The sequence below is a fragment of the Oncorhynchus nerka genome, linkage group LG27 (assembly GCF_034236695.1).
Source record: "Oncorhynchus nerka isolate Pitt River linkage group LG27, Oner_Uvic_2.0, whole genome shotgun sequence".
Taxonomy (NCBI): domain Eukaryota; kingdom Metazoa; phylum Chordata; class Actinopteri; order Salmoniformes; family Salmonidae; genus Oncorhynchus; species Oncorhynchus nerka.
Window position 1 is genome coordinate 66593036 of NC_088422.1, and position 144179 is coordinate 66737214.

The 144179-nt window shown below is 45.1% G+C and overlaps 3 protein-coding genes across 4 annotated transcripts in view; 1 reads left to right on the plus strand and 2 right to left on the minus strand.

The window, feature by feature from the left end:
- Positions 1-11680: 11680 nt before the first annotated feature.
- On the minus strand, positions 11681-77967 carry LOC115112528 (immunoglobulin superfamily DCC subclass member 4-like). Its single transcript, XM_065011905.1, has 20 exons — positions 77644-77967; positions 53228-53548; positions 45061-45202; positions 41265-41398; positions 37285-37422; positions 36555-36707; positions 35967-36377; positions 35615-35779; positions 33763-33900; positions 31267-31440; positions 27027-27263; positions 26724-26825; positions 26405-26588; positions 18580-18707; positions 17253-17423; positions 16981-17115; positions 15753-15855; positions 14345-14582; positions 14109-14237; positions 11681-13377 (listed from the first exon to the last, which is right to left on the minus strand). The coding sequence occupies exons 1-20, from the start codon at positions 77786-77788 to the stop codon at positions 12541-12543; spliced, it is 4185 nt and encodes a 1394-aa protein (XP_064867977.1). The 5' UTR covers positions 77789-77967; the 3' UTR covers positions 11681-12540.
- Positions 77968-93586: 15619 nt separating this feature from the next.
- Positions 93587-98976, plus strand: LOC115112182 (secretory carrier-associated membrane protein 5-like). Of its 2 annotated transcripts, none has more exons than XM_029639042.2 (7): positions 93587-93806; positions 94389-94444; positions 94647-94772; positions 96307-96463; positions 96668-96769; positions 97775-97892; positions 98088-98976. In XM_029639042.2, the coding sequence occupies exons 2-7, from the start codon at positions 94438-94440 to the stop codon at positions 98277-98279; spliced, it is 702 nt and encodes a 233-aa protein (XP_029494902.1). In that variant the 5' UTR covers positions 93587-93806; positions 94389-94437; the 3' UTR covers positions 98280-98976. The 2 variants fall into 2 exon arrangements, with proteins under 2 accessions (XP_029494902.1, XP_029494903.1); XM_029639043.2 differs by having other exon boundaries at positions 94650-94772.
- A 13709-nt stretch (positions 98977-112685) lies between these two features.
- The window catches only part of LOC115112183 (lysyl oxidase homolog 1-like), a 39366-nt gene continuing 7872 nt past the window's right edge, over positions 112686-144179 (minus strand). Inside the window, exons 2-7 of the mRNA XM_029639045.2 lie at positions 138447-138555; positions 137172-137309; positions 120747-120903; positions 120355-120450; positions 115897-116012; positions 112686-114461 (exon numbers count right to left, since the gene is read on the minus strand). Coding sequence (XP_029494905.2) covers positions 114455-114461; positions 115897-116012; positions 120355-120450; positions 120747-120903; positions 137172-137309; positions 138447-138555 — 623 coding nt within the window. The 3' untranslated portion in view covers positions 112686-114454. The remainder of the gene's footprint in view (positions 114462-115896; positions 116013-120354; positions 120451-120746; positions 120904-137171; positions 137310-138446; positions 138556-144179) is intronic.

The window sequence follows — 144179 nt, forward strand, 5'->3', positions numbered from 1 at the left end:
CTCAGTGGTTCCTCATATTGACTGAAACTTTAAACGGCACAAAAAGTGATTCAATTATTGCAGGATTAGTGAAACAAATCAATTGAAACGATTTCATTTCTCTTAGATGTGGCGGCTAGAATACATCACAACAACTCCCTTATAAGTCACTCACGAGCCACACACAAAGAACAAAGGCCTCAAATACAAAATGTATGCATCATGTTTACTCCTTCACTCTTCCTTCCTTACTCCTTCACTCCTCCTTCCTTACTCCTTCACTCTTCCTTCCTTACTCCTTCACTCCTCCTTCATTCTTCCTTCCTTACTCCTTCACTCCTCCTTCCTTACTCCTTCACTCCTCCTTCCTTACTCCTTCACTCTTCCTTCCTTACTCCTTCACTCTTCCTTCCTCTTTCACTCCTACTTCCTTATTCCTTCACTCCTCCTTCCTTACTCCTTCACTCTTCCTTCCTCTTTCACTCCTACTTCCTTACTCCTTCACTCCTCCTTCCTTACTCCTTCACTCTTCCTTCCTCTTTCACTCCTACTTCCTTACTCATTCACTCCTCCTTCCTTAATGCTTCACTCTTCCTTCCTCTTTCACTCCTCCTTCACCCTCGTTCACTCCTCCTTCCTTACTCTTTCACTCCTCCTTCCTTACTCCTTCACTCCTCCTTCCTTACTCCTTCACTCCTCCTTCCTTACTCCTTCACTCCTCCTTCCTTACTCCTTCACTCTTCCTTCCTTCCTCTTTCACTCCTCCTTCCTTACTCCTTCACTCCTACTTCCTTACTCATTCACTCCTCCTTCCTTACTCCTTCACTCCTCCTTCCTTACTCCATCACTCCTCTTTCCTTACTCCTTCTCTCCTCCTTCCTTACTCCTTCACTCCTCTTTTCTTACTCCTTCACTCCTCCTTCCTTACTCGTTCATTCCTCTTTTCTCACCCTCCATAGTACTGCTCCAGCCTTTACTGGAAATGTGATTACATGGGTGGTGTGCTCCTGTGGGTCTCTATGGCATGATGCTCATCATAAAAGCATCCCTCTATCCGGGTTACATGCTGGGAAATGGGGCCTCACATTGAGGGACTAAAAACTGTCAATCATACTGAACAAAGGAGCCAAGAACATTTTAAAAAGAAGTTCATCTGTACAAATATTCTCCTCAGCGGGCAATAACTGCTGCCTTTTTATTCATCCTCACAGCAATAAATTGACTACACAAAGACTCAGTCAATTAAAGCTATCTCCCCCTATGACAGATGATAAGTGCATCAGTGCTCAGTGCTCTGATTGAAAAAAAAGGCTAATATGCTCTATGCAGACAAGTGGCAGAACTTTTTAAAGCAATAACATTCCATAAATGCATAAAAGGCTGGTTTGTGTGCATCAATGGTAATGATTCATAGTGACCACAGCCAAGAAAGAAAGGAAAGAGATACTAGTCTTTCAGGCACTCTTTGGCACAAATCAACACACACACACACACACACACACACACACACACACACACACACACACCTAAGAACCACATGGACCATAATGGGTATAAACAATTATACATCTTAATTAATGCATTCAGTTAATAGGACAGCCTACTTGAACATCATAAAATCAAAATCATCTCATAACCTATTGCTGTTATTATTATTGTTAGGCCTATTATTAGGCTATTATTATTATTATCAATATCATCATAATTATGATCATTATTAGCCTACCACTTTGTCTTAGTTCAAGTCGTAGGCTACAATGGTAGGAGCCTATCATCATCATCATCATCATCACCATCATCATCTGCCTATATCATTTTCCGGGTGTGAGGTTATTATACAATTATGCAACAGACCCTATGTGGGTTAACCTATGTGGTTTCTAGGACGAAGTATGCTGCACGTGGCTACATACAATATAACCAAAGGGCGCATGGATTCAAGATGATTTTTTTAAGCAACATCCATGCTGTTATATAGGCTAATATGATAATATTTTCAGAGTGTCAAACAAGTTCGTGCCAGCTATACATCACCACCTACTCAAGTGTGAGATCATTGATGAACAAATATCGGTTTCTAAATTCCATTGGCACACACTCACAAACACACCAATATAATACACATGGAACTGAATTCCCCAAAAGAAGATGAACGTTCAAGGAATAAACGCAAGAGAATAATATGTTCAAGTTCACGGCCAGTCGAGATGGTCAGTGCTTCTATAGTTTCGTTCAACCATGTCTGCAGCGGAGACGGTATAGAAATATATAGGGCTAGATATGATGCACTATCTTTGGTCTGCAGCACCAGCTTCTGATAGGGGGAAAAGGCGGTTCCGTTCCAAAAAGGTGTTATCCTGCAGAGGTAGTAGTAGCCTAGAAAGGATAGCAATAAACACTTACCGACTAAAGCGTTGAGGAGTAATCCAAAAATGCAGGGAACAAGGCAGAGCCTTCTGGTAGCCATTTAATCACTTTGAAATATATTACGATACTTGAAAAAACAACGTGAGGCGATCAGAAGAAAAGAGACATACAGCTAGCTCTTCATGTTCCGAGCTACAACAATTGGTGGCTCGCAGGGGTAGAACTTGCTTGCGCCATTTTGCACATCTATCAGGAATCTGTCAGCATCTCGTGCTCTCTCCTCTATTCCTCTGTATCCCAGAGCCGCTGCCTCACACACATATATGCACGTTGTAGCTTTTCCCACGTACTACACTTCTCTTCCATCTGTCTCCCCTCCTCCCTCTACTGCATTCGCAATTTTTTTTTTAGGAGTCTCTACTCTGGGAACAAAAGCGACCAGACCGCTGCACTCACAAGGCATATATTAAAGCCACTATTAAGCTATGCTTAGTTTGCAAGTGGATCTATATTTAAAACAAATATTATACCATCATTTGTACCATTAGAGTACTGTGTCCAAATAATGTATTCCCATCGTTATAGGCTAAGCCAAATGTATAAACGTTTGCTAGTTGTAGCCTAACATTAATTTCATGTTTTCTAATGTGTAGTTTAGGCCTATAATAATACAATAATTAAAATAATAATACCTAATGTTGTGAATAATATTCGAACAATACTGTTATCTTTTGAGTTGTATTACTAGTATTATGAAATATAATGATACATGTTAGTCAAAGGACAAATAACTGAAATATAATTTTTGGTGAAGGTGTCAAAATGTGAAATGAAAACAACATGATTTTTGTTGAAGGTGTTAAAATCTGAAATGAAAACAACAATGGCAAAGTGCGCTCACAAATCACCCCTTATGCTGCTCGACATTTCAGTGATTTATTGTCCATCAATTATTCTGGACCACTTTCGGATCACATCGTTGAAAAAAAAGATGTTACATGGTCGACCAAGAGAAGAGGAGTGACATCTAACGGTGATGAACATTATTACAACTTATCAGCAGAGCATCACTAGGTGGAAATCCACAATTGAAGCGCCGTTATAGCGTAGTTGCCGCCTATGTTCAGCTATTATATTCCAATCCTTGCTTTTCCTGTCATTTGGCTAATTCCCTCTATGTCCATTCAGAAAGTTTCATTAAAGAGAGGTACAAATAATACGTAACTGAAAAGAGCATAACAAAATTTAAAAAATGTAAGCAAGTCATGAAGATCTGCATGTGCGAGGAATGAAGTCAGGTGAGTTTTGTGTTTCTTTCCTCTCATTAATGGGATGCTACTGAAGCAAACGTAGCTCGATTAAATCTTGAAAATCTTGTATTTTTCCATATATCATTATTTCTTTCTCATTACGGAGTCCTCTCTCGCCATTTTAAACACCATGATATTTCATTGATCCTACCTCCTCACAGTGTTTCTTGTTGTTCTTAAAATTCAAATGACAACGTTATGGAAGATTGCGCCAAGTTTGCGCGCACCCCATCTTCCATAACGTTGTCATGGAATATATCAATGTTGTTTCCAACCATATAATTAAGAATGACAAGAATTGAATAGGATCTCTATGTTTCCAACTACCAATCAGCAACTGCACCGTAAATCCGGATGCATATTGAACGTTGAGATTGCTGAAAGGCCAGTCTCTTTGGCAAATGACAGGAGTGGAATGTTAGCTAAAAATACTGTTATCCAGACTACAGTTACTGTAACTGTAAATTTAGAAGGTGATATTTCAGAATATGTTGCGAGTAGGCCTAGATTATATGCCTATAATCTAGGCCTATAGGTAAAGTAGCCTGTAAATGAACTGTGGTGTACTGCTATATTGCATGAACACCTTTATAGCATACGGTAAGCCTAGCCTATGGTCCAGGAAGGCTCAATCACATTTTGGCATTAAAAATATAAATATACCTATTCATGGACTCTGTCCACTTTAATTCATTTCATGATAATATTATATCTTTAATCTCCATATACGCTCTGTCCATTTTCATTCATTTCATGATAATATTGTATCTTTAATCTCCATATACCCAAAACACAACAAAATAATTTTATATAGGCCTACTAAAGTTGTTATTGTACTCCATTATGTTACTATGCGTAAGGCAATCCTACTATGCAAACGGCATTTTCATGAGTTATCCTTAGTAATGGACAGGTTTGATTTCCTTAATAGGCCCACCTCTTATGGTGTGATTGCAATCTTGGAGGTTGTAATTTACATCTTATTAACCCCTCTCTCTTGTTCTAAGCGCCTGGTGCCTCAGTTTGAGGTAGCCTAATGGAACCAAGTAATAGACCTACTGCAAGTCTGCAACATTAACCGACTGTCATGTAGGAGAGGATATGTGTGAGAAATGTTAAAAGATAAAGCCTCTGTTTTTCTCTAAAGTCTCTAAACTATTGTAATCACAAAACTACACATACCTCCTACTAAGTTCTTCAAAGATGACAAGTTGGGCTATTTTGTATTCTTGTATCGATATATAATTACAGTGTGTCCATAATGTTTCTCCTGTTTTAGTGTATGGCATGTGTTCCACCTAGGTGTAACGAATTGAGAGTTGTGGGAATGTAAGTGTTTGGTTTCCCATTGGTTCCGTGAACAAAGCCATGCGTTTCCTGACCACTAAAACCACATGTTTTGTTAATGTTCTGAGAACGGAAATGAAAGGTTATTTGAAGGTAATTAAATAATGTTCTGAGAACGTTCTCCAAATGTTCATATTTTGAAGGGCATTATAAGGTTATGGAGGCCACTTAATGTTTCAGTAAGACTTGAATTATCACTACTAGTTTAGGTGAACTGTTTTCAACTCCAAGCAACGATAGGACACATGGAAATGAATTTGTTTGGTATTAAACATGCAAACACATTTCTTCTTTATTGTGGCAAAGCATCAGTAAGATTCTAACCTATGATCTTCTGTTTTCTATCCATGGAATGAATCCACTGCACCACCAGGATGGAGTTAACATGTTTTATAACTCATGCAAAGCTGTTCAATTTAGTCGATTCAAACAGACCCCATTTCAAAGGAAACAAGCACTCAATAACGTTTTGAGAACCATATGTTTCTTAGAGCTTGGTGAGAGCGTGGTTGTCCTATGGTTATTTTGCATACAACCTTCCCACAAAATTTTGTGAATGGTGCAGGATATTTGCTTGGTTTTGGAACATTCTCTGCACATTTGAGGAACTTTACAAAATATTGTTATTTTCTTGGTATTTCATTATTTTAACAGAACATTTCCCTAAAAGTTCAAACGTGGTTACTTTTACTGTTTGGTGATGTCCTAGAAACGTTCTCCAACTGGTTTGGCATTGTGAATGTTCTCAAATAGTTATGAAACAAGGTTCTGTGGGAATTTCAGTACATCAGCATAACATTTCCCACAGGTTTCCTATGGTATTATTTAAAGTAATGTTCACGTAATGTTCAGCGAACCTTAAGAAACAACGTTCTTCTGTGGGAATTTCAGTACTTCAGTATAACGTTTTCTGCAGGTTTCCTCATGGCTCTATTTAAAACCATGTTCTCAGAACATTAAGAAAACTTTCCGTAAAAACCACAAGAAACAGTGAAGTTCAAATAACTTTCTAAGAATGTTATTTAAAAACATATACATTCCTTTCTCACGTCAGCAAAACTCTCTCTATCCTCTATCTTTGTTAAGTGTGTTCAGGTGTGTTGGCCGCGCCCACTAATGCCACACCTGATCTTATGTGCTCGCTGGGCACTGACACCGGTTACACAGGGAACAGAGGACCAAGAGCAGTCAAGGCAGAACTCTCCGTAGCCATACGTATCCATGCATGGTTGTTCATGGGTGACTGTAATATTAGTGAAACATCAAGACCAAAGATGATCAGAAGGAGGTCAAAGAAGGGTAACAAACAGTCAGACAAATCTTTGCTCAGTTATCCTCATCTCTTTATTAAGATGTTTTATTTACACAACAGTAGTTTGCTCAGACATCTTGAGTTGCTGTGAGTTTGACAAGTTCACTGATGGTAACACAGTGTGGATAAACTTCTAAAAAAAACAAGATTACTTCTCATCCATGTCCACAACTTTGACCAGCCATATATACACTGAGTATACAAAACATTAGGAACACCTGCTCTTTCCTTGAGTTAGACTGACCAGGTGAAAGTTATGGTCCCCTATTGATGTCACTTGTTTAATCCACTTCAATCAGTGTAGATGAAGGGGAGGACACATGTTAAGCATTGAGACAATTGAGACATGGATTATATATGTATGTGTCATTCAGAGGGTGAATGGCCATTACAAAATATTTAAGTGACTTTGAACGGGCTATGGTAGTAGGTGTGAGGCGCACCGGTGTGAGTGTGTCAAAAAACTGCAATGCTGCTGGGTTTTTCAGGCTCAACAGTTTCCTGTGTGTCTCAAGAATGGTCCACCACCCAAAGGACATCCAGCCAAAAGGGGTGGAACTCAATATTAGGAAGGTGATCGTAATGTTTAGTACACTCAGAGTACATGTTACAGCCACCTCCAAAACCAAAGGTTTCATCAGGAATTTATCGCTAACACAAACATCCTCTCATTTTTTAAAGACCAAGTTAAATTGCACTTCTTGACATTTTTGAGACTGACAGTCTGAAGTTGCCATGGCCCCAACTTCCATAACAATGTAATAAACCAATGGTGGAATGCATAAAAAGGGGAAGACATATTACTGTGCAAAGCTGATGCCAACATGGAAGGGGCCATGTGTAGTGATGGACAGGTGTGTTAATCAGTGAGGATGGCTGTGACGACACACTGTGCAAGAGGGAGAGAAGAGCATCAGAGCGCTGCCCGGACGTACGTAATGTAGCACCGACTCACTCATAGACACCCTCTACTGCCTCTGTCACGCAGCGATACCGCCGCCAACATGTTATTCCTACTTTCACAATGCAAGCGCTTTTTCAAGACACTGCACACATACACATATGAAGATAATAGAAGTGCTCATTCACAAGAAGTGCTCCAACAGCAAGAGTTGACGATGATAGCGCGAGTGAGTATGACGTGAAAGAGGTTGTATACATACGACACATTGAAAATAATGTACTGTAAAAAAAAAGAAGATGAGTTCTGCTGGTGGCACAAGACCAGGGTCTCTATGATTGGACATTCAGGATAAAGCACAGATCAGCTGATTAAGAAGTAGAAGAAGAATGGACAAATGTGACATCACTGGACAAGGTAGCTCACCACAAAGCACCAGAGAGGACACAGAGCCAGAATACATTGATCTTTTCTTTTTTAACAAAACTAAAAACAAAATAATATATGCCATTTATCAGAATCTGTGTATCAGTGTTTGTGGTGAGGTTTTGTTTGACAACTAATGACATGCTTCCGAGTCGGGTACACTGTACATGCTGACATGTTCCTCTACAGTTTTATGCAAAGACAGGCCACCTGAGTAGGGAACAGTAAAGACCAGTATTCTACAGAAATGTCTGCACTGAGAGGTAAGACCTGCAGGTAGACGTTCCTCTTCAACAATCAATCACCGCTCCTCAAATCCACTCTTCTTGGCACTGATATCACAAGGGTTTCCCTGCACTACTTTCCCTAACCTCACCCCTACTTGCCTTCACCCTCCGCCCCTTACCTCCCTGCCCTCATCCCTCTCTTCACATCATCCCCTCCCACCTCCCTGCCCTGCACCTGCATCCACTCACCACTCAAGTGTTTATTCTTAGAGTCGAAAATAAATCCACTGCAACAAGTGATATTTCCAGCCGAGATAAGACAAGACAAGCAGTATTACGTCTTCTGCCAGCTTGGCTCCCACAAAAGGATTCTTATAAACATAATCTCCTTATTCATAATCCTAATTCATAATCTTCATTACATTAACAAGCAACCAACAAAATGAGGTATTCTATTGATAAAAGTTATAAAAAAGAGAGGATCCCGTTATTGATCTAACGTGCATATTTGATCAGATTAGAGGAAGATTTTACTACATTGAGCATCACATCTGCTTACTCTGGGCAAATGACGCTTACAGTAAGGAACACGATGTACTGCAAGATATGTGGTTAGAAGGAAACAGTAAAAAGAACCAACTGGACCTCTTTAGTGAGACATTCTTCATGCTGGAGGCGGTTTTATGTCTTCAACGTTGGCTCTGTTTTCAACAGACCACACAAAGCCGTTGCAAAAAAACAGACGCTTCAGTAGAAATGTGAGTAAAGAACATTTAACACCTTCTGTAATGTTGCATATATACAATGCATACTGTACGCCGGTGAGATTCAAATGAACTGTGAACAGTCACCTTCCCACAGCTTCACTCAGTCTCAAAAAAGATATTGGTAGTTACACTGTACACACAGTCCTATTAAATATTGTATTGGGTGGACACCTTTCATTCAAATGTAACTGACTAAATAAACCTGAATGAGTTCATCAGAGCACAATGATTCATTTCTAAAAGGATGTTTTTGAGTCCATAATGACTGGACTAATTGTATGGATCATAGATGGACTGAGAACGTTTTCCTGAAGATCGTGCTGTTCCCAATAGACCAGAAGGATACATCTTGAGAAAGAAAAAAACCTAAAACAGGAGCATGTAGTGTACGAGCCTGAGAATGTATGGGGTTTTCAATGCATTTAAGGGTTGTAAGATGAGAACACAACATTGACATTGATCAACATTGATTTCGCTTAGATAAAGTTTGAGCATGCCTGATCCTGAGTGAGGTCTGTTCAAAGTATACAACTGGAATGCTTTAGTTATGAGACTCTGAGTTCTAGCAACAGGCCCATTATACCTGTATAGTCTTTGATATGGGCATACTCTAATTTAGACAAAAAGCCTCACACAATGTATGACAAGATATTCTTGTCCTTGTGTGGAGACTATTTTGAAGAAAACATTTTGTTAGGGTACACAAAAGGTAACTATAAGAAATGTAAGCATGCATTGTGTTCAATAAAATAATAAAGATGCTTGTTTAAAAATGCTATAATGGAAGAAATGAAAACATGAGGGTAATACATAATAGGGGATCTGTGTTTGTCAGAAGGATTATTTACAGTCCCAAGTCTACACCACTTTGAACTTTTTTTCCCACATTCTGTTGCGTTACAAAGTGGGATTGAAGTAAACAAAATACTCCATAATGTGAAAGTGAAAAGAAAATTCTACACATGTTTACAAATTAAACAACTAAAATATAGTTGTTGCATAAGTATTCACCCATTTGTTTAGGCAAGCCTAAAGTAGTTCAGACGTAACATTTGGCTTAACAAATCACATAAGTTACATGGACTCACTGTGTGAAATAATAGGAGTTGAACTGATTTTTGAATGACCATCCCTTCCTCTGTCTGCCATACACACACCATCTGTAAGGTCCATCTGTAAAGTCAAGTATTGAATTTACCCTCAGATTCAACTACAAGACCAGGTATGCTTTTGGAAAGCCTCATAAAGAAGGGCAGTGATTGGTAGATGGGTAACCACAACACATCAGACATTGAATATATCTTTAAGCATGGTCAATCATTTTGCTGTGAATGATGTATTAAATCACCCAGAGACATCAAAGATGCAGTCGTCCTTCTGAACTGAGCTGCAGGACAGGAAGGAAACTGCTTAGGGGTGTCACCATGAGGCCATAAGGGGATTTTAAAACGGTTAAGAGTTCAATGGCTGTGATGGGAGAAAACAGAGGCTGGATCAACAAGATTGCAGTGACTCCACAATAATGACCTAACTGACAGAGTGAAAAGAAGAATAAACATTTTCCAAAACATGCATATGTATACAACAAGGCACTAAAGTAATATTGCAAAAAAACATGGCAAATTAATACACTTTTTGGCCTAAAAGCAAAGCCTTATGTTTGGTGCAATTCCAACACAACACATCACTGAGTAACTACCTTCTTATTTTCAAGCATGGGGTGGCTGCATCATGGTATAGGTATGCTTGACATTGGCAAAGACTGGGGAGTTTTTCAGGATGAAAAGGATGGAGCTAAGCACACAGAATCCCAGGGAAAAACCTGCCTCCCTCTGCTTTACACCAGACACCTGAGGAGGAATTCACCTTTCAGCAGGACAATAACCTATAACACAAAGCCAAATCTAAACTGGAGTTGCTTACCAAGAAGACAGTGAATGTTCCTGAGTGGGCAAGTTACAGCTTTGACTTAAATCTGCACAATTGTTTTTGGCAAGACTTGAAAATTGCTGTCTAGACATTATCCCCAACACTTTGACAGAGCTTGAAGATTTTGCAAAGCTTGAAGATGTGCAAAGCTCTTATGAGACTTACCCAGGAAGACAGCGGTAATCGCTGCCAAAGGTGTTTCTAACATGTATTACCTCAGGAGGGTGAAAACTTACCTAATCAAGGTATATTAGTGTTTATTTTTCATTAATCTTTAAAAAAAAAATGTAATTTTTCTTCCACTTTGAAATGACAGAGTATATAAAAATGACAATTAAATCCAATTTAATTCCACAATGTAACGCAACAATATGTGACAAAAAGTTCAAAGGGGTGTAGACTTTACATATGATATTGTGAACGACCTCAGGCTGGTGAGAGTCGAAAGTACAAAGAAATAATGTAAATATGGCTGAAAACAGAAGTGGTTTCTAGGTCTATTTCTCTATATTTCCATCCCACTCTCACCTGCAGAGGGAGGAGCTTAGACACAGCTGAGAAAGGATGAGTGAGATGGCATCACAAAGGGTGAGGCTTGTTCATCTGTAGTAGGTCTAGTAACAGGCTACCATATAGCAGGCCTGGTAACTAAACTGCTGCATGATTTACCTAAGGTGAAAAGTGATTTGAGGTAACTGGTCAATTAAAAATGTTTTTCTTCTCCCGTCCAAAGTAGATGTAACATTGAGGGGGGTGACGACAGCTGGAAACCCAGATCTAATGGGGCAACCGATAATGAGGAAAAGGGCAATAAACAGAGATCTGAGACAGTCCGTTATGTACCATACGTGTCATTTCCTGTAGGCAATACACATTGATGTATATAGAAAGAAGAGGACAAGAAGTTATTCCTGAAAGTATTGAAGGCTATGAATTCAAACAGTTAAAAAACAGATTCCAAAAGTTGCACCTATCTGCATGACACAATTCAAATCACCAACAAACCATCCTGTAAAGAAATGAGGTAGTGCTGTTGACTGGGAGCAAAACCAGGAGACTGCTGCTATAAGTTGTGTTATTTTGTCATACACCTACACATCTCATCTAGTCCCCCAAAAAAATAATGCAACCTATATCAACTACATGTACTGTATCCGGTTCCTTCAAATTTTCTTCAATTGCCTCGTTTATTTTCCTTTTTCTTCATTTTCAACATATTTGACCTATTTTTATTGAATATAATCATCTATATAAATATACAGAGGTTAAAAATGCACCTAAAATATTAGGCACCTGAGACCCCCAAGTCAGGGAGACCCCCAGTCAGGGAATGTGTGTGGATCCTGAGACAGCAGGAGGTTGGAGAGAGAGAGACAAGAGGTCTGCACTCTCAGTGTCTAAATATAAGGCTTCTTTCCTGGTGCTGGGGCAGGAGCATCCATACAGTGGAACAGCCAATAGGAACAGCTCAGTCATTGGAAAGGAGCCAGAGTGAGAGTGAAAGGGCCACAAGGTCACGGTTCTGCTCTATCTTCATCCATGGTGCTGAATCAAGAGCCTCTCCTCCATCATCAGTTGACCAAAGGTAGGTCTTGAAGTACCACACGGCCCACGCTCAATCTCAAGAGTCCAACAGGTCAAGGCTTATGAAAAAAGGAATATCCTCCTTTCTACATTATGCTTCCGTCATCGTACGTCTGTAACAGGAGCCTGTAGCAAAGTACAGAGTAAGGCCAGACTAACATACTGCTGCTATGCAACAAAATGAATACCCATACATACTAGCACTAAAAAATATATACTGTATATATACACATATAAAACAATGGATTCAAAGTACCTATAAAACTGAGCCAAGAAGAAGAAAATCAGATACTGAGGTGCTTTAAAAAACAAAAAGAAAATGGATTCATCATGGATGAGAAAAATAAAAAAGTCCAACTGGTCTTGGTGTGGGGGTTTGTTTCTCCTCTTGCTAAGGGCAAAGGTAGCTGTGCGCTGCAGAGTTAGAGTGGACAAGGCCGGTGCTGACGAAAGGAGAGGGGGACGGGAGAGTGGGGCAGTGTCTGGAGTCCCCGTTCCCCAGGGTCTCCTGCCCTGTCCGCAGGGGCTTGGTGGAGTGGAAGCCGTTGGTGAGCCCCATTCCCATATGCCGCCCCACATCAACAGTCAGCTGGGCTGCCACACCCACCATGCCCCCAACCATGCCCTCTGGCTGCCCATTGTGATTGAACACTGGCTCCAGGACAGGGCCGGGTGGGACCTTGGGCAGGGATTGTGTCTCTAGGGACTCCTCCCCTGGTGATGGACGTTGTGGTGCCTGGGCAGGCTGTCTGACTGGCTCCCCTGGATGCTGTGGTGCCTGGGAAGGCTGTCTGACTGGCTCCTCTGGATGCTGTGGTGCCTGGGAAGGCTGTCTGACTGGCTCCCCTGGATGCTGTGGTGCCTGGGAAGGCTGTCTGACTGGCTCCCCTGGATGCTGTGGTGCCTGGGAAGGCTGTCTGACTGGCTCCCCTGGATGCTGTGGTGCCTGAACAGGCTGTCTGACTGGCTCCCCTGGATGTTGTGGTGCCTGGGCAGGCTGTCTGACTGGCTCCTTTGGGTGTAAAGGGGCCTGGGCAGGCTGTCTGACTGGGGAGTAAGCTGCCTCGGACAATGAGGGCCCCCTGGTGGTCTGAGAGTCCTCATCCTTGTCACTCCGCGCCTCCTGCTGCTCTTTCTCCAGGTCGTTCAGCTCAGAGTGAACTATGACCTCTGCCTCCACCTGGTTACCGCTGCACAGGGAGGAGCCCAGTCGGTCCTCAGGGTTGCCCTGAAAAACACACACACAGCCCATGTAACAGTGGAGTCCTACAAGGCAGTGTGTTTGTACTCCTGTTGTTCTGTATTAACATACAACTGTAAATGACCTTACACCAGTGGTATCAATCATGACTGAAAGGCAGCCATAATACAATTATAACAGTCATTATTTCTTGCTATGCCATCCAGCTTTCTGAACTGCATACCATTCTCTAAACGAAATCACTGAGAATACGACTGAACTGTCATCAGTAAAATAGAGCAGCGGTGGTATGTGGTGTGACTGCAAAATAAATGAGGGATTCATTATAGATTAATTATAGCTCTCCCCTCCTACACTTTTGAAGGGTATGAGAGTGCCTTAACAGTGGTAGAGTAATTAATTTATCAGACGCATGATCAAGCGGCTCATTCAGCTTTCAGCCAGAGTGTCACGTTCTAATTAGCTATACGTCATCCGGACACCTCGTTCATTGTTTCATTACTTCCTGTTCAGCTCTCACACAAACCACTCTACCTCTACACCATCTCTCTCTTACTGCTCTTCTACACGCACGCACGCACACACCACGCTCACACACAAATTACGCTCGCACACACACACACACACACCACGCTCACATACAAACTACGTTCGCACGCACACAGACACACACCATGCTCACACACAAACCACTTTCTACCCCACACAAACACACACGCGCGCGCATGCACTGACGCATACACACTCTTCTCACATACCTTGCCATTCTCTGTGGTGGCCATGTCCAAACTTCCATTGTTGAGCGTTGGAGAGTCCTCTGTGATGGTATCCCTGTATTTGGTGATCCGGTTGGCCCAGTTACGACTAACTGACCCATTCCAAGCAGCCTGGAGAATGACAAGGTCAGAAGAAAAACACGACTCAACAAGTAACCTTGAAAGGTACTATATTTGAAGTTGTGTCTAGTGTGGTATCTAGTGTCCTGACTACTCACCTTGAGCTCAGCTCCTAGGGAATCGTCCCCTACTCCTACATTACCCATGAGGCTGTGCTCCTCAGTGGGCTCCGTGAGGGGTTGGGCGCGGCCATGGTCATGGTCCAGGCTGCCCAGGGGCATCAGGGTCTCTAGCTCATGGCAATCACTGCATTCTGGCACCATGGTGGGCACAGACCTACCCCCACGGCGGTACTGCGGAGGTAGAGCTGTGGAGTCCAGCCCTCCAGACACCTCTCTGGTTACACAGCACAGAGGAGGGGCACGGGTTATGGATCATGGTTATGTCACTGCACATGGTTTAAACTCGGAGCACAGTATAAAAACAAGGATTATCATTAGCAATTGTGTTTTTTATAGGAATACTTCGGGATTTTGACATTGAGGCCCTTTATCTACTCCCCCAGAGTCAGATGAACACTTGCATACCATTTAAATGTCTGTGTCCAGTAAGAAGGAAGTTGGAGGTAGTTTCGCGAGCCATTGCTAACTAGCGTTAGCGCAATGCCTGGAAGTCTATGGGTATATACTAGCAGACACCCATAGACTTTCAGTCATGGCACTAACACGGAACTACCTCTTAACTTCCTTCATACTGGACAAAGAGACATGGAAATGGTATCCATGAGTTTATCTGCCTCTGGGGAAGTAGACAAAGGAAGGCCTCATTGCCAACATCCCAAAGTATCCCTTGAAAAACAAATATGAGGAATGCATTGTCATTGATAGTCATGACAACTACAACAGTAGGATGAACAGCATATTGTCACTCCATCTCAAATTGTGATGGCTAGCTGGATTCCCTATAGTACAGACTGGAATTCAAACAGTTGAGCTAAATACCAAAACAGACAGTAATAATAGTTGTTCCGTATTAATGCAAAATTATTCAAAATTATTCAAATCTGAAATGTCAAATGTGCAGCATTAAGACATGGACTCCCTCCCCCCTGGGTCTCACACAAAAGTCATCCTAATACTGTAACTACACAAAACATCTCCAAATCCTCCACTTCTATTTAAATCAGTTTTACTGCTCTCCCTGCCAAACCCAATGCAGGGAAACATGACTTTTGTTTCATATTTTGTCCTGCTCATTAAGCTTCATAATAGACCAAGAGCAGCCATCCGTGGTTTTCTGTCTTTCAGGACACACTCAACAACATCTGGTTGTCTGTCTCTCTGCTGCTGCAGCTTCACACTCGCACGCACACACACACACACACACACACACACACACACACACACACACACACACACACACACACACACACACACACACACACACCTTCCCTTAAATCTTACAATGCCAGTGAAAGCTTAATGATCCTCAAATCCTAGACGTACATACTAAAGTAGACATACTAAAACAGACAGAGTCATTTGCTTTCAGGTGGCCTCTTCTTACCTGGCCTTGCCATTGCGGAAGCTGACACACATACAAAGGAGAATGCTGAGCAGCCCCAGACACACACCAACTATGATGCCTGTCACTGCATGGATGTCCAGCTCTATAGAGAACAGGGAACAGCCCAGGAAGGCATGCAGGAAATGGGGAGAGAAAACAGACGAGATACTGGATGAGTGTCTGAACCTGTCAGCACAGGACGCAGTTAGAGAACAGAAGTTAGGTGGGAGGATGAATGATAATATACTTTATATGCAGTATGATGACAGCCGGATTCCAAAAATTCTGCAGAACCTATTCTGTCACCCCTCAATCAATTTCAGCGGGCCATGAAGGAACCAATTCACACTTCCAGGGAGGGAGATATTAATTCAGCTTGGGCAATGGCTGGCTGTCTGGCAGCAGAGGGGAGAGGGGACAGATGGTGCTCGCTCCGCTCTCGCCCGCCCACCATCCACCTCGCCCTCAATCACATTGCATTTACTACTGGCAAGATTGTCTGATGGAGCCGAATATGGGGCAACTCCGCAGGACCAGAATAAAACTGCCACTCATCTTACTCTGTCTTTCTACGTCTCAGTGGTTTCAGCTAATGCCCTGATCCAACCGGAGGAGGATGGACTCCCCTAGCTCCAGTGTTGTGACCTTTTGCTTCTGAATGGAGCTCTCTCCTGGCTTGCTTCTAGATGCTCGAGTTTAGCTGTTGTGTTCATTATTCTCTGACGGACAAAGTGTAATTGGGATACAAATAGATGAGGATTGATGGAGGTCTCCTTGAGAAGCCAGACAAAACTGCAGTAACATTCAACAATGTGCACATATCTATCTTTCCTGCCAAGCCCCCATAGAATGAGCCACTCTCTCAGAGCCCCCTTCACCGTGGTTATAGGCAAGGTGTCATCCACAGCTCTTCTGCTTCTCAAAGTCAGATATGAAGTTGATTCATAGAGCTCTCTGGGTGCAGCGGGTGCTGAGGCCACCCCTTTAATATTCACCTCAGAAGGCCAGAGAGTGAGGAGAGATATGACACAGGCTCCCCAAAGTGACAGCCTCCTGCAGGCTTCTCTCTCCCGCTGGCAGGGATGGATTGACCACTTTAAAGGACTCTCTGTGTGTGTGTGTGTGTGTGTGTGTGTGTGTGTGTGATTGAGAGTGTTGGGAGATACTTATGTAAGTGATGACGCACACGCACACCATCACAGTATGTGTAGACAGTAGACTCACTCACCATATTTCCTGGGAGGAGTGCGCACATCCTTCACTGGGGAATAAGGCCCCACCCCCACCTCAGTGGACGCCCTCATCTTAAAGAAGTATTGTGTACCACTAGACAGCCCTGTTACCTCAGCACTCATGATGGTCCCTGAGAGGGGGGATAGAGAGAGAGAGAGAGAGTGAGAGAGGGGTAAGTGTGTGTGAGTCATTAACAGTCACATTTGTATCCACTTATAGAACCCACACAGCTCCCCGCAACAGCCACACCTTCAGCCACCCACCCACCATCTTGGGAGAGGTTGTTCCACAGATGCTCAGGTTGGCTGAGGTTGATGGTGTATAGGATCCTGTAGCTGATGACGATGCCATTGGGCTCCACAGGCGGACACCAGTTCACCAACACAGAGGAGGAGTCCAAGGCACTGAGCTGCAGCTCTGCTGGGGGGGTGGAGGGTACTGGGGACACAGGGGGTGAAGTCAGTAATCACACCCCAGAAATAAAGCACCACAGCGGGCTGGCCACACAGGCTTTGTGTGGCTGGCTGGGACAGGTGTGACACCCCTCTGGGACAAGATACCCTTGCCACCTGGTCATAGAGGGAGGGCTGAGGGCAGGGACTGGGTCTCAGGTGACAGAGGGTGGTAGTATGGGGTCCGGCAGGCAGCTACCCCTGCTGTGTCAAACCAAAGACCCCTACTTCGCTGCTCTGGTAATGCATCTTCTCCTGGCCAGTTTTCACAAAGCGTCTCGATGCTGATCTAGGATCAGTTTGACCTTTCAGATCGTAATGAATAAGATTATATGGACAGAGAGGACTTGATCCTAGATCAGCCCTCGTTCCTGGCCACTCCCTGACACCACTTGGCTGAACTGATTGACGGGCCCTGTCCCAGACAGCTCTTGGCCAACACAAGGGCCACTTCCATCTGGACATTTAATTACAGCCAATTATCTCCCTACGCTGCTAAAGATTAATCCCTTCTCTGTTAACCTGCCTCAATCACACTTGCTCAGTCCCTCTCTCTCTCTCTCTCTCCCTCTCTCCCTCTCTCTCTCTCTCTCTCTCTCTCTTCCTCCCTCCCTCTCACACACACAGTGTTGTATTGCTATACTTGTGGGGACCAAATGATTGATTCCCATCCAAAATCCTATTTTCCCATACCCTAAATCTAACCCTAACCTTAACCCTAACCTAACCTTAACCCTTTACCTAACCATAACCCTAATCATAAACCCAAACCCCTAACCCAAAAACTAACCTAACCTTACCTCCTAACCCTAACCTTAATTCTAACCCTAATTGTAACCTTAACCCAACCTCTAAGCCTAAAATAGCATTTTTCCTTGTGGGGACCGTCAAAAATCTCCCCACTGGTCCGAATCTTCCTTGTTTTACTATACATGTGAGGACTTCTGGTGCCCACAAGGATAGTAAAACAAAAACACACAAACACATACACAAACAAACTACATACCTCTGTCAGAAACAAAAATTCCCTCACAGAGAAAGAGAAAGTGAGCGACAGAGAATATTGAACACAAGCATCCACCTATATGTTACACTGATGCACAGATTTGTCCACTACACTGATGAGAACAGTAGAGACTTACTGTCAGTGAGAGTGGACTCCTCCACGGTGCCGCTGAAGGGACCAACCACGTCTTCTCCAATGGACTGCACAGCCAGCTCATAGCGGGTGTAGGGTTTTAACGCCCCCAAGAGGATCTCCTGAGCAGAGCTGCAAAACACAGTTTGGAAGATAAAAAAATGAATGAATGAATGAATGAAGAGTCACAAATGGGAAAACCTGCACATCCTTCCTTCCATTCATAACCTGAATATAGATTTAGTCATTGTGGAATAAATATTACATTTCAATGAAAAGCGCTTCTTTAATCTGATTCTTTAAATGGAATTTCCATTTTCCTCCAAGAGAGGCTGGATATCTCTTCTACTGTCCTGTGTTTGACCCAGGACCAGGAGATGTGTTGTGTTTGGGGTGGTGGTGGTCCCTGACTGACCTGGTGTAGTAGGAGACCAGGAGATGTGTTGTGTTTAGGGTGGTGGTGGTCCCTGACTGACCTGGTGTAGTAGGAGACCAGGAGATGTGTTGTGTTTGGGGTGGTGGTGGTCCCTGACTGACCTGGTGTAGTAGGAGACCAGGAGATGTGTTGTGTTTAGGGTGGTGGTGTTCCCTGACTGACCTGGTGTAGTAGGAGACCAGGAGATGTGTTGTGTTTGGGGTGGTGGTGGTGGTCCCTGACTGACCTGGTGTAGTAGGAGACCAGGAGATGTGTTGTGTTTAGGGTGGTGGTGGTCCCTGACTGACCTGGTGTAGTAGGAGATGTGTTGTGTTTGGGGTGGTGGTGTTCCCTGACTGACCTGGTGTAGTAGGAGACCAGGAGATGTGTTGTGTTTAGGGTGGTGGTGGTCCCTGACTGACCTGGTGTAGTAGGAGACCAGGAGATGTGTTGTGTTTGGGGTGGTGGTGGTCCCTGACTGACCTGGTGTAGTAGGAGACCAGGAGATGTGTTGTGTTGTGTTTGGGGTGGTGGTGCTCCCTGACTGACCTGGTGTAGTAGGAGACCAGGAGATGTGTTGTGTTAAGGGTGGTAGTGGTCCCTGACTGACCTGGTGTAGTAGGAGACCAGCGATGTGTTGTGTTTGGGGTGGTGGTGGTGGTCCCTGACTGACCTGGTGTAGTAGGAGACCAGGATATGTGTTGTGTTTGGGGTGGTAGTGGTCCCTGACTGACCTGGTGTAGTAGGAGACCAGGAGATGTGTTGTGTTTGGGGTGGTAGTGGTCCCTGACTGACCTGGTGTAGTAGGAGACCAGGAGATGTGTTGTGTTTGGGGTGGTGGTGGTCCCTGACTGACCTGGTGTAGTAGGAGACCAGGAGATGTGTTGTGTTGTGTTTGGGGTGGTGGTGCTCCCTGACTGACCTGGTGTAGTAGGAGACCAGGAGATGTGTTGTGTTAAGGGTGGTAGTGGTCCCTGACTGACCTGGTGTAGTAGGAGACCAGCGATGTGTTGTGTTTGGGGTGGTGGTGGTGGTCCCTGACTGACCTGGTGTAGTAGGAGACCAGGATATGTGTTGTGTTTGGGGTGGTAGTGGTCCCTGACTGACCTGGTGTAGTAGGAGACCAGGAGATGTGTTGTGTTTGGGGTGGTAGTGGTCCCTGACTGACCTGGTGTAGTAGGAGACCAGGAGATGTGTTGTGTTTGGGGTGGTGGTGGTCCCTGACTGACCTGGTGTAGTAGGAGACCAGGAGATGTGTTGTGTTTAGGGTGGTGGTGGTCCCTGACTGACCTGGTGTAGTAGGAGACCAGGATATGTGTTGTGTTTGGGGTGGTAGTGGTCCCTGACTGACCTGGTGTAGTAGGAGACCAGGAGATGTGTTGTGTTTGGGGTGGTAGTGATCCCTGACTGACCTGGTGTAGTAGGAGACCAGGAGATGTGTTGTGTTTAGGGTGGTGGTGGTCCCTGACTGACCTGGTGTAGTAGGAGACCAGGAGATGTGTTGTGTTTGGGGTGGTGGTGGTGTTCCCTGACTGACCTGGTGTAGTAGGAGACGAGGAGATGTGTTGTGTTTAGGGTGGTGGTGGTCCCTGACTGACCTGGTGTAGTAGGAGACCAGGAGATGTGTTGTGTTTAGGGTAGTGATGGTCCCTGACTGACCTGGTGTAGTAGGAGACCAGGAGATGTGTTGTGTTTAGGGTGGTGGTGGTCCCTGACTGACCTGGTGTAGTAGGAGACCAGGAGATGTGTTGTGTTTAGGGTAGTGATGGTCCCTGACTGACCTGGTGTAGTAGGAGACCAGGAGATGTGTTGTGTTAAGGGTGGTAGTGGTCCCTGACTGACCTGGTGTAGTAGGAGACCAGGAGATGTGTTGTGTTAAGGGTGGTAGTGGTCCCTGACTGACCTGGTGTAGTAGGAGACCAGGAGATGTGTTGTGTTGGGGGTGGTGGTGGTCCCTGACTGACCTGGTGTAGTAGGAGACCAGGAGATGTGTTGTGTTAAGGGTGGTAGTGGTCCCTGACTGACCTGGTGTAGTAGGAGACCAGGAGATGTGTTGTGCTAAAACTGGCGAGTGTAGAGAGTATAGAGATATTGTTATCCACGTCGGCACCAACGATGTTAGGATGAAACAGTCAGAGATCACCAAGCGCAACATAGCTTCTGCGTGCATATCAGCTAGAAAGATGTGTCGGCATCGAGTAATTGTCTCTGGCCCCCTCCCAGTTAGGGGGAGTGATGAGCTCTACAGCAGAGTCTCACAACTCAATCGCTGGTTGAAAACTGTTTTCTGCCCCTCCCAAAAGATAGAATTTGTAGATAATTGGCCCTCTTTCTGGGACTCACCCACAAACAGGACCAAGCCTGACCTGCTGAGGAGTGACGGACTCCATCCTAGCTGGAGGGGTGCTCTCATCTTATCTACCAACATAGACAGGGCTCTAACTCCTCTAGCTCCACAATGAAATAGGGTGCAGGCCAGGCAGCAGGCTGTTAGCCAGCCTGCCAGCATAGTGGAGTCTGCCACTAGCACAGTCAGTGTAGTCAGCTCAGCTATCACCATTGAAACCGTGTCTGTGCCTCGACCTAGGTTGGGCAAAACTAAACATGGCGGTGTTCGCCTTAGCAATCTCACTAGGATAAAGACCACCTCCATTCCTGTCATTACTGAAAGAGATCATGATACCTCACATCTCAAAATAGGGCTACTTAATGTTAGATCCCTTACTTCAAAGGCAATTATAGTCAATGAACTAATCACTGATCATAATCTTGATGTGATTGGCCTGACTGAAATAATGGCTTAAGCCTGATGAATTTACTGTGTTAAATGAGGCCTTATACCTCCTCCTCACTAGTGACCATATCCCCTGTGCATCCCGCAAAGGCGGAGGTGTTGCTAACATTTACGATAGCAAATGTCAATTTACACAAAAAAAATGACGTTTTCGTCTTTTGAGCTTCTAGTCATGAAATCTATGCAGCCTACTCAATCACTTTTTATAGCTACTGTTTACAGGCCTCCTGGGCCATATACAGCGTTTCTCACTGAGTTCCCTGAATTCCTATCGGACCTTGTAGTCATAGCAGATAATATTCTAATCTTTGGTGACTTTAATATTCACATGGAAAAGTCCACAGACCCACTCCAAAAGGCTTTCGGAGCCATCATCGACTCAGTGGGTTTTGTCCAACATGTCTCTGGACCCACTCACTGTCACAGTCATACGCTGGACCTAGTTTTGTCCCATGGAATAAATGTTGTGGATCTTAATGTTTTTCCTCATAATCCTGGACTATCGGACCACCATTTTATTACGTTTGCAATTGCAACAAATAATCTGCTCAGACCCCAACCAAGGAACATCAAAAGTCGTGCTATAAATTCACAGACAACACAAAGATTCCTTGATGTCCTTCCAGATTCCCTCTGTCTACCCAAGGACGCCAGAGGACAAAAATCAGTTAACCACCTAACTGAGGATCTCAATTTAACCTTGCGCAATACCCTAGATGCAGTTGCACCCCTAAAAACTAAAAACATTTCTCATAAGAAACTAGCTCCCTGGTACACAGAAAATACCCGAGCTCTGAAGCAAGCTTCCAGAAAATTTGAACTTTTTTGAGGAAAATAAGAACAATCCGAAATTCCTTTTTGATACTGTCGCAAAGCTAACTAAAAAGCAGCATTCCCCAAGAGAGGATGACTTTCACTTTTGCAGTGATAAATTCATGAACTTCTTTGAGGAAAAGATTATGATTATTAGAAAGCAAATTATGGACTCCTCTTTAAATCTGCGTTTTCCTCCAAACCTCAGTTGTCCTGAGTCTGCACAACTCTGCCAGGACTTAGGATCAAGAGAGACGCTCAAGTGTTTTAGTACTATATCTCTTGACACAATGATGAAAATAATCATGGCCTCTAAACCTTCAAGCTGCATACTGGACCCTATTCCAACTAAACTACTGAAAGAGCTGCTTCCTGTGCTTGGCCCTCCTATGTTGAACATAATAAACGGCTCTCTATCCACCGGATGTGTACCAAACTCACTAAAAGTGGCAGTAATAAAGCCTCTCTTGAAAAAGCCAAACCTTGACCCAGAAAATATAAAAAACTATCGGCCTATATCGAATCTTCCATTCCTCTCAAAACTTTTAGAGAAGGCTGTTGCGCAGCAACTCACTGCCTTCCTGAAGACAAACAATGTATACGAAATGCTTCAGTCTGGTTTTAGACCCCATCATAGCACTGAGACGGCACTTGTGAAGGTGGTAAATTACATTTTAATGGCATCGGACCGAGGCTCTGCATCTGTCCTCGTGCTCCTAGACCTTAGTGCTGCTTTTGATACCATCGATCACCACATTCTTTTGGAGAGATTGGAAACCCAAATTGGTCTACACGGACATGTTCTGGCCTGGTTTAGATCTTATCTGTCGGAAAGATATCAGTTTGTCTCTGTGAATGGTTTGTCCTCTGACAAATCAACTGTAAATTTCGGTGTTCCTCAAGGTTCCGTTTTAGGACCACTATTGTTTTCACTATATATTTTACCTCTTGGGGATGTTATTCGAAAACATAATGTTAACCTTCACTGCTATGCGGATGACACACAGCTGTACATTTCAATGAAACATGGTGAAGCCCCAAAATGTCCCTCGCTAGAAGCATGTGTTTGTGACATAAGGAAGTGGATGGCTGCAAACTTTCTACTATTAAACTCGGACAAAACAGAGATGCTTGTTCTAGGTCCCAAGAAACAAAGAGATCTTCTGTTGAATCTGACAATTAATCTTAATGGTTGTACAGTCGTCTCAAATAAAACTGTGAAGGACCTCGGCGTTACTCTGGACCCTGATCTCTCTTTTGAAGAACATATCAAGACCATTTCGAGGACAGCTTTTTTCCATCTACGTAACATTGCAAAAATCAGAAACTTTCTGTCCAAAAATGATGCAGAAAAATTCATCCATGCTTTTGTCACTTCTAGGTTAGACTACTGCAATGCTCTACTTTCCGGCTACCCGGATAAAGCACTAAATAAACTTCAGTTAGTGCTAAATACGGCTGTTAGAATCCTGATTAGAACCAAAACATTTTATCATATTACTCCAGTGCTAGCCTCTCTACACTGGCTTCCTGTCAAAGCAAGGGCTGATTTCAAGGTTTTACTGCTAACCTACAAAGCATTACATGGGCTTGCTCCTACCTATCTCTCTGATTTGGTCCTGCCGTACATACCTACACGTACGCTACGGTCACAAGACGCAGGCCTCCTAATTGTCCCTAGAATTTCTAAGCAAACAGCTGGAGGCAGGGCTTTCTCCTATAGAGCTCCATTTTTATGGAACGGTCTGCCTACCCATGTCAGAGACGCAAACTCGGTCTCAACCTTTAAGTCTTTACTGAAGACTCATCTCTTCAGTGGGTCATATGATTGAGTGTAGTCTGGCCCAGGAGTGGGAAGGTGAACGGAAAGGCTCTGGAGCAACGAACCGCCCTTGCTGTCTCTGCCTGGCCGGTTCCCCTCTTTCCACTGGGATTCTCTGCCTCTAACCCTATTACAGGGGCTGAGTCACTGGCTTACTGGGGCTCTCTCATGCCGTCCCTGGAGGGGTGCGTCACCTGAGTGGGTTGATTCACTGTTGTGGTCATCCTGTCTGGGTTGGCGCCCCCCTTGGGTTGTGCCGTGGCGGAGATCTTTGTGGGCTATACTCAGCCTTGTCTCAGGATGGTAAGTTGGTGGTTGAATATATTCCTCTAGTGGTGTGGGGGCTGTGCTTTGGCAAAGTGGGTGGGGTTATATCCTTCCTGTTTGGCCCTGTCCGGGGGTGTCCTTGGATGGGGCCACAGTGTCTCCTGACCCCTCCTGTCTCAGCCTCCAGTATTTATGCTGCAGTAGTTTATGTGTCGGGGGGCTAGGGTCAGTTTGTTATATGTGGAGTACTTCTCCTGTCCTATTCGGTGTCCTGTGTGAATCTAAGTGTGCGTTCTCTAATTCTCTCCTTCTCTCTTTCTTTCTCTCTCTCGGAGGACCTGAGCCCTAGGACCATGCCCCAGGACTACCTGACATGATGACTCCTTGCTGTCCCCAGTCCACCTGGCCATGCTGCTGCTCCAGTTTCAACTGACCTGAGCCCTAGGACCATGCCCCAGGACTACCTGACATGATGACTCCTTGCTGTCCCCAGTCCACCTGGCCATGCTGCTGCTCCAGTTTCAACTGTTCTGCCTTACTATTATTCGACCATGCTGGTCATTTATGAACATTTGAACATCTTGGCCATGTTCTGTTATAATCTCCACCCGGCACAGCCAGAAGAGGACTGGCCACCCCACATATGCTCTCTCTAATTCTCTCTTTCTTTCTCTCTCTCGGAGGACCTGAGCCCTAGGACCATGCCCCAGGACTACCTGACATGATGACTCCTTGCTGTCCCCAGTCCACCTGACTGTGCTGCTGCTCCAGTTTCAACTGTTCTGCCTTCTTATTATTCGAACATGCTGATCATTTATGAACATTTGAACATCTTGGCCATGTTCTGTTATAATCTCCACCAGGCACAGCCAGAAGAGGACTGGCCACCCCACATGGTGGAACCGCCTGGTTCCTCTCTAGGTTTCTTCCTAGGTTTTGGCCTTTCTAGGGAGTTTTTCCACCGTGCTTCTACACCTGCATTGCTTGTTGTTTGGGGTTTTAGGCTGGGTTTCTGTACAGCACTTTGAGATATCAGCTGACGTACGAAGGGTTATATAAATACATTTGATTTGATTTGATTTGTGTTTGGGGTGGTGGTGGTCCCTGACTGACCTGGTGTAGTAGGAGACCAGGAGATGTGTTGTGTTTGGGGTGGTGGTGGTGGTCCCTGACTGACCTGGTGTAGTAGGATATGTGTTGTGTTGGGGGTAGTGATGGTCCCTGCCTGACCTGGTGTAGTAGGAGACCAGGAGATGTGTTGTGTTTGGGATGGTCCCTGACTGACCTGGTGTAGTAGGAGACCAGGAGATGTGTTGTGTTTGGGGTGGTGGTGTTCCCTGACTGACCTGGTGTAGTAGGAGACCAGGAGATGTGTTGTGTTAAGGGTGGTAGTGGTCCCTGACTGACCTGGTGTAGTAGGAGACCAGGAGATGTGTTGTGTTGGGGGTGGTGGTGTTCCCTGACTGACCTGGTGTAGTAGGAGACCAGGAGATGTGTTGTGTTTAGGGTGGTGGTGTTCCCTGACTGATCTGGTGTAGTAGGAGACCAGGAGATGTGTTGTGTTTAGGGTGGTAGTGGTCCCTGACTGACCTGGTGTAGTAGGAGACCAGGAGATGTCTTGTGTTTGGGGTGGTGGTGGTGGTGGTCCCTGACTGACCTGGTGTAGTAGGAGACCAGGAGATGTGTTGTGTTTGGGGTGGTGGTGTTCCCTGACTGACCTGGTGTAGTAGGAGACCAGCGATGCGTTTCTGATGCCGGCCGGGCTGCAGCGTACGGTGTAGTTGATGATGCGGACGTTGCTGAAGCGAGGTTTCTCCCAGCGCAGCCAGATGGATGTGGAGCTGTTGGCTGTAGCCTTGATGCTGCTTGGGGGCAGGGGAGGGGGGTTCCCCTTAGGGGGCGCTGCAAAAACACACACAGACAGTTTATACACAAATATTGGTATTGTACAGACTTTCTTTAAATCTAACAGACAGAATAGAATGACACAAGCTCGCACGCACACACACTGACACACACACCGATGAATAGACACACCTTTGCCATGTGCCTTCTCCGTCCTGCCCTTCCATCCTGCAGCATAGCCATCCGTCTGCTTATTGAAGGCCCACACCTTCACTTCATATAGTCTATCAGGAACTGACACACACACATAAATATATAGAAATGTATCTCAAGACAGAAACACACCACATTATACATAACCACAAGAAAGCTTGGCATAATGACCACGAGTTCCAAACATATTATAAATAGTCACATTTTACCATACACATAATATCGCCTGGATCAGTAGGAAGTGATTTAAACAACACTGGCATGTGAACATCCCAGACTCACCCAGACTAGAGACCTCATGATGTTTGACCCTCTTGCGGAGCTTGATGGTGTGGGCCTCCATCCTCCTCACCCGCTCCCTCTCAGGATGAGCCTCCCCATTGGTCAGGTCGTCACCAACCACCTCCCTGCAAAAGAGCTTGTAGCCAGAGATCTGCGTGTGATTGGGCGGGGGCTGCCATGTGACATGGAGGGAGTTCATTTTGGCCCTAACCTTCAGCTCTGTGGGAGCAAAGATCACTGGGGAAAGACAAAAAGCAAACAAGGTGAAACAACATTACTAGAGCGCAATGACATGATTCAAGAAAACAAGATCTAGACACTGATTCATTGTACCAACTCAATTTGACAATCTCCTAATGGCTTTAACATTAAATAATGTAATTCTATAGACCTGTATCTAGAACAGGTGCCACCTTAATTGAGGATGATGGGCTTATGGTAATTAATGGAATGGTATCAAACATAAAACACATTGTTACTATGTGTTTTAATACCATTCCAATCTATTCCAGCCATTGTTATAAGCCGTTATCCCCTCAGCAGCTTCCTGTAATTCACATGAACTGACAATGAGGTCCTACTCAGTGAAATGTTCTTCTTCTGTGCATTAAGAGCTTTTCTTCTTCTGTGCATTAAGAGCTTTTCTTCGTCTGTGCATTAACAGGTTTTCTTCGTCTGTGCATTAACAGGTTTTCTTCGTCTGTGCATTAACAGGTTTTCTTCGTCTGTGCATTAACAGGTTTTCTTCGTCTGTGCATTAACAGGTTTTCTTCGTCTGTGCATTAACAGGTTTTCTTCGTCTGTGCATTAACAGGTTTTCTTCGTCTGTGCATTAACAGGTTTTCTTCTTCTGTGCATTAACAGGTTTTCTTCTTCTGTGCATTAACATATTTTCTTCTTCTGTGCATTAACAGGTTTTCTTCTGTGCATTAACATATTTTCTTATTCTGTGCATTAACAGGTTTTCTTCTGTGCATTAACATATTTTCTTATTCTGTGCATTAACAGGTTTTCTTCTGTGCATTAACATATTTTCTTATTCTGTGCATTAACAGGTTTTCTTCTGTGCATTAAGAGCTTTTCTTCTTCTGTGCATTAACAGGTTTTCTTCTTCTGTGCATTAACATATTTTCTTCTGTGCAATAAGAGATTTTCTTCTTCTGTGCATTAACAGATTTTCTTCTTCTGTGCATTAACAGGTTTTCTTCTTCTGTGCATTAACAGGTTTTCTTCTTCTGTGCATTAACAGGTTTTCTTCTTCTGTGCATTAACAGGTTTTCTTCTGTGCATTAACAGGTTTTCTTCTGTGCATTAACAGGTTTTCTTCTTCTGTGCATTAACAGGTTTTCTTCTTCTGTGCATTAACAGGTTTTCTTCTTCTGTGCATTAACAGGTTTTCTTCTTCTGTGCATTAACAGGTTTTCTTCTTCTGTGCATTAACAGGTTTTCTTCTTCTGTGCATTAACAGGTTTTCTTCTTCTGTGCATTAACAGGTTTTCTTCTGTGCATTAACAGGTTTTCTTCTGTGCATTAACAGGTTTTCTTCTGTGCATTAACAGGTTTTCTTCTGTGCATTAACAGGTTTTCTTCTGTGCATTAACAGGTTTTCTTCTGTGCATTAACAGGTTTTCTTCTTCTGTGCATTAACAGATTTTCTTCTTCTGTGCATTAACAGATTTTCTTCTTCTGTGCATTAACAGGTTTTCTTCTGTGCATTAACATATTTTCTTCTTCTGTGCATTAACAGGTTTTCTTCTGTGCATTAACATATTTTCTTATTCTGTGCATTAACAGGTTTTCTTCTGTGCATTAAGAGCTTTTCTTCTTCTGTGCATTAACAGGTTTTCTTCTTCTGTGCATTAACATATTTTCTTCTGTGCAATAAGAGATTTTCTTATTCTGTGCATTAACAGATTTTCTTCTTCTGTGCATTAACAGGTTTTCTTCTTCTGTGCATTAACAGATTTTCTTCTTCTGTGCATTAACAAGTTTTATTCCCCTGTGCATTAACGGCATTTGTGAGAGCTCAGTCATTGTATAGAAAAGGATAGAATGGACTTATGTCAATTTCTTAGAAATGAATCTTCTGCCTTTACCAAGAACCTCAGACACACACACACACAAGCACATTGTAAGAGGCACAGAGTCAGCCTTTCCTCCTGAATGGAGAGCAATTGTATGGCTGATGCAAATGTGAAGGAGAAGGTGTATTCAGCCATGAACAGTCAGCATGAATGGAAGGTTGCAGTGTTCTTTTCAGTGCTAGTATACTTAGTTACAGGTTAAGACATGAAGGTGAGTCAATCCGGAAAATGTAAAGAAATGTTAAAGTTTCTTCAAGTGCAGTCGCAAAAACCCTCAAGCGCTATGATTAAACTGGCTGTCATGAGGACTGCCACAGGAAAGGAAGACCCAGAGTTACCTCTGTTCTTTAGAGTTACCAGCCTCAGAAATTGCAGCCCAAATAAATACTTCAGAGTTCATGTAACAGAGGAGACTGCATGAATCAGGCCTTCATGGTCGAATTGATGCCAAGAAACCACTACTAAAGGACACCAATAAGAAGAAGAGACTTGCTTAGACCAAGAAACACGAGCAATGGACATTAGTCCAGAGAAATCGGTCCTTTGGTCTGAGTCCAAATTTGAGATTTTTGGTGCTAACCGCCGTGTCTTTGTGAGACGCAGAGTACGTGAACGGATGATCTTAGCATGTGTATTTCCCACCGTGAAGCATGGAGGAGGTGTAATGGTGTATGGGTGCTTTGCTGGTGACACTGTCTGTGATTTATTTAGAATTCAAGGCACACTTCACCAGCATGGCTACCACAGCATTCTGCAGCGATATGCCATCCCATCTAGTTTGCGCTTAGTGGGACTATAATTTGTTTTTCAACAGGACAACGACCCAACACACCTTTAACCCAATTGAGATGATTTTAGATGAGTTGGACCGCAGAGTGAAGGAAAAGCAGCCAACAACTGCTCAGCATATGTGGGAACTCTGTTGGAAAAGAGGACTGTTGGAAAAGCTGGTTGATAGAAAGCCAAGAGTGTGCAAAGCTTCATCAAGGCAAAGGGTGGATACTTTGAAGAATCTAAAATATATTTTGATTTGTTTAAACCTCTTTGGGCTAGGGGGCAGTATTTTGACATCCAGATGAAAAGCTTGCCCAAAGTAAACTGCCTGCTACTCAGGCCCAAAAGCTAGGATATGAATATAATTGGTAGATTTAGATAGAAAACTGTTTGAATAATGTATGTGAGTATAACATAACTGATATGGCAGGCGAAAACCTGAGAAAATTTTTTTGAGGTCACTCTCTTTTCAATGGGATTTCTATGGGGATCTAGATTTCTAAGGCACTTCCTTGCAGTTCCCATCACTTCCACTAGATGTCAACAGTCTTTAGAAATTGGTTGATGTTTTTCCTTTGAGAAATTAAGAAATAGGTCTGTTCAGAACGAGGGTCGAGTCTAGTGTACTGTTTGTTAGGGGCGCGCGACCTGAAAGCTCGCTCCACTTTGTTTTCATCCGGTATTGAACACAGTTTATCCCGTCTTAAGTTTTATTGATTATTTACGTTAAAAAAACCTAAAGGTGTATTAGGAAAGTTGTTTGAAATGTTTGGAACAAGTTTACAGGTAACTTATTAGATATTTTGTAGTCATGTTGCGCGAGTTGGAACCATTTTTCTGGATCAAACGCGCCAAATAAATGGTCATTTTGGAGATATAACGATGGAATTTATCGAACAAAAGGACCGTTTGTGATGTTTATGGGACATATTGAAGTGCCAACAAAAGAAGGTCTTCAAAGGTAAGGCATGAATTATATCGTTATTTCTGCGTTTTGTGTTGCGCCTGGCTGGTTGAAATATGAATGTCATGTGTTTGTTTGGTGGGGATATAATCACATGGTTTGATTTCGCCGTAAAGCCTTTTTGAAATCTGACACGTTGGCTGGATTAACAACAAGTGCAGCTTTAATTTGGTGTTTTGCATGTGTGATTTCATGAAAGTTGAATATTTATAGTAATGTAATTTGAATTTGGCGCTATGCCATTTCACCGGATGTTGCCGTGACAGGTTCACTTTCTTGGTTACTACTTGATTCCATAAGTGTTATTTCATCATTTTGATGTCTTCACTATTATTCTACAATGTACAACCCTTGAAAGAGTAGGTGTGTCATATATAAATATATATAGAAAGAGAGAGGGCAGGGCGCGAGGTCTCACCCATGCTGTGGTTAAAGTGGGCTGGGGTGTGATGCTGAGCCCACTCAGATGGCACACCAAAGCCTGCTCCTGTTCCTGCCGCCATCCGCAGCCGATAGGCCTGGTTAGGCTGCAGCTCCCGCAAGGTAAGCTGAGTCTCATTCCCCCCCACCTCCACAGAAACCCCGTTGTCCACTGCAGTAAACACACACACATACATAAGATGCAGCCCATCTTCATAATTATCCATGACCTTATTATGCAAGACCTGGTGACTCATTGTATACCATGGATAGAACATAGAACACTTTATGCTTTGGGCATGTACCCCAAGTCACTCTTCAATACTTAATGCTTAGAATCCACAATTGTTCTTGGAGCCAAAATGAGTGTGACTGAGTTTAAGAGTCTTTTGTAGTCATTCAGGACACACTCCCCAACAACAACTGCCTGGCTGTCTCTCTGCTGTTGCATACTGATACACATGCCAACAGGGCATACACAAACACGCGCACATAGGCACACAAACACGCACACATAGACACACAAACACGCACACATAAATACACAAACAGGCACACATAGACACACAAACACGCACACATAGACACACAAACACGCACACATAAATACACAAACACGCACACATAGGCACACAAACATGCACACATAGACACACAAACACGCACACATAAATACACAAACAGGCACACATAGACACACAAACAGGCACACATAGACACACAAACACGCGCACGTAGACACAAACACGCACACATAGACACACAAAGACGCACACATAGACACACAAACACGCACACATAGACACACAAACACGCGCACATAGACACAAACACGCACACATAGACACACAAAGACGTACACATAGACACACAAACACGCACACATGGACACACAAACACGCGCACATAGACACACAAACACGCGCACATAGACACACAAACAGGCACACATAGACACACACACAGGCACACATAGACACACACACAGGCACACAGACACACAAACACAGGCACACAAACACGCACACATAGACACACAAACAGGCACACATAGACACACAAACAGGCACACATAGACACACAAACAGGCACACATAGACACACAAACACGCACACATAGGCACACAAACAGGCACACATAGACACACAAACAGGCACACATAGATACACAAACAGGCACACATAAACACACAAACAGGCACACATAGACATACAAACAGGCACACATAGACACACAAACAGGCACACATAGACACACAAACAGGCACACATAGACACACAAACAGGCACACATAGACACACAAACAGGCACACATAGACACACAAACACGCACACATAGGCACACAAACAGGCACACATAGACACACAAACACAGGCACACATAGACACACAAACACAGGCACACATAGACACACAAACAGGCACACATAGACACACAAACAGGCACACATAGACACACAAACAAGCACACATAGACACACAAACAGGCACACATACACAAACAGGCACACATAGACACACAAACAAGCACACATAGACACACAAACAGGCACACATAGACACACAAACAGGCACACATAGACACACAAACACAGGCACACATAGACACACAAACAGGCACACATAGACACACAAACAGGCACACATAGACACACAAACAGGCACACATAGACACACAAACAGGCACACAGACACACAAACAGGCACACATAGACACACAAACAGGCACACATAGACACACAAACAAGCACACACAGACACACAAACAGGCACACATAGACACACAAACAGGCACACATAGACACACAAACAAGCACACATAGACACACAAACACAGGCACACATAGACACACAAACAGGCACACATAGACACACAAACAGGCACACATAGACACACAAACACAGGCACACAAACAGGCACACATAGACACACAAACAGGCACACATAGACACACAAACAGGCACACATAGACACACAAACAGGCACACATAGACACACAAACAGGCACACATAGACACACAAACAGGCACACATAGACACACAAACAGGCACACATAGACACACAACAGGCACACATAGACACACAAACAGGCACACATAGACACACAAGCAGGCACACATAGACACACAAACAGGCACACATAGACACACAAACAGGCACACATAGACACACAAGCAGGCACACATAGACACACAAGCAGGCACACATAGACACACAAACAGGCACACATAGACACACAAACAGGCACACATAGACACACAAACACAGGCACACATTCAGCCATAATTAACATCATTCTCTACTACAGGAATCCTAACTTTAGATGCGCACGCTTTATGGTTGCATAAATCATGCATTGATTTGAGGCTTTGTGCCTTCCTGAAACATGAACACATGTACCACCACGTTCTAATACCGGACAGCGTTATAATAACACAGGACAGCAGTGTAGTACTGTGGCCTCCGTGCTAGTGCATGGTGATGTGCTCGCCTTGTTCCAGTGTGGAGTAGTCGATGCGGTAGCGGGTGACAGCTCCTCTGCTGTGCTGGGAGGACAGGGGCAGCCACATCACTCTGATGTCTGTAGGAGAGGTGCTGAGCAGGGACAGCTGTGGAGGGGCACTGGGTACTGTGGGGTAGAGCATGGCAGGACATTCTTAGTATTAATGTGTCATATAGTTTGCAGTACAGATTAGAGGTCGACCGATTAATCGGAATGGCCGATTAATTAGGGCTGATTTCAAGTTTTCATAACAATCGGAAATCGGTGTTTTTGGGCGCCGATTTGCCGATTTTTTTATATATATTTTTTTACACCTTTATTTAATCTTTATTTAACTAGGCATGTCAGTTAAGAACACATTCTTATTTTCAATGATGGCCTAGGAACAGTGGGTTAACTGCCTTGTTCAGGGGCAGAATGACAGATTTTCACCTTGTCAGCTCGGGGGATCCAATCTTGCAACCTTAACTAGTCCAACTTAATAACGACCTGCCTCTCTCTCGTTACACTCCACAAGGAGACTGCCTGTTACGCGAATCCCGTAAGCCAAGGTAAGTTGCTAGCTAGCATTAAACTTATCTTATAAAAAACAATCAATCATAATCACTAGTTAACTACATATGGTTGATGATATTACTAGATATTATCTAGCGTGTCCTGTGTTGCATATAATCTGACTGAGCATACAAGTATCTGACTGAGTGGTGGTAGGCAGAAGCAGGCACGTAAACATTCATTAAAACAGCACTTTCGTGCGTTTTGCCAGCAGCTCTTCATTGTGCGTCAAGCATTGCGCTGTTTATGACTTCAAGCCTATCAACTCCCGAGATGAGGCTTGTGTAACCGAAGTGAAATGGCTAGCTATTTAGCGCACGCTAATTGTCGTTGTGTTGCTGGTTCGAGCCCAGGGAGGAGCGAGGAGAGGGACGGAAGCTATACTGTTACACTGGAAATACTAAAGTGCCTATAAGAACATCCAATAGTCAAAGGTTAATTAAATCCAAATGGTATAGAGGGAAATAGTCATATAATTCCTATAATAACTACAACCTAAAACTTCTTACCTGGGAATATTGAAGACTCATGTTAAAAGGAACCACCAGCTTTCATATGTTCTCATGTTCTGAGCAAGGAACTGAAACGTTAGCTTTCTTACATGGCACATATTTTACATGGAACATATTGCACATTTACTTTCTTCTCCAACACTTTGTTTTTGCATTATTTAAACCAAATTGAACATGTTTCATTATTTATTTGAGGCTAAATTGATTTTATTAATGTATTATATTAAGTTAAAATAAGTGTTCATTCAGTATTGTTGTAATTGTCATTAATACAAATAAATAAATAAAAAATTGTCCGATTAATCGGTATCGGCTTGTATGGTCCTCCAATAATCTGTATCGGCGTTGAAAAATCATAATCGGTCGACCTCTAATGTATATACACTACCTCTAGTACAGATAACCCTGGATCTAGTGTCTGGTGACTTAAGTAGCCGATCATATTCTCTGGAGGGTCACAGCATGTCAGATCAGGTACAGGACACTCTTAGTATCCATACATCAACCCTACTATTCTGCAGGCTACTATACTAATTTATTCATTACATTATCTCCTAGCAACAAAGTAGAATCACATAGCTAGTTGACGGGCAACAATATCTACTTAGGTGTGTTACTCACGTATAATAAAGGTTGTATTACAATTGACCGTGTCATACGTTCTTTTTACTCTCAAGTGTATGATGACTCATGCAGGCTGTCATGTGGATGCATTAGATCTAACTGTGTCTCTGTTGTTTTCCTTTGAGAAGTGAGGTCTTTGGTCTACTCACCGTCCTCCAGCATCTCCACGGTGACGGGCCGTGACGGGCGACTAGCTCCCATGGGGGAGTAGGCCACCACGTAGAAGGTATAGGCTGTGTGTGGCAATAGCTCCTTCACATGGTACTCTGTGGTATCGTTGTTCACGGCAAACTGGTATTCCATGTGATCAGAGCCTGTGGACCACACAAGCCCAGTGTTTTACCTGGAGCACAGGACACACTCAGCCTGACCTGACAGTGTCCTTCTCTACTATGCTATCAAGGAACCAGCATCCTTGTGCAGATGTCGTACGTACAGGCCACACACACACACACACACACACACACACACACACACACACACACACACACACACACACACCTGAAGTGGGCTGGTAGTGCACAGAGAAGCCTATAATCTGGTCACTGTTGTGTTCGGGCCGTTCCCAGGTGAGGAGGGCGGTGGTGCTTGATTGGGGCGTGGCAGAGAGCTGGTGTGGCGGGCTGGGTAGACCCTCTCGCACAATGACAGACAGCTTGGCTGTGGCACAGGCCGTCCCCAGAGCGTTGTCAGCGATGCATTGGTAGTACCCTGCGTCATCCAGGCCCAGCTGGTTGATGAGCAGCACCCCAGGGCTCTGGGTCTTCACCCGCCCGTTAGACTTGACCGGCTTGCCATTCTTCAGCCAGTGCAGCGCCGGGGGAGGCTCCCCAGAGCTGTTACACACAAACCTGGCTGTGTTTCCCCGAGAGAGAGACACCGTCTCTGGGGGCTGGAGGATCACTGGTGGGGCTGGGAGAATGCGAATAGAGAAACATCCTTCTAAGGAAAAAATCCTTCACAGCAGCATATATATTACAATTTACTAGAGGACCAGAGAACTAAGATAAAAGCCAAGAATACAAATCAGAGATCTAAGATCGAAGCAATCTATACCACATTCTCACACACACATATTCTTCCTCTTACCTGGCACATGCAGTTTAGCCGCAGCGATGACAAACTCGCGGGTCTTGGGTTTGTTGGCACGGCAGACGTAGACGCCTGCATGGTAACGCCGTGTGTTGGGGATCACCAGGTTGGTTTCCAGGACAACCACGTCGGTGGCGATGGGCTTCCCGTCTGTGTCCAGGAGAAAGAGCAGAAAGGAACAGAGAAGAGACAAGCGATTTCAAAGAAAAAAATATCAGAAAAGACCAAACTAAAGCAATTAAAAACAGTAGTTTCATGCACACAACACTAGGCACTGCCACTTCAAGGTAGCTCAGTTCAGCAGTTGAACGTCAATCACAGAAAAGTATAGTGAGCATATCCAGCCACTAGGTGGCACTGTAAGACCTCTGTGATGACGGGAGTTTTGTCAGCAAAGGTAGAAATATGAAACACAATGAAGATGATATTACAGGAATAACACAGGAGCTTAGTACCAAAGTATTGGCCAGGCTCTCGTTGTGACATTGGTATTGAGTCTATTCTTTCATTTAACTAGGCAAGTTAGTTAAGAACAAATTCTTATTTACAACTACGGCCTACCCCGGCCAAACCTGGGCCAATTCTGCACCACCCTAAGGGACTCCCAATCAGGGCCGTATCTGATACAGCCTGGATTTGAACCAGGGACTGTAGTGATGCCTCTTGCACTGAGATGCAATGCCTTTGACCGCTGCACCACTCGGGAGGGATTGAGAGAGAGTCTTACCCTGTCTGCTCCAGGACACCAGGGGTTTGGGCTGCCCCCCCTGGGCCATGCACTCCATCACTGCTGGACGCCCTTGCACCACTGTGGCATTTTGAGGAGGTGCCACAATCACTACCTCACTTTGGGCAGGGCCAGGACCTGGGCACACAGACACAACACAAACACAACACAGACACAGGAATCAACAGCTGCCTTTACAACCAACTCCAACCCTCAATGTCTTATATCAGACACCGTCATTCTAACGCGGCATGTCACAAATGACCTACCAATGAACTCAGTTTAGGCAGGGTCGTGGTGCTATCTGATGTAAGACAATGCTGGGGCCCTTGTCAGGATTCAGTGTAACAACTCTGAACACGCAACTCAAGACAACTGGGAATGGTCATCCAACTCGGAATTCCAAGCTGGAAACTCTGGCATCTTTCTTGAACTCAGACTTTCCGGCCTGAAGATCACTGACGTCATGATTTGACCATGTTTCCTCGAGTTCCCAGTTGTTTTGAAAGCACCACCAGTCCTGTCCTGTCCTGTCCATCACTATGACATCACAGCAGCTCTCAATAGGGGAGGAAAGATCACCTGACACCAGTCTAGTTTCCCCTTGGGCCCACAGTGATTCAAACTTGGCCCTCTCGGTTAGTTAGGATCAGTGTTACCAATTTAGTGACTTTGTCGCTATATTTATCAAGTTTTCCGCCCCCGCCAGTGACTTATATTGGTAAAAGAGTTTAGCGACAAATTCAGCAAATTTTCAGGCTGCCTTTGGGGAGTTTTTGCAACTGAGAGTTTCTATGGTTTTGATAGCATTTAGTGACTTTCCCCACACAATTCTGCCACTAACAAGAATGGGAGAAGCTGTCTGTGTAACAAAAATCACAGCAACGGTGCACACACAGGCAGAGAAGCACAAGGGAAGAGCGTTTGCGGCAGGAGAGGGGCCAAAAACACGACATCGGGGACCGCAGCTGTGCCGCAGCAAGGCCAATTGGTGCTGTGATGTAGTCGTGGCAATGCAAAATGTCATCTAGTGACTTCTAGCGACAAATCAAGGAGCCAATGGAGATTCTCACTGAAAAATCATTGGCAACACTGTTTAGGACAGTTAGAAGCTCTGTCAGGAAGATGAGTGGAGGAGACAGAGCTAGCTACTAGCCTGGTTAAAACAGAATGAATGCTGCACAAACAGGCTAGCTAGCTGCCCCAATGGGCTTAAGAGAGGAGCAGAAGGCTCTATATTATGTATGCTAAACCTCTTTGGAGTCACTTATTGTAGACGGATTGAGAGAGAGAGAGAGAGAGAGAGAGAGAGAGAGAGAGAGAGACAGAGGGCATCTGAGGGAGAGGGGAGTCAGATAATGGAGGAGAGGCAGTGAGGGCCTTACTCCGAGAGCATGGTGGTGTAATTCTGCCAAACTATATGACTAAATAAATCTCCATCATTTTCTTGGAGGAGTAGAAGAGTGCATTAGCAGAGCAGATGAGGCCCTTATTTTTAGTGGCTCTGTGTGAGTGGCTCTGGGGGTAATTATGGTAGGACGGGAGGCCCATCACACTGCCTGGGCCGGGGCCTGCTCTGCCTGTCTCTCTGCTCAGAGCCTACATTATGATAATGAGCTCCAGCAGGGTCCTGGGATACTGTAAGCACATTATAAATTAATCATTGAGCATACATACAGCACTACTTGGTTATGCATGAGGGCTTAAGGTTTTAAATGGGCCAGTCGAGTTCTCCCAGGATTGCAGGATGTGCCTCGATAGGGTTTTGTATAAGTTCTGTGCTCAGAGTGTGGATGAGAGAGAGAAAGTACACTGAACAAAAATATAAAGTCAAAGCGTTCGTCCCATGTTTCATGATCTGAAAATACCTGATATTTTCCATACGCACAAATAGCTTATTTCTCTCAAATTTGGTGCACAAATTGGTTTACATCCCTGTTAGTGAACATTTATCCTTTGCCAAGATAACCAGCATGATCATTACACAGGTGCACCTTGTGCTGTGGACAATAAAAGGCCACTTTAAAATGTGGAGTTTTGTCACACAACTCAATGCCACAGATTTTTTGAGGGAGTGTGCAATAGGCATGCTGACTGCAAGAATGTCCGGCCTCACAACCGCAGACCACATGTAACCACGCAAGCTCAGGACCTCCATATCCGGCTTCTCCATCTGCATGATCGTCTGATGAGGGGTGGTGGTGGGGTGGTGAGGCTGAGTAGTATTTCTGTCTGTAATAAAGCCCTTTTGTGGGGACAAGCTCATTATGATCGGCTGGGCCTGGCTCCCCAGTAGGTGGCTGCCCAGTCATGTAAGGCCCATAGATTAGAGCCTAATACATTTCTTTCAATAGACTGATTTCCTGATATGAACTGTAACTCAGTAAAATCGTTGAAATTGTTGCATGTTGCGTTTATATTGTGGTTCAGTATATAAAGGTATAGACGTAATGTACAATTGAATAAGTGGAGTTGATGTGCTCAGCATTATTCTGTCAGGAAGATGACATTGGTGTTCAGGTATTCCATTCATAAACCTCTTCCAAAGTGAAAGCTAGAGATGTAATGGCATTAGATTTGACATGTTTTACGTAACGCCTCAAAAAGTCTGGGAGTGCTTTCTTCTCTGACCTTCAGGTTTCTAAGGCAGCAGGGCTTTGTGTCACCCCAAATACCTGCTACTGTAAGCTAGCATCACTTCACATTGGATATTGGGAGGTGTGAAAAAGGCAGGAATGCTGTAATTTCTTCACCTGCTCGGGCTGTCTGTGTGACTGCGAGAGTGGTGTGTGTGTGCGTGTGTGAAATATGTGTGTATGTGTGTGTGTGTGTGTGTGTGAAAGTGTGAAAGTGTGTGGTGTTTGTGTACTCATCCGTGTGTGTGTGGGAGAGAAAGAAGGTATACAGTAAGTGTGTCAAGGAGTATTGAGTCATCAACATAATGCAAAGTCTATTTGTGAATGTGCGTGTCATGCCCTGATCTGTTTCACCTGTCTTTGTGATTGTCTCCTCCCACCTCCAGGTGTCACCCGTTTTCCCCATTAGTATTTATTCCGGTGTTCCCTGTTTGTCTGTTGCCAGCTTGTCTTGTCAAGCCAACCAGTGTGGTTTTCCATGTGCCTGCTTTTTTTTCTTCTTATCTCTCTTTTGCTAGTCCTCGCGGTTTTGACCCTTGCCTGCCTTGACTCTGAACCAGCATGCCTGACCATACTGCCTGCCCTGACCTCGAGCCTGCCTGCCACTCTGTACCTCCTGGTCTCTGACCTTGTTATGATCTTTTGCCTGTCCACGACCATTCTCTTGCCTGCCCCTTAGATTATAATAAATATCAGAGACTCGAACCACCCGCCTCCCATGTCTGCATCTGGGTTTCGCCCTGTGCCCTTATAGTGCGTGCCTGTCTGTGAGTGTGTGTGTGGACATGCTGCAGAGAGGTGATTCATCTCTGTTTCCCTCGCTGTTCCACAGGATGCAGACATTCCCACACAGTTCAGTCTTGTGTCCAGGCAACAAGCTCAATAGGGCCAATAGGTATAAAGACTCGGACATATTTCTGATGCTCAGACGGTCTCTCTCTCTCTCTCTCTTTCTGTTTGCGTGCCAACGCTCACATAGAAGCAGATCTAGACATAGGCCTTTCACAGACACTAAAGTTTGACGGAACCAATTGAAGGCCAGGATTGATCTCCATCAGTAATGCACCTTTTGTCAGAAGGGAAGAGACGTGGGTGAGGAGAGCAGAGCGAGGCTGTGTATACTGCTTACAGCCTGCTGATATCAGACACGAGACCATAGGTCTGGAGCCGTCTCTGTCTCTTTACCCTCTCAGGAAATACATATAAGCAGGAAGCCATCCACTAAATAGGCTATTTAAAGAACACACCCAGACAGAGGGGGTCAAGCACGTCCAAAGGGATCACTTGGCTACAGACGTCATCAGCGAGAGGGAGAGAGAGAGAGACTGAGAGAGCATAACATACCCGTAGTGACAGTGAGGATGGCATCCTGGCTGAAGCGTTTCCGGGCAAAGTTGGAGGCCACACAGCGGTACGCACCCCCATCCTCCTTAACCGCCCCCAAGATCTGGAGCACACCGTTAGGGAGAGAGATGAACCTGGAGACAGAGGGAAAGGGAGAGAGGGTGGGAAGGAGAGAGAGTGTGTGGAAGGGGGAGAGTGCAAGAACTAGTGCTTAGTGAGATATAATAACTCACTGGTAATCTCCAACTGTGTACACGCTCATTACCACCATACAGAACTGCAGGAGTAGGTCTCCAGTGACGGCCATTAGGCTACACTCTCCTTATATCTAACAGCTATTTAGCATAACGCCGTCCACAAATATGGAATCTCAAATAGAAGTAGACAAAAGAAAGGAAGAAGAGAGAAATGACACTAAATACATTGTATTCCTAATGACAAAGAATATGTAAACAGGGGAGAAAAAGAAGAGACTAGAAAGAAAGAATGATTTAGAAATCTTTACTGATAGATGTAAGAGAACAATGAGCTCTCAATCTAGGTCAGAGAGATTGCGCATTGCAAAACAACATTTAGAAGCAGCCATGGCTGCTGGTTGTGCCGACTCTTGTCAATATTTATCTCTCTTTCACCCACCAGCTCCTCTTCCTCCTCCCTCCCTCCCTCCTTGCCCCTCTGCTGCCATGGAAGACAGGTCAGGTTCCACACACACACACCCAACCACACACACACACACACACACACACAAACCCGGAAGGTTCCTCCAAGCCTGAGGCCTGGGCTTTCCACTATTCAACTCCTATTCCACAGCCTTTTAACTCTATGATGATGGACTAGTAATGCCCTGAGAGACAGACAGAGAGCTCATCTGTGCAATAGAGAGACTGCACACAACACTGGTCTCTGGTCAGGGTCTCATCTCTACTGCTGCCCATTAGGACCACATTGTGTCAGCACAACAACATCACAACACTGGTGTCTGGTCAGGGTCTCATCTCTACTGCTGCCCATTAGGACCACATTGTGTCAGCACAACAACATCACAACACTGGTCTCTGGTCAGGGTCTCATCTCTACTGCTGCCCATTAGGACCACATTGTGTCAGCACAACAACATCACAACACTGGTCTCTGGTCAGGGTCTCATCTCTACTGCTGCCCATTAGGACCACATTGTGTCAGCACAACAACATCACAGCACTGGTCTCTGGTCAGGGTCTCATCTCTACTGCTGCCCATTAGGACCACATTGTGTCAGCACAACAACATCACAGCACTGGTCTCTGGTCAGGGTCTCATCTCTACTGCTGCCCATTAGGACCACATTGTGTCAGCACAACAACATCACAACACTGGTCTCTGGTCAGGGTCTCATCTCTACTGCTGCCCATTAGGACCACATTGTGTCAGCACAACAACATCACAACACTGGTCTCTGGTCAGGGTCTCATCTCTACTGCTGCCCATTAGTACCACATTGTGTCAGCACAACAACATCACAACACTGGTCTCTGGTCAGGGTCTCATCTCTACTGCTGCCCATTAGTACCACATTGTGTCAGCACAACAACATCACAACACTGGTCTCTGGTCAGGGTCTCATCTCTACTGCTGCCCATTAGGACCACATTGTGTCAGCACAACAACATCACAACACTGGTCTCTGGTCAGGGTCTCATCTCTACTGCTGCCCATTAGTACCACATTGTGTCAGCACAACAACATCACAACACTGGTCTCTGGTCAGGGTCTCATCTCTACTGCTGCCCATTAGGACCACATTGTGTCAGCACAACAACATCACAACACTGGTCTCTGGTCAGGGTCTCATCTCTACTGCTGCCCATTAGTACCACATTGTGTCAGCACAACAACATCACAACACTGGTCTCTGGTCAGGGTCTCATCTCTACTGCTGCCCATTAGGACCACATTGTGTCAGCACAACAACATCACAACACTGGTCTCTGGTCAGGGTCTCATCTCTACTGCTGCCCATTAGTACCACATTGTGTCAGCACAACAACATCACAACACTGGTCTCTGGTCAGGGTCTCATCTCTACTGCTGCCCATTAGTACCACATTGTGTCAGCACAACAACATCACAACACTGGTCTCTGGTCAGGGTCTCATCTCTACTGCTGCCCATTAGGACCACATTGTGTCAGCACAACAACATCACAACACTGGTCTCTGGTCAGGGTCTCATCTCTACTGCTGCCCATTAGGACCACATTGTGTCAGCACAACAACATCACAGCACTGTACAGCTTGGTTCAGCATTTGGTTCAGCATTGGCCTATGGGTCACACAGGGATAGACTGTTTTTGAGCCAGATGCCTCTAATAATGTCAGGCAGGCACAAATGTATAGCCAACAGCAGAGCTGAGGCAGAAACGTCAATAGTGTTAAGTGCTTGGGTAAATGAGCATGAGAGTGGGACCGTTTCTGGTGACTAGTGAGAGTGTGTGTGTGTGTGTGTGTGTGTGTGTGTGTGTGTGTGTGTGTGTGTGGCCACTGCTCGGCTGTGAGAGTGTGCATTTGAGTTTTCAGGCAGACAACACGGCATTAAATCGGGGGTTTCTATCAGTAACGCTACATGATTCTCCGCTGTTCAGCCCTGAATGTCAATACACAGAGTGTTGTTAGCACACTGGTCCTGCCCCCCCCCCCACCCACCACCCCACCTTTCCGCTCCTCTGATCCTCCTGGTCAGCAGCAAGGGTCCTGGAACGTTATAGTAATGTTAGTCAGTTTAACCATGTTAATGAAGGAAAGCTGGCCATTTCCTGGCCATTCAACATGAGACACACATTTATACAAGTCGTCATGTGAACAGCCATATGTGGGCCATGGCCTTTGAAGGGCAAACATATACAGGCCGTCAACTCGGCACATGATCACTCCGAGGCAAGCCATGAACAGTAATTCACTGTATACTGTATACCGCATAAGTGTGTGTGTGTGTGTGTGTGCACATGCGCGTACACACATGCCGAGTGTGTGCGATATGCATCTAAATGACTAACAAACAGCTGCCAGTCTTTCTATGATTGGTAAGGACAGAGCAGGTGGAAAAAAAGTGTAACTTAATTTAAAAAGGGCCAAATCTCTCCCATGAGGGAGACGAAGGGAGCGAGAGCGAGGAGAGAGGAAAGGCCAGGGAGGAGAAGGGAGGGAGCAGAGTCATGTGCAGTAGATTATGTGCATCTTTCTACCCAATTCGATTCAAAGCACATCAGTTCCCAGTTACTGGACTGGCCTCAGCCTGTAGCCATGTGAAAGGGAGATGTAGGAGGGGTTTTGGGAGTAGAACAAACAGAAGAGAGAAAGTGACCTGGCTGCACTTTGTGGCCCTGACCTTCAGCCTCTGGCTGACAGACAGAGAGGAAACCAACAGATCTGTGTCCATCCCTTATCTCTGAACTCTGCACTACTGAAAAAGACCAACATGTACTCATTTAATTGAACTTCCTACCAAATTCTCAGGTTGTTCCCTGACTGCCATTATGCAATGAAGTAGAATGGTGGAGGAGGGAGCACAGCCCTCACATGATCAGTGGCAGCATGGACCTTAGAACAGATCCAGTCTCTGCTGTCCGCCTGGAGCTCTCTTAGGGGACAGCATTGGGACCAAGTAGAACAGACAATCACTTACTGTCAGGCTCTGCTGGATTGCATCACCGTGTGTGTGTGTGTGTGTGTGTGTGTGTGTGTGTGTGTGTGTGTGTGTGTGTGTGTGTGTGTGCGTGCGTGTGTGTGTGAGAATGTGCGTGTGTGTGTGCGCGTCTCACCTAGGCTGGCTGGGGATGGGTTCCTGGTCCCTCTCCCAGGTTATCCTTGGAGTGGGCACTCCGTCTATCTGGCACTCAAAGCGGGAAGCACCCCCAAGGGGCACCACCTGGGCCTCTGGGTCCTGATGGAAACGAGACAGTGCTGGGAGTGAGGGAGAAAGGTGAGGGAGATAGAGAGAGAGAGACAGCAAGAGAGAGGGAGAAAGAGAGAGAAAGAGACACAGAGAGAGATACAGTCAGCTAGTCTGTAGCCCACACGTGATAACTGTAGTTAACAGCAGGGGGCAGCAGTGAGTCCTGGAGCTGAGTCTTATAGGGCTAAGGGGGCCCCTGACCTGAGGCCAGACTGATTTGGGGCATTATGGGGGAACACAAGAGCTCTGACTACCTCATCAATCAGCTCCAGGGTTGCAAGCTGTTCTGTCCAGCCTGCAGTCCTAAAGAACTGAACATACCAATCCAAGATTACCTTCAAATTGTATTCTCACCAAACCGCTGTGACAGACTAGACATAAAGCCATACATAAAGCAGCCCATCCATCTTACATCCTGAAGTTGTTCCTAATTTCTCCATTGGACTGTAAAATCCCAAGACATACATTAAAAATACATTTTGAACTGATTAGAAAATGTGACGCGTAAGCCATGCTTCATAACACATATAAGGGCTAATCCTACCTAGCGACCAAACATAAATCTGTCAAAACTACTTCTGAGCTGATTCTCACATGGCAAAGTTCTTTAGAAAGCCACATATTATTAGCTGACTAACAGCACAAATAAGCTCAGCACCTGTCATTGCATAAACTAGATGCTGTACACACACACACACACACACACACACACACACACACACACACACACACACACACACGGAGCAAAGTTTCTCAATGAGCACACAGAGCAGAGCTCCGCAGAGCAGCTAGATAGATAACAGGTCATCCAATAGTGTAAAGTAAGCTAGCACTTGTAACTCTTGTGGCCAACTGGGCTAATGGTTAACTTACTGAGTGAATGGACCAGATAAAGTAGATTACTGTATCTGTAAATCTGTTAGCATGTCTTGTGCTCTATATGAGTTCAATCAATAGCACATTTATTTTTAGTCTCTCCGTTCTCTGTCTGTTCCTGTTCTCTCTGTGCCTCCCCTTTCTTTCTCTCTCCTGTCCTCTCTATTCCCCCTCTCTTTCTGTCTTTGGCCCCTCAGCGATCAGATTGCAACTTTCTTCCCCTCCCCTTGTACTCTCTGACCACAACACATGGCTTCCCTGTTCTCTGTCTGTCGGCATGTCCACCAACTCCTCTCCTCCCCTCCTCCTCTACCGCGATTTACCCCCCTTTAACTGACTCACTCACTTTTTGGACGAAGTCACATGAAAGGAGCATTCAGAACAGCCATGCACATCAAACATGTTTAGAGTATTAAAGACGAAGGACTGTCACACAATTATCACGTGGTGACTGCCTCCTAATTGGTGGTGGTAAAGACATGAGACAGACAGACAGACATGGGCCTCTGGTCTCTCTGCTCAATGTCAGTGTGCTCGTTGAGGCCCATTGCATGCAGGCCCTTGGCACTGCTTGTCTCCAGCAGCCCATCTATCTCACAGCAGTAGTAGTCTACAGCACATTACATTTACCAGCTCCCTCCACAGACACCTTCTGAAGGACACACTTATTAGTCTCTATCCCAGAACAGCCTCTGCCTTCACCATCCCAAACTCCTCAGTTACCTCCCACCCAAATATCCCATCTTCCCTTCCTACCCAACGTATCCTCCCCTACCTTCCTACTTCCTTCTCTTTTCACCAATCCTAACTCCTCAGTCACCTCCCTCCCTTCATCCCTCTCAGTCATCACCTCCCTACCTCATTGTCCCCTCATTCCCCCCAAACAAGGCATTCTCATAAATAGGCATGTGACAGCTGACAAAAGGAGGAACCTCCACAGAGGATACAGTCCCATTCTACACAAAGCTAATGACTGAATAAAGACTGCCACTTTTACAGAGGATAATGAAAGCAGTTCTATGGGAGCAGAGTGTGACGGGAGATGAGAGAGGAGAGGAGAGGAGAGGAGAGAGGGAAGGGAGAGAGGATAGAGGAGAGGGGAGAGGAGAGGAGAGGGGAGAGGAGAGAGGGGGAGGAGAGAGGAGAGGGAGAGGAGAGAGGAGAGGGGAGAGGATAGGGAGAGGAGAGAGGGGGAGGGAGAGAGAGGAGAGAGGGAGGGAGAGGGAGAGAGGAGAGAGGAGAGGAGAGAGGGGAGAGAGAGGAGAGGAGGAGAGAGAGGGGGAGAGCAGGAGAGGAGAGAGGGAGGGGAGAGAGGAGAGAGGGAGGGAGAGAGGGGAGAGGAGAGAGGGAGGGGAGAGGAGAGAGGGAAGGGAGAGGGAGGAGAGGGAGAGAGGGAGGGGAGAGGAGAGAGAGGGAGGGGAGGGAGAGAGGGAAGGAGAGGGAGGGAGAGGGAGGGAGAGGAGAGAGGAGAGGGAGGGGGAGAGGGAGGGGAGAGGAGAGAGGGGAGGGGAGAGTGGGAGGAGGGAGAGAGGGAGGGGAGGGAGAGAGGGGAAGGGTGAGGGGGAGGAGAGGGAGAGAGAGGAGAGGGAGAGGGAGAGGGGAGGAGAGGGGAGAGGAGAGGGAGGAGAGGGAGAGAGGGGAGAGGAGAGAGGGAGGAGAGGAGAGGGAGAGGAGAGGAGAGGAGGAGGGGGAGGAGAGGAGAGGAGAGGGGAGGAGAGGAGAGAGAGAGGGAGAGAGGGGAGGGAAGGGAGAGGGATAGAGGAGAGGGGGAGAGGAGAGGGGAGAGGAGAGGGAGGAGGAGGGAGAGGAGAGAGGGGGAGGAGAGAGGGAGAGGGAGAGGGAGGGGAGAGGAGAGAGGAGAGAGGAGAGAGAGAGAGGGAGGGGAGAGGCAGAGAGGGAGGGAGAGAGGATAGGGGAGGGGGAGGAGAGAGGGGGGAGGAGAGAGGAGGGGAGAGGAGAGGGAAGGGAGAGGAGAGAGAAGGGAGAGGAGAGAGGAGAAGAGAGGGAGGGAGAGAGAGCAGAGAGGGAGGGAGAGAGAGGAGAGAGGGAGAGGAGAGAGGGGAGAGGAGAGGGGGGAGGGGAGAGGATAGGGGAGAGGGAGAGAGAGGTGGGGGAGGAGAGGGAGGGGAGAGAGGAGAGAGGGAGGGGGGGAGAGGAGAGGGGAAGAGGGGGAGAGAGGGAGGGGAGAGAGAGAGAGGAGGGGAGAGAGGAGAGAGGGAGGGAGAGGAGAGAGGGAGGGGACAGGAGAGGGAGAGAGGAGGGAGGGAGAGGGAAGGGAGGGAGAGGAGAGAGGGAGAGGAGAGAGGAGAAGGGAGAAGGAGAGAGGGAGAGAGGGAGGGAGAGGATAGGGGAGAGAGAGAGGGGGGAGAGGGGAGAGAGGGAGAGAGGGAGGGAGAGAGGAGGGAGAGAGGGAGAGGAGAGGAGAGAGGAGAGAGGGAGGAGGAGCAGAGAGGGAGAGGGAGAGGAGGGGAGAGTGGAGAGGGAGGGGGAGAGAGGGGAGGGAGAGAGGGGAGGAGGGTGGAGAGGGAAGGGAGAGGGAGAGGAGAGAGAGAGGGAGGGGAGAGGAGAGAGGGGAGGGGAGGGGAGGGGGAGGGAGAGGAGAGAGGAGGGGAGAGGAGAGGGGGGGAGGAGAGGGGAGAGGAGAGGGGAGAGGAGGAGAGAGGGGGAGAGAGGAGAGGAGAGAGGAGAGGGGAGGGGAGAGAGGAGAGGAGAGGAGAGAGGGGGAGGGGAAGAGGAGAGAGGGAGGGGAGGAGCAGAGAGGAGAGGAGAGAGGAGAGAGGGAGGGGAGAGGGAGAGGAGAGAGGAGGAGGGAGAGGAGAGAGGGGAGGGGAGAGGAGAGAGGGAGGGGGAGGGAAGGAGAGGAGAGAGAAGAGAGGAGAGGAGAGTGGGAGGGGAGAGGAGAGGGAGGGGAGAGGAGAGAGGGAGAGAGGAGAGGAGAGGGGAGAGGATAGGGGAGAGGAGAGAGGGAGGAGAGAGAGAGAGAGGGAGGGGAGGGAGAGGAGAGGAGAGAGGGGGAGGAGAGGAGAGAAGAGGAGAGGGGAGGGAGGGGAGAGAGGAGAGAGAGAGAGGAGGAGAGGGAGAGGGAGGAGAGGAGAGAGGGAGGGGAGAGGAGAGAGGGAAGGAGAGAGGAGAGAGGGAGGGGAGAGGAGGGAAGGGAGAGAGAGAGGGAGGAGAGGAGAGATGGAGGGGAGAGGGGAGAGGAGGATGGAGGGGAGAGAGAGAGGGAGGGAGAGGGGAAGGGGAGGAGAGAGGGAAGGAGAGAGAATGGAGAAGGAGAGGAGAGAGGAGAGAGGAGAGAGGGGAGGAGAGAGGAGAGAGGGGGGAGAGAGGAGAGAGGAGAGGAGAGAGGGAGGGGAGGAGAGGGGAGAGGAGAGGAGAGGAGAGAGGGGAGAGGGAGGGGAGAGAGGGAGGGAGAGGGAGAGGAGAGTGGGAGGGAGGAGAGAGGGAGGGGAGAGGGAGAGGGGAGGTGAGGGGAGGAGAGGAGAGGGGAGAGGAGGAGAGAGGAGAGAGGAGGGGGAGGAGAGAGGGAGGGGACAGGAGAGGAGAGAGGAGGAGGGAGGGGAGAGGAGAGAGGAGGAGAGAGGGAGGAGAGAGGAGAGGAGAGGAGAGGGGAGGGAGAGGGGAGGAGAGGGGAGAGGATAGGGAGAGGGAGAGAGGGGGAGAGAGAGGAGAGAGGAGAGAGGGAGGGAGAGGGAGGGGAGAGGAGAGAGGGGAGGGAGAGGAGAGAAGAGGAGAGAGGAGAGAGGAGAGAGAGAGGAGAGAGAGAGAGGGAGGGGAGAGTGGAGAGGAGGGGAGAGAGAGAGGGGAGAGGGAGAGAGGGAGAGGGAGAGGGAGAGAAAGGGAAGGGAGAGGAGAGAGGAGAGAGGAGAGTGGGAGGGAGAGGAGAGAGGGAGGGGAGAGAGGGAGGAGGAGAGGAGAGAGGAGAGAGGGAGGGGGAGAGGGAGGGAGGGGAGGAGAGGAGAGAGAGGGGGGAGAGAGGGAGAGGGAGGAGGAGGATAGGGAGAGGGAGAGGGGGAGAGAGAGGAGAGGGAGAGGAGAGAGGGAGGGGAGAGGAGAGAGGAGAGGGAGAGGGAGAGGGAGGAGAGAAGAGGAGAGAGGGAGGGAGAGAGCAGAGAGAGGAGAGGGAGAGGAGAGGAGAGGAGGGGAGGAGGAGGGAGGGAGAGAGGAGGGGAGAGGAGAGGGAGGAGAGAGGGAAGGGAGGAGAGAGAAGAGAGGAGAGGAGAGTGGGAGGGAGAGGAGAGAGGGAGGGAGAGGAGAGAGGAGAGAGAGGGAGAGGGGAGAGGAGGGAGAGGAGAGAGGGAGGAGAGGAGGAGAGGGAGAGGAGAGAGGAGGGAGAGGAGAGAGGAGAGGAGGAGAAGAGGAGAGAGGGAGGGAGAGAGCAGAGAGAGGGAGAGAGAGAGGGGGGAGAGAGGAGGGGGAGGGAGAGGAGAGAGGGAGGGGAGAGGAGAGGGAGGGAGAGAGGAGGAGAGAGGAGAGAGAGAGAGGAGAGAGAGAGGGAGAGAGAGAGGGAGGGGAGAGAGATGGAGGGGAGAGAGGAGAGAGGAGAGATGGAGGGAGAGAGGAGGGGAGAGGAGAGGGGAGAGGAGAGGGGAGAGAGGAGAGGAGAGGAGAGGAGAGAGGAGGAGAGGGGGAGGGGAGGGGAGAGAGGGAGGGGAGAGGAGAGGAGAGAGGGAGAGGAGAGGGGAGAGGGAGAGGGGGAGGAGAGGAGAGGGGAGAGGAGAGGGAGAGGAGAGAGGGAGAGGGAGAGAGAGAGGGGAGAGGAGAGAGGGAGGGGAGAGGGAGGGAGAGGATAGAGGAGAGGGGAGAGGAGAGAGGGGAGAGGAGAGGGGGAGGAGAGAGGAGAGGAGAGAGGGAGGGGAGAGGAGAGAGGAGAGAGGGAGAGGGAGAGGAGAGAGGGAGGGGGAGAGAGCAGAGAGGAGGGGAGAGAGAGAGGAGGGAGAGAGGGAGGGAGAGGGAGGGAGAGGAGAGGAGAGAGGAGAGAGGAGAGGGAGAGGGAGGGGAGAGGAGAGAGGGGAGGGAGGGAGAGGAGAGAGGGAGGGAGAGGAGAGAGAGAGGGGGGAGAGGGAGAGAGAGGGAAGGGAGAGGAGAGGGGAGGGGGAGAGGAGAGGAGAGAGAGAGGAGAGGAGGGGAGAGGGAGGGGAGAGAGGGAGGGGAGAGGAGGGGAGAGGAGAGAGGGAGGGAGAGAGGGGGAGAGGAGAGGAGAGAGGGGAAGGGTGAGGGGGAGGAGAGAGAGAGAGGGAGGAGAGGGGAGAGGAGAGGAGAGGAGAGGAGAGAGGAGGGAGGGGAGAGAGGGGAGGGGAGGAGAGGGAGAGGAGAGAGGGAGGAGAGGGAGAGGAGAGGAGAGAGGGAGAGGGAGAGGAGAGAGGGAGAGGAGAGGGAGAGGAGGGAGAGGGAGGGAGAGAGGAGGGGAGAGGAGAGAGGAGAGGAGGGGAGAGGAGAGAGAGGAGAGAGAGGAGAGCAGAGAGGAGGAGGAGGAGAGAGAGGGGGGGGAGAGGGAGAGGGAGAGGAGAGAGGGAGGGAGAGGAGGGAGGGGAGAGAGAGGGAGGGAGGGAGAGGGAGAGGAGAGAGGAGAGAGGGAGAGGGAGAGAGAGAGGGAGGGGAGAGGAGAGGGGGGAGGGAGAGGAGAGGAGAGAGGAGAGAGAGGAGAGGGAGAGGGAGGGAGAGGAGGGAGGGAGAGGGAGGGGAGGGGAGGGAGAGGGAGGAGAGGAGAGAGGAGAGAGGGAGGGGAGAGGAGAGAGGAGAGAGGGGAAGGGTGAGGGGGAGAGAGAGAGAGAGGAGAGGGGAGAGGAGAGAGAGGAGAGAGGAGGAGGGAGGGAGAGAGGGAGGGAGGGGACAGGGAGGAGAGAGGAGAGAGGGAGGGGAGGAGAGAGGGAGAGGAGGAGAGAGAGAGGAGAGGGGAGAGGAGAGAGGGGGGGAGAGAGGGAGGGAGAGGAGAGGAGAGGAGAGGAGAGGAGAGAGGGAGGAGAGAGGGGGGAGAGGGAGGGGAGAGGCGAGGGGGGATAAACCGGATCTCTTGCTACCTTCTATCTCTCTCACTCCCTCTCTCTCCATCCTACTCTTCACCCCTCTCTCGCTCACCCCCTTTCCCCCTCTGTCCTCAACCCACGGGTGTGGAGCCTACCTGTTCCCAGGACACCACCGGTGTGGAGCCTTCCTGTTCCCAGGGCACCACCAGTGTGGAGCCTACCTGTTCCCAGGACACCACCGGTGTGGCGTCTACCAGTTCCCAGGACATCACCAGTGTGGAGCCTACCTGTTCCCAGGACACCACCGGTGTGGCGCCTACCTGTTCCCAGGACATCACCAGTATGGAGCCTACCTGTTCCCAGGACACCACCAGTGTGGAGCCTACCTGTTCCCAGGACACCACCGGTGTGGAGCCTACCAGTTCCCAAGACATCACCAGTGTGGAGCCTACCTGTTCCCAGGACACCACCAGTGTGGAGCCTACCTGTTCCCAGGACACCACCAGTGTGGCACCTACCTGTTCCCAGGACACCACCGGTGTGGAGCCTACATGTTCCCAGGCCACCACCGGTGTGGAGCCTACCTGTTCCCAGGACACTACCAGTGTGGCGCCTACCTGTTCCCAGGACACCACCGGTGTGGAGCCTACCTGTTCCCAGGACACCACCGGTGTGGAGCCTACCTGTTCCCAGGCCACCACCGGTGTGGAGCCTACCTGTTCCCAGGACACCACCGGTGTGGAGCCTACCTGTTCCCAGGCCACCACCGGTGTGGAGCCTACCTGTTCCCAGGACACCACCGGTGTGGCGCCTACCTGTTCCCAGGACACCACCGGTGTGGAGCCTACCTGTTCCCAGGACACCACCGGTGTGGAGCTTACCTGTTCCCAGGACACCACCGGTGTGGCGCCTACCTGTTCCCAGGACACCACCAGTGTGGAGCCTACCTGTTCCCAGGACACCACCGGTGTGGCGCCAACCTGTTCCCAGGACACCCCCGGTGTGGCCGACCAGCCACACGATCAATCTCTTGCCTGAGACAGAGGAGGACAAAGTATGGAAATCCCCCTGAGGAAAATGGCTGTGCTCCTATGTTGGGACACCAGACCATTATGCCATTCCATGTGAGTCTGACCCTGGTGGAGTTGAGCGGGCACAGCCCCGCCCAGTCTGAGAAATAGTACTACTCACTGGCCAGGTGAACGGCAATGGAGCGGCTGGTCAGAGCTCCAAAAGGGCCGGCGCTCACACAGCTGTAGCCCCCCTCCACCCCTTGAGGTGTCCGACCATCCACAGAGGTGGGCAGCACCAGCAGTGATCCGTTGGCAAGGGTCCTGAGGGAGTTCCCCTCCCCCTCCAGCACGGGGAGCCCATCCTGCAGCCAGGTGACGTTGAGGGGCGTGGCCAGGGGCGTGGCCCCCAGGTGACAGTCCAGCAGCAGGGGCTGTCCCGGCTCCAGCACCACGAGGACAGGCCCCGCCCCACAGCTCAGCTCCACCGTCACAGGCTTCTCTGGAGGGGGAAAGGGGGAGAGAAGGGGGAGGGAGAGTTAGACTCCAAATCCTGACTGACATGAGTGGTCTGAGATTAGTGTGCATGGGGAGACAGGTTAGCATGAGAGATGGAGGAGGGAGAGAAGGAATGAAGGGGCGAAACCAGGAAATGTCAAATTGCTAGTAATCATGCAACACAACTGCATATCTTTAGAATGCTTAAAGGTTCTTCCCTGTAGTTTGTACATTCCAGTGTTTATCTTTGGCTGTATGCATACCCCGTTTACAGCGTCATAGGTGAACTTCACATCCTATTGATCAACCTGTGTACTGTCAGGTTTACTGAGTTGTACTATGTCCAGAAAAGTGTTGGACAAACAACAACCAACAATCATACATTTTGAAGTGAGAGACTATTCCCAGACTGAAAAGTCCAAAAACCAGAGGTGGGACATTGTTTTACAAGTCACAAGTAAGTCTCAAGTCTTAGCACTCAAGTCCCAAGTCAAGACCAACAAGTCTCGAGTCAAGTCTCAAGTCAAGACCAACAAGTATCAAGTCAAGTCTCAAGTCCTAAACTTGGAGTTTCGAGTCCTAAACAAGTCATAATGTGCTCTTCATCAAATGTAATACCATTTCATATTTTTAACAAGAGTAATAGTTAGTATATTGCATTTATGCAGGTAGCCTAGTGGGTAGAGCGTTGGACTAGTAACCGAAAGGCAGTTAACCCACTGTTCCTAGGCCGTCATTGAAAATAAGAATTTGTTCTTAACTGGCTTGCCTAGTTAAATAAAAAATAAAAATGAATGCTTTTAAAAATCTACTTACTTTCCAAATAAACTTTATATTTCCATAGAAATGCATGGGTAGCCATAAGAAAGACCCCCCCCCCCCCCCCCCCCAATAGCGATCGACTATCGATGATTGCTATGGGGCGCAATCGGGCGATGTAGGCTTGTACGCAATCGCCCAACCTAAACACACACACACTGTGCGAGTGGTTACAGTAGGCTAACATATGTCAATGGCTTTAGGAACAGTAGTAACATCAGGCAGGATTTAGGCTACCAACTGCCTAGCCAGTCAACCCTGGGTGCAATTATCACGTTCCCGCACTGACTGACTGTGTGGAGGCTCATTGACTTAACGTTACGTTAGCCAACATGCTACACTAGCAAAGTTATGAATGATATAGCTGTCGGCTATATCAACCACGAATTACCGTTGTTTGTGCAGCTTCAAATGTCGAACAAAGTTGGAAGTTGTTGCCTCCATCTGTAATTTATTTCCTGCATGTTTTGCAAGTTGCAATCTGTTTTTTGTTGATACAGCGTAGTCGTTATATCCGAAAATAATAATTTTGGATATCATCTTTCCAAGGGCTCCATCTGAATTCACCAGCCGACGTTCCTCTGCAATGCCACGCGAAACTTTCTCTCAGCTGGCACAATTTGATTGGCTGCAGTCCGATTCAAACTGTAATCCGTTAAATGAAGAGTTGATGCTGCACACTTTTTTTAATAGCATAATTTTTTATATTTGGGCTTGGGGAGGGTATCAAGTCAGGTCGAGTCATAAGGCTCAAGTCCAAGTCAAGTCACGAGTCATTGGAGTTAAAGTCAAAGTCGAGTTGCAAGTCATCATATTTATGACTCGAGTGTGACTTGAGTCCAAGTCAAGTGACTCGAGTCAACACCTCTGCCAAAAACACAGCAAATTGCAAGCAACAAATAACAAGGATTTTTACAGTGCATTCAAAAAGTATTCAGACCCCTTCCCCTTTTCCACATTTTGTTACATTACAGCCTTATTCTAAAATGTATTAAATAAAAAATGTTCCTCATGAATCTATACACAATACCCCATAATGACAAAGTCGAAAACAGGTTTTCAGACATGTTTGCTAATTTATAAAAAAAAGAATAACAGAAATACTTTATTTACATAACTAAAACTCAGAATTCAGATCCGGTGCTTCCTGTTTTCATTGATTATCCTTGAGATGTTTCTACAACATGATTGGAGTCACTCTGACAGAGCTCCAGAGTTCCTCTGTGGAGATGGGAGAAACTTCCAAGAGGACAACCATCTCTGCAGCACTCCACCAATCAGGCCTTTATGGTTGAGTTGCCAGACGGAAGCCACTCCTCAGTAAAAGGCACATGACAGCCCACATGGATTTTGCCAAAAGCCACCTAAAGGACTCTGACCATGAGAAACAAGATTCTCTGGTCTGATGAAACCAAGATTGAACTCTTTGGCCTGAATGCATTGGTGAAACCTGGCACCATCCCTACTGTAAAGCATGGTGGTAGCAGCATCATACTGTGGGATGTTTTTCAGCGGCAAGGACTGGGAGACTAGTCAGGATCAAGGGAAAGATGAACAAAGCAAACTACAGAGAGATCCTTGATAAAAACCTGCTCCAAAGTGCTTAGGACTTCAGACTGGGGTGAAGGTTCACGTTCCAACAGGACAACGTCCTGCACACAGCCAAGACAACCCAGGAGTAGATTCAGGACAAGTCTCTGAATGTCCTTGAGTGGCCCAGCCAGAGGCCGGACTTGAACCTGATCGAACATCTACCTGAAAATAGCTGTGCAGCGACGCTCCCCATCCAACCTGACAGAGCTTGAGAGGATCTGCAGAGAAGATTGGGAAAAACTCCCCGAATACAGATGTGCCAAGCTTGTAGCTTCATACCCAAGAAGACTCAAGGCTGTAATTGCTGCCAAAGGTGCTTCAACAAAGTACTGAGTAAAAGGTCTGAATATTTATGTAAATGTGATATTTAAGTGTTTTATTTGTAATAAATTTGCTAACATTTCAAAAAACCTGGGGTATTGTGTGTAGATTGATGAGGGGAAAAAACTATTTAATACACTTTAGAATAAAGCTGTAACATCACAAAATGTGAAAAAAGTCAAGGGGTCTGAATACTTTCTGAATGCACTCTATCTATTGTTCCCCCGGGTGGGTTTCCCTCTGGTTCTGTTTTGAGCGAGGCCTTGTATTTTAATTAACTTAATGGGAGATGGAATTATTTCCTTGATTAAATGAGGGCTGACCCTCCACAACCCCTGTCTCAGAGCAGGGTAATGCTCTCAAAGCCTCCACTACACACACCACGCCCTGGCATTCAACTGACACACACACAACACACATAACAAGCACACACACACTTACACGCACAAAGCTACATTGTCCCTGTTTGTGGGCAATTGTTTTTTTTTGTGTTTGTGTGTATGTGTGTGTGTGTGTGTGTGTGTGTGTGCGTGCGAGTGTGAAAGAGATATCACGAGAGCACCTTTAAGCAGCAGTGTGCTGTTCTGTTATCCAGAGGTGTCCCTGGGATGAACGAACACATCAGAGCAGTTGGCCTACTTTTCATCAGCTAATGAACGAGGGCTGCCTGCTGTATGTCTGGCTGCTGTAGCTAAGGCACACTCAGTCACCCCAGCTCACCTCCACTGCGCCGCTCTCTTCTCCTCCATTTACACTAATTAGGTCTTATTAAGTCATTAAACCGTTTGCTGCCATTTCCCTGCTCCCTGCCAGAGGTTTTCCTGGACCCTTCTGTGTGGAAGCCATTACCCCACATACACACAATGACCCACACTACCACCTCTGGCTACAGTAATCACATCAACCACCCTGTGAAGAGAGACAGACCACAACCGCAGCATATTACAGCACTGAGACAGACTACACTAGAGGAGACACTTAACAGACACAGAAACACACACACGCACACACACACACACACACACACAGAGTTATCATCACTCAGAGATGTTATGCCTGTCTAGTACGGATGGCGAATATGAGATATGAGATATCCATCTGAGCATGTGCAGTACAGTCGGGAGTCAGGGGGGGTGGGGTCCACTCCAGAAGACCCCTTCTGGGCATTCATACTGAGCCATGGTGAATGGACAACATGGCAGGGAGCTCCTAGCTTACACGCACGCACACACTCTGCCTGAGAGAGAGAGAGGGGGGGGTGGGGGGGGCTTGGAGGGAGAGAGAGAGAGCGGGAAGGACAGAGAGTAGGAGGGAGGGAGAGAGAGCGGGAGGGAGGGATGAGGGAGGGAACTGAAAGAGGGAGAGAGGGGAGGGGGCTTGGAGGGAGAGAGAGAGAGCGGGAGGGAGGGATGAGGGGGGAACTGAAAGAGGGAGAGAGGGGGGCTTGGAGGGGAGAGAGAGAGAGCGGGAAGGACAGAGAGTGGGAGGGAGGGAGAGAGAGCAGGAGGGAGGGATGAGGGAGGGAACTGAAAGAGGGAGAGAGGGGGGCTTGGAGGGAGAGAGAGCGGGAGGGAGGGATGAGGGAGGGAACTGAAAGAGGGAGAGAGGAAGAGCGGGAAGGACAGAGAGTGGGAGGGAGGGAGAGAGAGCGGGAGGGAGGGAACTGAAAGAGGGAGAGAGGAAGCAAGAGAGAGAATAATCACAATACAGAGAGGGAAGAAGAGTAGTGAGAGGAGAGATGGATAGAGGTGAGGAAGGCAACAAGGATGGAGGTGGATGATGGGCAACTCCACGGTAACTTTAAAATGTATGCCAAATAAAATCCATTGATATCAAAGTTTAACAAACCATACAATTCTATGCACAAGTACTACTTTTAACCATTTCCACAGAAACATTTACCCCCCAAAAATGTTTTTGCTTTGGGAGGGGTTGTGTTTTTTTTATTGGGCACAGGAGAAGGTAGTGCGTTACTTTCCCTGGTTTATATTCGCTCTTTTGCAGGTTTTACTATACAATTTCTTCCATCCTAGACACATTTCCTCATCTGCCTCCCCTATATCAAGGTGTTTTTGTACTTCCCTTATGCACTATGCTTTTCCACATGCTATTCTTTTACTATACCAAAGGTCAAAAATAGTCCACCAGTCTGCCTATCCTGCCCTCTATCCACTAGTCATATTGACAATAGTGGTAGGTGGATCGTTTGTCCAGATCTGCAATAGGCTAAATAGCAATCATACCACACATTCAAAGCTGCATACATTTTCAATGTGAATCCACAAGCACAAATAGGAATAGTTGATAGGCAGCGGAAAAGGCCAGGTGCATCATTGAGCATGAAAGAACAGTAGACATGAGACACGCAGCTCAAAAAGCCCCGCTATTGATCTTGTTTAGGGACAACACAATTATCCTAGACTAGCCTACAACACCCCAATGTAATGCATAATTTGATTATTGTTTTCAAGTGAGTAAAACATTCTAATCTAGGCTGCAGTGAAAAATGTAATTTGAATAAGGCGCAAAAGCCCTGTGATTTGAATGTTTCAATCCATTTGGATCAGTTGTAGATATACTCTCGACAGTTTATAAGGAGTAGAAAGGCACAGCAGCAGGTCTGTGTTGCTGTATTCTAACTTCTGATCCTGAGATGCGCTGTCTGTCGCGGATCGTCATTCACCCAACTCGTCATATGGTAATTTGGCCACATGCTCCCCGCAGGCCCAGTTATTCAAGGAAAAATTAACACGCGCTCTTCCTCCTCTCCAATCCGGGCGGTTATTCCTCACACACCTATAACCTAACGCCAAAATATTTGTCGTTTAACTTTTAACATGTATAACCTTTTATATGTGGCATAAACACAACCAAGAACAATGTTGTAATTTGATTAGGCAACTTCAAAAGTATCGCAGGTTCGTCCAAAATATAATTCCAGCATCCTCAAAATCCAGTTTTCCATCCAACCTTCGAATAACAAAATGTAACGACAGGCCTAATGGAAACAGCTAATTTGTCGGTAAACTTTTAAATGTTGACAAAACCAAATATGCTAGACAAGGTGGGATCTTTTTGTGTCTAAAAAAATATTATGCGATAAATGTAACTGGAAACGCTTATATGCACAAATATTGATATAATAACCATCATATCGTACTAAACTTGGAGTCACGCGATGATATGGTGTGTGGTCCTCCCACTACGACTCGGAAAAGCATTCGCTTTATTAAACTACAGAATAAATAAATGATGATGAATTTCACAGCTTGATGCTCCTTTCAATGCTAAATATCGAGGGTCTTATTCTGGTGACATGATGATCAATGATTGGCTGCCGTTTGACAAATAAAAATTATATTGCACCTTTGTCCATAATAATCTCATCATGTAGGCTATACCCGCACTGTATTTGCGAACTGTTGGCTAGAGCGCATGTGCCAATACCAAATCGGGCAGATTCGCTATACATAAGGAACTTTTTTAGTGACAAAAGTAGGCCGAGAGTTGAAAATGCCATGGAAACAAATTTACTTTGTATTTTTTATGTGCACTTCATATTTACGCACATACTTTTATCAGCAACAAGTCAATTTGATGGAAACAACTCTGATGGGGAAATTAGCATATTGTTTTTATGCAGATTTTTTTTTTAGAAAAGTCGCATTAAAATCTAGTTATAGACACACTAAAGACTCCGGCAAGTGCACTAGTCTTCACTTAGCGCAGACGCGCTACAGACGCGCTACAGACGGCTATATGCCCGCGTTACCGACGGCTATATGCCCGTGTTACAGACGCGCTACCGATGGCTATATGCCCGCGTTACAGAAGTTCACAGATTATGCCTGCATATCATTGTTCACCGACAGACAAGCCAAAACAAGTTTGTAAGAATTGTACTTAAACTCCCCCTCATATTCATCTGGAGGTCGAGCATTTTAAGCAGCTAGGCTGGCTATCTGTGGACAAAAGAGTAGTATTAATTCAACTTGCTCTGGTCCACAGAATTATCACGGATAGAGTTCAGTACAGTGCAGTAGAGTACAGAAAAGTATAGTTCAGTACAGTAGGATATACTGTACTCTACAGTAATATACTCTTCTTTTCTCTACTATACTGTACTGTACTACATGACCAAAGGTATGTGGACACCTGCTCGTCGAACATCTCATTCGAAAATCATGGGCATTAATATGGAGTTGGTCCCCCTTTGCTGCTGTAACAGCCTCCACTCATCTGGGAAGGCTTTCCACTAGATGTTGGAACATTGTGCTGGGACTTGCCTCCATTCAGCCACAAGAACATTAGTGAGGTCGGGCACTGATGTTGGCCGATTAGGCCTGGCTCACAGTCGGCATTCCAATTAATCCCAAAGGTGTTGATGGGGTTATGGTCAGGGCTCTGTGCAGACCAGTCAAGTTCTTCCACACAGATCTCGACAAACCATTTCTGTATGTACCTTGCTTTGTGCACCGGGAGCATTGTCATGCTGAAACAGGAAAGGGCTTTTCTCAAACTTTTGCCACAAATTTGGAAGCACAGAATCGTCTAGAATGTCATTATATGCTGTAGCGTTAAGATTTCCCTCCACTGGAACTAAGTGGCCTAAACCGAACCATGAAAAACAACCCCAGACCATTATTCATCCTCCTCCAAACTTTACCGTTGGCACTATGCATTGGAGCAGGTAGCGTTCTCCTGGCATTCGCTAAACCCAGATTCGTCCGTTGGACTGCCAGATGGTAAAGCGTGATTTATCACTCCAGAGAACGCGTTTCCACTGCTCCAGAGTCCAATGGCGGCGAGCTTTACACCATTCCAGCCGACGGTTGGCATTGCGCATGGTGATCTTAAGCTTGTATGCGGCTGCTCGGCCATGGAAACCCATTTCATGAAGCTCCCGAGGAACAGTTATTGTGCTGACTTTTCTTCCAGAAGCAGTTTGAAACTCGTAGTGAGTGTTGCAACTGAGGGCAGACGATTTTTACGAGTTACGCGCTTCAGCGCTCACGAGTTCCTGGTCTGTTAGCTTGTCTGGCCTACCATTTCGCAGCTGAGCCGTTGTTGCACCTAGACGCCATTGGACTCTGGAGCAGTGGAAACGCATTCTCTGGAGTGATGAATCACAGCATTTACAGTGGACCAGGACAGCTCTATCAGTGAAGAAATTTCACGAACTGACTAGATAGAAAGGTGGCATCCTATGACGGTGCCACGTTTAAAGTCACTGAGCACTTCAGTAAGCCGTTTGGTTGCCAATGTTTATCTATGGAGATTGCATGGCTGTGTGCTCGATTTTATACACCTGTCAGAAACAGGTGGTTGAGAATGCTGGCTAAAGTAAGTGGAAAGAGAGGGGGCTCATGGGTAGGTGTCAGTAAGAGCTGGGAGATGTGACATTAACTGGAGAGGAAGCGAGAAAAGGGAGATTGTGTAGACTCATACTGTTATAACACTCTTGGTTTGACCTCCAGACAACAGAAAGAGGAAGATAACAGTATGCCAGTGGAAGGGAGAACAGTAGCAGGTGACCCAACTGTTGTTTGTGACTATTATGATTTCCCATTGTAGCCAATTCAGTGGCAGTAATTACTGATTTTTTGGTAATTCCTTGACCAACTTTAATCACTTATGGTAGGTCTACCATGACTTGTTACTTCTGTGAACTTTCATTATCCTCCCTCCTGGGCATGGGCCCTCAGATCCTCAAAACGTTCTACAGCTGCACCATTGAGAGCATCTTGACTGGCTGCATAACCACTTGGTACGGCAACTGCTTGTTATCTAAGTGCTAAAGAGGGCATAGCTGTGGGAAGATGGGGGTGCTGCAATTTAGCGCTACAGGCGGCTATATGCCCGCGTTACAGACATGCTACAGACGGTTATATGCCCGCGTTACAGACGCGCTACCAATGGCTATATGCCCGCGTTACAGACATGCTACCACTGGCTATATGCCCGCGTTACAGACGCACTACCGACGGCTATATGCCCACGTTACAGACGCGCTACAGACGGCTATATGCCCGCGTTACAGACGCACTACCGACGGCTATATGCCCGCGTTACAGACGCACTACCGACGGTTATATGCCCGCGTTACAGACGCGCTACCAATGGCTATATGCCCGCGTTACAGACATGCTACCACTGGCTATATGCCTGCGTTACAGACACACTACCGACGGCTATATGCCCACGTTACAGACGCGCTACAGACGGCTATATGCCCGCGTTACAGACGCACTACCGGCGCTATATGCTACAGACGCACCCGACGGCTATATGCCCGCGTTACAGACGTGCTACAGATGGTTATATACCCGCGTTACAGACGGCTATATGCTCGCGTTACAGACATGCTACAGACGGCTATATGCCCACGTTACAGACGCGCTACAGACGGCTACATGCCCGCGTTACAGACGCACTACCGACGGCTATATGCCCGCGTTACAGACGTGCTACAGATGGTTATATACCCGCGTTACAGACGGCTATATGCTCGCGTTACAGACATGCTACAGACGGCTATATGCCCACGCGTTACAGACGCGCTACAGACGGCTACATGCCCGCGTTACAGACGCGGCTATATGCCCAGCGTTACAGGCGTGCTACAGATGGTTATATATGCGGCTATATGCTCGCGTTACAGACATGCTACAGACGGCTATATGCCCACGTTACAGACGCGCTACAGACGGCTACATGCCCGCGTTACAGACGCGCTACAGAAGGCTATATGCCTTCATTACAGACGCTCTACAGACGGCTATATGCCCCCGTTACAGACGTGCTATAGGCGGCTTTATGTCCGCGTTACAGACGCTCTACCGACGGCTATATGCCCGCGTTACAGACGCGCTACAGACGGCGAAATACCTGTGTTACAAACGCGCTACAGACGGCTATATGCCCGCGTTACAGACGCGCTACCGACGGCTATATGCCTGCGTTACAGACGCGCTACAGACGGCTATATGCCCGCGTTACCGACGGCTATATGCCCGTGTTACAGACGCGCTACCGATGGCTATATGCCCGCGTTACAGAAGTGCTACAGATGGCTATATGCCTGCGTTACAAACGTGCTACCGACGGCTATATGCCCATGTTACAGACGTGCTACCGATGGCTATATGCAAATGCTGATGCTCCAGATACTCAACTTATCTAAAGAAGGCAAGTTTTTATTGCTTCTTTATCAGCACAACCGTTTTCAGCTATACTAACATAATTGCAAAGGGGTTTTCTAATGAGCAATTAGCCTTTTAAAATGATAAACTTGGATTAGGTAACACAACGTGTCATTGGAACACAGGAGTGATGGTTGCTGATAATGGACCCCTGTACGCCTATGTAGATATTCCATTATAAATCAGCCGTTTCCAGCTACAATAGTCATTTACAACATTAACTATGTCTACACTGTATTTCTGATCAATTTTGTGTTATTTTAATGGACAAAAAAAATGAGCTTTTCTTTCAAAAACAAGGACATTTCTAAGTGACGGTAGTTGCTCTCCACAAGGAGACTGCCTGTTACGCGAATGCAGTAAGCCAAGGTAAGTTGCTAGCTAGCATTACATTTATCTTATAAAAAACACTCAATCATAATCACTAGTTAACTGCACATGGTTGATGATATTACTAGATATTATCTAGAGTGTCCTGCGTTGCATATAATCTGACTGAGCATACAAGCATACAAGTATCTAAGTATCTGTCTGAGCGGTGGTAGTCAGAAGCAGGCGCGTAAGCATTCATTAAAACATCGCGTTCTTTGCGTTTTGCCAGCAGCTCTTCGTTGTGTTTCAAGCATTGCGCTGTTTATGACTTCAAGCCTATCAACTCCCGAGATGAGGCTGGTGTAACCGAAGTGAAATGGCTAGCTAGTTAGCGCGCGGTAATAGCGTTTCAAACGTCACTCGCTCTGAGCCTTCTAGTAGTTGTTCCTCTTGCTCTGCATGGGTAAAGCTGCTTTGATGGTGGCTGTTGTCGTTGTGTTGCTGGTTCGAGCCCAGGGAGGAGCGAGGAGAGGGACGGAAGCTATACTGTTACACTGGCAATACTAAAGTGCCTATAAGAACATCCAATAGTCAAAGGTTAATGAAATACAAATGGTATAGAGGGAAATAGTCCATTAATTCATATAATAACTACAACCTAAAACTTCTTACCTGGGAAAATGGAAGACTCATGTTAAAAGGAACCACCAGCTTTCATATGTTCTCATGTTCTGAGCAAGGAACTGAAACGTTAGCTTTCTTACAAAGCACATATTGCACTTTTACTTTCTTCTCCAACACTTTGTTTTTGCATTATTTAAACCAAATTGAACATGTTTCATTATTTACTTGAGGCTAAATTGATTTTATTGATGTATTATATTAAGTTAAAATAAGTGTTAATTCAGTATTGTTGTAATTGTCATTATTACAAATAAATCAATACAAACCGGCCGATTAATAGGTATCGGCTTTTTTGGTCCTCCAATAACCGGTATCGGCGTTGAAAAATCAGAATCGGTCGACCTCTAGTGTGTACGTGTGTGTGAATGTGTGTGTGTACCCACAGGAGCAGGGAACATTATGTGCACTGCGCCAGCCCTACGGAAAGGGTGGACAGAGACAGATGGGCTGATTGATAGCACAGTGCAAATACTGTCTGACGATCAGCAGGACGCTGGAACATGCGTTTGCCCCTGTTTGTGTGTGTGTGTGTGTGTGTGTGTGTGTGTCAGAATAAAATCAACCAACTTTATGTGCATGAAGACAAAGGGCTTACGCCTACCCACTCATTCACAGGAATATTACCTTATTATCCTTTTTTAAATATATATATTTTAAACAATTTGTGGTCCAAGTGGCGTAACTACAGTAGTTGAAAACATCTACAGTGGGGCAAAAAAGTATTTAGTATTTTGCACCAATTGTGCAAGTTCTCCCACTTAAAAAGATGAGAGAGGCCTGTAATTTTCATCATAGGTACACTTCAACTATGACAGACAAAATGAGAAAAAAAATACAGAAAATTACATTGTAGGATTTTTAATGAATTTATTTGCAAATTATGGTAGAAAATAAGTATTTGGTCAATAGTAAAAGTTTATCTCAATACTTTGTTATATACCCTTTGTTGGCAATGACAGAGGTCAAACGTTTTCTGTAAGTCTTCACAAGGTATTCACACACTGTTGCTGGTATTTTGGCCCATTCCTCCATGCAGATCTCCTCTAGAGCAGTGATGTTTTGGGGCTGTTGCTGGGCAACACGGATTTTCAAGTCCCTCCATATATTTGCTATGGGGTTGAGATCTGGAGACTGGCTAGGCCACTCCAGGACCTTGAAATGCTTCTTACGAAGCCACTCCTTCGTTGCCCGGGCGGTGTGTTTGGGATCATTGTCATGCTGAAAGACCCAACCACGTTTCATCTTCAATGCCCTTGCTGATGGAAGGAGGTTTTCACTCAAAATCTCACGATACATGGCCCCATTCATTCTTTCCTTTACATGGATCAGTCGTCCTGGTCCCTTTGCAGAAAAACAGCCCCAAAGCATGATGTTTCCACCCTCATGCTTCACATTAGGTATGGTGTTCTTTGACGCAACTCAGCATTCTTTGTCCTCCAAACACGACGAGTTGAGTTTTTACCAAAAAGTTATATTTTGGTTTCATCTGACCATATGATATTCTCCCAATCTTCTTCTGGATCATCCAAATGCTCTCTAGCAAACTTCAGATGGGCCTGGACATGTACTGGCTTAAGCAGGGGGACACGTCTGGCACTGCAGGATTTGAGTCCCTGGCGGCGTAGTGTGTTACTGATGGTAGGCGTTGTTACTTTGGTCCCAGCTCTCTGCAGGTCATTCACTAGGTCCCCCCGTGTGGTTCTGGGATTTTTGCTCACCGTTCTTGTGATCATTTTGACTCCACGGGGTGAGATCTTGCGTGGAGCCCCAGATCGAGGGAGATTATCAGTGGTCTTGTATGTCTTCCATTTCCTAATAATTGCTCCCACAGTTGATTTCTTCAAACCAAGCTGCTTACCTATTGCAGATTCAGTCTTCCCAGCCCGGTGGAGGTCTACAATTTTGTTTCTGGTGTCCTTTGACAGCTCTTTGGTCTTGGCCATAGTGGAGTTTGGAGTGTGACTGTTTGAGGTTGTGGACAGGTGTCTTTTATACTGATAACAAGTTTAAACAGGTGCCATTAATACAGGTAACGAGTGGAGGACAGAGGAGCCTCTTAAAGAAGAAGTTACAGGTCTGTGAGAGCCAGAAATCTTGCTTGTTTGTAGGTGACCAAATACTTATTTTCCACCATCATTTGCAAATAAATTCATAAAAAATCCTACAATGTGATTTTCTGGATTTTTTGAACTTCTCATTTTGTCTGTCAAAGTTGAAGTGTGCCTATGATGAAAATTACAGGCCTCTCTCATCTTTTTAAGTGGGAGAACTTGCACAATTGGTGGCTGACTAAATACTTTTTTGCCCCACTGTATATCAACTACATGTGGTTTTGGAAAAGGTATCTGCTAATGTACATATTTAAAAATGTATATATATATATATATATATATATATATATATATATATATATATATTTAACCTTTATTTAACTTTAATGTCCATATCCTCATAATTATTACACAAATACACGATATTGTATCTAAATGAATAACTGTACAAGAAAGACATTTATCATAACAGGTATGCATAGTAGGAAGGGTCATTATAATCAGTTGTCAAACATTGCAGCAACAAGAAGGAGGAAAGTCCCAGGCAGCCATTAACCAAGGTGGGCAGGGAGGGACTCTCCAGTTTCACCACGCGCTAGGGAGCTCCGTGTACAATAACATTGACATGCCGCCAATTTTATACAGCCAAACATACCTCACAATTGTCTAAAACATTTAACCTAATAGCTTTTATCTGCGTCACCTACAGCCTGCTGAAGTAGGGTCTAATGTTATCAGATTCTTCCTGGAGAAAAACGGAATCACTGTCTGGTGGAGGGGCGAAGAGGTAAAGCACATCAACATCTCTCTCTGAAGGGGAGGCAAGGGGCCTTCCCCTGTTAGCACACACTTTGGCTCTTGTTTTAGTCCTCATGTTCCCTCTAGGCCCGCATTATTAGCAAAATGATGATCATTCTACGCAATTAGGCAGGCCCACTTTACTGACGATGGACCAACCCGTCTGGCGTTTGCCAAAACTGCCCTATAGCCAGTCCATTTTTGGCATACGACATGGAATATACTGCATATTGCCTTATATTTCCCAAAGTGTGGGTCATATTCATTCTGCTCCATCTATGTACCTTGTCTGTCTCTGGACCAAACTACAACAATGGAGAAGTTGGGAAACACTAAACAATACATTGACTTGGTGGTGATTTTCAGTTTGATTCTCAAGAGTAATATCCACATGCTGTAATTTCATCCAGGACAGGCTGAGTAGAGTTTGAGTCACACACTGAGTGGAGAAAGGCACGCCACCCCAGCAGCAGCTGCAGTGTCAGGTGCTGGCCGTTCCAGCTGCGCCCGCCAGCGGTTCAGCTACAGCACGATTCTCACAGTCACCCACATGAGTTTTCACACCGCTCTCAAGGCACAAACTGGATTGATACGCTTTATCATATTCATACTGTTTATCATATAGGCCAGGCGTACAGTAAAGTGACCAATCATAATGCAGTTCAGGAGAGGTAGGAGGCCCAGGGAGCTCCACTCTTTCCCTCTCATGTTTATATTTATACTCGAAAGGACAGTCTGCAACATATTAACAATAGGAGGCAGACAGATATATAGATGGGGGGAGAGAGAGAGAGAAAGAGAGAGAGAGAGAGAGAGAGAGAGAGAGAGAGAGAGAGAGAGAGAGAGAGAGAGAAGAGAAAGAAGAGAGAGAGAGAGAGAGAGAGAGAGAGAGGGAGGAAGAGAAAGAAGAGGGAGAGAGAGAGAGAGAGAGAGAGAGAGAGAGGAAGAGAAAGAAGAGGGAGAGAGAGAGAGAGAGAGAGAGAGGGAGGAAGAGAAAGAAGAGAGAGAGAGAGAGAGAGAGAGAGAGAGAGAGAGAGAGAGAGAGAGAGAGGGAGGAAGAGAAAGAAGAGAGGGGGGAGAGAGAAACAACAGAGAAGAGAAACATGGCCTGAGCTAGCATTTGTTCCCCTCCAGTGCTTCATGACTGCTGGTGTGCTCGCTCTATGTACAGTACTCATTCATGCAAATCCCGGGCTGCTCCAATCACAGCCCTGTGTTCCTATAGGCTTTACAAAGGGCCTCAGAGCAGCATGGGGCTAGGGGCCTCGGTGCGGCCACGGCTACATCAATGGGTCAACAACACCAGCAACAAAACTAACATGGGACGGACGGTAGGCTGCAGGAGGGAAAAGCCCTTCCAGGGTAACCACAAGGTCATATACTGTAGCTGCAGGGTTGGAGACAGAGGGACACGGACTATTCAAAACCCAGAGCTACCCCCCTGACTTTTTATTATTGTGTCTGTGAGAATTTATTTGATCAATTCAACCAAGTGGTTTCGGAGGGAGACACTTGATAGTTTCACGAGGCAGAGATCAACAGCACTGATTTAAACTGACTGGTTGTTTGTTATGAATCATGATGATACATTGGTCATATACTGGTTAGAATGTTCTGTTTTCTCTTTTTAAAACAGGTTAAATTGCTATTTTACCCTGTAGGCACCTGCAACTTACCACAGGTGAGAAAAACTACGTAATAAACGAGACTCACTTGCCTCCAACCAAATGAATTTGAATTTTTAATAACTTAGTCCATTTTTGGACTTTTAAGTGAGATAAATCATTTTAAGTTTAGATTTTTTGGGGGTGTTCTTGTGCAGTTGTAAACCAAGCAAATACGTGTGAAGACCAAAGGTTTTTTCAATTTGAATTTATTTGAGAAGAAATAGTGAATGGTGCAAGGGGGACAATATATTTGACCGCAACTGTACATACATACAACCTGGTTGGATTTGTGTCACAGGCTACACAGTTTTGTTTGTGTATGTATGCCCATGTGTATTCTGTACAACCTCTTATGCCCAGTCCAATATAAACCCCTAGCTCCTGCTTCTACTGAACCCCTCCAGTCTCTTAAATTCGATGCCCCCTGAGAACGACTGCCCCCTCTTATTGAAGCAACCGAAGTTCAAGGCCAAACACGGTACTGCAGGCATTGTTAGCAGAAAATGGGATCCCTCATTATAGTGAATGGAAAAATGGTGATCTTTGTGGTCAATCTTCATGATAATAAATAAAAAATTACACTACAATCATGTTACCAATAATTGCTTCTAATTCACCAGATGTATGTCCTTAAAATAATTATTTTTCAAATCGCACCCAAAAGAAGCTATAAGGATAATTGCTAATGGCAGCATACCGTACCCCGGTCGGCCTTCGACTTGAGTTACTCACTAAGAGGGGGCAGCACTGAGCTAGCCTGCAATGTCACTTCCTGAAGCAGCTCAAATTATGCATGTTATGTCTCCATGAGACAACATCTTAAGCGACTTCATTTGGCTTCAATGCGCTATTGAGTCTTCACGAAGGAATGAATGGTGTCACATGATCAATGGATTGGTCCATTCATATATACAGTCATTGATTGGATTAAGCAATATGGTGGAAAACCTCACCTAGCATAAAATAGGGTTAATTAAGCAATAAGGTAAGAGGGTGTATGGTATATGGCCAATATACCAGGGCTAAGGGCTGTTCTTAAGCACAACGCAACGTGGAGTGCCTGGATACAGCCCTTAGCCGTGGTATATTGGCCATATACCACAAACCCCCGAGGTGCCTTATCGCTATTATAAACTGGTTACCAACGTAATTAGAGTAGTAAAAAACATGTTTTGCCATACCCATGGAATATGGTCTGATATACCACAGCTGTCAGCCAATCAGCATTCAGGGCACGATCTATACCATATTTTTTATACCGTTCTTATCTTTTCAGATACGCAAATAGTGTTTAGAGGTAGGGGCTAGGGATTGATTTGGGTCTGGGCCCTACTCTGCACCTTGTCTACTCAATCAGGGTTCTCGCCCCTCATGCAGCAGCCCCTCCCCTCCTCAGTCCCCCTCCCCACTGCAAGCCCCATGCTACTCCTCCTTGGTCATGTGACTGAGCGGACAGCAGTGCGGAATGGAAGGAATGTGATCGAATGACTGTTTACCCAACCAGCGCCGTGAGGAAGAGACCCTGCTCTTACACTTACACACACACACACACACACACACACACACACACACACACACACACACAAATCACCATCTCTGCCTAAAGCACACACACACTAGCAACAGAACAAAAACATGTAGCCTGTAGCTTGTGACTCGTTTACCACACATAGACACGTCTTTCAACAGCAAAATTATTATCCCTTAGATAACACAGCTGACAAATCATAATGAGCCAGACATAATAAATAAGAACAATCTAAAACAAATATATTGATGAAGTTACCGTGTGGCATTATACAATACAAAAATGAATCCATCAAATCAACTACTTTTCTTCAAGATAGCAGTATCGTCCTGTTAAAACTAGCCGACAGTAGGCAGTGGCCACACAGCAGCAGCACCTGAGTGTTTTAACATTCAGCCCTAGCTGTAGTGAAATACTCTGGGGATCATCTGACTGGACCCATCCCTGTGATAAACGTATCACACAGCATATTGATCCAGCACTATTGATCCTGGGCTGTTTATAGCCCGGGGGGGGGCATCAATACTCACAACGCTCTCTCTGAAGTCCCGTTGGCACTGATATATATTTCTAGAGAACATCAAAACTCCCCACAGCCAGTGGGAACTCCCCACAGCCAGGACTGGGAAATGGACATGAGAGGGTCATGCAGTGCAGCAGTTGTCCCTGACCATGTAAAAGGAGTAGGCCTATGTGTTGTGGTTGATTAAATAATCATCCCAAACCGATTGCAGAGATGAGGCAAATAAGTAGCTGTACATCAACCAAAAACCAATAAGCCTTATGAGTGCGGAGTTGGCTTAAGTGTAAAGGTTGTTTTGAGAAACTTAGAGGAATCCTAGACGTCAGCCTACAGAGATTTAGGTGCAGTCTAATTGAACAGAATGAGCTCTGCACTTATCCCAGCTGGCAGCCATCAGAGCAGGGAAGGAGGCTTTCGAGACCAGACATCTCCAACAGTGCAGGAGGATGGACGTCTTACATTCACAGGTGGACGGATCTCAGCATCATGACGTACGTTACACATACACATTCAACTTTCTGGTGCAGATCAAAAGTCTACCACAGAAAAGTTGAATTGGTGCACCGGTAACAACAACAAAAAACATTCCACTCCATTATATACAATATTGTTACTAGCGGGCAATTACAGTGTTACTACACACACACATGATAGTATGAAGTAGAGGTCGACCGATTAAATCGGCATGGCCGATTAATTGGGGGCGATTTCAAGTTTTCATAACAATCGGTAATCTGCCTTTTTGGACGCCCGATTATGGCCGTTTACATAGAAATCCACGAGGAAACTGTGTGGCAGGCTGAACACCTGTTACGCGAGTGCAGCGTCAAAAGGACCTTGTGGCTGCAAGGAGCCAAGGTAAGTTGCTAGCTAGCATTATATTTATCTTGTAAAAAACAATCAATCTTCACATAATCACTAGTTAACTACACGTGGTTGATGATATTACTAGGTTAACTAGATGGTCCTGCGTTGTATATAATCAATGCGATGCCTGTTAATGTATCATCGAATCACAGCCTACTTCAACTTCGCCAAACGGGGGATGATTTAACAAAAGCACATTTGTGAAAAAAGCACAGTCGTTGCACAAATGTACCTAACCATAAACATCAATGCCTTTCTTCAAATCAATACACAGAAGCATATTTAGTTCAAATAAATTCATGTTAGCAGGCAATATTAACTAGGAAAATTGTGTCACTTCTCTTGTGTTCAGTGCAAGCAGAGGTCAGGGTATATGCAACAGTTTGGGCCGCAAGGCTCGTTGCGAACTGTGTGAAGATTATATCTTCCTAACAAAGACCGTAATTAATTTGCCAGAATTGTACATAATTATGACATAACATTGAAGGTCTTACAATGTAACAGCAATATTTAGACTTAGGGTTGCCACCAGTTCGATAGAATATGGAACGGTTCCGTATTTCACTGAAAGAATAATCTTCTTTTTTTTCTCTCGAAATGATAGTTTCCGGATTTGACTATATTAATGGCCAAAGGCATCAATGCCTCTGCATCGTCAGCTTCCTGACTACTCGTCTAAGATTTGACAGTAATCTGGTTAAAGTCGAAGGGAAGCTCTCTGAACCACCAACTTGTGCAACCACAGACGACCACCACAATAAAGAGCCCAGTAGACACCAGAGGCCAGACATACAGTAAAATGGAAAGTCTTCCTGTCTCATTCAAGCTACTTCCCTCTGAACAGTCCTTTATACCACCTCTGAGACTAGGATTGGTCCTCTGACACTACCAAACATGAACAGACACACCAGCCATACAAACCAACAACTTCACTGGACAAAGATATGCAGCTCAAATTCAGCCTGGGGCCTCTTTAAATAATATGCATCCTAATTTAGCTGTGTATCTCCAGGGGGATCAAGATGCACTCACATACAAATAGAGTAGGGACTAGGCTTGGCCGGTATGCTGTTTATACCATATACCGGGGTATTTGGAAATACAGACGGTATGATTTTCAATACCGTTACGGGGGTTGCGTCCTATGCCAATGCTTATAACCAGAAGAAATCTAAGATGTGTCAAATAAATCATATCTGGCTCAGGGCTTCAGCTATGCATTTGGTTTTCTGACTTGCTAGCTAGGTGGCTAGATGTCAAGATCCAGCTTCTTGTTTACAGCAGAGACATTCAACCCCCTCCTGGATTAAGACCGCTGTTGCCCAAATTGTTTTGTGCGTCAAAAAATGTGCACCCCGTATACCCCGGTATGGTAGAGAAACGGTATGACAATCTGGATACCTCACAATCCTAGTAGGCAAACATGTAGGCACAGTCAGACACACACAAAGACACATACTACACTCATCATGCTTATAAAACATGCCATTTCCACCCCACTGGGCTGTCAGAAACACAGCAATCACACCTCAAGGACCAAGGGATTGAGATATGGGCACAATAAATAAAATAAGACGGCTTGGATTACAAGCGGATTTTTGCCAGACAAAGTTCAAATAATGCTAATGACTTTAGCCAAGCGCATAGTCATTGTTGCAACAAACTTAACATAATTACTCCATTTACAGAACAGCTCAAAGAAATGCAATTATCTTTATTAAGCAGGACTTGTTCACAAGTATCATCCAGGGGCTGATGTAGGGTGCTGCAGACAGGGGCTGATGTAGGGTGCTGCAGACAGGGGCTGATGTAGGGTGCTGCAGACAGGGGCTGAGGTAGGGTGCTGCAGACAGGGGCTGAGGTAGGGTGCTGCAGACAGGGGCTGATGTAGGGTGCTGCAGACAGGGGCTGATGTAGGGTGCTGCAGACAGGGGCTGAGGTAGGGTGCTGCAGAGGGGCTGATGTAGGGTGCTGCAGACAGGGGCTGATGTAGGGTGCTGCAGACAGGGGCTGAGGTAGGGTGCTGCAGACAGGGGCTGAGGTAGGGTGCTGCAGACAGGGGCTGATGTAGGGTGCTGCAGCCAGGGGCTGATGTAGGGTGCTGCAGCCAGGGGCTGAGGTAGGGTGCTGCAGGGGCCAGGGGCTGAGACAGGGGCTGAGGTAGGGTGCTGCAGACAGGGGCTGAGGTAGGGTGCTGCAGGCAGGGGCTGAGGTAGGGTGCTGCAGACAGGGGCTGATGTAGGGTGCTGCAGACAGGGGCTGAGGTAGGGTGCTGCAGACAGGGGCTGAGGTAGGGTGCTGCAGACAGGGGCTGAGGTAGGGTGCTGCAGACAGGGGCTGAGGTAGGGTGCTGCAGACAGGGGCTGAGGTAGGGTGCTGCAGACAGGGGCTGATGTAGGGTGCTGCAGACAGGGGCTGAGGTAGGGTGCTGCAGACAGGGGCTGAGGTAGGGTGCTGCAGACAGGGGCTGAGGTGGTGTGCTGCAGACTAGGACTGAGTCAGTGGCATGTACTAGGGATGGATTGGGTGGATATAGGCCCTGTTCCAATTTAGATATCCTTCCTAACTCAACTCCTGGGGAAAAAAACAGATCTATATATGATTGGATGGGTAACACCTACCAACCTAATACTTTCACCAAACACAACCAGTTAATTTGTTTTATTTTATTTTATTTCATTTCACCTTTATTTAACTAGGTAGGCAAGTTGAGAACAAGTTCTCATTTACAATTGCAACCTGGCCAAGATAAAGCAAAGCAGTTCGACACATACAACATTTACATTTACATTTAATTTAAGTCATTTACAACGACACATGGAGTAAAACAAACATACAGTCAATAACACAGTAGAAAAATAAGTCTATATACAATGTGAGCAAATGAGATGAGATAAGGGAGGTAAAGGCAAAAAAGGCCATGGTGGCGAAGTAAATACAATATAACAAGTAAAACACTGGAATGGTTGATTTGCAGAGGAAGAATGTGCAAAGTAGAGATAGAAATAATGGGGTGCAAAGGAGAAAAATAACTACAGTAGGGGAAGAGGTAGTTGTTTGGGCTAAATTGATAAGAGCGTCTGCTAAATGACTTAAATGTAAATGTAAATGTACAGGTGCAGTAATCTGTGAGCTGCTCTGACAGCTGGTGCTTAAAGCTAGTGAGGGAGATAAGTGTTTCCAGTTTCAGAGATTTTTGTAGTTCGTTCCAGTCATTGGCAGCAGAGAACTGGAAGGAGAGGCGGCCAAAGGAAGAATTGGTTTTGGGGGTGACCAGAGAGCGCTACAGGTGGGTGCTGCTATGGTGACCAGCGAGCTGAGATAAGGGGGGACTTTACCTAGCAGGGTCTTGTAGATGACCTGGAGCCAGTGGGTTTGGCGACGAGTATGAAGCGAGGGCCAGCCAACGAGAGCGTACAGGTCGCAGTTGTGGGTAGTATATGGGGCTTTGGTGACAAAACGGATGGCACTGTGGTATAATATCTGTGATTACATTGAGGAAGGTAGGAATGAAGGGGAGGGAGGCATTGAACAGGACCAATGATGAATGACTAGGAGGGACAGAGGTCAGTCGAGCCTCAGACAGAGGTAGGAAGAGTGAGGAGGAGTCAAATTGAAGCAGGGGTCAGTGGGCTGATTAACACTGAGCATTAAATTGTTGACCATGGATGAGATAGGATGACTAGAGGGTCAGGATTAGAAAGTAAAGGAGAATAGGAGACAACGCTGGGAACCATAGAGAGGATGCCTCTTTTGAGTGAAGTAGTGATGAGGGTTTAGTGAAACCCCAGTAATTTGGTCGTTGTGCATGTGACACTCCTAGCGGGAGTACTGGGTTAGAGGGAGAGAGAGAGAGACAGAGAGCTTATCTAAACACACAGACACTCACTCTCACAGCATTCATTTGTTCCTGATGAGTTCAGAGGAGTCGACATATTTTCATTTGATCTTTCAAATGGAAAAAACAAGCTCTTTGTTTGTGGATCTGATACAGCGACATCCCATGCACCCAAACTCTCTCCAGTCAATTCATCCCTGCCCCACTATCACCCCCTACTCCCACCCAGCAACCTCCATTCGCCGGCTCCAGTTCCCACAACACCCTCCCAACCAACCCACCACCCTTAACATTCCTCTTTCTCTCTCCAAACATACCACTCTCACAAACACACACACACACACACACACACAGAAAAGCTCCCACCAGTCCAGTGAAGGCTCTACAATGCTCCACTGTGGGAACACACCCCAGGGTGTATGAGGGCTGAGGGAGATGCTCACACACACTACTGTGGGCCTTGTGATGAGCACATGCCACTGTTGCCTGTTCCAAGCACACACACGAGCATGCACACACACACAACCCCTCAAGGTAATGTACTGTAGTTTGTATCTCCAGCTTAATCCTCATTGTGACAACATGATGGATAGAATGGGTAGAAAATGCATTATCATGGAACACAGTTTGTGTTCTCTAGCCTTGAAAATGCATTAGTCCAAATGACATGATCAACAACCTCTTTACCCATCCTATAGGTTTGTGAGACATACTTGACGTCTCACTTGTACATATTCAGGTAGAACAGGGATGCTCCGCCATGCATCTTGATTAACAGGAAAGCGTTGTCAGCCCTGATACCACTATTCCTCCACGTTTTTCAAAGCAATGATCCAATATGTTTGCCTTTCCTCTAACGTGAGCTACTTCAGATAGGCTAAAGCAGAACAAAATCCCATCGGCCCATTTCATGTTTCTACTCTCGTGCTCCTGCACTTTTCTTAGTCGACAATTATGTGGCTGGTCTCTCTCGCTCAGCGCCTGGCTGCCTCGCCGCCTATCGGTGGCTCCATGGCTCTCAAATCACCGCTTCCCTTCTTCATCTGAAGGCCACCGCGATGCCTGAAAGGCAGCGACCAAGTGCATCCACTCCCAAGCCCCCAAAACACAAGGCACATGTTCGATATGACGATTCAAACATCACAAAATATAATAAGCCTTCATTTGTTTCGAGGCAAGAGCACAAACATAAATACAATTATGTGACAATTGATAAGAAACGTTTTCGTGTGTAAGGTATGAGAGCAGCTCATAAATAATTGTAATAACAGTGTTATTTAGGCATACACCTTACTAGAGGCAAACTCCTGTCGTAGCAATATGGGGTATTGCATTAGATTTATAAATCGTGACATCTGAAAAACGATTTTGTCCCACCGGCAACGCTTTTGAATTGTGAGAAATGATATTTGTGCAGAAAACCCACAGGCCACATGTTTAACGCTCATTATTTAAACCTCTTGAAACGCAACTCACATTCCTCAAACTCAACCCCACAGCACATGTCTTCAATGAACGCATGCCTCCACTGTAACATTAAATACGTTATGAGCAGATATTGGTTACATAGTTGCATATGTGCAACTAACTTTGTAACCGGCAGTCCAGCATTTGGGTATAAAGAGAAACCCGACAGCGTGTGCTGGAAGACGAATGGGCCATTGAACAAAAGTAAGAACGTTATAGCCTTTGCTAGATAGACCTACCATAGTCCTGTTACATAGACTCAACAGTTAGATACAAACACTGCAACGAGTAAGGTGCGAAATGTGTTCACTAACCAATCTCTTCCTATCGCACCTGCATATGTTCTGAAAGATAACTATAATAGAACACATTACTAACTTGAAAGGCATGCCCAAGTCAATAACACGTATATTAAGCTAAGCGACTTACCTTGAACGGATGGTCCACAGAAGCCCAACGAAAGTAGATAGAAAAACCAGATAGTCTCCACCGCCATGTAAAGCATTGATTTCCAGCAGAGGGGTAAGGCAGCGTGCGGGTCTCTACAGCCAGCTATACCGCGATCAACATGCATATCATGGAATCCGCAATTATATCCTCTCTGAAATAGACTATTAGTTGGCTATTAGTTCATGTATTTCCCTTTGGCATAGTACCCTGTTTTCACTCAGAACATGGTTGCATTTAGTGGGGAGAGAGCCGTCGTGTCTCTCGGCCTTTCATCGCCATGTTGTGAGCGAATGTAAGTGTGTGTTGGCTGCTCCACACACGCACACTCGTACACACACACACGTACGGACGTATGCACATATACACACACACTCCCTCAAACACACTGGCAAGTCCCACTTTAGGTGTCTCCTGGAGTCACCTGAAACGCTGCCAATAATTTCACACACCCCCTATCTTTGTTGTTGAGCTCTACGCCTGTGAATAGACTGCTGTGTGCCGCAGCCGTGCCTATATAGCCGGCAAACAACTAGAATCAATCTCGCTATATTGGGCTCCCGAATGGCGTTTAAAGAATTGCATTTAACTGAGGCGAGAACTACATTTACAAGAGGCGTCACTACAGTCCCTGGTTCGAATCCAGGCTGTATCACATCCGGCCGTGATTGGGATCCCATAGGGCGGCGCACAGTTGGCCCAGCGTCGTCCGCGTTTGGCCGGGGTAGGCCATCATTGTAAATACAAATTTGTTCTGCCTAGTTAAATAAAGGTTAAATAAATAATAAAATACAATTATGCCGTTTCATATGGAAGACACAGCTTGGGCAGCTGAGTCAACTGACGTTTAAAACAGAAGTGGTGTCCAGCGGCGATTTTAGCATTTAAATACTGGTGGGGCAAACAAAATAATTTTAATAGGGATGCAAGCCAGCAAAGCCACAACACAACACTAAACAATACATTCATTGCACTATAGCGGTAACAAACGATGCTCACAAACTGTTAGGGCCTACATAAAGCTGTCCCAACAGCAGTCCCAACACCTTACCACTGCTACACCTTGCTATCAGTGGAGCCTTGTCTAGCAGTGAAACAGTTAATTCAGCTTCATTTACTGCCTTTAAAAAAACTTAGCTGATATTGCTGACTTGCTTAAACAAATGTGGTTTCTACTGACAATTGAGATGTACAAACTATGGCATAAGGGGACAACAAGGGGATAAGAGGCAATCCGTAATTTCGATTAAGACATTAATGAGCAAGCTAGGACGTCAATATATCTATTTGTTCAGCACTTTTGAAATGTACAGCAACAGAATTCCGAACAATGGCCAATCTTACAGTGTTCTCCCGGTACACCAAGCCAGAACCGTAGTATAAATAAAGGGGTCATATAAGCAGACAATGAAAGCTTTTACAATATTCTATGATTACATTTCTCTAAAACAGGATATAGGCTACATGTGCACCACCAAGTCAGAACAGTAGGTGAAATTAAGAGGGGAAAATATACGAAATGATTAGGGTGTGGCGCATGGGCTACTAACAGCTTACTACACAACATACACTTAGTATTACTTTCTTAGCTAAGGAATACATATCTCCCTGTCATATTACATCACTTATGCAGCAGCATACAATACATTTTTGGACTCACCATGTTGTGTTGTGCTGTTTCTTTGTTTTTTTTCTTTTTTTTCCCACCTTTATTTAACCAGGTAGGCTAGTTGAGAACACGTTCTCATTTGCAACTGCGACCTGGACAAGATAAAGCAAAGCAGTGTGACACAGACAACAACACAGAGTTACACATGGAGTAAACAATAAACAAGCCAATAACACAATAAACAAGTCAATGACACAGTAGAAAAAGAAAGTCTATATACAGTGTGTGCAAAAGGCATGAGGAGGTAGGCAATAAATAGGCCATAGGAGCGAATAATTACAATTTAGCAGATAAACACTGGAGTGATAAATGAGCAGATGATGATGTGCAAGTAGAGATACTGGTGTGCAAAAGAGCAGAAAAGTAAATAAAATAAAAAACAGTATGGGGAGGAGGTAGGTAGACTGGGTGGGCTATTTACAGATGAACTATGTACAGCTACAGCGATCGGTTAGCTGCTCAGATAGTTGATGTTTAAAGTTGGTGAGGGAAATAAAAGTCTCCAACTTCAGCGATTTTTGCAATTCGTTCCAGTTACTGGCAGCAGAGAACTGTAAGGAAAGGCGGCCAAATGAGGTGTTGGCTTTGGGGATGATCAGTGAGATATACCTGCTGGAACGTGTTCTACGGGTGGGTGTTGTTATCGTGACCAGTGAACTGAGATAAGGCGGAGCTTTACCTAGATGACCTGGAGCCAGTGGGTCTGGCGACGAATATGTAGCGAGGGCCAGCCGACTAGAGCATACAGGTCGCAGTGGTGGGTGATATAAAGTGATTTGGTAACAAAACGGATCGCACTGTGATAGACTGCATCCAGTTTGCTGAGTAGAGTGTTGGAAGCTATTTTGTAGATGACATCGCCAAAGTCGAGGATCGGTAGCATAGTCAGTTTAACTAGGGTAAATTTGACGGCGTGAGTGAAGGAGGCTTTGTTGCGAAATAGAAAGCCGATTCTAGATTTGATTTTGGATTGGAGATGTTTAATATGAATCTGGAAGGAGAGTTTACAGTCTAGCCAGACACCTAGGTATTTATAGTTGTCCACATATTCTAGGTCGGAACCGTCCAAGGTGGTGATGCTAGTCGGGCGGGCGGGTGCGGGCAGCGAAAGGTTGACAAGCATGCATTTGGTTTTACTAGCGTTTAAGAGCAGTTGGAGTCCACAGAAGGAGTGTTGTATGGCATTGAAGCTCGTTTGGAGGTTAGTTAGCACAGTGTCCAAGGAAGGGCCAGAAGTATACAGAATGGTGTCGTCTGCGTAGAGGTGGATCAGGGAATTGCCCGCAGCAAGAGCGACATCATTGATATATACAGAGAAAAGAGTCGGCCCGAGAATTGAACCCTGTGGTACCCCTATAGAGACTGCCAGAGGTCCGGACAACATGCCCTCCGATTTGACACACTGAACTCTATCTGCCATTGAACAGGAAGGTGGCGCAGCAGTCGTTCGTGGGCACATTTTGTCATTAAACTTTGTTATCGAAGTTTGACATTCTATGGATTTATTGTACTTTCAAGACAACTGGGCACTCTGAAAAAAACAAGGTTGAATTATGATGACGTCAGTGATCTTCAGGTCGTAGGTCTAGAAAGAGGACAGAGTTCCCGACTTACAATTCCGAGTTGGATGACTGTTCAAAACTTATTTTCCCAGTCGGAGCTCGTTTGTTCCCGAGTTCCCAGTTGTCTTGAACTCACTGAAGTCAAATTTCCTAGTTCTGAGTTAACAGTTGTTTTGAGCGCGGCAGAAATCATACTGGATTGACAGCATGGCCAATGTTGAATGTTTATTATTTGTGGAAAAGAGACCCTTAAACCCAGAATTGGGACTACACACCCACTCCACTGAATAGCAGGCTAGTGATTGCTCTGCAATGCTTGCAGTTATCAACTGCAAGCAAACCAGTCATTGTTGAATTTGCCATTTCCAACGTGTTGTATAATGTTTATGTCCAATGGCCAATGAGCACTTATACATTTTATCTATCATTTCTCTTCATATGACAAAGATTAAAAAGGATTTTCATTAGATTGTCAACTTGATTAATGATGATGACTGCTAGCCTAGATATGAAAGTATGATGTTGACATGATCAGTCCAATCAAGCTATTGTAGACGTAACGTGATTTGACATCATATTTAACTATGGCCAATGACATTGAGCCTTCTTGGATGGGCACTTCTAATGTAACTCTATGGCAGCACCCAAGGAGCTTGACTTTTCAGGCTCTACCCTTAGATTTGGCAGTGACGTAGTGTCCCCATGAGTGACAGAACACTGAGCCAATCACGGCGCAACTAGAGAACATTATCAACCCCTACGCTCCATATTTTCCGCTGACTGCCCCACCGCCACAGAAAGCACTGAGCTAGGCTGCCCCACCTGCCCTGAATTACGTGTTGCCACTGGTGGTGTTGGTTGAGTGCACCTGCCATGTGTTCAAAATGCACACATGGCACTCATACAGCCTACAGCAAAACAAGATTTCTCCTAGATAACTATTCATATCACACATCATTATGATAGCCAACGTAATACATGCCCCCTAGTTGCTCCATGGTTTAGCCAGTACCCTTAAATCAGTTGAAAAGACAGATCATTTTTATCTCAATTCTCAGGGCATGCAGCCTCACCCTCACCAGAGAGGGAGAGAAGAGAGGGAGGTAGAGAAAGGGTAGAGATGAGGACCAGGGATTGAACATGTGCTCCTTCGCTAGTGAAGGGGCTCTGACTGCATACCAATCACCCATCTAGTCGCCGCCTGGCCTGCCCTGCCCTGCCCTGCACCATGTGTTAAGGGACCCGCCATTGGTTTTCACATGATAACACATAGCAGGAGCCAGCTGGACCCCAGCCGCCTGAGAGAGAGAGGAGACAATAACATGCTGTGGCATATCCAGCAGCCCCATGTGCCGATTCCGCTCTGCAGCCAGGGGAATAGTATGCCTACAGGAGGAGATTGGTTGGAGTTGGAGAATTGTGGCCGAGGGATTAGTGCCTGCACAGACACTTTGCATTGCAGCCCCTCGTTTCCAGGGATCTGACGGGTCGATCTGAGTCCATCCTGTTATTGTGGTGAATGGTGAATAGGTAAGAAGAACTCTCATCTCCTGTTCAATGCCTCGCCAATGTACAATGCACTCTGTCTATGCCTGGTGTTGAAATGCGTCCCGTGTGATTGGATTATGGCCACATTCAGAGAGATTGGTGTTTTGGGCCAGGTGGGATGAATTTCAATACCATGTGCGGACACAGATCCTGTGATTGTGTTGTTATTTGGATAATTTGTTATTGGATTAGAAAAATTCATTTTGAGTGTAATACCAGATGTGGTTGGGACTTGAGTGCTTGTGGTCTGACAACGCTTTCTCTCCTTTCACCAGCCGTCATAAAATACTGAGTGCATTGGTTACTTCGATACAGGAACAGCTGTTCGTAAGAGGCAGTACAGTATATAGTATGACCCCTGCAATTAAAACTCTCCACCAACATGCAAAGTGTAGTAGGCTGCATTCTGAAAGTGATTACTTACCCAAGAGAAATATGTTCCTACTTCAACCAAAACATGAACGAATGAAGCCTTTACAAAGCCTTTATAAGCTGGTTTGCATATGACTTTAGAAATGCCTTTTAAAGTTGCTTGTTAGAAGTGTGATCTCAAACGGTACTGAGAAAGAAAAAGAGACAGAGTGGACAACTTCTATGTGTGTGACATGTGACACGGCAGGAGCAGAGGCTGCAATGTTGCAGTTTTAAAGCAAGTTTGCTGCAATTCTACACAGTCTGCCATGTGGCGGGGAGATGATTTCGCAATTTTATAAAAGGTTTCATGAAATTCTATTCATTTCACAATGGGGCGTAGAAGCAAAATGAGCCGTTTTACAGCTAATTTACTGCAATTCTACATATTTTGCTATAGGGTGAAGAGAAATGTTTGCTCTTTTTAATATGATATCTGAGTGAGAGTGACTGAAGATCAATGGGGGCCCCCAGGTGGGTAATTCGACCATGATTACGTTATGATTAAGTTTGGCTAGACTAATTTACCAATCTAAAAAATGTTAACTGACACCGGTGACTGTCAGCGACTGACATAAAAAGTGAAATTCTGCTGATGCACAAATTTGTTTTGAAATTGCTCCTGCATTCTACTATTCCAGTAAATTGAGACCACGACCAAGTTCATCAATTATTTTTGTAAATGATTATTGGTAAATAATTTTTGATCCACAGGGCCTACAAAAGGGGGGCCGGGCCGCCAGTTGCCCATCCCTGCACTACATGAATGTGAGCTTGCCCATGATAGAAAGGGGGGGCTGCAGGCCGCCAGTTGCCCATCCCTGCACTACATGAATGTTAGCTTGCCCATGATAGAAAGGGGGGGCTGCAGGCCACCAGTTGCCCATCCCTGCACTACATGAATGTTAGCTTGCCCATGATAGAAAGGGGGGGCTGCAGGCCGCCAGTTGCCCATCCCTGCACTACATGAATGTGAGCTTGCCCATGATAGAAAGGGGGGGCTGCAGGCCGCCAGTTGCCCATCCCTGCACTACATGAATGTGAGCTTGCCCATGATAGAAAGGGGGGGCTGCAGGCCGCCAGTTGCCCATCCCTGCACTACATGAATGTGAGCTTGCCCATGATAGAAAGGGGGCTGCAGGTCGCCAGTTGCCCATCCCTGCACTACATGAATGTGAGCTTGCCCATGATAGAAAGGGGGCTGCAGGCCGCCAGTTGCCCATCCCTGCACTACATGAATGTTAGCTTGCCCATGATAGAAAGGGGGCTGCAGGCCGCCAGTTGCCCATCCCTGCACTACATGAATGTGAGCTTGCCCATGATAGAAAGGGGGGGCTGCAGGCCGCCAGTTGCCCATCCCTGCACTACATGAATGTGAGCTTGCCCATGATAGAAAGGGGGGGGCTGCAGGCCGCCAGTTGCCCATCCCTGCACTACATGAATGTGAGCTTGCCCATGATAGAAAGGGGGGCTGCAGGCCGCCAGTTGCCCATCCCTGCACTACATGAATGTTAGCTTGCCCATGATAGAAAGGGGGGGCTGCAGGCCGCCAGTTGCCCATCCCTGCACTACATGAATGTGAGCTTGCCCATGATAGAAAGGGGGCTGCAGGCCACCAGTTGCCCATCCCTGCACTACATGAATGTTAGCTTGCCCATGATAGAAAGGGGGCTGCAGGCCACCAGTTGCCCATCCCTGCACTACATGAATGTGAGCTTGCCCATGATAGAAAGGGGGCTGCAGGCCGCCAGTTGCCCATCCCTGCACTACATGAATGTGAGCTTGCCCATGATAGAAAGGGGGGCTGCAGGCCGCCAGTTGCCCATTCCTGCACTACATGAATGTGAGCTTGCCCATGATAGAAAGTTGGGGGCTGCCCAGGCCGCCAGTTGCCCATCCCTGCACTACATGAATGTGAGCTTGCCCATGATAGAAAGGGGGGCTGCAGGCCGCCAGTTGCCCATCCCTGCACTACATGAATGTTAGCTTGCCCATGATAGAAAGGGGGGGCTGCAGGCCGCCAGTTGCCCATCCCTGTACTACATGAATGTGAGCTTGCCCATGATAGAAAGGGGGGGCTGCAGGCCGCCAGTTGCCCATCCCTGCACTACATGAATGTGAGCTTGCCCATGATAGAAAGGGGGGCTGCAGGCCGCCAGTTGCCCATCCCTGCACTACATGAATGTGAGCTTGCCCATGATAGAAAGGGGGGGCTGCAGGCCGCCAGTTGCCCATCCCTGCACTACATGAATGTGAGCTTGCCCATGATAGAAAGGGGGGCTGCAGGCCGCCAGTTGCCCATCCCTGCACTACATGAATGTTAGCTTGCCCATGATAGAAAGGGGGGCTGCAGGCCGCCAGTTGCCCATCCCTGCACTACATGAATGTTAGCTTGCCCATGATAGAAAGGGGGGGCTGCAGGCCGCCAGTTGCCCATCCCTGCACTACATGAATGTGAGCTTGCCCATGATAGAAAGGGGGGGCTGCAGGCCGCCAGTTGCCCATCCCTGCACTACATGAATGTGAGCTTGCCCATGATAGAAACAAAGTCGCAGTGCTCCAGACATGCATGTTTACAAAGTGATGAGATGTGATTTGTCCTACTAGTGCCACAGAGCTAGTTAACAACAGAAGAGACGTGGTCCTGAGCAACTCTACTCTGATCTTAATTCACTCTATTCCCCCAAAACCACAAACCGACAGAACCTGCCAGAACAACAACAAGAGTACCCCATCTGTGATTTGTTAACACTACAGAAACAAGCCTCGTAATAAACCATGTTCAGATGGAACACATTTTGAGATCTGTGGCGCTGTGATTCTACACTGGTCTCTCTCATTACCACATCAAAGGTTATTTTTGTCAAAGGATAATACAATACAGATATAGGATCTTAATTTGAGCCAGTTTGCTACAGCAAGAAAATAATCCTGCAACAACAGGAAATGTGAATTATTATGTAGATTATAATCAATGGACATTTTGTAAGGGTTGATAGATTTTTTTGTAAGGTAAAATCAAGTCTGAAATTTCAAAGTGGAAATTACGAACTTCAGACGCCTTTTTTAAACTAAAATACACTACAGGTTTAAATTGCTGGAAAGTCAACAGGGTGATCAAATTAAGATCCTACATCTGCTCCAGGAACTATGGGCTGCTATTTTAACTCTGGGCCTCCTTTCTCTTCACAACGAAAACAAGTCAGAGAGAGCGAGCCAAGAGAGCTAAAGATAGGGCAAGCTTATTGCAGACAAATTATTTACACACTTTGAGGTTCCACTTAATGAGGCCAATTAGGATAGTAAAGTTGTCAGGCTTCAGTGAACAGGGAAAGTAGTTTTTATTTTGGCAATGAACCCAACCTTTGTGTTTTTCCTGTGTGTGAACAAATCAGATTTTTCCTTCTTCTCCTAGGGCCTTTTAAAATGAGTGGTTGTGTGTGGGACTTTACATCTGGGACAATGGATGGCAGTAGTAGACAGGATTACTATGCTCAGAGGAGAGGCTGAGGCAGAGCGATTGTAAAACCAAATAGGCCCAAACCCTGCCCTGTCTCGCTGTATACTTTTAATGGTTGCCAAAAAGGCCATGCTAATTAGTTGAGATAAGCATCCATTTTCTTCTCTTGCCTCCCCTCCCAGCCACCTGTACGGTCCCATATCTCTCCTGGCCTCTATCTCTGGCTGTGGTTCCTGCCCTGGCCTTTGTGCTCTGTAGAGGTCACAGTGTTCTTGAAGTGCCGAGGTGTTTGTATTTTGGTTGTGCTGACTGCAGTAGCCTCCACAGTGGCTGAGTTTCATCCCCCCCAAGGCCAGGTCTATCTGTCTGATAGGCAGCAGCAGGGCTGCTCTATAGTAAGGAGAGGAGAAGACACAGACAGATCACTGCCCTCTGGTGGAAAAGCTGAGGGTATGTTACATCAGACAAACATACCATGAGTTATGTCAACAAAGAACATGCTACAGGGGACGAGAAAAGACCAAAATACGTATCTTATGTGTTTCTTTTTTCATTTACACGTCAGACGATGCAATTAGTGCGCAATTCAAACAACAAAAGTGGTTTTGGTGAAATTAATAGCTTTTTACCACCTCCTTTTCTTCTCAGAACAGCCATTCAACCAACACTAGTGTAATAATTTGGGGAGCAAACTGTGCATTATGGAGAAGTTCATGGTCCATGTTTGCATATGTAAAGTAGGTGAGTGTGTGTGATTGGCCGGCTTGGTGTTATCCCACCCCGTTCCGCTGGAGGGGTGCCGAGTGCATGCTTGGCGAGGAGGAAGGGGTCTCCATAGAAACCAAGACTAAGGGTGACTGGGCAAATGGTTTGCTTTAGTAGTACAATACCACCAGGGTCTCACTGGCAGCATGCCCAACCCTGGAGCACTGAGGGGGGAACAGGGTGGGAGGAGGACATTCATATTCAGAGTTTAACAAGGCAAACATGTACTTACCTCACACACACACACACACACACACACACACACACACACACAACTATTCAATGGGGTACCAGGGTGTGTGTGTTTGTTCATGATGTAATGCCTCCCTCTTTTCATTATTCTGAGCACATCCTGGGTTATGATCTCATGGGCAAAGGCACAAAAGCCCAGCCTTCTGCCCACTCCTACCAATCTGCCTACAGAGGGAGAGGTGAGGGGTGAAGAGAGGGAGGGAGCAGAGAAGGGAGGAGAGAAAACATTAACTCTGTCCTCTATCTTCTTTTCTGGGCCGTGGAACATATAGTCGGCACAGCCCCAATGAGGCTCATTGCACCTCATCAATGCAGTGTTGGCCAAGCTGATGAGGCAAGCTGACTTTCCCATCCTAATCTCCTCTGTTGAGAGGGGCAAAGAGAGGGGAAGCCAGGGAGGAGGAGTGGAGGGGAAGCAGGGTGGGCAGAATCCCTCTGAACACAGGCTATAACCAATATTCTGTGAAGGAAGCGGTTTGTATCCTAATTAGCTTAAAAGTAGATTTAAAATCTCAGTAAATGGCTCTGTGGCTCGGTCCTGCTCTGGGCGAGAAAGCTCGGTCCTGCTCTGGGAAGGAAAGCTTGGTCCTGCTCTGAGAAGGAAAGCTCGGTCCTGCTCTGAGAAGGAAAGCTCGGTCCTGCTCTGGGAAGGAAAGCTCGGTCCTGCTCTGGGAAGGAAAGCTCGGTCCTGCTCTGAGAATGAAAGCTCGGTCCTGCTCTGAGAAGGAAAGCTCGGTCCTGCTCTGGGAAAGAAAGCTTGGTCCTGCACTGCTAACATGTCGTCGTCTCAAGTGTCCCATCAATGGGGGCCTTGTTAGCTGTGGGAGAGAGAGCCCTCACCACAAGCCAACTCTTATCTGCGTTTTGGCGTTCTATTGAAGGTGCATGTTATTAGAGATGGTTTTAATAAGCACTGTCAAGACTGGACCTGCCGCTGGTGAATATTCACAGAGTACAGAGAGAGGGTCAGATAGGAACAGGAGTAAGGATGGAGGAGAGGGGGAGAGGGGGTGGAGGGAAGGAGGGGGAGAGAGGGTCAGATAGGAACAGGAGTAAGGATGGAGGAGAGGGGGAGGAGGGGGTGGAGGGAAGGAGGGGAGAGAGGGTCAGATAGGAACAGGAGTAAGGATGGAGGAGAGGGGGAGAGGGGGTGGAGGGAAGGAGGGGGAGAGAGGGTCAGATAGGAACAGGAGTAAGGATGGAGGAGAGGGGGAGAGGGGGTGGAGGGAAGGAGGGGGAGAGAGGGTCAGATAGGAACAGGAGTAAGGATGGAGGAGAGGGGGATAGGGGGTGGAGGGAAGGAGGGGGAGAGAGGGTCAGATAGGAACAGGAGTAAGGATGGAGGAGAGGGGGAGAGGGGGTGGAGGGAAGGAGGGGAGAGAGGGTCAGATAGGAACAGGAGTAAAGATGGAGGAGAGGGGAGAGGGGGTGGAGGGAAGGAGGGGGAGAGAAAAGTGGAAGAGTTGCAGGAGTCTTAAGAAGGGAAGCAGGGAACTCAGAACATTTCAAAGACATTCACATTTCCATCTGTGAGTCTCTGATGGAGATTATGTGTAGCATGGAGTATGCTCATGCTACATGTACGTAAAGAGAATGGAGCTGATATCTGTACATTCTCTGCTGTCAGGGTGGCAAGAAGGATCTCTCCCAGAGATGTGCTGACCCCTAGTCGGCCCCTGTTACATCTGTAAAGCTTCAGAGACATTCCAACATAGAGATCTTATAAACTGGAAACAGACATTTCCTCTGGCTGGGAAGATTTGGGGGAATGATTCAAACGACATCACCCATACACTCTTATAAAAAAGAGCTCCAAAAGGGTTATTTGGCTGTCCCCATAGGAGAACCCCTTTGGGGTTTCATGTAGAACCCTCTGTGGAAAGGGTTCCCCTATGGGGACAGCTGAGGAACCCTTTTAGGTTTAGATAGCACCCTTTCTTCTATGAGTGTAGTAGCTCATCTCAGTTGTGATGACATTTCCAAATACTATGTGGCGTTTCTAAATATGGCCTGTTTATCCTCAACACTCCAAAGCGTATCCATCCACTGCGTTAGTTGGTGATGGACAGATGCTGTCAGAGTGAAAAGAATGCTTCAGAAAAATATGATCATTATAGAGGGAAAAACCCTGTTTCATGAAGGCGGACTATTCCAGAGAGGAGAGAAATGTATTGATCATTTAGTCGTCTACTGCAGATCAATAGGAGGCTGAGGGGCCAGGGTTTTTGGGGGGAGGTTTGTGATGCCCAGCGGTGCCTCTCTCTCTCTCGCAGGCCACTCTCCCCCATCTCACCCCTGTCTCTAGTGAGGACAAGTGGACAGATGCCTACCTGTAGCCCTGTGGACAGGCATACAGGGGCCTTTGAATACTAATTGGCTTGTTTATTCATTTTTCAGAGCTCTCTCTCTCTCTCTCTGATACTTTAAGTTTGTCACAGGCTAAATTGTATAGTATGTGATGTGTGTCATGCGTTTTGAGAAGAGGAGTCTAGACAATGACTGTAATGTGTCTCCTTAGGCAAGCAGATGCTAGCCGTGCTATTTTTAAGGATTTCATCACTGAGAATTATTGCCATTACTTCTCAATGTGACACATCAGGAAGATGAGAGTCCTTGTGGTTTTATAATATGAGTATTTTCAGCTTTTTTTTTGTTGTTTCCAGATGTGTCAACTGCCCTCAAAACACTTCACTGTTTCATTGGAGAGGGGAGGTGTGCTGCCAAATGGCCTTCTTGTGGAGAAAACAGTGTGCAGGGCAATCTTTCCTCTCCCTGAAGCTGTATGTGTGTGTGTTGTATGTGTGCGTTGTATGTGTGTGTGTGTGAGAGAGAGAGAGAGAGAGAGAGAGAGAGAGAGAGAGAGAGAGAGAGAGAGAGAGAGAGGAGAGAGATTGAGAGATTGAGAGAGAAAGGGAGATAAAGGAGAGAGAGAGAGAGGGAGAGAGATTGAGAGAGAAAGAGAGATAGAGGGGAAGAGAGAGAGAGAGAGAGAGAGAGAAAGGGAGAGGGAGAGAGGAGAGACAGAGAGAAAGGAGAGAGAGAAGGAGAGACAGAGAGAGAGGGAGAGAGAGTGTGTGAGTGTGTGTGCGTGTTTGTAGATAGGCTGGTCTGTGGCATCTTACATTACTGTATTGGCCTCCAAGGCAGAGGTGGGGGGTTTACATGACTGGCAGCCTGAGAGCAGCCATGCATGCTCTACACATACCAAGTGCCTTCTCAAGGGTTATGTGGGTGCTGTGTGTAATTGTGTGTGTGTGTGTGTGTGTGTGTGTGTGTGTGTGTGTGTGTGTGTGTGTGTGTGTGTGTGTGTGTGTGTGTGTGTGTGTGTGTGTGGAGCATGTGGAGTGTTTTTGAACTCACATGTACTGGGTGCATGTCAGTGCAGGCTGCTGAAGGGAGGACGGCTCATAATAATGGCTGGAATGGAGTAAATATTTTGGATACCATTCCATTCACTCCATTCCAGCTATTATACTCCATTCCAGCCATTATTGTGAGCTGTCTTCCCCTCAGCAGCCTCCACTGTTACATGTGCAACCATGGTGTCTGTATGTGGATGTTGGTTTTGCATATACCTGCATATACTTTGAGTGTGAGTGTGAGTGTGAGCATGCGTGTGAGTGTGAGTGTGTGTGTGTGTGTGTGAGTGTGTGTATGTGTGTGTGCGTGAGAGAGAAAATGAGAGTAGATGAACGAGAGAGAGCGAGAGAGAGACATAGAGTGACAAAGAGATAGATACCCAGGAGAGTGAGCATACTCTCTGAGTGCCTATCTCTCTCTCTGTGTGTGTGTGTGTGTGTGTGTGTGTGTGTGTGTGTGTGTGTGTGTGTGTGTGTGTGTGTGTGTGTGTGTGTGTGTGTGTGTGTGTGTGTGGATAGAGACCACATTCTGAACAACAAGTAGAAACCCACAGCTCTGAAACAAAGGTGACTTAAACAAACAGAGACATAGGCACAGCAACTATACATAGGTTAACCAAGAAAAGCCAAACGCCATTTTTTTGAAGCACTCCATCTAAAATAGCACAGGAAAATGAACAAACCCAGAGTCACCCAAGTAGCTTCAGCAGCAGCAGTAGCAGTAGCATACTGACCGACCTTGCTCACACTCTTTCAGTTTGAGGAAAAGTGGATCACAGTGCCCCCTAAAGGTTGTTGAACAGAAGTGCTACTGCAGGATTCCTGTGTTCTCCTTCTTTGTTGTGATGACTCCCACACCCTTCCTCTCAGCATGGAGCTCTTGGCATCCTTCAGCCTGTTGGTTTCAAAGCAAGGCCCCTGCCTGCCAACACAAGAATCAGGTTACTACAGGGCTTTAGTTATGCAGAATAAAAGCCAAGTAGTGGAAATGAAATTACAATTTAACAACGTATCATGCAGTGCACTGCAAGGTTAAGCTCCTTAGCCTGTTGTTACAGGAATCACCAGATGTCCATACATGCTGCTGTATGAGCAATTTCAAATAATGGCCATGCAAGTTTCACCTGGATTAATGTTAGAATGGACTCAGGATTTAACCTACAGGAAAGCACAGTAAACTTACAATGCAAACAAGGTACCCTCTCTAGATGCTCTGTAGGGACTTGACTCTCTCTCATGCTGTGTCTGGGACAGGCAGAGCCCAGTCAGCCCAGGGATCTAGATATAGCTGTAAAAAAAAAAAAACGTTATATCACTAACATCCCGGTCAGCCATTCGTCAGGTCTAACCTTAGCTTATGTCACCAGCTCTGATGAACACAGACTCATTGTCCCTGTCTCACCGGCTGACCTTCAGCCCCCACCACCCAGCCAGCCACCATAATGAAATAGACAGGGCCATATGAGTTTGGGAGCCTCTGGTGGAAATAAATCACAGGCTGGCCTTACAGAGAGGAGCTAAATGACTGACTGCCTCTGTCCTTACGTGAACTGAACTTCAGCGGCTAGGCTAGGCTATACTGTCTTGTCTGTTTGATATTTCAATGTCATTCTTCTTTTTTTAATCTCTGTGAAAATGTAAGTGGCTGGAAGAATCCTGATAAGGTTTTAAAAGATAGACATGTGGTGGGAAAACATGAGGGGTTTATCTCGGCGATGGAAAAGATTAGAAGCAAATATAGTGACTCATACACTATAAATATTATTATATGTCGAAGAATATTTAAAAAATTACACATTTTATGGTAGATTTCTTCAACTGTGTCCTTAGACTTGATTTGATTTTTAGTAAGGATCTCTTTTAGCCCAAGGGCTAGTGTTCCAAGAGTCCAAGACTCAAGTACGTATTCATCACATGCAAATATGTGCATATTTTAACTTTGTGAAAGATATTGTAATATATGTATGAATTATTCATGTTGTGGATATGAGTAATTGAACATAGGGACAATTGGATCTGTAGCTGAAAAGGGCTGGAGAGGCTCTATGGTCAATGCATCCAATTTGTCATGCTAAGCTATTTGAGGACAATGAAGGAAGGGCTATACCAGACAGTGCATTTTGGGTATGCCAGTCATTATTGTTGGAATAGATGTGTAGAATGTTTAACTAGTGTTGAACATAAAGGTTGAGGTTTAACGTAAACAAGAGAAGCACAGTGAAGAGATCCGCAATGCTAAATTCATCCATAAAGCATTAAAACATACATGTCATATTACTCTGTAAGATGAGGAACATTCATAGGATGAGTATGTCAAGGGGATAGATAGATGAGACTGTAACTCCAATCAGTAAAGCGGTGCTGAACTGAACCCCCTAGCTGGCAAACCAGAAACCAACCAATATCAACACTGCCATCTGCTGGCTAACATCCCCTCCTGTTTTGTACATTATTGATAGAAGACATTAATAAACAGTAAACAATGTTAGTCCTGCCCATAAACCCCATGACCCCTATCAAACAGTATAAATGAGACCCCTGACAGACCGCAAATGCTGACCATCATTTCTGCATATGAATATCAAACATTAAGTGAAAGATTTTATGCCAATTATTAACCAAAATATATACTACTAGATAATTATTGAATAATAATCCTGTATTTGATTAATTTCATAAACTTTCATTTGGTGATCATTATGAGTAAAATGATCGAAGCGCACCAGTAACACCAGAGTAGGTCACAGATTACTTCGCTTTCTCTGTAGACAGCGGGCTATTAACTTCAGAACCGTGGAGAGCAGCCGCCATGGAATGAGGGAGAGTCAGATAGCGATTGGATAATCATATTAAGACTCAGATATCGCGAGTAGAGAGCAGTGTGCCTATTGGTCAGGACTGACGGGACAGCAGATTTACTGACAATGATAGGACTGCTACGGCATTGGAGATACATTACTTCTACGACCTCGTATAAAAAGTGAAATAACAGTGATTTATTCTACTTTATCTCTTCATTATCAAGCTTTGTCATTCTTCACATTCGATGAGGTGGAACTGATAGCATGCAGCCGAGGGACAGGACATTGTAAATAGCAACAGTGCGCTCAGGACAGGAGGTAAGCAGATTATGTTTCCAATGGAAGTCCGTAATGCCTTTAGGGTCAGTTGATCCCTATCAGGATAGCACTAACTTCAAAGATAGCGGGTTGACTTGAAGCGAGTACCAGTAGTATATCGGTCTATTCAGCGAATTCAAATCAAAACCATGAATGTTAGGCTATGAAGACTCTGGCTGCCTTATTGAGTCTCCACTTTTACTCGCGCACCGGAAGGATCCCAGTTCTTAAACCCTGAAGAGCCACCATTGAGCCGATGCCACCAACACGTCTCTCTGTGTGTGTCAGCAAATCTCTTCAGTCGAATGTGACAAGTGACAACGTTGAGATTATAGATCTTCAAAACACTGCATTGGATAAAAGCATAGCTACTGTATGTCACAAGTGGTGTCTCACATAAGCTGCACACTGGCATAATTGATCCATCTCTTTCTGTCAGTAGTCTTTGTTCAATTACTATGTTCGGCCTACTAATATAACTTGCAAATACATTTCACCTGTGAGTGAGAAAGCTGATGTTTAGTGTTGTTATTGAGTTTTAGAATGACTGCATTTACAAAGCTACACTTTCTTTATTTGTAGGTTCAAAAGATTGAGGACCGAAACAATCTGAACAACAAAACCAACAGTCATGGCTGGTAAGGATTTGCATGAATTGAAATTGACACACAGTATGCATATGTTTTGGTACATAATCATGGTGTTCTATGAAAGTAATTTACTGTATATTTACTGTATTGTTTGGATAGTCTCTGATCAACCAATCATACAAACACTGGTATCTAGCCTAACACGACACACCTGCCAATGCCATTAATGTATGATTGCACATTTCTCCAGCAGAGAATAACTTCCCTCCAATACCGGGGTTCATCCCCCTGCAGCCGTGTTTCTACCAGGACTTTGATGAGGAGATCCCTGAACAGCATCGCACCATGTGCAAGAGACTCTACCACCTGTGGATCTGTGAGTGCCCACTGCCACTACCCACTACCCACAGCCCACTACCCACAGCCCACTACCCACAGCCCATACTAGAACAACTCTAGTCAGTCACTGTCATAGATTCCACATATTTAGGGGTTATGATCTCTTATTGCACTATTATACTGCTTTCATACTACTGAGCTGAGCCAAGAGAGCCTAGCAAAGCTGCACTGCGCTGGCCTGATTACTCATCAACCGTAGTTGCTGGAACTGTGCTGGAAAGGAACGTGTGAAAGGAAAATAAGTGTGCCAGGACAGTACGGTTCAGGAAGCCACAATAGTGTGAAACAAGTTTCCCCTCTGTGCAGAGTTTCTGTGTAGCCCTCTCTCCAGTGTAGCCTACTGTTTAGATTAGATCATTGTGGTGAACACACGGGAGCTGACAGTTAACCTCTCCCATGCCACATGGGTTGTCTTCATCCACCACAGCTACAAAGAATGACGGAGGGTCTTCTGCTGTAACTAGATATGTGTAGGTCAGCAGTGGTCGGTGCCGTTTAAGATGAGGGAAGACCATTTTTTTTAAATGAGCATGAGCATGGGCTAAGTCAATTATTTAGTGACGTGACTATATTTGTATATAATTTTATCTAAAAAGGATAACTTTTCCACTGTTTCACTATTTACATTTTTCTGAAATTCACTGAGGAGGATGGTCCCCCGCTTCCTCCTCTGACGAGCCTTCACACTAGTGTGTCTCTCATCCAGGCCGGTGGGAGATTATGCATACGCTGCCCCTCCTCATCTATTGACTTATATTTTATTCTCTCTGCAGACCCCCCCCCCCCATTAAGTGATTAACATTTACACAGGTATTCTGAACCACTTATACACCAATAACAGTGTTGATGGAATAATCTGTTATATCCTTTCTGTCATTCCTTTTGTATGTTGTGCTTGATCTGCATGTTTGATGTTTCTATGAGTTTATGTTTCCATGATTTCAGTCATTCTAAAATATATTTGAATCCATTTAACTAATCTCTTTGAATAGTCACCCTTGTTACATTAGATGTATTGGTCAAGAATAGACAGAATTGTACAGAAAACTCAAAAGTAACCAATTAAAATACTTCTAGCCTTCACTTTGTTTCTTTGCCTGAGATGAAAAAAGACTAATCACTTAATGGGTCTATTATTATAGCTCTGGTTGGGTTTGTAGTTTGGATGAAGGGATATCTCTTCCCTTTGTGAACCAGTAATTGAAGCTGATTGGCTGCCTGTGGCAGTTCTGTGGAGCAGGCTGGAACTGAACCCCTAGCCCACGCAGTGCTTTAATTACAACCAATTCGATCTTAAGAGAAGTAGGTTTGCTAGATTACTGAGACTTAGAGCAAAACAGAGAAGGGGAAAAAAATATGGACACCTGCAGAAAGGGCACTCAAGGAATCGGAGTGGACAGAAAGTGCACATTTATCTGAGAGCTGGTTCCCTGACTGGTGTTATTATGATACTTTTGCTTTGTTCTACTGGTGTGTATAACAGTGTGTTCTCCTGGTGATGTGTTTTACAGTGCATGCAATCACCCTGGCTGTGAATCTGGTGGGCTGCTTTGTGTGGATGCTGGGTGGAGGGGGCGTGACAAATTTTGGCATGGCCATCATATGGTTGATTCTCTTCACCCCCTGCTCCTATGTGTGTTGGTTCAGGCCCATCTACAAGGCCTTCAAGTAAGTGGATGTCAGACACACCCATAAGGTATCCAACTACCACTAGATCGTTTTAATATATAACTAGGGCCCATAGTTTTTCTTGATCAGGCTATGTGGTCAGGAAAGAGACATCTTGAAAAGGGATTTACTTATTAACAAGTACCGCACTGTATAATGTGCTGTGTGTCCGTGTACTTACAATTCCTTTTGTTGTTCTCCTAGGACTGACAGCTCGTTCAACTTCATGGCGTTCTTCTTTGTGTTCATGGCCCAGGTGGGCATCAGTATTATCCAGTGCATAGGGATCCCAGGCTGGGGAAACTGGTAAACTGGTTACACATTTAAATCACCTTCAATAATAAGCCCATTATAAATGATTATACACATGTATAAATGCTACTAAAATGTTCCATAATGTATTATAAATGAAAGTTATTGTGTTACCGACAAACTCTGTTTAGCCAAAACAAGTATGTCTTTAAAACAACAGCAGTATAACCTCCTACATTACCACATCCTGTCATATCATTAACCATGCAATAGATGACAGTCAGGAAATAGCCTCACTCAGGACATTTATATGACTCCATTCTGTCATTCTGTCTGAGTTTAAGGGCTAAATGTCACCTGGCTTCACTTTGATTAGCAGATATAATTGTAATGGCAGCTTCCATAAAGTGTATAAATGTCAACATTCAGAAATGGATGGTTTTATATGTGGGACACACAACTTTTTTAAGGCTGAGCCAAGATATTAGCCTACTACATAAAGTGATCATGCTCTTTCCACGACATTGACTGATCAGGTGAATACAGGTGCAAGCTATGATCCGTTGTTGATGTCACTCGTTCAGTCCACTTCAATCAGTGTAGATGAAGGGGAGGAGAAGGTTTTTTAAAGAAGGATTTGAAAGTCTTGAGACAGTTGAGACATGGATTGTGTGTCATTAAGAGGGTGAATGGGCAAGACAAAATATTTAAGTGCCTTTGAACGGGGTACGGTAGTAGGTGCCAAGCGCACCAGTTTGTGTCAAGAACTGCAACGCTGCTGGGTTTTTCCCGCTCATCAGTTTCCCATGTGCATCAAGAATTGTCCACCACTCAAAGGACATCCAGCCAACTTGACACAATTGCGGGAAGCATCAACATGGGCCAGCATCCCTGTGGAACACTTTCAACACCTTGTAGAGTCCATGCCCCGATGAACTGAGGCTGTTATGAGGGCAAAAGGGGGGTGTAACTCAACATTAGGAAGGTGTTCCTAATGTTTGGTATACTCAGTACACAGGGGCAAATGGTAAGTGTTTTCTTCTTCTCTATATCTCTCAGCGGCTGGCTGGCCACCATCTCTTTCTTCAGCTACAACCTTTGGATCGCCTTGCTGATGCTCATCCCCACCCTCTTTTTCACTGCCACGGCAACGCTGTCCTTCATCGCCCTCACCAAGGCAAGTCTGTACCATCTGTGTTCCGTCACAACCATGGGACACGTAGAGCATGAGGATGTGCTGATCTTTATGTCAGTCACTCATGCCCATTGTGCCGGCTGGTGCATAGGGCAGCAACAAAGGTCTCCATTGCTCTCTGTCATCTTTATGTGCAGCCTGACATTTTCCTGTCGTCCCACTGCTCCCTCTCTCCAGGTCCATAACTTCTACCGTGGCAGCGGGGGAAGCATAGGCAAGGCTCAGGAGGAGTGGACTACAGGGGCCTGGAAGAACCCCCACGTCCAGCAGGCAGCGCAGCAGGCAGCTATGGGAGCCGCCACGGGGGCCATGATGCCGGATCAGCAGTACTCCAGCAACACCCCACAGTACAATGACAACCAGATGTAGGGGATAAAGTGGAGGGAGGGAAGCATGTCAAAGTATGAGCAGGAGTTTGTTATCTGTTTATCCCATCCCCCCAAAAATGTGTCTTCATCACAGCAGCTCTTTCAATAGGCAATGGGTCTTCAACCCTTTCTTTGCCCAGGGACCCTCTCCCAGGCAAACCGGCAACCCGGCAATCATACCCTAGCCATTATTTTCTTCTCATATGTCTTGTCTTAGCATCAAGTGAATGATATGTTTGCAAAAATGTATGTCCAAGTCAAGAAAGATTACCAGCAGCCGGCGGCACTTGACGCACTGGTAGCCTACAGTATGCCAGATACTTCAGTGTCAGCTGGTAATTGGCTCCAGTGAGTGTAATTTGCTCAATATTTGGAGTTAAGAAATGATGTTGACATCATTAGAAAGAAGACATTCTCCTATTTCTACTGTAATCATTTATTCTGTTGTTGCTAGCGATATAACCCTGCTATAGGGCACTACACTACACTATCACACTATTCCAGCTGACTCTGAACACCCATAACGTATAGACATTTCATGTTCCCAGCAACAACACTGAATTACAGTATCTGGCTTCTACTGTGTGATGTCATATTCCTGCTTCTGCTGCTTTGTTTTGACGTGTCACATCAAAGACGTGTCCCTATCTTATGTCACTATGTTAGCAGGGCCCTGTGGCCATATGGGGGGGGGGGGGGGGGGGTTGGTAGCCTCCTCCTGCTCATGACTTGTAAAGTCCTGCTCCTGATACAGTATTTCAATTATACATGTGTTTGTTTTATACACTAAGTTACTGGACTCTAGGTTTTGTGGTGAATAAATGTCATCTTACATGGAGAGCCATGTAAGACTGTGTTTGAGTGCATTACCTTTTTTTTTTTTATCTACAGAAATTTCAAAGCGTCTAAAATATTTTTATCACAGAAAGTAGCACAGAGATAACTTTAATATTTTACCAGGCGTGTTTGTGTACAGTAGGAGATAGCTTATTTGGGGTATAAATATGTATTTTAAGAATGTATTCTACGTCAAGTGAATGCCAGCTGATTGAACAAAAAGGGCTCTCCTCTAAACCATCAGGGTGCTTTGTGATTCTCAGGTAAAGCAGAGCTGCAAACACTGGACACTGAACCTTTCCCCTTTATGTCCATGTGTATGTTTTTGATAGCTTATATAATATGCATTTCAAATGAAACCATAATCCTGTTGCCTCGGGGATATTTGTTTTATTTGATTCATTCTGTAACTTGAAAAATGTATTACTGTGAGCTAAAGAAGGCCAGTATGTACTGTAGTTACATGACATGGAGATGTGTAGAGGTATGCTCTTTTCTCTTATTTATCAATGTTCTTTTAACCCTTTAAACTTGATATTAGAGCAGCACTCAACTACTGAGTGTGTGAACGTCCTCGAAATGTCAGTATCCCACGTTTTACTGCAGACATCTGCATTTCAATACCGTTGAAAGAAGCAATAACTCCTGTTTTGATCCTCTTCGTAGAATGCGCTACCTTTGATTTAATACTGAGGAGGTAGCGAGATTTGGAAGTCCACTTCCTTTGAGTTTGACCCGGGCGTCGGTGTTGATGTCCCTGGGGCTCACTGTGACGTTGATATCTTTTATCGGGCTTGCTCAGAGGCTGTTTTAAAGAGACTCAAATGGAGAGCTAACTGTGTGCTCCCAGGCCTCAGCTGAATGATTACAGGCCAGTCGCATTGTCATTATCCACAGTCATGGAAATGGGACTTTCTTCTTATAGTCTGAGAAGTATACCAAAACATAGAACTATTTTTAGGGGACTACTGTACAATATGTCTTTAGAGCAAGGACTTCCATGCCTGTTCCTGGAGAGCGCTACCGTCCTGTATGTTTTCGCTCCGGTCCTAATCTAGCGCAATTGATTCTAATAATTAGCTGGTTGATCATCTGAATCAGGTAAATTACAACTGCGGTTGGAAGGGAAACCTACCGGAGGGTATCTCCAGGAACTGGGTTGGAGAGCCCTGCTTTAGATAGACGTGACATCTAATGTAAATGAATCAATCTGAGCTATAAATTAATTGCTAGGATTTCACTTTTGTTTCTCGTTATGTACTTGTTTTGCATTGAATGTCTACATGTCTTAGAGGGTGCTCTTTTTAAAACGTGTTCTTAAATGTCTTGTCTGTGGTTGACAATGTTAGACAGCAATATTGTACGGTATGTCTTGTTGTATGGTTGTTTGACCACAGAGGGGCGCTAATGGTTCCTTTTATTTGTATGAGAGAAATTCCCTGATTTTCAAGCTGCCTGCGCTCAATCGTCTGTCTATTCATACAGTAGACTTTAGGTCTATAGCTTAGTCAGTATTCAGTCAAGAGCTCAATGGTTCCTGCTGTTCCCAGGTAGTAGCTACATGTGACCAGGAAGGAAGGGAGAGATAGAGCCTTACATCTAAGTGGGCTCCAGTAAGCCTCAGCCTGGCTCATACTGCCCTCCTGCCCCCTCTCTCTCACAGGGACAGAAGGCTGAGCAAGCGGTCCCTGTGAACACATTACAGTGTGCTCTATGCTGTAGGGGAAAGAGAGACATTTATGGAGCAATATGGGTGCCACTTTCTCTGGGGTAGTAGGGGTTTGAAAATGACCTACGTGGGCTCGTGTTGAGGGAAAGAGAGAGAGAGAGCAGTGGAAAAACAGTGTTCCCCAGGTGTTCACTAGTTCATGTTCTAGCTAGATCACTAATCTGGCCTAATCTATATATACAAAGGCCTCTTAACCCCTCAAGTAGCTGTATTCAACATTATTACAGTGTGCACATTTCTTTGGAGAAATCCAGCAAACCTATACTTATTTTCTCTCCTACATCTAAAAGGAATCAGCTATGTACTCAGTGTAGGAACTGTGGTGTAAACTATGCAGATAACCCTTGACTGTGGAAGGGATGTGTTTGCAAGTACAGTTGTTTGGGCTTCGGGTTAGCCTGCGACTGATGTGAAGATATGTAGAGCCCTGTTAGCTTAAACTGTGATATAATCAGCATTCAATTAGCTCCCTCTCTGCAGTAATCAAGCAGAAGCATTGACCAAAGTGTTCCCCTGGTACACGTTCATGTGCAACCACCACAGCTCACACAGTACCAGCAGATGCTGTTGCTTCTTTGTCATGTCCATGTCATTAAATGTGTGGGAGATCATTGAACCAGTGGGATTTCCTCCTTATGCTGATCATGTCAGATTGCGTGGTCATCTCGGAGAGGCAACTGGACAGTATTCTGAAGCACAGTTAGAAGGGGACTTTTATTCTAAAGTGTAAATGTTTTAGACTTAATTGTTACTTACATTTAAAAAATACAATTTGTCTTGTCATTTTATGTTTTGATTTCCCTTACGGACATTAAAAAAAACTCTATTCCATTTTACACCATGAATGTCTATATATTTTCTGGTCTTTATGTGTCTTGGCTGTGTGTTATTGGGAAGTGGAGCCATGGTATGAATGTTAGTTGGACTGTCTGTTAGTTGGACTGTCTGTTAGTTGGACTGTCTGTTAGTTGGACTGTCTGTTAGTTGGACTGCTAATTAGTTGGACTGTCTATTAGTTGGACTGTCTGTTAGTTGGACTGTCTGTTAGTTGGACTGTCTGTTAGTTGGACTGTCTATTAGTTGGACTGTCTATTAGTTGGACTGTCTATTAGTTGGACTGTAGTTTTGAAAGTAGTGCTCACGAGCCAAAACGGGTCCCCGACAATTGTGCGGTATTGTGTACAATGTCATCCATTTCATATGATATGTGACATCCCTCCCCCGCAATCAGTATGATATGTTACGAATTTCAATTCGTACAATGTGTTAAGTGCTTAAAGGGGAATCTGCAGTTGCTATCAATTTGTTGACTTGAATTAATGAATTATTTATATGTACCCATTGAATCTTGAAGAATATAACTTATAAATGCCTCACGAGCTTAGTTCAACTGTCGGTACGACCCAAAATATAAGCTTGTTTAACTCCAATGTTTGTTAAAAAAGTAAATGTAAACAAACACGATATAGACCAAAAACATGTTGAAAACTATCATTTTTATATAATGGATGGTCAGTGTTAGCTCTGGTTAAATTTCTCCAGCCCCATCCCTCAGCTTTTTACTGAAACAGGGAGCAGGACATCACTTTGCTATTCATTAAACTGGTGATTGCCGCTTTAAGATCCCGTTCAAATCTCTAACTTCCTGTCTGGAAGTTATTCATGTCACTTGTTTACCCACCGTCTCTGTGCAGATCGTTAATCTGCGATCACTAAAGCATCTCACAATGTATGGCACCTATTTGTTGCAATTGCCTTGTCTTCATTTTAATCAAAAAGTTGCATTTCATAATTAAAATGTGATGTTGAAATACTTTCCAAAACATTAAGCACAACAAATGAAACCAAGAAACATTTTTTCTCTATCTAGTGAGAAAACCTAGGTTGAGCCTGTGCATCCAAGTGGCAGTGACCAGAGACTGCCTATAGATGGCAGTGTTGATCCAGTGTGAGTGAGGGGTGCTCTGTTAACTGTTCAACCAGTTGTCCACTGGGGGCAGTATACGATGTGTTTTTCTCCTCTGCCAGTGTGTGATTTCCCCAGATACACAGCCCTGAACACGAACAGAAAGATATCCCAGATAGTCAAGGTGATAAAAGCGATATGGCCAGCATTTACTTGTCTGGCTAATAACTTTACTCTTGGTAAACTCAAATTTACTGAGCACAATTTCACCCTGGAAATCCTCTGAGAAGGTGCCTCATCATAGATTAGATTCAAAAGCCCTGTAAATGGATTTATCCGTGGATGTCCCCTTGCTTTCCCGTTCTCCTTATGTTGAGAGTGATAGAATCACTCAGAGGAGCTGGAGGAGAAATTACACAGTGATATAGGCACCCAGAGGACCCACTAGCAGTCACGGACCAGCCCTGTTATTGGTATAAACATGAAAAGCTATCTGTTGAATTGGGCCCAGGTTTTATGAAAGAATAAGTCAGATAGATGCCTTCTGGTTAATATGAAATAGCTCTTGTTGGCAGCTATGGAATTGCTTCATTGATTCATAAACAACTAAGGTTGTATAGTTATCGTGCATATCATAGTCAGCATGTTATAAGCATTTAGTAACATTAATAGTATTTAGACAGTTGCTCTTTTTAAAACATATTGTTTTGGCTTTCATGATAGTGTAGTAGACATGAATAGACCAGGAACTCAGCTTAGCAACATCTCACCCAGGTCTCAAAGAAGATGTGAAAACTGCTCTCGGTGTTGAATTTACAACATAAAGTCAATAGCCATTCCTCAAAATGTGTCGGCATTAACCTTTGACCTGCCTGTGTATCCCCCTCCACCTTCAATATTTTGATTACCGTTACCATGGCAAACTGCAAAAAAAATCATACAGTTAACACATCTCTTCCCCATGATCAGTCAAGCTTGCAGTACATGAGAGGAGAGGGCGGTGGAGGGCAGTGTGAAGAAGGAGGGGGGTCCACACAGAAGTCACAGTGTATGACCTGGAGCAGGCCGAACCCAGAGGGGCGTTATGTGCTACCATTCAGCAGAGAGACAGACAGAGAGTTCCCATTCATGCTGTTCAAAACACCCCCAGGGACCTGGGCTGAGGGATCACACCCTGGCTACTGCTAAACCATGCTCTAGGAGGTGTGTGTCTGCGGTCACTTACCTAAACCAAACCTGGACTTCAGGCTCTCTCTGGGATCCCTCAGGCATGTGATGAGTCACCTGGACCATGGTGGAGCTGAAGATCAGGTTAGGTGTGACCTGGTCTCAGTTGGCCTTGTAGACCAGGACTCTTGGAAGGCCAGACTTTGGTTTCTCTCATTTACTGGCTCATTAGGATAAATATCAGCAGCTCAGCGGTTAACTAACAGAGTGATTAATGGTTAGTAGAAGGCACACAGAAAGGCAGTATAGCATACCCACAGGCATCCCCTGTTCTTCTTTTCTTGAGTGTGACTTAAAATGATATATTTTGGACACAGGCAAACACACTCTCCAAGAGTAGCAGTGATCATGTGGTAAGAATTCCCAACCCAGCTCGTCTTCTCACGCACATCACGAAATGGATCAGAGCAGCCAGCCAAGAACTAAGGAGGGGTCACCAAGCTGTCTGGAGTCAGGCCACTTTACTCAGCTACAGCAAAGACCGCTGCCGCCACCAGGGTGTGAAGTCACCCATCTGATGATGGGAGGCGTCCCATTGACACCCAGAGGAGACAGGGACAGTACAGGCTGTCGTGTAGAATGAGTCCACTGAAATATGGTGCTGTCAGAGGAGGGGAGACGCTGAGCAGAGTGGCGCGGGCGGCTGCAGCCGAGGCCTCATCACTCTCGGTGGCTGACTTCATCAGCTTTCCGTGGGAAGGATGACGTCTTTAGGCTTTCTGTACATACATACATATGGACAGATATACCCCTCACTAACTGGGGGAGTCCTATCTCGCCTCCTGAACATCCAGTCATTTGTTTAAATTGTCTGGGACCATAAACACGAATATCCCAACTTCAATTTCTTCCCCTTTCAAAGAAGGGGAGTCTTAATGAAAATGTATTACCCTGTTGTTGCAGCCGTGCAGTCGTTCGGACTCCCAGGAATACTGAAGGAATGAGACATTTGCATACCCCTTTAAAATTGATGAGTGGAGAAAGTGAGAGAACCCAAGTTTGAAGAAGAATACATCTTTGCCTCAGACACCAAAACCAGGGCCAGATGTTTCAGAGATGAGGCACGAGGCATTTAAACTGTCAGGCTGTGCACTCGAGTGTGTCGTCAGTCTACTACTCAAGCTGCTTCCCAGCCTCGTATAACGCCCATCACTTTTGATGCAAAGTGCTAACACAAAAAGTGAGATGTTTGTTATCTCAGATATATACGGCACACTCGGCTCTGTATAAAATATGTGCAGGATGAGGCAGGATGGGACAGGATGAGGCAGGATGGGACATTATCAAAACAAATGAGCCAGTGACTGCAGCTGCATGTAAATCAGAATATATATTTCTTTCTCACAGTTCAAATGATGGAAACAGTTTTTTCTTCTTGACTTATACTGTGCCCACTCAGTCATTGCTCCCTTTCTCTCCATCCAACCTGGACTCAGGGGTAGATGCAACATAGTAAATGGAAATCCGGGACACAAATTAGTATGATATGTATTGTATGGGTATGGTATGTATCAGTGGCGGTCTGTAACATGTCGCCCTTTCCTGCAGTTGAGTGACCAAAGCGTCCTCTAGTGGTCTCATGGGTGGAATCTTCTTAATATTTTTGCGCAGCAAATCTGGTGTTTCTAAGTCAAACGTTTTTTGACCTCCCTGATTACCTTCCCTATATATGTCACTCCCTTTGGTTCCTTCCCCAGGCGTCATTGTTTCTGTTCCAGTGTTAAGTCTGTGCGTTGTTCGTGTTTCTTGTTTTGTTTTATGTTTGCGATTATTTATTAAAACACTCCCTCCCTGAACTTGCTTCCCGACTCTCAGCGAACAGCGTTACAGTAATATTGGGATGCAAACGAAACATTTAAAAACATTTCAACTCTACACTGAGTGTACAAAACAGTAAGGACACCTAGCTAATATTGAGTTGCACCCCCCCCTTTTGCCCTCAGAACAGCCTCAATTCATTGGGGCATGGACTCTACAAGGCGTCAAAAGCGTTCCACAGGGATGCTGGCCCATGTTGTCTCCAATGCTTTCCATGTCTCAATTTTCTCCAGGCTTAAAAATCCTTCTTTAACCTGTCTCCTCCCCTTCATCTATACTGATTAAAGTGAATATAACAAGTGACACCAATTAAGGGATCATAGCTTTCACCTGGTATGTCTATTTCTTGGAAAGAGTAGGTGGTTAATGTTTTGTACACTCAGTGTATATCTGACATGGTACAGAGGTTTTCTTTTTATTCAGCCCATAACCATGTGCGTGAGGTGTATACTTTTGTTTCAAAGTAGATTGGTTTAAGACTACCTGATTTAGACCACTGCAGGAAAAGGTTTGAAGATGAGGGTGCATTTTGTTTTTGAGCATGCCTTTATTTCTATTATAGCATATAAGATGACTGTCATTCATATTCCTTTCACCCAGCTCAATGTAACATTGACAGGTTTAGGCTACTACATGATACTAAAATGTTCACTATACCTATCATGAGGTTGCTACAACCTAGCCTATGAATGAAAGTTTACAATATAGGTGCACAGATCAAGAGGAAATATATGTTACAAATTTCAATTTGTGGCTAACACTAAGGTTGTAACATGTCGCTGACGTTTTTTTATTCTACCTTTATTTAACTAGGCAAGTCAGTTAAGAACAAATTCTTATTTTCAATGATGGCCTAGGAACAGTGGGGTAACTGCCTGTTACCTGTTACAACAGATGTTTACCTTGTCAGCTCGGGGATTCAATCTTGCAACCTTTCGGTTACTAATCCAACGCTCTAATCACTAGGCTACCTGCCGCCCCATTATCTAGGATAGGGGTTAAGGGTTAAGGTTAAGGTTAGGGTTAGGAGTTAAGGTTAGGGGAAGGGTTAGCTAATATGCTAAGTAGTTGAAAAGTAGCTGAAAAGTAGTAAATAGTTGCAAAGATGCTAAATAGCTAAAATGCTAAAGTTGGGCTACTAGACGTTTGCGTTATACGCAGACCCATTCAACCCGACCAACCACCCTCTTTTAGTTTTTGCCTTAAGTAACCTTCTTTCTTATGTAACGATATCAAACGTAACATATCATACTAATTTGAGTGTCCTGGATTTACAGTTACTATATTACGTCTAGTCTATGAGACCAGGCTGCTCCATCTCTCCTGCTCTCATTCTTTCAGCCCTCCTTTCCTAAAGACAATCTCTCCTTTCTCTTTAACCACAGAGCAACACGTTAATCCTCCCTGAAAACAAAGGTGAGCCTTTATTCATTGAATTAAGTTGAAAAGCACAGTAAGAGACAGAAGATGAATTACCTGTGGCCTTGATGTTTTGCCACAGAATATGTGTGCAGCAGGCAGGCTCTGCAGATTGAGACCTCATGTCTGGGGGTTATTTTTTGGCACTGTCGGGTTGTATAATAATTCCTTTTCTCTCCTTCTTCTAAATGCAATTATCCTCACCAAGAGAATGCTTGAGTGGGGAGAATAGCAGTCTCAAGTTGTGTCTTCAAGCCTTGTCTCATCGCAAGCCAGCTGGTCACATTATGTTGGAATACTTAGTGAGTTTGCAGGTAGTTAGTTCCATCATCGATCTGAGAGTAAGTAAGGATAGAATGCTAAGGCCAAGTCAGAACACTTAGAAGCTTTATAATTGTGTCAGAGGAAGTAAGATGGTAAAGACCAAAGGTGGACTAATGAATATTGATGGAGAGGAGACAGACAGGCAGAGGCAGGCAGAGATACATAGACAGGCCATGGAATGAAGATCCATGTAGCTATGACATGATTAAGTGGTCTGTGACTGGTTATTAGATACATCAATTACCTGTCCACTCCCTCTGGCCTCGTGGGAGTTTTAATAGATGGATCTCTAGGACAGTAAGCTGTCCTGTACCTCTCCTATGGGTGTGAATGGACCTCAACTTTGTCCTGAGTGACGGTCTGTGACACCCTCACAATGAGGATAATGTCAGATTTAACTCTGCAACACTGTACAGCTCACCATGTATTTTACAAGTCACTCATCACCCTCATCGACCCTCCTCACATCCACTGCTTCCTTTCCTAGAGCCTAAGAAGTACAAGACCTCAGTTGATCCCCATAGAGCCACGCCAGTAGCATGAGAGTTCTTAGATGCCAAAATATGTTCCCAATGTTTACACACAACTGAATCACATGCCATAACTTGGATTACATTCACACTTGTCCAAGTTTTATGTAAGAGCCTAGAAAGGCCTACCCATCCTGTTCATAAAGCTGATGTCAAATTACGTACAGTAACTCACTGCAGTGAACTCTGTTACCCTGTCCTCTCTTTCAAGCACACGCGCACACGCACACACGCACACACACACACACACACACACACACACACACACACACACACACACACACACACACACACACACACACACACACACACACACACACACGGAGGACTTTTTTGGAAGTGTCTGTGTACCGTAAGGAAAAGGCTGAGAGCAGCCTGAGCAAATAGCCATCACAGAGAGGAAGTCAGAGTGGTCAGGGTAATATAGGGACAAACAGGAGGAACATAACAACCATGGGGATGACACAGGAAATATTGGACATTTTGTTCTCCGGAGATGAGAAATATTTTCATTCCAAGGGATAACAATGCTTCCTGAGCAAACACCACTGACATATTCAAATCATAATTCTTTACACAATCATGATAAAACATTGCCTTCAAGGTCCAATGCAGCCGTTTTTATCTCAATATCAAACATTTCTGGGTAACAAATTAAGTACCTTACCGTGATTGTTTTACAGTTTTTTCCAACTGCTTACACACAAAATCTTTTCATGTCACATTTTTGAAACCTCTCACTTAAAGTGCAAAACTACACACCAAATATCCAAAACCATAAGCTATTTCTCAGCCTTTGACTCAGTTGTCAATTGCATAAAACACTTTTTTCAAAACACTACACACAATTCTCTACCTAAAACACAAAAATCTAACAGGAAGTGACTTGCTTTCCTTTAACAAACACAACCAATCAAAATGCTACACTTATTCACCAGGTCACACACACACTCCTCACATGTGCAAACACTAATAGCTTAACTGATCACTAACCAATCACTGCTTTACTGTAGTATAGGCCTATAAATAGGTCAAAGGTCAGATTACCTGTTTTGAACAATGAATGCCAACAATGGACAGAGAGCAAGAGGAGTAGGAGGAAGAAGAGGACGAGGGCAAAGAAGAGAAGGAAGGAGAGCCATCTCTGATGAGATTAGGGCAACATTTGTTGATCATATGATCAACCACGGTTTGACCTTGATTCGATTTACAGTGGCGTCCATAATTCGAACCTTCAGAAATGAGAACAGGTATGCAACTATCTAATGACTATTTTAGCATTACAGCAATGTACTGTAAAATACGTACGACTGCATAGTATTGCATAAACATTTGTAACTCTAAGCCATCCATTTACTGCACTGCATTGAATGAATGAGGTTGGTTATCATGCTGTACTACATTTCTTTTGTACATTGTTTACAGTTCCTATGCTGAACACATACTGTGTTTGAATTCGGTACAGAGTGGAAAGGCAAAGACATCATGGAGGACGAGGACGCTTGTTTACAGATGTACAAGAGACTGCAATTATAAATATGGTTTTGGCCAACAATGCAATTAGGATTCGAGAGATAAGAGAGCATATCTTGAATAATGACACCATATTTAACAACATCAATGCTGTAAGCCTGTCGACCATACAACGCATCCTCCAACGGCACCGAGTGACGAAACAACTTTACAAGGTGCCATTTGAGAAAAACTCATGACTTTGTAGAGGTATGTATGCAACACTAATTCCAGTACTTCAGACATACCATATTTATTCATCTGTATATCCTCTTGTCTGTTACAGAGAGTATTGGAGCTGGATGCCCATGTAATTCGCCATGAATTTATTTATGTGGATGAGGTTGGCTTCAACCTCACCAGAACCAGGTGCCGCGGAAGAAATGTAATAGGAAAGAGGGCAATTACCAATGTCCCTGGACAGCGTGGGGGTAATATAACTATGTGTTCTGCCATCACTCAAAAGGGGGTCCTCCATCACAATGCCACACTGGGTCCGTACAACACCGGCCATATGCTCACTTTTCTGGATGCAATTTACACAATGCTTGTCCCTGATCCAGATCAGGAGCCTGCTAGATTTGTGGTTTTATGGGTCAATGTTAGTTTTCACCGGGCTGTTCTGGTCCAAAATTGGTTTGCCAACCATCCACAATTTTGTATAGTTTTGTACCTACCCCCATATTCACCTTTTCTAAATCCCATAGAGGAATTCTTCTCAGCCTGGCGCTAGAAAGTGTATGATCGCCAACCCTATGCCCGCATGCTGCTTCTCCAGGCAATGGAGGACACATGTGGGGACATAGAGGTTGCCTCTGTCCAAGGTTGGATACGCCATGCTAGGAGATACTTCCCTCGATGTTTGGCAAGAGAAAACCTATCTTGTGATGTGGACAAAGTATTGTGGCCAGACCCAGGCCGGAGAAGAGATGAAGCGTAGCTTAGCACTGGTGACTGCCATTGAGCTTCAGATTTAGAACAACCGTGTTTACATGGTATATCCAAAAATGTACTATTATGAAAGCAGTGTTTGCCATTTGATGCAAATGCTTCATTCTGACATGTGTTTATGGCATTTTGAATGCAGTGTTACATTTAGGAGATGTGAGGCATTTTGCATTTTGTGTGTGCAGTTTTGGGAATTGTGTGTAGAGTTTTGAAAAAAAGGAGACAGTTTTGAAAACGTGTGTAAGCAGTTGGAAAAAAACTGTAAATTAAAATGGTTAAATTTTGCTAGGACTGTCTGGGTGTGGTTTGAGTGGGAAGGGGGAAACTGAAAAATAGCTGTTATTTGCAGAGAGGTTTGGAACACTCTTTCTTATTGGTCTAACTAATTTACCGCATGGTGATGTCACCATGGAAAGCCGAAACTCCCTCCCACCAAAACACACTGATATTTCAGGCGGTCTTTTCAAACAGCTTTTATACTAAAAGGGCATTGATCATTATCACTATTTATCACTATTTCACAGTATTATTCCTACCTTATATTATGGAAATATAAAATACAGGTAATCTAATTTTTGACTGCACCGGGCCTTTCAAGTATTACAGTAAAAGTAAAATTGAAGTGAGTTTAACAGAGGGCAAATCCCTGTTTTTATAATCTTATCCTGCTGCATTAGTAATACAGGAAAAGTATCGGCCAGACTGTTACACAGGCAAACAGTCCCTCCCTCACAGTATGAATCTAGGCTGCTCCACTCTCCTGGTGAGACAAGCCTGTGAAATATCCTCAAACACTTTCACTCAGCCTCTCTCTGTGTGTGTGTTTGTGCGTGTGTGTGTGTGTGCGTACTTGCGTGTAGGTGGGTTGTATCTGTCCTCTTCTCCTTTCATTCTCTTCCATTGGGTTTTTCAAAGAAACCAAATCAACTCTTCTTTGTTTGAAGAACCTTCTAATAACCCTTTCTACCGAAGGTGATTGTTGCTTTTAGGAGGTCTTCAAACGGGTGGATATTGCTTGCTGTGATATGTTCTATACCCCCTACTCAGGCTTTCCTGTTACCTCTTGTTGCTTTAAGTGTGTATCACTAACCCACATATTTGTAGTCTAGTTAGATTGGCCTGTACTGTGGGGTAAGGAATGCTCCGTAAAATAAGCCTTGGAAAAGCATCATTATAGAGAAACACGTCAACAAATGTTACTTTTCAGTATTGGGGTCATTTGAGAAAGCTTTTGCTTTTTTATAAAAAAGGCTACACTTATTTTTGTTTCTTTACCGAAGGCACTGTGTGCCCATAACCATATTCTTATATGGACATTATGACATTGGATGTTCATACTGATGTTCAACTGTAAAGCCAGCCCAATCAAGCTGATCTTACAACATGTCTCCGGACAGGAGATGTGCTCTGTTTCAGGCTTACTAACATCGAGAGAGACTGATGACCACCAAGCCTGCTCGGAGACACAAAGTAATTAGTTGTGCGATATCACATGATGAATGCACGGCACAAATGAGACAGCCGTGTCTCTTGCTTGGCCATGAAGAGCTGTCTGTATATTTGTATTCACCGTATATTTTTGTGAACCTGAAAAGGTCTGTTTTGCATTCCTGCCTGGATGCTGCATGATAAATGTACACGACTACACAGACAGACCTACAGTAAATGCCATAATGCATTAAACATACCTTCACCTGACATTTTCAGAGTAGGAAACCATAAATAACTTTTCAATATTCAAATCTCAGGACGTTTCTGAATCAACAGCTCTGTTTGTCTGGATGTGTGGCCTATTATGTGAACACTTCGGAGCAGTGTAATCCCAAACTGACCATGGAATTCTTATTCACACACAAGAGGAAGAATAAAATGAAGGCCCCATAACAAAATGGATGTATGTCCAAATCCTAACATGAGATACACATATGAAACTGGAACTTTAAGTACTTTCCAGCATTTGAAGTTTGGTCTAATGTTTATGTCTCGTGCATGCAGATGTCCAGAAACCTTGAATACATTTTTGATCCATTATTGTGTTATTATCCCACAAAATGCAAGATCTTTTTAGATTTTTTAACACAGTGACAGAAACCACATCGGTAACTACAGCCTGTAAACAACCGTCACATGTCAGTCCAAACACCTTATAGAGAGAGGTGTAAATGTACGTCTTTATTAGGTATGTCATTTTTGACAGGTGTTCAAGAACAGAAGAACTCAAGCAAATCAACATATACTCATATATTTAATAATACCTGCTATAATCCACAAGTCTAATAGTGTCATTCCATTGATTGAATAGAATCTCCTAATTATACTTTCCACCTGTCTTGGTAAAAATACAATATCAAGAGCAACCAGAATACAAAGAAGTGTTGGTCAATGATAGCACTGATAGACTACTATGTACAATCTTAAAATGATGGTAATATGGTATATAAACAGCATACAAGACTAGACCTGTTTTGCATTTGTTCATGTTTCTAAATCCTTTCTCTTAAGTGTTTTACTGTAGGTGTGTGTTGCAATGGAGTTTGCGTGGGAGGCCATAGTGGGCCGTCATCACAGGGATGTGTAATAGAAACCGTATACTCAACTCAAAACAATAGCTCACTCTTTTAGAGGTAGGTAGAGGCGGCATTTCGGCACTCTGTCTGTCTGTAATGCCAAGCTAAACCTACTAGTGTAATGCATCACAACGATAGGTTTTTACCACATTAGTTTCTTCTTTACAGTCACTCTCTGCCGCAACACACTCAATTTGAACAAATCAAATGCATGATCTGGATTTGCATTAAAAAACTATATATGAGTTCCTGGAATTTCACAAATACAGCAACAATTTAAACACAGTACTAAAGACCCTTTCGTTAAAGAAGAGAAGAATCAAAATACAATCAATTAAAGCAAGTACAGTTCTCCATAGCTAAAACCATGCATCAGTGGGTTAATTGTCATGTACATTCTTCTTACAAAGCTACAGATAACCTATTTGGCATCTGACCAGTGTTGGTAGTTGAAAAAGACAAATCCAATGTAAGTTTCATTCTGAAAAGCACCTCCTTGAAAATAAATGGCAACTAAACTGCCAACTAAGCTTTATGTTTTCCTGTGAGACAAATACAAAAATGAAGGACGAGGAGGAAAACTGACTTTGACGGTATTTAGAGGCGGTAACGCTCTAGGTTCTGACAGCCTCTTTATGTTGAGGGACTACTTGATGGAGACGAACGCGTGCAAACAAACAAGACCTGGCTTCTCCGCTCTCTGTCGTCTCTCCATAATATCACACTATGCAAATGTGCTCAGAGAATCACAATGTTTCAACCTGGCACAAAGAGGCTGAGAGAAGAAGAAAAACAACAACACTATAATGGTCCTAGTGAGTCACTGACTGGGCTGCCATGTCACCCTCCCAGACAGCGTGGATGAATGCACCATTTTTTTAAATGAGTTGAACTGCAGTTGAGCCCAGACTCGTCTGGGACCACTAATATCAGCACCAGCTCCATTTCACACCTTATTTAAAACTAAACCGAGCCACTCTGCTCACAGCTGTGAGCAACGTATTCACAATGTCCAAGATGTTTACTATTTCATGGACAAAAGCCTCATTAAGGCTGTCAGAGTAGAAATAAGAGCAGTGGGGTTGGTCTGGGAGAGAAGGTTATCGATAATATAGAAGGAAAACAACAATGGAGACGGTGGGAGACTGGAGTGATGAGTTTGGTATGGGTTTTCAGTTTGAGTGCTTGTGTAAATATCCCCATGTTTTCTTCAGTGCCACTGGAACCCTTGTTCACTCTGGGCCCAGGAAACCAAAAACAGCACAAACAAAACAACAGCAACAACAATAACAAAATGAATTCCATTCACATTTCAATGGAACGGCACTGTCCTGGAGGACTCACCCTTCCCACGTCCGATCAGGACCTTCAGGAAGGACACAGAACAAACAACACAATGAGGTGGGTGTTGATAACACAGAGAGACAGAGAGGTTAGTGTACCTGTCCACACATTCTTATTGAAGGCCCTTTCTGTAGACCGAGGCAACGTTATTACAGTAAACTTAAATTGAAGCTAAAACAATCATGAAAAGACTATTTAGAAACTGAAATGAAATAATGAATAAACCCGTTTGAAAAACTACAACTATTATCTTTGACTCCAAAACAAACTCAAATGAAATAAAACAATCATGAATTACTGTATGTTGTTTCATTTTGTCCCCTAAACTTTGGACAGAAATCGAATGGGGTTTTCATGCGTTTGAAGTGTTTTAAAGCTACTGAAATGCTGCCAGGAGATGGGTAAGTTTAAAATAGGCCTAGTTTGTGCATCACTGTCACTAGCTATCACTAGCTAACAAGGAAAGAAATTGGCTAAGTAGCCAACTTCATTCGCCTTTAGGAACGGACTGGTCGAAATGTCAGATGGGCCAGGTGCATTTTTAGCCCAGTGGGCCTGTCTAACTTTATTGTTGTTGCACAAAATCATCATTATCTGGCTAATAATGGGGGCCTTAAATAAATAAAATGGGCTGGTGAGGGGGCCTCAAGTGAAAATAATGTCTGGTTTATCAGGGCTGATTTCTGGTCCCAGTCTGCTCCTGTTTGTCTTATATGTACCACTAAAGTTAAAAAGCATTGGATTGGTGTAAACATGGGTGAGAGAGAGTTTCCTTCCACCATATTTTTTAGTACCAGTCTCAGCACTTGAGATGGAGTTTATAATTTAAACCTGATCAATCAGCCCCAAAAACCTTACAATACAAATGGCTCAACATGCTTTCTGTCCCTAACACAAAAACGAAAACTGAAATTAAACAATAAAAAAACAAAATTGAATGTTTGTTGTTAGTTATTCGCAACTAGGACATACCTAGAGGGTATATACTGTCATTATATGTTTCTATATTGTTCCAATGTCAAATAAAACTTCACATATCACTGTTGTCTCATATAGGGTGACATGGTTTTCTGAATGCTTTAGCGCCATTTAATTATCTGTGTACTCCATATATACTCCATAGAACTAGAGGTGATTTATCACCTCACCTGTACATTGTCATTGCTCAGATAAAGTATGCTCTAAAGCTGAGTCACTTTCATAAAAAGGATTTATCAGTAATTCGGAGTGTAAAAATACACTTCCTAATCAACCCATTGAAAGTCCCAATAGCCTTACTGCTCCTTATGAGAGGCAGTATAAAACTGTCAGTATTCATTCATCTTGGTGACATTGATGAACATGATTCACAGAATCATTAGGTAATTCGCTAAAAAACAGTTCTAACAGGTAGTTTGGCATAATAATGAGAGCTTGTCTTTTGACTAGTGTCATAAAAGAGATGTTGCCGTACTCACTGAGATATCTTGCAGTTGGTTGTTGTGACGAAGCGTCCCGTGTAGTGGATATTGCACCTCACCACGTTGTTGGTGAAGTCGGACTCCAAGATAAGGTACTTGGGGTTGACCTGGAGCTGAGAGGCAGAGGAGGACACAAGAGGATACCACTACAGCTAGGCAGGTAGGAATAAAACAATAACTTACACAGTACTTTCATCAGCAAAACAAAGGAGATGATTGTGGACTTCAGGAAACAGCAGAGGGAGCACCCTCCTATCCACATCGACGGGACAGTAGTGGGTGGAGAGGGTAGTAAATTTTAAGTTCCTCGGCGTACACATCACGGACAAACTGAATTGGTCCACCCACACAGACAGCGTTGTGAAGAAGGTGCAGCAGCGCCTCTTCAACCTCAAGAAGCTGAAGAAATTTGGCTTGTCACCAAAAGCACTCACAAACTTCTACAGATGCACAATCGAGAGCATCCTGTCGGGCTGTATCACCGCCTGGTACGGCAACTGCTCCGCCCACAACCGTAAGGCTCTCCAGAGCGTAGTGAGGTCTGCACAACGCATCACCGGGGGCAAACAACCTGCCCTCCAGGACACCTACACCACCCGATGTCACAGGAAGGCCATACAGATCATCAAGGACAACAACCACCCGAGCCACTGCCTGTTCTTCCCGCTATCATCCAGAAGGCGAGGTCAGTACAGGTGCATCAAAGCAGGGACCGAGAGACTGAAAAACAGCTTCTATCTCAAGGCCATCAGACTGTTAAACAGCCACCACTAACATTGAGTGGCTGCTGCCAACATTATGACTCGACTCCAGCCACTTTAATAATGGAAATTGATTGAAATTGATGTAAAAAATGTATCACTAGCCACTTTAAACAATGCCACTTAATATAATGTTTACATACCCTGCATTACTCCTCTCATATGTATATGTATATACTGTACTCTATATCATCTACTGCATCTTTATGTAATACATGTATCACTAGCCACTTTAAACTATGCCACTTTGTTTACATACCCTACATTACTCATCTCATATGTATATACTGTACTCAATACCATCTACTGCATCTTGCCTATGCCGTTCTGTACCATCACTCATTCATATATCTTTATGTACATATTCTTTATCCCTTTACACTTGTGTATAAGGTAGTAGTTGTGGAATTGATAGGTTAGATTACTCGTTGGTTATTACTGCATTGTCGGAACTAAAAGCACAAGCATTTCGCTACACTCGCATTAACATCTGTTAACCATGTGTATGTGACAAATAACATTTGATTTGATTTGATTTGATTTGGAATTCTGGGCAGAGACTGGTGGGAGAATCTTGATTTGAGATACTGTATGTGTAAATAAAACATTTGAAGTGCTGCTTAAATTATCTGTTGATATCAATGGAGAATTGATGAGGAACTAAGATAGCTTCATATGTGTGCTCTAGGCTCATTTATGTGCTCTCTGACACCTGGAGTTGCATGGCAAATGGTCCAGGAACAAAGGACAATGCCCAAGGATTAGTCAGCCCTTCCCCTTCTGAGGGGCCAAGAATTTTGGCCCCTCAGAGGGGGAAGGGCTGACTAGTCCTTTGGAATTGACCTTTGTTGTATCTCTGCTATCTCTATAGTATCCAAATATGGTTTCTATCTGAAACTTGTTCACTGAGGATAACTCTGATGCTATCTATATATATATATATGTATTATCTCTGTGGTTACTGTTCACTGAGGATAACTCTGATGCTATCTATATATATATGTATTATCTCTGTGGTTACTGTTCACTGAGGATAACTCTGATGCTATCTATATATATATATGTATTATCTCTGTGGTTACTGTTCACTGAGGATAACTCTGATGCTATCTATATATATATGTATTATCTCTGTGGTTACTGTTCACTGAGGATAACTCTGATGCTATCTATATATATATATGTATTATCTCTGTGGTTACTGTTCACTGAGGATAACTCTGATGCTATCTATATATATATATGTATTATCTCTGTGGTTACTGTTCACTGAGGATAACTCTGATGCTATCTATATATATATATGTATTATCTCTGTGGTTACTGTTCACTGAGGATAACTCTGATGCTATCTATATATATATATGTATTATCTCTGTGGTTACTGTTCACTGAGGATAACTCTGATGCTATCTATATATATATGTATTATCTCTGTGGTTACTGTTCACTGAGGATAACTCTGATGCTATCTATATATATATGTATTATCTCTGTGGTTACTGTTCACTGAGGATAACTCTGATGCTATCTATATGTATATATGTATTATCTCTGTGGTTACTGTTCACTGAGGATAACTCTGATGCTATCTATATATATATATGTATTATCTCTGTGGTTACTGTTCACTGAGGATAACTCTGATGCTATCTATATATATATATGTATTATCTCTGTGGTTACTGTTCACTGAGGATAACTCTGATGCTATCTATATATATATGTATTATCTCTGTGGTTACTGTTCACTGAGGATAACTCTGATGCTATCTATATATATATGTATTATCTCTGTGGTTACTGTTCACTGAGGATAACTCTGATGCTATCTATATATATATGTATTATCTCTGTGGTTACTGTTCACTGAGGATAACTCTGATGCTATCTATATATATGTATTATCTCTGTGGTTACTGTTCACTGAGGATAACTCTGATGCTATCTATATGTATGTATGATCTCTGTGGTTACTGTTCACTGAGGATAACTCTGATGCTATCTATATATATGTATTATCTCTGTGGTTACTGTTCACTGAGGATAACTCTGATGCTATCTATATATATATATGTATTATCTCTGTGGTTACTGTTCACTGAGGATAACTCTGATGCTATCTATATATATATGTATTATCTCTGTGGTTACTGTTCACTGAGGATAACTCTGATGCTATCTATATGTATGTATGATCTCTGTAGTTACTTGTGTCTGTATAGGGTGAACTCTGAATTACTATATGCAAAAATATTTGATGTTCCTCTCAGGAAGTCTGTCTTATTTACATTGGTCTCCTCCCATCAAGCTTTTAAGTGCTGTGACACCCTGTGGAGATTGGGCCTGGGAGTGTTTAGGTTACTGCCAACTTGGTATCATTTGATTGCTCAATGGTGGTTGGTTTTGGGTTGAACGGCTACACCTTCAGATGTTATAAATGGAATGAAATGCCTTTGATCTCTCTCTCATCCTGTATCCAGTCCATGCCCCAAAAATGGTCAAAGACTCCAGTCACCCAAGTCATAGAATGTTCTCTCTGCTACTGCACGGCAAGCAGGAACCGAAGCGCCAAGTCTAGGACCAAAAGGCTCCTTAACAGCTTCTACCCCCAGGCCATAAGACCGCTGAACAATTAATCAAATAGCCACCCGGACAATTTACATTGACCCCCCCCACCTTTGTTTTTACACTGCTGCTACTCTCTGTTTATTATCTATGCGTAGACATGTTACAAATGACCTCAACTATCCTGTACCCCCACACATTGACTCGGTACACCCTGTATATAGTCTCGTTATTGTTATATCATTTTCTTGTGTTATTTCTTTATTACATTTTCTTTTAAACTTTAGTTTATTTAAATATTTTCTTAACTTTATTTCTTGAGCTTCATTGTTGGTTGAGGGCTTGTAAGTAAGCATTTCATGGTAAGGTCTACACCTGTTGTATTCAGAGCATGCGACAAAGTACATTTGATTTAGAGGAAGGTTGTAGGATCCGTTCCAATTTCTTAGGCTTCCAGGCCTCTGGACTAGTAAACACATTTGTTTTCATGCTTTGTCCTGTAAATTCATCTCATAATCTACTGTATATACTTAGAATAATGCCTTGTAATGCTTGTTAATGCTTTGTATCTTAAGCTTTATGGCTTGTAGGTGAATCCAGTCATTGTACAATGTTAGTTAAATACCTACCTTTGATATAGACAATTCTCAGACCAATTTTTGCTAGTCAACGTCAACTCATTGCCTAATGCTTGCTTGTAGATCTTAATTATCTTTATGGAGTCAGAGAAACATTTTAATAGGCTAATTGTTTAGTCTTCTTACGAGTCGCATGTGAGGTATTTATAATATTGTATATACTGTATATTGACATGTCAAATATTACTGTCCACTACATGCAACCCAAGTTAGGATTTGTCCCACATTGAAACACTTGAGGTCAACACAGACAGGCAGAGAGCAATGGGACTGAATGGCAGTCAAAACTAGTAGATCGGTATGAGCCACAGTCTAGGAAACAGTCTAGGAAACGTAATGTTTTATAGCTTTAGACAACTTTCCAAATGTAAAACTTTCCGATACATTTTTCCAGTAACCTTTTCCAATGGAATGTTGCCTTTGGAATGTCGCCTTCCTGGAAGATTACCAAGATTACCATCAGAACTTTCCTCTGCTCTTAGTCTCACCTTTAGTATGTAGTTCCCAGGTTGGATGTCTGTTATATCGATCCACTGGCAATCAATATCAGCGTTGTACGTATCGTAGCAGCCCGGACTCAGACCCTGGGGGAACATAGAGGAGAGTTATTCGTGTTGAACTTCAACAGTCTATGCTTATAGCTCAGCACCAGAGAGACGTGCCTCTGCACCATCTCTGACTCATAGAAAGACTGAGTGGGGTGGAAGAACTGTTAAGCAAGAGACATGTTGTCGTTGCTCGCTGAAATCTCAGATGATGATATATTGTTGCAGTACCTAGTGCAAGACCATGACACCGACTTGCCGTCAGACAAATGAATGATGCCATGGCAAATGTATTGGCAAATCTACCTTAGTGAGATATGTGTTGGTGTATCTACCTGAGTGTGAGATGTGCAGGCATAACGCTTCAGGTGACCAAAGTCACAGGTGGTGTCCTCCAGACAGAAGCTGGCCTTGTGTCCCTCAGCCACCTTCCTTCCTGTGGTGACCTCCAGCAGGTCATAGTGGCTGAACTCATCCATGCTGTGGTAGTGTCTGTGGGTAGACAGAAGGGCAAATAGGTGGCCGGTAGTGCAAAAAAAGGGGAGTAAACGTCCACTTTTACCTTATTAATCCTCTCTAGGGTACGTGGGACGGTAGCGTCCCACCTGGCCAACATCCGGTGAAATTACAGAGCGCCAAATTCAAAACACAGTATTATAAATATTTAACTTTCATAAAATCACAAGTGCAATACATCAAAATAAAGTTTAACTTCTTGTTAATCCAGCCAAGGTGTGAGATTTCAAAAAGGCTTTACGGTGAAAGCAAATCATGCGATTATCTGAGGACAGCACCTCGCATACAAATGCATGACAAATAATTTTCCAACCAGGCAGTTGCGACACGAAAGTCAGAAATAGCGATATAATATATGCCTTACCTTTGAAGATCTTCAAGATTGCTTCAATCAGGTGGATTGGGATATGTTCCGCATTGCTTCAAACAACAACATTGACGAATATGCTGATTCGGTGAGGGAGTTTATTAGCAAGTGCATCGGCGCTGTTGTACCCACAGCAACTATTAAAACATTCCCAAACCAGAAACCGTGGATTGATGGCAGCATTCGCGCGAAACTGAAAGTGCTTTTAACCAGGGCAAGGTGACCGGAAACATGACCGAATACAAACAGTGTAGCAAGTCCCTCCACAAGGCAATCAAACAAGCTAAGCGTCAGTAAAGAGACAAAGTAGAGTCGCAATTCAACGGCTCAGACACTAGAGGTATGTGGCAGGGTCTACAGCCAATCACGGATTACAAAAAGCAAACCAGCCCCGTCGCGGACCAGGACGTCTTGCTCCCAGACAGACTAAACAACTTCTTTGCTCGCTTTGAAGACAATACAGTGCCACTGACACGGCCCGCTACCAAAACCTGCGGACTCCCCTTCACTGCAGTCGACGTGAGTAAAACATTTAAACGTGTTGACCCTCGCAAGGCTGCAGGCCCAGACGGCATCCCCAGCCGTGTCCTCAGAGCATGTGTTTATGGACATATTCAATCCAGCCTTATCCCAGTCTGCTGTTCCCACATGCTTCAAGAGGGCCACCATTGTTCCTGTTTCCAAGAAAGCTAAGGTAACTGAGCTAAACGACTACTGCCCCGTAGCACTCACTTCCGTCATCATGAAGTGCTTTGAGAGACTAGTCAAGGACCATATCACCACCACCCTAACCTGACACCCTAGACCCACTCCAATTTGCTTACCGCCCCAATAGGTCCACAGACAATGCAATCTCAACCACACTGCACACTGCCCTAACCCATCTGGACAAGAGGAATACCTATGTGAGAATGCTGTTCATCGACTACAGCTCAGCGTTTAACACCATAGTACCCTCCAAACTCGTCATCAAGCTCAAGACCCTGGGTCTCGACCCCACCCTGTGCAACTGGGTACTGGACTTCATGACGGGCCGCCCCCAGGTGGTGAGGGTAGGTAACAACATCTCCACCCTGCTGATCCTCAACACTGGGGCCCCACAAGGGTGCGTTCTGAGCCCTCTCCTGTACTCCCTGTTTACCCAAGACTGCGTGGCCATGCACGCCTCCAACTCAGTCATCAAGTTTGCAGACGACACTACAGTGGTAGGCTTGATTACCAACAACGACAAGATGGCCTACAGGGAGGAGGTGAGGGCCCTCGGAGTGTGGTGTTAGGAAAATAACCTCACACTCAACGTCAACAAAACAAAGGAGATGATCGTGGACTTCGGGAAACAGCAGAGGGAGCACCCTCCTATCCACATCGACGGGACAGTAGTGGAGAGGGTAGTAAGTTTGAAGTTCCTCGGCGTACACATCACGGACTAACTGAATTGGTCCACCCACACAGACAGCGTGGTGAAGAGGAGGAGGCTGAAGAAATTTGGCTTGTCACCAAAAGCACTCACAAACTTTTACAGATGCACAATATAGAGCATCCTGTCGGGCTGTATCACCGCCTGGTATGGCAACTGATCTGCCCACAACCGTAAGGCTCTCTCCAGAGGGTAGTGAGGTCTGCACAACGCATCACTGGGGGCAAACTACCTGCCCTCCAGGACACCTACACCACCTGATGTCACAGGAAGGCCATAAAGATCATCAAGGACAGCAACCACCCGAGCCACTGCCTGTTCACCCCGCTATCATCCAGAAGGCGAGGTCAGTACAGGTGCATCAAAGCAGGGACCGGGAGACTGAAAAACAACTTCTATCTCAAGGCCATCCGACTGTTAAACAGCCACCACTAACATTGAGTGGCTGCTGCCAACATTATGACTCAACTCCAGCCACTTTAATAATGGAAAAATGGATGTAAAAATGTATCACTAGCCACTTTAAACAATGCTACTTTATATAATGTTTACATACCCTACATTATTCATCTCATATGTATATACTGTACTCTATACCATCTACGGCATCTTGCCATCTTTATGAAATACATGTATCACTAGCCACTTTAAACAATGTCACTTTTATATGTTTACATACTCTACATTACTCATCTCATATGTATATACAGTACTCGATACCATCTACTGCATCTTGCCTACGCCGTTCTGTACCATCACTCATTCATATATCTTTATGTACATATTCTTCATCCCTTTACACTTGTGTGTTTAAGGTCGTTGTTGTGAAAGTGTTAGGTTAGATTACTCGTTGGTTTATTACTGCATTGTCGGAACTAGAAGCACAAGCATTTCGCTACTCTCGCATTAACATCTGCTAACCATGTGTATGTGACAAATAACATTTGATTAGATTTTTTGGCACTCCAAAAGGTCTCAGTTACATTACAAATGGTCCTTTTGTTTGATAAAGTCCTTCTTTAAATCCATAAAAACTCAGTTTAGCTGGCGCGCTTCAGTCAATAATCAACCCAGTTTCCCTCCATCAAAATGCATACAAAATGAATCCCAAACGTTACCAATAAACTTATCCAAACAAGTTAATCAACGTTTATAATCAAACCTTTTGTACCCTAATACGCAAATAAACAATCAAATTTAAGACGGAGAATAGTATGTTCATTACCGGAGATAAATAACAAAGAATGTGTTTTCCTCCACGCGCTTGGAAACAATACAGCCAAAATGGGTCTTTAAAAAAAACTGCCTGAAACTCTTTCTCAAGACTGTTGACATCTAGTGGAAACCCTAGGAACTGCAATCAGGGAGGATTTCGCCCGATAATGAAAGTGCCAGCCATTGAAATCAGTGTTATGCTGAATTCTTTTTTTTGGTGGATGGTTTGTCCTCGGGTTTTGCCTGCCATTTCAGTTCTGTTATACTCACAGACATTATTTTAACAGTTTTAGAAACTTTAGAGTGTTTTCTATCCAAATCTACATCTGTCTATCTATCTATCTATCTATCTATCTATCTATCTATCTATCTATCTATCTATCTATCTATCTATCTATCTATATATATATATATATATATATATATATATATATATATATATATATATATATATATATATATATATATTTATAATATGCATATCCTAGCTTCTGGGCCTGAGTAGCAGGCAGTTTACTTTGGGCACACTTTTCATCCAGACGTCAAATTAATTTGTGACAGGTAAAAAGCGTCTGTGTGTAGTGCAGGAGAGAGAGGAGGCATGGCACAGGGTGGTCAGCAGGGGAACAACGGAGAGTCTAATTTGAACATTTATAAATTCAGTTAATGACAGGTACAACAGCCAATACTAGAGGCATGCTCAATTTGCATAAAGTATAATTACATGATAATCAGTAAACCAACACAAAGCAAACTGTTTACTGCAGGCCACCATCCAAAGTCTTTAAATTAGGTGTGCTTGTTTATTTGAACAGCCCATTGCCCTCACCTGTCAACACTTCAACTCGGTGCAGCTTGACTGAGCATATCACAACGTACCAAAGGAGACTAGAATGTAATTAATACCTACAACCATTCACTGATGAAGCAAGACATTAACAATCGATTGATGTATGAGGTCTCGTTAATTACTTTCTATCAATTTGGAAAGTTTTAATCACTACCGCACGATAAGTGAAGGATTGAGCATCTGTTTGTGTGTGTGTGTGTGAACGTGTTTACACAGCTTTGACTGTGTAGGAATGCTGCGTTTTGCCACTGCTAGCCTGGTTACCCATGAGAACAAATCATATCCTCAGAATGTGAAATGAGTTGCACCGCTCCATGGCTCAGTGCACTGCTGGTGCTGGTCCATCTGAAATCATTTACTCTAATAGCCTTTTACCATCTTGTAGCTGGGATGTGGACCAATGCCAAGTGTCAGACAGTGACCTGAGAGGGCTGGCTGTTTACAGTTGCCCTCTGCGGACCAGCATGTTGTGAATATCCTTTCCATACGAACTGTTAACACTGTGTTACTCAGACAAATCCGACAGATACCGCTACACTGTAAGGTTGAGAATACAATTGACATACATGGAGGATTCCTTTAAATATGCATTAGAAACAGTGTTCAACTGTGAATAAGAAGACATCCTCTGTCTTATTCAGTCTCCTGCTGTTTGGAATAAATGGCAGCATGGTAAATGTAAAACATATTGCATCTCGATTCCCAGATACAGTAATGGCCTCGTATTTCAGCCAAGTTAGATTTCCTATGAAAGACGTCATCTGAACTGTGAACACAGCGCCTAATGGCTGAAAAGCTGGGGTGCTTTGTCAACCTATTCATCTCACATGCACTTAAATGTATCCTAATCCTAATTATTGAAATGAATCACCTTTTCTTGCAATTTTTACCGAAAGTCACATTCCAGATTCCAGACACTAAGAATTTTGTCAGTGTTTGTTTTGGTGAATGTAGTGCAGGTGTGGTAAGAGCTGGAGCTGGTTCAGTCAGTAGGACTCAGACTGTATAAATAATAACCTAGTCTCCTTACCTCATGCTCCCTGTTTTAACATAGTTACAACTTTTTACTGGCGTAGTCATTAAAGATTGAACGGAGGGAAAGGCAGACGGGTACTTTCCAATGGAGGAGGTGACAAATGAAAGAAGTCATTCTTTCCATAGCAGTTGAAGATGGTAAACAGCTCCTCTCAGGTGAGGAACAGTGTGTTTCCCCAGGCTAAAATCTACACGATGTGATTCTCTAAGGGGAATCTGCACCGACTACACAGGGAATCTGTAAACCCAGAGGAATTGAAAGGGCTGCACACTGAGTATCCTGAGAGGGCAGCTCTCTGCAAAACACCCTCTGTATGTGGTGTGTATGAGTGTGTTTGTGCGTGTGTGTGTTTGTGTGTATGTGTGTATGTGTCTATGGGCAGGGGTTTTGAGGCAGGTGTTCAGTGCATGGGGGTTTCAAATATGGCTATAATTTCTTCCCACGACAGACGTTTATTTATAGATGGTAGCCTTGAGATTGTTATCTCTCCGTGAGAGTGGGACAGACAGGGAGACACTGGGCCTAGAGCTGTCTGGACTGGAGGGCCCTTTCACTCGCCTTGGAATCCTGGATCTCCCCCTGTGACTATGTCAACTAAAGATAATTAACTTTTGGAAGGACACATGGAGAAGGCTGGAATAAGACTGGCTTGTAATCCTAACAAGCAAACATTCCAATCCCACTTTGCACTTTATACCCATGAGTCATTTCCCAGTTGTGTTAAAATGCAATACAAAGACTTCCAGGAGGCCAGGCAGGAGAAGGGGGGAAATATTTAGTGGATGGTGTTTGCATTCCATATAGTGCAACCAGATTACAGGAATCGCAGAAATGTATCACATAACACCTGGGCAAACAGTGTCATGTATTGTCATGTTATGTCTTGTTCCTGTTCTTTCTCTTCACTCCGTTTCCCCCTGCTGGTCGTATTAGGTTAACTTCTCTTCCTTTCCTTCCCCCAGCTGTTCCTCATCTTCTCTAACTACCTCGTTCACCCTTTTCCCACCTGTTCCCTTTTTTCCCTCTGATTAGTTCTCTATTTCTCTCTCTGTTCCTGCTTCTGTCTTTGTCAGATTCTCGTTTGAGTTTCTCATGCCAGAACCAAACTATCGTCACGTTTGCTTCACCCTTGTCTCGTCCTGTCGGAATCTGCCTGTTCATCTGATGCTACGTGTGATCAGGTACCTCTGTCCTCTACAACCCGCGCCTACCCAGAGAGACCAGCAGTCTGTCGCCGCTAACCCTGCTATTCTCCTCTGCTGCTAAGAAGGGGACTCTTCTGTAATATCAGAAGGACTTTATGATTTATTTGTCGCCCTCTCTGCGGGTTGTCTATTTTGCCATTCAATACATCTGAAGAGGATCTATGTCTTCCCTGTGTTTTGACATTAAAGGACTCTGTTTTTGTTAAACCGCTTTTGGGTCCTCACTCACCTGCATAACAGAAGAATCTGACCAAGAATGGACCCAGCGACTTCGGATCCTCTCCACTCAGCCGTCGAGATCCAGGGAGCAATGCTAGGCAGACACGAGCAGGAATTGTCTGCTGCTCGACATGCCGTTGAGACCCTGGCCGCCCAAGTCTCCGACCTCACAAAACAGATTCACCATCTCCGCCTCGATCCACCGGCCACTTCCAGGGCTTCCGAATCTCCGGAGCCCAGAATCAATAACCCGCCGTGTTACTCTGGGGAGCCCACTGAATGCCGCTCGTTCCTCACCCAGTGTGATATTGTGTTTTCTCTCCAGCCCAACACTTACACCAGGAGCACAGCTCGTATCGCCTACGTCATATCTCTCCTTACTGGACGGGCTCGTGAGTGGGGCACGGCAATCTGGGAGGCGAGGGCTGAGTGTACTAACCAGTATCAGGACTTTAAGGAGGAGATGATATGGGTTTTTGATCGTTCTGTTTTTGGGGAGGAAGCTTCCAGGGCCCTGTCTTCCCTATGTCAAGGTAATCGATCCATAACAGATTACTCTATTGAGTTTCGCACTCTTGCTGCCGCCAGTGACTGGAACGAGTCGGCTTTGCTCGCTCGTTTTCTGGAGGGTCTCCGCGCGGAGGTAAAGGATGAGATTCTCTCCCGGGAGGTTCCTTCCAGCGTGGATTCCTTGATTGAACTCGCTATTCGCATAGAGCGACAGGTTGATCTTCGTCACCGAGCTCGTGGTAAGGAGCTCGCGTTATCCGTTGCCCCCCTCTCCGCATCACTACCATCTTCCTCCGCCGGCTCGGGTGCTGAGCCTATGCAGCTGGGGGGTATCCGCATATCGACTAAGGAGAGGGAACGGAGAATCACCAACCGCCTCTGTCTCTATTGCGGTTCCGCTGGTCATTTTGTCACTTCATGTCCAGTAAAAGCCAGAGCTCATCAGTAAGCGGAGGGCTACTGGTGAGCGCTACTACTCTGGTCTCTCCTTCAAGATCCTGCACTACCTTGTCGGTCCATCTACGCTGGACCGGTTCGTCAGCTTCCTGCAGTGCCTTGATAGACTCTGGGGCGGAGGGCTGTTTTATGGACGAAACCTGGGCTCGGGAACATGACATTCCTCTCAGACAGTTAGGGGAGCCCACGGCCTTGTTCGCTTTGGATGGTAAGTCCTCTCCCCAGGATTCAGCGTGAAACGCTACCTTTAACCCTCACTGTCTCTGGTAATCATAGCGAAACCATTTCTTTTTTAATTTTTCGTTCACCTTTTACACCTGTTGTTTTGGGCCATCCCTGGCTAGTTTGTCATAATCCTTCTATTAATTGGTCTAGTAATTCTATCCTCTCCTGGAACGTCTCTTGTCATGTGGAATGTTTAATGTCTGCTATCCCTCCTGTTTCCTCTGTCTCTTCTTCACAGGAGGAGCCTGGTGATTTGACGGGGGTGCCGGAGGAATATCACGATCTGCGCACGGTGTTCAGTCGGTCCAGGGCCACCTCTCTTCCTCCGCACCGGTCGTATGATTGTAGTATTAATCTCCTTCCGGGAACCACTCCCCCCCGGGGTAGACTATACTCTCTGTCGGCTCCCGAACGTAAGGCTCTCGAGGATTATTTGTCTGTAGCTCTCGATGCTGGTACCATAGTCCCCTCCTCCTCTCCCGCCGGAGCGGGGGTTTTTTTTGTTAAGAAGAAGGACGGGTCCCTGCGCCCCTGCGTAGATTATCGAGGGCTGAATGACATAACAGTTAAGAATCGTTATCCGCTTCCTCTTATGTCTTCAGTCTTCGAGATCCTGCAGGGAGCCAGGTTTTTCACTAAGTTGGACCTTCGTAACGCTTACCATCTCGTGCGCATCAGGGAGGGGGACGAGTGGAAAACGGCGTTTAACACTCCGTTAGGGCACTTTGAATACCGGGTTCTTCCTTTTGGCCTCGCTAACGCTCCAGCTGTCTTTCAGGCATTAGTGAATGACGTCCTGAGAGACATGCTGAACATCTTTGTTTTCGTTTACCTTGACGATATCCTGATTTTTTCACCGTCACTCCAGATTCATGTTCAGCACGTTCGACGTGTCCTCCAGCGCCTTTTAGAGAATTGTCTTTATGTGAAGGCTGAGAAGTGCTCTTTTCATGCCTCCTCCGTCACATTTCTCGGTTCTGTTATTTCCGCTGAAGGCATTAAGATGGATCCCGCTAAGGTCCAAGCTGTCATCGATTGGCCCGCCCCTAAGTCACGCGTCGAGCTGCAGCGCTTTCTCGGCTTCGCGAATTTCTATCGTCGTTTCATCCGTAATTTTGGTCAGGTGGCAGCTCCTCTCACAGCCCTTACTTCTGTCAAGACGTGCTTTAAGTGGTCCGTTTCCGCCCAGGGAGCTTTTGATCTCCTCAAGAATCGGTTTACATCCGCACCTATCCTTGTTACACCTGACGTCTCTAGACAGTTCGTTGTCGAGGTTGACGCGTCAGAGGTGGGCGTGGGAGCCATTCTTTCTCAGCGCTCCCTTTCTGACGACAAGGTCCACCCTTGCGCGTATTTTTCTCATCGCCTGTCGCCGTCGGAACGTAACTATGATGTGGGAAACCGCGAACTGCTCGCCATCCGCTTAGCCCTAGGCGAATGGCGACAGTGGTTGGAGGGGGCGACCGTTCCTTTTGTCGTTTGGACTGACCATAGGAACCTAGGTCATAGGCTCGTTGGGCGCTGTTTTTCGCTCGTTTCGAGTTCGTTATTTCTTATCGTCCGGGCTCTAAGAACACCAAGCCTGATGCTTTATCTCGTCTCTTCAGTTCTTCAGTAGCCTCCACCGACCCCGAGGGGATTCTCCCTGAGGGGCGTGTTGTCGGGTTGACTGTCTGGGGAATTGAGAGGCAGGTAAAGCAAGCTCTCACTCACACTCCGTCGCCGCGCGCTTGTCCTAGGAAACTTATTTTCGTTCCCGTTCCTACTCGTCTGGCCGTTCTTCACTGGGCTCACTCTGCCAAGTTAGCTGGCCACCCCGGCGTTCGGGGTACGCTTGCTTCCATTCGCCAGCGTTTTTGGTGGCCCACTCGGGAGCGTGACACGCGTCGTTTCGTGGCTGCTTGTTCGGTCTGCGCGCAGACTAAGTCCGGTAACTCTCCTCCTGCCGGCCGTCTCAGACCGCTTCCCATTCCCTCTCGACCGTGGTCTCACATCGCCTTAGACTTTATCACCGGACTGCCTTCGTCAGCGGGGAAGACTGTTATTCTTACGGTTGTCGATAGGTTCTCTAAGGCGGCTGATTTTATTCCCCTCGCTAAGCTCCCTTCTGCTAAAGAGACGGCACAAATCATCATCGAGAATGTTTTCAGAATTCATGGCCTTCCGTCAGACGTCGTTTCGGACAGGGGTCCGCAATTCACATCTCAATTTTGGAGGGAGTTTTGCCGTTTGATTGGGGCTTCCGTCAGTCTCTCTTCCGGCTTTCACCCCCAGTCTAACGGTCAAGCAGAACGGGCCAATCAGACTATTGGTCGCATCTTACGCAGTCTTTCTTTTCGTAACCCTGCATCTTGGTCAGAACAGCTTCCCTGGGCAGAATACGCCCACAACTCGCTTCCTTCGTCTGCGACCGGGATATCTCCTTTTCAGAGTAGCCTCGGGTACCAGCCTTCGCTGTTCTCGTCTCAGCTCGCCGAGTCCAGCGTCCCCTCCGCTCAGGCGTTTGTCCAACGTTGTGAGCGCACCTGGAAGAGGGTCAGGTCTGCACTTTGCCGTTATAGGGCGCAGACTGTGAGAGCCGCTAATAAGCGTAGAACTAAGAGTCCTAGATATTGTCGCGGTCAGAGAGTATGGCTCTCCACCCAAAACCTTCCCCTTAAGACAGCTTCTCGCAAGTTGACCCCGCGGTTCATTGGTCCGTTCAGTATTTCTCAGATCATTAATCCTGTCGCAGTGCGACTTCTTCTCCTGCGATATCTTCGTCGCATCCACCCGGTCTTCCATGTCTCCTGTATTAAGCCCGTTCTTCGCGCCCCCGCTCGTCTCCCCCCCCCCCCCTCCATCCTTGTCGAGGGCGCACCTATCTACAGGGTCCGTAAGATTTTGGACATGCATCCTCGGGGCCGTGGTCATCAGTACCTAGTGGATTGGGAGGGGTACGGTCATGAGGAAAGGAGTTGGGTTCCCTCTCGGGACGTGCTGGACCGTTCGCTGATCGATGATTTCCTCCGTTGCCACCAGGTTTCCTCCTCGAGTGCGCCAGGAGGCGCTCGGTGAGTGGGGGGGTACTGTCATGTATTGTCATGTTATGTCTTGTTCCTGTTCTTTCTCTTCACTCCGTTTCCCCCTGCTGGTCGTATTAGGTTACCTTCTCTTCCTTTCCTTCCCCCAGCTGTTCCTCATCTTCTCTAACTACTTCGTTCACCCTTTTCCCACCTGTTCCCTTTTTTCCCTCTGATTAGTTCTCTATTTCTCTCTCTGTTCCTGCTTCTGTCTTTGTCAGATTCTCGTTTGAGTTTCTCATGCCAGAACCAAACTATCGTCACGTTTGCTTCACCCTTGTCTCGTCCTGTCGGAATCTGCCTGTTCATCTGATGCTACGTGTGATCAGGTACCTCTGTCCTCTACAACCCGTGCCTACCCAGAGAGACCAGCAGTCTGTCGCCGCTAACCCTGCTATTCTCCTCTGCTGCTAAGAAGGGGACTCTTCTGTAATATCAGAAGTACTTTATGATTTATTTGTCGCCCTCTCTGCGGGTTGTCTATTTTGCCATTCAATACATCTGAAGAGGATCTATGTCTTCCCTGTGTTTTGACATTAAAGGACTCTGTTTTTGTTAAACCGCTTTTGGGTCCTCACTCACCTGCATAACAAACAGTAGCCACAACCTTTGACCTTCGAGGTAAGGGGTCACTGTATGCTTGTGCTGCATAGAGATAAAGAGAACAAAAGAGGACCAAAGATATCTGCATGTACAGTGCCTTCGGAAAGTATTCAGACCCATTAAGTTTTTTCTTATTCTAAAATGTAAAAAAAAAAACTCAATCTACACACAATAGCCCATAATGACAAAGTGAAAACATATTTTTAGAGATATTTTGCAAATATAACCAAGATTCAACTTTTTGGCCTGAATGCCAAGCATCACGTCTGGAGTAAACCTGGCACCATCCCTACGGTGTGGCATGGTGGTGGCAACATCACCATTCAGTGGCAGGGACTGGGAGACTAGTCAGGATCGAGGCAAAGATGAATGGAGCAAAGTACAGCGAGATCCTTGATGAAAACCTGCTCCAAAGCGCTCAAAACCTCAGACTGGGGTGAAGGTTCACCTTCCAACAGGACAACAACCCTAAGCACACAGCCAAAACAACACAGGAGTGGCTTCGGGACAAGTCTCTGAATGCCCAGCCAGAGCCCGGCCTTGAACCCGATCGAACATCTCTAGGGAGACCTGAAAATAGCTGTGCAGCAACACTCCCCATCCAACCTGACAGAGCTTGAAAGGATCTGCAGAGAACAATGGGAGAAACTCCCCAAATACAGGTGTGCCATGCTTGTAGTGGTATACCCAAGAAGACTCGAGGCTGTAATTGCTGCCAAAGGTGCTTCAACAAAGCACTGAGTAAAGGGTCTGAATACTTATGTAAATGTGATATTTCTGTTTTTAATTTTTAATAAATTAGAAGAAAAATAATAAATTAGAAATTGTAATAAATAAACATTTCTAAAAAACTGTTTTTGCTTTGTCATTATGGGGTATTGTGTGTAGATTGTGTGCAGATAGATGATCCTAAAATCAATTTTAGGATAATGCTGTAATGTAACAAAATGTGAAAAAAGTCAAGGGGTCTGATTACATTCCGAAGGCACTGTACGTCATCCAGAATTTAACTGTGAACATCTGTTGTACTGTTTGATCATTATTGACATTGTGTAAATGGATCATTGTGTAAATGGATTATTGAGATGTACATAATTCTTAATAGAGAAATCTGAATCTATTTAAATTAAACCGAGTTCATACTATGTTTGTCGCCATAAAACACTGATTCTAAGGTTTTATCCTAAACTTTCTGTACCGTACAACATTTGCTCAATACACAAATGAACATATGGGTGGATTAAGGGGGCACACTCTGACTACACATTGTATTACAATATTCCATGGGGGGGGCAAAATGTAGGACAGTAAAGTTGATTTGGCAAAGAGTGTTCGTTTTCTCAAAACAAGCACACTTGTTACTGTGTTATTTTTATTTAGTTAAGTTAATAAGAACAAATTCTTATTTACAGTGATGGCCTAACCCGGCCGATGCTGGGCCAATTGTGCACCACCCTATGGGAATCGCAATCCTGGCCAGATGTGATGCAGCCTTCATTTGAACCAGGTACTGCAGTGACGCCTCTTGCACTGAGATGCAGTGCCTTAGACCGCTGTGCCACTTGGGAGTCGAGGAGTTCTGTGCTGTTCCACTAACACACAATCATGTCATCATATAATACCAGGTCTATGATGCCAGGGCACAGATTGACAGGAACATTTATGGATTATATTCCCATTTCCATTGGCCAATCAAATCAAGCTGTTGCATTGGCTAACTCCCGCCCTGGAAACCAATGTATAAACGAACAGTGATGTCAGCAGACAACATTGCCAATCTGCTAACGGGCAGTCGACATTCCATAGAGCTGAGGACAGTAAGTACAGCCTGAGACTTGTTGCACAAACCCTTTGAACCCAGACATACTGTGACCAACAAAATCATTGTGGAATGCAAGGTCATAGAGGAAGGGCAGGGCAGAGGGTGTCCAAACATATCAGTGATGTCATGACATACTGTATTAAGTAAAGCCATGATTTCACAAAAAAAAGATCAAACCTGAACGCACCGAACTCAGCTAACCAAACTAATAGAAAACGAATGAGCTAAACAGACAACTTTTAATGTCACGTGAAACAGCAAATCTGATTAACCCTGTAGAGCAAGGGTCTTACAGTTTTTAGTATAATAGCAAGGTTGTGTACAATGGCAACGGAGAGGATGGCTGCTGTTTTATGGGCTCTTAACCAATCGTGCTGTTTTATGGGCTCTTAACCAATCGTGCTGTTTTATGGGCTCTTAACCAATCGTGCTGTTTTGTTTGTTTTTTCACATTGTTTGTAACTTATTTTATACAGAATGTTGTTGCTACTGTCTCTTATGACCGAAAAGAGCTTCTGGACATCAGAACAGCGATTACTCACCTCGAATTGGACAAATCATTTTTCTTTAATGAGTCGGAAGAGAGGGATTTACTCCAGACACCCGAACAGGTCCTCATCCCCGTCATTTGCATTAGAAAGAGACTGAGGTATCGAGGAAGGAGATAGGGGTGTCTTGTGAGGATCCGGCAACGAGTGGCTAATCTGCCTTTGCCATCGGTACCATTGGCCAACGTACAATTTCTGGATAATAAAATGGACAAACTAAAAGCACGTACTGTATATCCTACCAACGGGACACTAAAAACTAATATCTTATGATTCACCAACATGAATAACATGAATAACCGACATGAATAGCTGGCGGGTTATACACTGTACCGGCAGGATAGAAAAGCATCCTCTGGTAAGACAAGGGGTGGCACTCTATGAATAGTTGTAAACAACAGCTGGTGCACGATATCTAAGGAAGTCTCAAGGTTTTACTCGCCTGAGGTAGAGTATCTCATGATAAGCTGTAGTGGCTTCTACCTAGAGAGTTTTCATCTGTATTTTTCATAGCTGTCTACACAACACCACAGACCGATGCTGGCACTAAAACCGCACTCAATGAGCTGCATACTGCCATGAGAAAATAGGAAAATGCTCATCCAGAGGCTACGCTCCTAGTGGCCGGGTACTTTAATTCAGGGAAGCTTAAATCAGTTTGACCTCATTTCTATCAGCATGTTAAATGTGCAACCAGAGGGAAAAACATTCTAGACCAGCTTTATTCCACACAAAGAGACGCGTACAAAGCTCTCCCTCGTCCTCCATTTGGCAAATCTGACCCTAATTCTATCCTCTTGATTCCTGCTTACAAGCAAAAATGAAAGCAGGAAGCACCAGTGACTCGGTCTATAAAAAAGTGGTCAGATGAAACAGATGCTAAACTACAGGACTGTTTTGCTAGCACAGACTGGAATATGTTTCGGGATTCTTCCGATAGCATTGAGGAGTACACCACATCAGTCACTGGCTTTATCAATAAGTGCATCGAGGACGTCGTCCCCACAGTGACTGTACGTACGTACCCCAACCAGAAGCCATGGATTGCAGGAAACAATCGCACTGAGCTAAAGGGTAGAGCTGCCGCTTTCAAGGAGCAAGGACTCTAACCCGGAAGCTTATAAGAAATCCCACAATGCCCTCCGGCGAACCATCAAACAGGCAAAGCGTCAATACAGGACTAAGATTGAATCGTACTACATCGGCTCCGACGCTCGTCGGATGTGGCAGGGCCTGCAAACTATTACAGACTACAAAGGGAAGCACAGCTAAATAACTTCTATGCTCGCTTCGAGGCAAGTAACTGAAACATGCATGAGAGAATCAGCTGTTCCAGACGACTGTGTGATCACGCTCTCCGCAGCCGATGTGAGTAAGACCTTTAAACAGGTTAACATTCACAAGGCTACAGGGCCAGACGGATTACCAGGACGTGTACTCTGAGCATGCGCAGACCAACTGGCAAGTGTCTTCACTGACATTTTCAACTTCTCCCTGTCTGAGTCTGTAATACCAACATGTATCACGTGGACCACCATAGTCCCTGTGCCCAAGAACACTAAGGTAACCTGCCTAAATGACTACCGACACGTAGTACACATGTCTGTAGCCATGAAGTGCTGGTCATGGCTCACATTAACACCATTATCCCAGAAACCCTAGACCCACTCCAATTTGCATACCGCCCTAACTGATCCACACTGCCCTTTCACACCTGGACAAAAATAACACCTATGTGAGAATGCTATTCATTGACTACAGCTCAGCGTTCAACACCATAGTGCCCTCAAAGTTCTTCACTAAGCTAAGGACTGTGTGGTGCAAGGACATCAACCTCTCCCTCAACGTGATCAAGACAAAGGAGATGATTGTGGACTACAGGGAAAGGATGTCCAAGCACACCCCATTCTCATCGACGGGGCTGCAGTGGAGCAGGTTGAGAGCTTTAAGTTCCTTGACGTCCACATCACCAACAAACTATCATGGTCCAAGCACACCAAGACAGTCATGAAGAGGGCATGACAAAATATATTCCCCCTTAGGAGACTGACAAGATTTGGCATGGGTACTCAGATCCTCAAAAGGTTCAATAGCTGCACCATCGAGAGCATCCTGACGGGTTGCAATACTGCCTCATATGGCAACTGCTCAGCCTCCGACCACAAGGCACTACAGAGTGTAGTGCGTACGGCCCAGTACATCACTGGGGACAAGCTTCCTGCCATCCAGGACCTCTATACCAGACGGTGTCAGAGGAAGGCCCTAAAAATGGTCAAAGAATCCAGACACCCTAGTTATAGACTGTTCTCTCTGCTACCGCACGGCAAGTGGTACCAGAGTGCGAAGTCTAGGTCCAAGATGCTTCTAAACAGCTTCTACCCCCAAGCCATAAAACTCCTGAACATCTAGTCAAATGTCTAACATATATTACCTCAATTACCTCGACTAACCGGTGCCCTCGCACACTGACTCTGTACCGGCACCCCCTTTATATAGCCTCGCTATTGTTATTTTACTGCTGCTCTCTAATTATTTATTACTTTTATTTTATTTTCAATTTTTTCTTAAAACTGCATTGTCGGGTAAGGGCTTGTAAGTAAGCATTTCCCTGTAAGGTCTACACCTGTTGTTTTCGGCGCATGTGAGAAATACAATTTGATTTGATTTGAGTATCATAAACCAATAGCATATATGGGTTTGGTTACTCACTGATGGCAGCTGTGCCACTCCCAGGTGTGTCGGGGTCGGTTGGGCATGAAGTCAGCCGTCCCTTGGTTCTTAACCCTCTGTGGGAAGCGAAGCAGGACTCTGATGTCATAGTCTGTAGTCTCAGCGCTGTAGGCAGTGCTGTGGGGAGACAAACACAAAGTATGGAATAGCAAAGAGTGAAGGAAAGTACAGATGGCTACAGAGAACTAGTCTCCCAAGGGTTGTCCCGGTGAGTTTCTGATACCTCAGGCTCACAATGTGTTCCTGCAACTAGACAGAATTGAGCGGGCCTGGAAAAGCTACAGGGAAGGAATATGATAAATAAATAATTCACATTACAGATTACTGTGATTAATCTTCATAGCCTACTGCACACCTTTTCAGTCTTGTAGCAAGGAAACCTTTGTAGTGGACAGGTTTAATTAATTGTTTTAATAATAACCTGCATTCCAAAGTATCAGTAAAAATCTTTGCAATTCATCTTATGGCTGTTGTTGACATTGGTGTGTATAACACATTATACAAGGCCATCTGTCCATGACTGCTGATAACACAGACAGGATATGAGAGGGCTTTGAGGAATGGCTGTGCTTGAGATGGGAAGGAGTGCAAACAGAAGAGCCAGTGGGACAACAAAGTTCATCGCCATCATTTAAATGCTCTGCAGCCTGGGCAATTGTACCGTACCCATCTAACCCTGGGGCCAAAGTCAGAGGACCATTATGTGTGCTGCGACTGCAGACCAAACCACTCAGAGAACCATTTACTGACATGCCAGGTTAGATAGACACGCTTTAGGCTGTGTTTACACAGGCAGCTCAAATCTGATCTTTTGCCCAATTATCGGCAAAATATATGATCTGATTGGTCGAAAGACCAATTAGAGGCAACATATCCAAATTGTGTAAATGCAGCCTTAGTGACAGGCACCAGATTTGAGGTTATTGATGTTGCACTGTGAACTGGGTTCCAAACTTTATATACTGCAAATTAGATAAGGAGTAACTTTACTAAGTAGGTAGATAAAACTGTCCGGTGCTGAGACATTAAATGAGAATATTCACAGATAGGCACATGGAATCTTTCAATCTGTTCTAAGTGGAGGAGACTGATTGTTCATTAGCATGTGCATACTGGCTTGCAAAAACCGGTGATAATCTTTCATGCCATTAAAGTGTGCAGAGTGACGACGAACAACATGATGTGTGTTCTCCTCTTCCAAAGCAAACACAGACACTTATTAAAACACTTAAAAGGTTTCAAATGGTCTCTTACCTTGCCAAGCATTTCTCCTCGGCAGCACAGCGGAGAGAGTACATGTGAGCCCTCTGGATATACGTGGAGGCCTGCACATAGTTGGGATCAGGAACCAGGTCTGGCAAACCTAGAACAAGACACTTGGCTCAACACATAGTATCCTTCAACAGCAATTGATTCAGTCATGTTAGTACCAGCACCTTGATGCCAATGTCAACTTTAACAGGTCTGCATCATCCGTTGACAGAATATAGAGTGTTGATGTGGTGCACCGACCAGTGAGGTCATTCCTCAAATAAAACAGCATAGCTTTACACCTTGTTCATCAGCTATATTTAATTCCCCTGCATCGTGTTATTGTAAGGACTTTGATACGGATGCAGTAGAAGGTCCTGCCTTAAATGACATGCAGCTTATAAATCCTTCATAAACACTGCAAATATTTGTAACAAATCATCTATAACTGTATGTCATGCTTTATCAATGGGTCATAAATGTGGCATAACTGTGTGACATAACCACCAATGTCAAATGTGACACAACCCACTATGTCAAATATGACATAAACCTGCGCTTTATAAAGGGTGGTATAAGCACAGTTTAATAAAGGCCTTATAAATCATATTAAATTGAGGCTTCACAAAGCATTTATAACCCTTTCATGCACCTTAGTAGAGCATCGCAATGGCAGGCAATTGGGTTTGATTCCCAGGACCACCCATACGTAAACATTTATTCACGCATGACTGTAAATCGCTTTGGATTAAATGTGATCTGCTAAATGTTCTATATTAATGAACTAAAACATTTCTAGGATGGCCCAACCTCTTTCCGTCTTGGGTGCAGAGTCAATATTGGACCTGAACTCAACTTCCTCCAAAATACTGCGCTGCAGAATGAAACACACTCTAATTTGCAGTCATGCACAGCAGAACACGTTGGTACGGCCTTTTCTCACACTTTTGTAATAGAAAAACAACCAAATTGGATCTTCTGTGTTGTGTTCACAACAATGCTTAAACCACATTAGGGGATGACTTTTGAGGTCTGGAAAAAATCTAAGAAACTAAGATTTTTGGGTGTTGTTCACCTTTATTTCAATGAGCATGCCCTGCACTGCTGTTTGGTTTGTGGGTTTTCTGGAGTGAAGTAAGCGCACATGTAATGTGATTCGGGCGCCAATGGAATTGGTTGAGTAAAAGTCCAGCAACACCGTATCATTCAGAGCCCCATGAAATGACACCATCTATACATTCTAGAGACCCTACTGAGTATTCCCAACAATACTAAGCCCATACTGTACGTATTCCATTAAACAGTGATTCGCATTGGGGGCATTTATTTGACCTTGGAACATATTTTAAAACCCAAATGTAATGCAAATGTCACTTAAATGTGAGTCATTGTTAATGTTTAGACAATTATTGTTCATATATCGTTAATGGTTATTGACACTTTTCTACTATTACGTTGGGCACATTTACTTAAAAAAATCAGAAATTCCGTGACACGGAAGTACTTTTTTAGTGTTGCTGATGAGACGCTGATCATGTGATGAGTTCAAATGCCCACTTGTGCTGCCGCTGGACAGTGAAAAACAAGAAAGTTAACCTTTATTTATTGTAATTTAAATGAGTTTGTAGTCGTTAAGTGTTGAGTTAGATTACATACTAGCTACCTCAATTGTTATTTAAAATAATATTGGTGACTTCACACGATTTGCTAGCTAGCCGAAATGTAGCTAGCTAGCAGGCTCAGCAAAATACAAATCCCCCTAGATACAGCCACGTCTCATAGTCACGTCATGATAGTAATATTACGAAGTGAATATAGTTTTCCATCTTCCTTCCCATTTAGAGTTAATTAACATGAACATATTAGCATCTCCTGGCTTCCACGCATAGCATACAAGCCACTGACGCAGACCTTTAAAACATCTACATTTTAAAAAGTCAATAAATCCATATAAGAATAGTCTACACCATCACAATAAATCCGTTATTTATTTTAGACAAGTCTAAGGAAACATGATATGAAGAAAATGTTGTCTATTTCAGAAAAACATAATAGCATATTCTGAGCTCTCCTTATGTTAGGCCCTGATCTGGCTATGCCATATGGCTGTGGGCTACACTAATTCCTCACTACATATCCGTCGCCAAACCCACTGGCTCCAGGTCATCTATAAGTCTTTGCTAGGTAAAGCCCCACCTTATCTCAGCTCACTGGTCACCATAGAAACACCCACCCGTAGCACGCACTCCAGCAGGTATATTGCACTGGTCATCCCCAAAGCCAACACTTCCTTTCCTTTCCTTCCAGTTCTACGCTGCCAATGACTGGAACGAATTGCAAAAATCTCTGAAGCTGGAGTCTTATATCTCCCTCTCTAACTTTAAGCATCAGCTGTCAGAGCAGCTTACCATTCACTGTACCTGTACACAGCCAATCTGTAAATAGCACACCCAACTACCTCATCCCCATATTATTACTTACCCTCTTGCTCATTTGCACCCCAGTATCTCTACTTGCACATCATCATCTGCACATCTATCACTCCAGTATTAATGTTAAATTGTAATTATTTTGCCTCTATGACCTATTTATTGCCTATCTCCATACTCTACTACATTTGCACACACTGTACATAGATTTGTATATTTTTCTTTTCTATTGTGTTATTGGCTGTACATTTGTTTATGTGTAACTCTGTGTTGTTGTTTTTGTTGCTCTGCTTTGCTTTATCTTGGCCAGGTCGCAGTTGTAAATGAGAACTAGTTCTCAATTGGCCTACCTGGTTAAATAAACGTGAAATACAAAAATAAAAAAATTAATTTAACAGACAAGATTTGCTTAGTATTCCATTGCATTATTTTATATTATTTTATAGTATGAAGAATAGTATGATGAATACAGTTGAACATAAAATAGAAAGGATATTTTCTCCAAATGGTTTCTGAGGGAGTACATACATGCGGCTATTCTGTGTTGAGCGGTTAACAAATCAATTAGTCCTCCTATATGCTTAATTTAGTATTAATTATGTAACTTTAGTTGTGATACAAACATTGGGCTACATGTTTGAATTTTTTTGTATTGTACCCCATTTTTTCCACCAATTTCAATCTTGTCTCATCACTGCAACTCCCCAACGGGCTCGGGAGGCGAAGGTCGAGTCATGCGTCCTCTGAAACATGACCTGCCAAACCACACATTCTAACACCCACCCACACCAATGTGTCGGAGAGAACACTGCTCAATTGACGACGAGGTCAGCCTGCAAGCGCACAACCCACACATGGAGTCGCTAGAGCACAATGAGCCAAGTAAAGCCCCCCCCGGCCAAATTCTCCCCTAACCCGGACGACACTGGGCCAATTGTGCACCGCCCTATGGGACTCCCATCACGGCCGGTTGTGATACAGCCTGGGATCGAACCTGGTTCTGTAGTGACACCTGTAGCGATGCAGTGCCTTAGACCGCTGCGCACACTCAGGAGGCCTATATGTTTAGACTTTTAATTTCCCCCTAAAAAGATCCATGCCTTTTTCGGCCAGCGGCCATTGTGCCCTTGGGCTGAATATAATAATTATAATTCCCATCACCCGGCTGCATGCTCTGAAGCACCTCTCACTTCCATGGCTGTCTCAGATATCTCAATTCTTATTAACCAATGCCCATCACGTGATCTGTTTCTTCTCCCAGGCATCTCAGCACCTGTAGGCTACAAGTGAAGACAGACACATTGGGGACGCAACTGCGCGTCCTTCTTATTGAATTCTGAGGCAAATTTTGAAAATATTGGAATAACTGTCCACATTTACTATTTGTCAGCCAACAAGATGAGTAGGCCTAACGAACAGCAAAGCACTAGCCTATGTCAATATTCTATCCCCATAGTATAAAAGTTGATCTATTCTATTGGTCAACTTGTCCTTTTGTGCGAGAAATCAAAATGTCAAACATCGTCTGGGACAGTTGTGGGATGCGATAGATCCCATATTAATACAACCACTCGCATCATAAAAAAATAAATGATGTTGATGCAACTGTGGTTTACTGTAGCTTAAAATGTTGATAAACTATTAGACTATTTTTTCACATTATAAGCGCAGCAATGTAACATGGCAGTAGGCTATAGGTGTCACGATGTTCGTAATAATGGTCGGACCAAGGCGCAGCGTATGTAGAGTTCCACATTATTTATTAAAGAAAGTGAAACTTAGAAAAACCAAAACAATAAAGAATAAACAAACCATGACGACAATGCAGTGCTAACAGGCAACTTAACATAAACAATATCCCATAACCCACAGGTGGAAAAAATGCTACTTAAGTATGATCCCCAATAAGAGACAACGATAGCCAGCTGCCTCTAATTGGGAATCATACCAAAACCCCAACATAGAAAAAACCACCTAGAACCCCACATAGAAAATATAATCTAGACTAACCCCCCTAGTCACGCCCTGACCTACTCTACCATAGAAAATAAAGGTTTTCTATGGTCAGAACATGACAATAGGTCCAAAATGTTATCAATTAGTGAGAAAACACCATTCTCAAAAGTGACCGCAAATGCGATTATGCACATCATTTTATTATAAAGGTGCATTTTTATGGTGAAAATGATCTTCCCCAAACTTGAAACTCACACGCTGCCTATGTATGCCAGCTAGGCTATACGCCGGTTATAAAACAAATGAATGTGCTTAATTCCAAGAAGTTATTTGGTCACTTTAGTTGTGATTCAAACCTTATGATACAAAACATACAGTGGGGAGAACCAGTATTTGATACACTGCCGACTAGGTTTGCACACACTGCAGCAGGGATTTTGGTCCACTCCTCCATACAGACCTTCTCCAGATCCTTCAGGTTTCGGGGCTGTCGCTGGGCAATACGGACTTTCAGCTCCCTCCAAAGATTTTCTATTGGGTTCAGGTCTGGAGACTGGCTAGGCCACTCCAGGACCTTGAGATGCTTCTTACGGAGCCACTCCTTAGTTGCCCTGGCTGTGTGTTTTGGGTCGTTGTCAATCTGGAAGACCCAGCCACGACCCATCTTCAATGCTCTTACTGAGAGGAGGTTGTTGGCCAAGATCTCGTGATACATGGCCCCATCCATCCTCCCCTCAATACGGTGCAGTCATCCTGTCCCCTTTGCAGAAAAGCATCCCAAAGAATGATGTTTCAACCTCCATGCTTCACGGTTGGGATGGTGTTCTTGGGGTTGTACTCATCCTTCTTCTTCCTCCAAACACGGCGAGTGGAGTTTAGACCAAAAAGCTATATTTTTTGTCTCATCAGACCACATGGCCTTCTCCCATTCCTCCTCTGGATCATCCAGATGGTCATCGGCAAACTTCAGACGGGCCTGGACATGCGCTGGCTTGAGCAGGGGGACCTTGCGTGCACTGCAGGATTTTAATCCATGACGGCGTAGTGTGTTACTAATGGTTTTCTTTGAGACTGTGGTCCCAGTTCTCTTCAAGTCATTGACCAGGTCCTGCCGTGTAGTTCTGGGCTGATCCCTCACCTTCCTCATGATCATTGATGCCCCACGAGGTGAGATCTTGTATGGAGCCCCAGACCGAGGGTGATTGACTGTCATCTTGAACTTCTTCCATTTTCTAATAATTGCGCCAACAGTTGTTGACTTCTCACCAAGCTGCTTGCCTATTGTCCTGTAGCCCATCCCAGCCTTGTGCAGGTCTACAATTTTAGCCCTGGTGTCCTTACACAGCTCTCT

What these genes read in the sequence shown, in the direction of transcription:
- LOC115112528 (XM_065011905.1), bottom strand. Translation starts at nt 77,788, where the DNA reads ATGCATGTTGATCGCGGTATAGCTGGCTGTAGAGACCCGCACGCTGCC. An exon ending in CATTGCCGTTCACCTGGCCA is followed by an intron (nt 45,203 to 53,227) that starts GTGAGTAGTACT and finishes CCTCACTCCCAG; the next exon opens with CACTGTCTCGTTTCCATCAG. An exon ending in TCATGAGGTCTCTAGTCTGG is followed by an intron (nt 26,826 to 27,026) that starts GTGAGTCTGGGA and finishes TGTGTGTGTCAG; the next exon opens with TTCCTGATAGACTATATGAA.
- LOC115112182 (XM_029639042.2), top strand. An exon ending in ACTCTACCACCTGTGGATCT is followed by an intron (nt 94,773 to 96,306) that starts GTGAGTGCCCAC and finishes TGTGTTTTACAG; the next exon opens with TGCATGCAATCACCCTGGCT. An exon ending in ATCCCAGGCTGGGGAAACTG is followed by an intron (nt 96,770 to 97,774) that starts GTAAACTGGTTA and finishes TATATCTCTCAG; the next exon opens with CGGCTGGCTGGCCACCATCT.